A 144,179-nucleotide genomic window follows, 5' to 3' on the forward strand; every position below is an offset into this window, starting at 1 on the left:
CCAAATCCGTATGGCAAAACAAAACACCAAGAATTTCACAACAGGTGTTCACAGCACACAAATCAGATGGAGAAATGGCGCTCCCCCACTTCAGGAAGTACTACGAGGTGGCCCAACTATGGGTAATCAACTAATGGATCACAGACACATCAGACAAATGGTGGGAGGCACAGGATAGAGCTGTAGCAAGATCAAACCTGCGCCACCTCCTGTGAAAGAAACCAGAGCACAGGCACCAAAACATAAAGATCAGCAAAGTCATGAGCTCTACTATGCAAATCTGGGATAGGGCCACCAAGAGAGAAACCCTAACGATAGACCCTGCCCCATTCATACCACTGCTCGACAACCTGGATTTCCCCCCAGGGATGGCAAAAGGGTCATTCCAGAAATGAAGAGACGTGGACTGCTCAAAAGTGGGAGACATGTATGTGGGCCAACGGATCAGATACTTCACGGAATGTCGGAGATTGCTGGGCCTTACGGAGAAAGACAGATACCAGTATGAACAGATCCATCACTGGCTCACATCCCCAAGAATAACGAAAGCCATGACAAGGGATCTCACCCCATTCGAGACATACATATTGACCCAAACTGGAGAAAAGAAATTCGTATCAACCCTCTACAAATTTATCAATGCACAAGAAGAAAACATTACGTGGCTATACATGAAAAAATGGGAAACCACCTTGGGAAAACAAATCACGAGGAAGCAGTGAATATATCAGTGGCAAATAATCCCCAAGTGGACCCGGGCAATTCAAACAAGGGAAGCTTGGACCAAGGTGATGGTTCAATGGCACTACACCCCAGAAAGACTCACAAAATGTTCCCCACAGCTCGAAGAAAAATGTTGGAGGGGGTGCGACACCACAGGCACATGGAGACACATCTGGTGGGACTGCGGAAAACTACAACCATTCTGGGCAGAAGTGAAAACGCAAATGCAGGAACTGTTTGAGGGAACCACGAACCTAGCAGAAGAAATCTGGATGTGTGGCATGTGGGCCCCCGGAGACAGGACACTTTCGAAGACGCAAAAGCGGAACTTTATGGGGCTCCTAATAGCAGCGTGGCTGGCAATAGCACAGAATTGGAAAAAAAAGTCCCCCCCAACTACACAAGAATGGCTTCACAAGATATGGACCTATGTAGCAATGGAGAGAATCACATATAACCTCCAAGGGGACAGAATAGGATTTGCTACAGACTGGGGAGAGGTTATAGAATTCCTTCAAAGTGACTATATGATACAGTGGTGCCCACACAACATCTGCATTCTGGATATGTTTACAAGTTAGAACGGTTGCACACAAGGGACACTAAGGATCTGCAAAAAAGCTAACATAGGTTGGGAGGGAGGGGGGAGGGAGAGGGGGTTTGGGGACAATGTTGAGTCCCGAAGTTTATGTTTAAAGAAATGCCAATAAAAATATATTTAAAATATATATATATATCGTTTCATTGAAGTTGCAAGGAAATGTTTCATAAGGTTACAATGCATAACAAGCAAACGAGTTGTTCAAGGAGTCCGGGTAGTCTTTTTTTCTGCCCCTTTTCAAACTAAAGCAATAATCTGTAGGGCCCGATTCATGGAATTATTTGCATGGTTCAATGTGACTTTGCACTGCTGAAAAGTGACTGCACTGCCGACAAGTCCCACTGCAACTCCACGGGTCATTCAACCACTCCCTCCTAGTCCTAGGCTAAAGGAAATCACACGTGTTATTATTTACTCAGTGCCTGCCTCCACCAGGTGTTTGAGATTGCAAACAGGTTAATATTAATAACCTAAACAGATTGGGGATGCTCAGCCACTGAAGAGAATATGTTGGGTTTGCTGAGAGACACAACACGGCCGGGTGACAGCATTCGAGGAATGTGGCCTAGGAGGCAATCAGCAAGTTACTTATTGTCTAGGAAGCCACCACCTGCCATGGCTTTCGAGTGCTCGCCAAATAAGCTGTTCCCTCTCTTTTTTGCCATCAATCAGCTACTGCTTGGTGAGCTGGTGTGTTAGGTATTCCATCATTTTCCAGTCCCTATTAGTAATGTGTATTAAGATATGCTGTGGTCACAACAACCTGTTTAGTTGTTGTGAATTTGGTGGAACCTTTTTCAACCTGACGATCAAATACACATACACACAGGGACGTCATTTCACCAAAATGCCAGGGGTAGCGGAAGTGACATCAGATGACCCTTTACCCCCTGATGACATCACAGGGAGTGATGTCATTGGCCCCGCACCAAAGTGATATCACTGGTAGCGATGGAACACGACATTTCACCCGTTGACAAAACAGGAAGTGGCATCACATTGCATTGTACACTAGGAAAAATATAGTTACAATATCACTATGTGATGTACATTTCATGCAAGTATCATTAAGATCAGTGTGTATAGGCCCATATTACCAAATTACTGTGAATGCAGGCAGACGTCCATGACCAAATGATAATGATGTGTTATTATATACCACTTGCGCTCAAGCGCTTCATATAGAAAAAATATACACCCAATATCACCCAACCTGTGTCGGTACTCATTTATCTACCTCAGAACGATGAAAGGCTGAGTGAGGCGTTTAAGAACAGACTAAATCATTGACTCACCCCCTGAAGTGTGCCTGAAATAAACATTCAATGAGTCTAGCAATTATTGTATAGAATTCCAGAATGACACATTATTTAGTAATCCTATTCTTTCTTATTTAGGGTCAGTACTGAAAGTGTTAGACTTGTGGCACTCCTGTTCTTATTTTTCTTCCTCTTTTTAAGGGGCCTGAACAAGAAAGCCAGCCACCCCAGAAGTAAAGAGCCACAGCCCAGGAGCTTGCATTACAAAAAAAAATATATAATAAATATATATATTTTTTTTAGAGGTCGCAAGGGAGACCTCAGAGGTCGCAGTTGCGACCTCTGGCGACCCCCAAATGACGTCCCTGCATACACATAGTTCAGGGTCTGTGCTAGCGACCCTGTAGTTGTTAAATTGCTCAAAACATAGGACGAAGAGTTTTTGGGCAGCTTATAACTTCGGCACCATTGAACGATATTGCACAAAACGGTGCAAAAATATCACCTCTGAATTGTTTTACAAAGTTTCTTGTGATTTCCTCAAGGGTTGGAAAAGTTAACAGGAGTGAGGGTTTGAGGGGGTCCCAAAAAATTTGACATCCGGATAGACATGAATGGAAAATATATATATTCATTGAAAACATTTTGTTAAATGGATATTATGGTTAAGTTGCATTAATACAAACCTATGAAATGTAATGAAAAAACTTTGATAAAAGGATGTTATGGTTGCAAGGTAAAATCACAAAAACTAAGAAATTCATGAGTTGTATTAAGCTATGCACCCATAACGCATGCCATCTCCATGCACTGCTAAAACAAACTCCTAGGTCATCAAAGACAACATTACAAATGTATCATTGATGACATCACTGATGACATCACATCTCAAGATGTGAGGGCAAAACGGCACCAACTTTTGAAAAGCATACAAAGTTGGGTCTAAAATGATATTGCAATATTTCATGCTGTTTCATTGAATGGTGCCAAAAGTATAGCCATCCAACAACTTCTCTTCACTGACCCTATAATGATATGTTATGGCATTTATAGCGCGGCTATACACAAGTGTTTCAAGGCGCTACGAGACAAGGGACGGGGAACAGAGAGAAGACAGAGACAACAATCTTACTAGGCCAGGTGACATTGAGATTGTGCAAGTGCAGGGGAGGGGGGGGGAGTACAGGGGTAAGGGTGACGTGGCAGTGCATAGGATAAACAGTCAAAATAAATAAAGAAAGACAATAAATAAAAAGTGCGACCATCTGGTGGCAAGTGAAGACATCAGGTGTCAAGTGCTGGTAGGGTGCTGTAGGGATACAGAAACAGTCTCCAAGTGTGAGGGTTGCCAGGGGGGCAGTGCAGGTGTGCAACTGGTGGGGAGGGGACCTGGGCCCAAGATCAGAGGGTAGCCAGGTAACCAGTGTAGTTCAGTTTCAGCCAGGAGATCAGCAGCGGAGAGGAGGAGAGAAAGCAGAAGCAAAGAGGAAGGTCTTGAGGTGCTTCCGGAGATGGTTCTCCTCAAGTTTCAGAGGAGAGGCAGAGAGGCTGTTCTAGAGGGAGGTCCTAGCAGAAGAAAGAGATTGACCACCAAATCATTGCTTGGAGAAGCGACTGACCCTGAGGGAGTTGAAGGCGGATGAGCGAAGAGCTTGAGAAGGAAGATATTTAGGAAGAGAGAGTTGAAGGTATTGAGGCCCCATGCCCCAGAAGGCCTTGTGGACAATGCAGAGGGTTTTGAAATTATTCCTCGCAGCCACTGGGAGCCAGTGCAGAGATTTTAGTCCTGGAGAGATGCGTTCACTGGGCCTGAGGCCAAGGACAAGTCTTGCAGTCCTGTTTTCGATGTGTTGCAGAGGGCGGAGAGTAGAGGCAGGCAGATTTAGAAAGAGGCTGTTTCAGTAGTCCAGCCTAGAGAGAACCAGAGCTCTGCAGACAGTGAGCTTCTAGGGGAAGGAGAGGAAAGGAAGAATACCTCTCAGGTAGGCAGCTGGTAATGTGACTTCTTAGAGACATCAGAGATGTGAGGAGAGAACGAGAGGGTGGAGTTGAAGATGACCCCAAGGTTTTTAGCCTCACAGGTGGGAACAGGAAGAGGGCCTAGCAATGCCGGCCAGAGAGTGACAGTAAAGGAGGGAGAAGATGTACTGATGAGGAGAATCTCGGTCTTACTGGCATTAAGGCAGAGATCATTGGTGGCACAACACTCCTGGATAGCAGACAGATAGTCAGAGATGAGAGAAGGAGAAGAGGTGGCAGAAGGGAGCCTGAAAATGAGTTGAGTGTCATCCGCATTTGACTGAAAGTTGCGTCAGAGAGCGGCAATGCAATGGGCAAGAAGTACCAGGTATTGTTGAACACCCAGGGAGAGAGGTTAGACCCCTGGGGAACACCACAGGTAGAGATAGAGATAGAGGAGAGGAAGGACACAAGTTGGACCTGGGAGGGGTGATCGGAGAGGAAAGAAATCAGCCACGCCCGGGCCTGATCGGTAATACCCAGTTATCACAGAGACTGTTGAGCAGGATGGCATGGTTCACTGTGACAAAGGTAGAAGAGAGATCAAGTAAGATGAAGACACAGGGGGTGTTGAAATCACAGTTGGAGAGCAGGTCTTCTTGGATGTTCAGGAGAACAGTTTCCGTGCTTCTAGCCGCTCTGAAGCCAGACTGATGGTCATGGAGACAATGCAGAAATATGCATGGATGTCCTCGAACTTCTGTCATGTTCGGAAACATTTCATCAATGTCCCAGAACATCTGAGATGTTAGAGGACTTTGGAGAAGAAATTATACCAGATTTCTGGCTTTTTCTGGACAATACTTATCCCATCCTCATCAACCCTCTCCTGCCCAGAGATTGTTTCATTAGTTTGACAAGTGTAGTGTTGTGTTTTTAATATGATTTAACACAATGTCTGCTAACTAAGGGAGCTGTTCACAAATTCAACATGGCGTCCATTTCAAAAGTGTTGATGCACCTCATGTTTTTAATTGACCGATCAGTGGGCAAGTACAAGTTCCATGAACATTACGTAGCTCCCTGATTGGCCCAGCAATGTCCGTAGACACCGAATCAGGAAGTGAGTCTGCAGACCAGATGTAGATATCACACATTTTTTGGCACCCGTTTTGGGCCATTTAAAAAAAAAATCTACTGTACGGATTTACACCAAATTTTCAGAAGCATGCTTTTGAGACCAGTGTGCCACTCCTTGCACAAGTTTGGAGCAAATCCGTCCAGAATTTTGGGCTGTAGTTGTGAACAAAGTGGGCCTCATTACAAGTTTGCCGGTTTTTAACTACGATACCGGTAAGCTTGCTGGTACCGTAGTTACTGGACCGGCAAACTACGAGTTCTGCTCATCGGACCTGGCAGGCGGATAGGCACCTGCGAGCAGTGCATGTTGCCGGTGCATCCAACCTCTCCATTCCCATTGAGCGATATAGGGCTTAAATGGGAAAGGGGAGCAAATTTACCAGCGCCCGGGAATTAACAAATACTGAGTCGGGCGGGGCCGTAATGACCCGGTAATTGCCCATTCCCTGGCGCCGGTAGAATTCACAAGTTCGGCGGCATTGCCGGTTTTACCGGCAAGGCTACCGCCAAACTTGTAATGAGGCCAAAGGTCTTTTAGTGGGTGTCTAACTGGATTTCAAAAGCTCTGGGGCATCCCCTATAACTTCCCCCCCTGATGAAACCACACAGAACTTTGCAAAATCACTCAGAAGTGGCCATATACTGCAAAGTTTCATACAAATTAGTCGAACAGTGCCAAAGTTATAAACCACCCAAAACCTGCTCTACATATATATATATTCAGTTTAAAAACTTTGTTAAAGCGACGTTATGGTTAAGTTGCGCTACTAAAAACCTATGAAATTCAGTGACAAAACTTTGTTAAAGGGACGTTATGGTTCCAAGTAAAACCGAAAAACCCTTGAAATTTGCCAGTTATGGTAAGCTAAGCAACCATAACTCGCGCCACCATCGTGCACTGCTAAGACTAACACCCACGCATCAAAGATGACATCACAAATGTCATTGATGACATCACTGATGACTTCACATGTGTATGTACTTTTCATGAAATATGTGTACAAGGGATTCTTATTATAATATTACAAAAAAGTGTCAAGGATCCTTGCAATAAATATCATACCCTAATTAGTGCATTGAACGATGCATTGATATAAATAGCATTCTATTATGGGGTTCTATCTAGTATACTAAGCTACTCATGCAGAAACATAGCATTGTGTGCAGCGTACAAGATGAAGGTATAATATTCGTAATGTTAAAATGTTGAATAATTAAATGATAATTGTTTTCTTAATAGATTTTTGTGTACTGTGAAATATTTAATAAGTAGCTAATAAAACCCATGTATTACATAATTGCATTACTATAGACAAAACACAAAGAGACAAGAACACATACCAATATGGGTATATACAGGGAAAGTGAAGTTAGCAAAAAGCACAAGTAGCAGCAGAAACAATTCATAACCTAACTGATTATTTTCATGCAAATAAATGATTGCTCTGTTTCAAAGCTGCTGTTTACCCTATGTATATGTATCACTTGATGTGATTGCACCCTAAGGAAAGAAGTGTGAGCACAATGTATACAAATGTGACCATATACAGGGAAAGTAAAGCCATAAAAAACAACAGAACTATCAGAAAGTACTGATAAGTCTATTGATTATCTTTATGCACAAAAAGGATTGCTGTCTTTCAAGCTTGTGTCTTCCCGTATGTATATGTTTCATATGATGTGACTGGACTCTAAGGGAATTACTGTAAGAATCTACTTGAAGGATACGTCTACAAATAAAATAATGTTTTTAGTTTCTGACTGTTACTGAAGAAACCATGTGGCCTAGATATGTCAGCAAAAGAAAAAAGAGTGAGCCAGACATGTGATGTCATCAGTGATGTCATCAATGACATTTGTGAGGTCATCTTTGATGTCGTGGGTGTTAGTCTTAGCAGTGCACGGTGGTGGCGCGAGTTATGGTTGCTTAGCTTACCATAACTGGCGAATTTCAAGGGTTTTTCGGTTTTACTTGGAACCATAACGTCCCATTAACAAAGTTTTTTCACTGAATTTCATAGGTTTTTAGTAGCGCAACTTAACCATAACGGCCCTTTAACAAAGTTTTCCCATTGAATTTCATAGGTTTTTATTAGTGCAACGTCACCATAACATCCTTTTCAATAGATGAAGACCACTAGCATCTTAGGTCCTCAAAGTGGGAACCCCAGGTGGTAAAAAAAAGACTTTTCTTCCCAAGGAAGGAAAATCTTTTACCAAGATGGCAACCATGGAAAGGGAAGGCAGGGTGTATAAAGAGAACACAACAAGGCATGAGCGGGGGTGGGGGGAACAGGAGAGAGACACGGGGCATGAGCAGGGGGTGGGGGCAACAGCAGGGAGATACGGGGCATGATCGGCGAGTGGGGGGCAACAGGAAAGAGACACGGGGCATGAGAGGGGGTGGGGGTAACAGGAGAGAGACATGGGGCATGAGAGGGGGGTGGGGGTAACAGGAGAGAGAGACGCGGGGCATGAGCAGGGGGTGGGGGCAACAGCAAGGAGACACGGGGCATGAGCGGGGGATGGGGGCAACAGCAGGGAGACACGGGGCATGACCGGGGGGTGGGGGGCAACAGGAGAGAGACACAGGGCATGAGAGGTGGGTGGGGGTAACAGGAGAGAGGCACGGGGCATGAGCGGGGGGTGGGGGGAACATGAGGGAGACATGGGGCATGAGAGGGGGGTGGGGGGTAACAGGAGAGAGACACGGTGCATGAGAGGGGGGTGGGTGTTACAGGAGAGAGACACGGGGCATTAGCGGGGGGTGGGGGGAAACAGCAGGGAGACACGGGGCATGATCGGGGGTGGGGGGCAACAGGAGAGAGACACAGTGCATGAGAGGGGGTGGGGGTAACAGGAGAGAGACATGGGGCATGAGAGGGGGGTAGGGGGTAACAGGAGAGAGAGACGCGGGGCATGAGCAGGTGGTGGGGGGCAACAGCAGGGAGACACGGGGCATGAGCGGGGGATGGGGGCAACAGCAGGGAGACACGGGGCATGATCGGGGGTTGGGGGGCAACAGGAGAGAGACACGGGGCATGAGAGGGTGGTGGGGGTAACAGGAGAGAGGCATGGGGCATGGGCGGGGGGTGGGGGGCAACACCAGGGAGACACAGGTCATGACCGGGGGCTGGGGGCAACAGCAGGGAGACACGGGGCATGACCGGAGGGTGGGGGGCAACAGGAGAGAGACACGGGGCATGAGCAGGGGGTGGGGGCAACAGCAGGGAGACACGGGGCATGAGCGGGGGATGGGGGGCAACAGCAGGGAGACACGGGGCATGACCGGGGGGTGGGGGGCAACAGGAGAGAGGCACGGGGCATGAGAGGTGGGTGGGGGTAACAGGAGAGAGGCACGGGGCATGAGCGGGGGGTGGGGGGATCACGAGGGAGACACGGGGCATGAGAGGGGGGTGGGTGGTAACAGGAGAGAGACACGGGGCATTAGCGGGGGTGGGGGGAAACAGCAGGGAGACACGGGGCATGATCGGGGGTGGGGGGCAACAGGAGAGAGACACAGGGCATGAGAGGGGGTGGGGGTAACAGGAGAGAGACATGGGGCATGAGAGGGGGGTAGGGGGTAACAGGAGAGAGAGACGCGGGGCATGAGCAGGGGGTGGGGGGCAACAGCAGGGAGACACGGGGCATGAGCGGGGGATGGGGGCTACAGCAGGGAGACACGGGGCATGATCGGGGGTTGGGGGGCAACAGGAGAGAGACACGGGGAATGAGAGGGTGGTGGGGGTAACAGGAGAGAGGCATGGGGAATGGGTGGGGGGTGGGGGGCAACACCAGGGAGACACAGGTCATGACCGGGGGGTGGGGGTAACAGGAGAGAGACACGGGGCATGAGCGGGGGGCAACAGCAGGGAGACACGGGGCATGACCGGAGGGTGGGGGGCAACAGGAGAGAGACACGGGGCATGAGAGGGAGTGGGGGAAACAGCAGGGAGACATGGGACATGAGCGGGGGGCAACAGCAGGGAGACACGGGGCATGAGCCGGGGGTGGTGGGCAACAGGAGAGAGACACAGGGCATGAGCGGGGGTGGGGGGAACAGGAGAGAGACACGGGGCATGACCGGGGGGTGGGGGGTAACAGCAGGGAGACACAGGGCATGACCGGGGGTGGGGGGTAATAGGAGAGAGACACGGGGCATGAGTGGGGGGTGAGGGGAACAGCAGGGAGATACGGGCATGACCAGGGGGTGGGGGGGCAACAGGAGAGAGACACGAGGCATGAGAGGGGGGTGGGGTGTAACAGGAGAGAGACACGGGGCATGAGCAGGGGGGTGGGGGGTAACAGCAGGGAGACACAGGGCATGAGCGGGGGGTGGGGGGTAACAGGAGAGAGAAAAGGGGCATGAGCGGGGGGCAACAGCAGGGAGACACGGGCATGACCGGGGGTGGGGGGAACAGGAGAGAGACAAGGGGCATGAGAGGAGGGTGGGGGGCAACAGGAGAGAGACACGAGGCATGAGAGGGGAGTGGGGTGTAACAGGAGAGAGACACGGGGCATGAGCGGGGGGTAACAGGAGAGAGACACAGGGCATGACCGGGTGGTGGGGGGTAACAGCAGGGAGACACAGGGCATGACCGGGGGTGGGGGGTAATAGGAGAGAGACACGGGGCATGAGTGGGGGGTGGGGAGAACAGGAGAGAGACACGGGGCATAACCGGGGGTGGGGGGTAAAAGCTGGGAGACACAGGGCATGACCGGGGGTTGGGGGTAATAGGAGAGAGACACAGGGCATGAGTAGGGGGTGGGGGGCAACAGCAGGGAGACACGGGCATGACCGCGGGTGGGGGGCAACAGGAGAGAGACACAGGGCATGAGCGGGCGGTGGGGGGAACAGGAGAGAGACACGGGGCATGACCGGGGGTGGGGGGTAAAAGCTGGGAGACACAGGGCATGACCGGGGGTGGGGGGTAATAGGAGAGAGACACAGGGCATGAGTAGGGGGTGGGGGGCAACAGGAGAGAGACACGAGGCATGAGAGGGGGATGGGGTGTAACAGGAGAGAGACACGGGGCATGAGCGGGGGCCTGGGGGCCAACAGCAGGGAGACACAGGGCATGAGCGGGGAGTGGGGGTAACAGGAGAGAGACAAGGGGCATGAGCGGGGGGCAACAGCAGGGAGACACTGGGCATGACCAGGGGGTGGGGAGAACAGGAGAGAGACAAGGGGCATGAGAGGGGGTGGGGGTAACAGGAGAGAGACACGAGGCATGAGAGGGGGTTGGGGGCAACAGCAGGGTGACACGGGGCATGAGCGGGGGGTGTGGGGTAACAGGGGAGAGACATGGGGCATTAGAGAGGGGTGGGGGGTAACAGGAGAGAGACACGGGGCATGAGAGGGGTGGGGGGTAACAGGAGACAGACACGGAGCATGAGCGGGGGCAACAGCAGGGATACATGGGGGATGAGCGGGGGGTGGGGGGCAACAGCAGGGAGACACAGGGCATGAGCAGGGGGTGGGGGGCAACAGGAGAGACACACAGGGCATGAGCGGGGGTGAGGGGAACAGGAGAGAGACACTGGGCATGAGCGGGGGGCGGGGGGTAACAGCAGGGAGACACGGGGCATGACCGGGGGGTGGGGGTAACAGGAGAGAGACACGGGGCATGAGTGGGGGGTGGGTGGCAACAGCAGGGAGACACTGGGCATGACCAGGGGGTGGGGGGCAACAGGAGAGAGACACGGGGCATGAGAGGGGGTGGGGGTAACAGGAGAGAGACACGGGGCATGAGCAGGGAGACACGGGGCATGAGCGGGGGTAACATGAGAGAGACATGGGGCATGAGCGGGGGGCAAAAGCAGGGAGACACATGGCATGAGCGGGTGGTGGGGGGAACACGAGGGAGACACGGGGCATGAGAGAGGGGTGGGGGTAACAGGAGAGAGACACGGGGCTTGACGGGGGACTGGGGGGCAACAGCAGAGAGACACGGGGCATGACCGGGGGGTGGGGGGCAACAGAAGGGAGACATGGGGCATGACCAGGGGGTGGGGGGCAACAGGAGAGAGACACGGGGCATGAGAGGGGGGTGGGGGTAACATGAGAGAGACACAGGGCATGAGAGGGGGGAGGGGGTAACAGGGGAGAGACATGGGGCGTTAGAGGTGGGTGGGGGTAACAGGAGAGAGACACAGGGCATGAGAGGGGGTGGGGGGTAACAGGAGACAGACACGGAGCATGAGCGGGGGCAACAGCAGGGATACACGGGGGATGAGCGGGGGGTGGGGGGCAACAGCAGGGAGACACGGGGCATGAGCAGGGGGTGGGGGGCAACAGGAGAGACACACATGGCATGAGCGGGAGGTGGGGGAACAGGAGAGAGACATGGGGCATGAGCGGGGGTGGGGGGTAACAGCAGGGAGACACGGGGCATGACCGTGGGGTGGGGGTAACAGGAGAGAGACACGGGGCATGACCAGGGGGTGGGGGGCAACAGGAGAGAGACATGGGGCATGAGAGGGGGGTGGGGGGTAACAGAAGAGACAAACGGGGCATGAGCAGGGGGCAACAGCAGGGAGGCACGGGGCATGAGTGGGGGTGGGGGGAGAGACACACGGGGAATGAGCGTGGGGTGGGGGAGGGAGAGACACACACGGGGCATGAGCGGGGGTGGGCAGGAGGGAGAGAGACATACGAGGCATGAGCGGGGGATGGGGGAGGGAGAGAGACTCACGGGGCATGAGCGGGGGGTGGGGGAGGGAGAGAGACACATGGGGCATGAGCGGGGGTGGGCAGGAGGGAGAGAGACATACGAGGCATGAGCGGGGGATGGGGGAGGGAGAGAGACTCACGGGGCATGAGCGGGGGGTGGGGGAGGGAGAGAGACACATGGGGCATGAGCGGGGATGGGCAGGAGTGACAGAGACACACGGGGCATGAGCGGGGGTGGGGGTGGAGGGAGAGACACACACGGGGCATGAGCAGGGATGGGGGGAGGTAGAAAGACACACGAGGCATGAGCGGGGGTGGGGGGAGGGAGAGAGACACATGGGGCATGAGCGGTGGTGGGGGGAAAGGAGAGAGACACATGGGGCATGAGCGGGGGTGGGGACACACACGGGGCATGAGCGGGGGTGGGGGGGAGACACACACGGGGCATGAGCGGGGGTGGGGGGAGGGAGAGAGACACACGAGGCATGAGCGGGGGGTGGGTGGAGGAAGAGAGACACACGGGGCATGAGCAGTGGGTGGGCGGGAGGGAGAGAGACACACGGGGCATGAGCGGGGGGTGGGTGGGAGGGCTAGAGACACACGGGGCACGAGCGGGGGTGGGCGGGAGAGAGAGAGACACACGAGGCACGAGCAGGGGTTGGGGGAGGGAGAGAGACACACGGGGCATGAGCACGGGGCATGAGCGGGGGGTGGGGGGAGGGAGAGAGACACATGGGGCAAGAGCGGGGGTGGGGGGTACAAACAAAAATACGGACATGCTGCACGAACATGAGTTTGTGCGGCAGATCCCGCTCCTCGGCCCTCTGCTGGCCACTGTGTGCGATGGCGTGAGCGGGGGCTGGAGGAATAGGGTACACACGGAGCATGAGCGGGGTGGGGGGACAGGAAGGACAAACAGGGCATGAGTGGGGGTCGGGGGGACAGAAAGGACACACAGGGCATGAGCGGGGGGTGGGGCAGGCACGGGGCATGAGCGGGGGTGGGAGGAACAGGAGACAGAATCGCTCCTGCTGACCTGACAAAGCCTCTCATGCGGGAAAGAAAGATGGCGGTCATCTCTGAAGCCCTCCGCTGGCTACCGTGTGCGATGGCGTGAGCGGGGGGCTGGAGGAACAGGGAACACACGGAGCATGAGCGGGGGTGAGGGGGACAGGAAGGACACACAGGCATGCGCGGGGGTGGGGCAGACACGGGGCATGAGCGGGGCTGGGAGGAACAGGAGACAGACACACTCCTGCTGAACTGACAAAGCCTCTCATGCGGGAAAGAAAGATGGCGGGCGTCTCTGAAGCCAGACGCACTGCACGCTTTCACCGCATCCAAGGAGAGAGCACGTCAGATGCAGATATCACTAATTTTTTTTGCCCTACTTTTTGGTCATTTTAAAAAACGCTACTGGACAGATTTTCACCAAATTTGCAAAAGCACGCTTTCGGGACCAAGCCGCTGCTCCTGGTCCAAATTTGGTGAAAATCCGTCCAGCGGTTTGGGCTGTAGGCGCGAGCACATTTTTTTTCCCATTCAGTCTATGGGAAAAACAGACATTTTGTGACCCCCCTGTAACTTTTCCCCCCCTGCACGAATCCTCACCAAACTTTGCAGAAAAATTCAGAGTGGGCCATATACTTTTTTGCAAAGTTGGTGAGGGTTCGTCCATGGGGAGCGAAGTTATAAGCTGCCCAAAATGTGCTCTTCCTATGGAAACAGAAACGTAACCATAACTACACTGCCACTATTGTGGTAGCGTCCATGTAGTTATGGTTAAATTGGTGTTTCCGTAGGAAGAACATTTTTTGGGTGGGTTATAACTTTGCTCCCTCTGGTAGAACCCTCACCAAACTTTCCAAATGAAGTATATGGCCCACTCTGAATATTTTTGCAAAGTTTGGAGAGGTTTGGTCCAGGTGGGGCAAAGTTATAGGGGGGTCCCAAAACTTTTGTTTTTTCCCATAGAGATACTGGGAAAAAACTTTGCGCACGCCTACAACCCAAACTGCTGGACAGATTTACACCTAATTTGCGGCAGGATCTGGGGCTTGGTCCCAAAAGCGTGCTTTTGCAAATTTGGTGTAAATCCGTCCAGTAGTTTTTTTTTTTTAAAATGACCAAAATGTAAGGCAAACAAATTAGTGATATCTCTGTTCGCTTCGCGGACGAACTTCCCGGTTCACTCCGCGGACAGTGCCCTGATTGGCCGAACGGCTTGCGCAATGTCTGCGGACATCCGCCGCGTTCGCTGATTGGACGGCGTGGAGCGCGTCAGATTTTCGGTGGCGCCCGACATCTTGCATTCACGGACGACCGCAGACTTTGAGGTGAAACTTGGTTTCAACATTGTATTTAGTGGAGTGTGTTGGTGTGTAAGAGTGTTTGGGGAGGGTGGTGGAGTATGAGATAGGTGCAATGTTGTATTTTTTTTATGTGCTAGACACTTTTGTTGTGTTCGATTTGTCTGCGGACAACACAGCTGTTCTGAAATATTCGTAAATAAACAGAATGGATTTGGTGTCAAGTTGAAAGTGTTCTAAGAAGACTCGTGGGGTCCTGGATTGTTCGCAGGGGGTGTCCTGAAGACATTGTCTGTATTGTTCGTTGTCAAGCTGAAAGTGTTCTAAGAACACTTGCGGTGTCCTGAAATGTTCGTACATAAAGAAAATGGGGGTGTCCTGAGGACGCTATCCGTATCGTCCTCTAGCAAGTTGAATGTGTTCTAGGAACTTCCTTGTGTCTGCAGACTTTAAAATGGTTGCAATGCTTGAATCTATAGGTGTGATATGCTGCGGTGGTTGTGCCCAGGGTATAGAATGTTGGGTGCATGGCCATTTGGCTGTGTTTGTTGCTAAAATCATTGGGCCTGTCGGAGAAACAAAATCCATGTTGCATTAAAAAAAAACTTTTTCTGTTATGCTACAGTTTATTTTGGTTTTAAGAACATTAAATAAGCGTTTGTAAGATTTGCTGGTTATCTCTGCTTTAGAGTAATGGTACTTTCATTACATTCAAACCATCCACATTTTTTTTTATATATACAGTGAAGTGCCCTGAATTGGTTGTGGCTCCTGCGTGGTAGATTATACCTATTTTTGTGAAGGTTTTCCTACCAAGTGATATTTGACCATGTGTGAATCCAGTCAGCTTGCAGTTGTTTTTGGTACCATCTGCATTGTAATGTAGAAGAATTAGTATTACGTATTTACTATGTGTTTGTATTACTAACGTGGAGCGATTATCTGAATTGCAGGTGAAACATAATCTACCATGGTTTGCATTTTGTACAAGTTGCTGAAATGGAACGGATTCACAATTAGGTATTTATATATACACAAAGCGTTCATTGGGGATTTGTTCTTGTATCACATTGTTGCAGAGAGTGCATGCATGTTTCCACATGTATGAAATCTGGAAAATTTCATTTATAGGTATGTTTTTGTTTTCCAGTACTAATAGTAAGTACATTAGAAATTCTTGTGGATCTTCCTGTGAGTTTATAGTGAATTTCACCATTCCAGCACAGTAGTCCAATTGTTGTTTCATTCCATGAACACTATACGGGTTGTCCGGATTGTTTGTTGCGTTTCTGTGAAGTACTAACATTTGCAAACACAATGGGTATGTACTGTGTAAGTAAATGTTGTCAACAATTGGTGGTAATTGAAATGGAATATTAATTGCTACATTTGCGTAGCAACTTACACCAACTATATTTCAGAGTTTAAATGGACCAGGTAGTTCTGTATCTGACTGCTTTTTTTGGAGTTTGTCTACATTCTTTGAAGAAGTACCTGGTTTATTTTCCCTAATTTATTCTTTTTTGCTTGTGGTACTTGATGAAGTATTACTTTCTTTTACTCTCTTTGGAGGATTTGTAGTGACATCCTGTTGCATTTCTCTTTGATTTATTTTTCTTTTATAACGTTTTACTTTTTGTGGAACAGAATATGTGTTTAGATGGGGGGTGTATAGTGAGCAAAGTCTATTGTATTCTAAAATGCAAGGAATATCAGCGTTTATTTAACTTGCATCAAAGTTGATTAGAAATAGACCGTCAAGTGTACGTAAGCGTGATAGTGCTACGTAGCTCATGCCTTCTTTAAAGATTGTGTTACCAATGTCTATCATTGCTTTGTCTAGGGTAAGACCTTGTGATTTATGAATGGTGACTGCGTATGCAAGAGTTAGAGAAAATTGTTCTCTGTGTATATACATGTCTTTGAAGAGAAGGAATCGAGCTGTTGAGCGTCCTATATACTTCTGAAAGTTTGTCAAAGAGAATATTGACAAACTGAATTTTGGTGTCACGTGGGTATGTTTGAAAGCCAACAACTGTACCCAGTGCTCCATTAACTAGGCCTTGGTCCACGTCAAGGTTAAGTTTCAGCATTACTCTGCAATTTCAGGATAATTTTAATATCTTTTCCAAGCCTGCTGTGTTTGAGATTGATTTTTCTAAACTATTTAGTCTTGTTGTGGCTTGGTCACACATGGATAGTGTCATTCCATGTACACCTAGTTTGTCTGTGGTGCTAATTTCCATTATTGGTTGCATTTCTTTACTTAACATTATTTAATTGAATTTGAAACAGCTTGCAAGAGTTGGCATTAAGGCCATACAATTGACATTTGTGTGGGCTAATTTTTCCATAACATCTGTAGCACATGCATTATCACCATGAAGTGCATGAATGTGCTGGGTTTTCAATATTGCTTCTACTTCTTTAGAAAGTATACCAACTCTGATGCTTTTTAAGATGTTGGCATAAGTGAGATCTGCAGATTGGCACATGTTTTCTGTTAATTCTCTGTATTGGAAATGTTGCCAAAGGTTGACATTTCCAATGCTGCCAACAGTTTTACGGCAGAGTTTGTGTCCTAATGTTTTAAAAATCGGCTCACCTTTTACTGGTGTCAATTGAAGAAGATCTCCGAAAACAATAATGTTTTTTCCTGCAAAGAGCTCTTCATAGTTTGTTTTGAGTACTTCTTGTAATCTGAGTTGAATCAAAGCCAACATTAGGTTGGACACCATGCTCACTTCATCTTTTAGTAGCATTTTCATTTGTTTCAATACTCTGTGTAGTTCCATTGCAGCTTCTGCAGAAAGTTTGTAATAATTTAATTTGTTTTGGTGTTCTACTGGCAAGAGTAGTAATCGATGTAAAGTGACACCACCTATGTTGTTGGCAGCTAAACCTGTGGGGGCAGTGACAACAGCTGAGAGTTTGTTGTTTGTCAATTGTTGAAGGAACATACTGATGATTTTGATTAGGAATGTTTTGCCAGAACCAGCTTCACCACTGACATACAATAGTATAGGTTTGTCATTTTGACAGGTGCATTCTTTGTTTTCATGTTGTATACCATGTGCAATTTCTTTTGTTACTTCTTGAAAAATGCTATGTTGCTCAATGTTTAGCTTTGATTGTAGTATAGTTAAGTCTTCTTTATCTTCATACTGACACATGGTGTTTTCTACTTCTATCATAGCTAATTCTGCCTCATTTGTTATTAGTGGGTGTCCCAGTGGTTCCTGGCTTCCTGTGACAGAAAGTTGACTACTGTCAGGAGTGTCCTTATCTAGTTGGGCCTGGAGTTCTTCTTCATGTTGCTGTTCATTGTGCAACATTGTTTTGTACTGTGCAAAGTTTACATCAGTTATACTGCTTTCATTTGCTTTGAAAGCATCTTCATATCAGTCATCGTTATCTAGTATTTCTTCTTCTTTTCTCCATGGTTTAAAGAGTTGTAACAGAGACATGTAATTTACTTCTTTATGTTGAGGAGTCTTATAGACAATTTGATATGATTAATTAAATTTGGTTTGGTGAGTTTTACTAAGCTGCCTTCACAGTTTGTCACTTTGTATTTACGGTTTTGTTCATCAGGTTTTATATAATGTTTGTATGTGTAGTTTTGGGCTATGTGGTATAGACACATGGTTTCCAAAGTGGTACTCCTGTTTGGGTAGTATGTGTCCAATAAATTGTTTTTTATAATGTCTTGGCTGTTGGGATCATGTTTGGCTATTGTTTCTATATCTTCGTATGATTTTAGAACTCGTTTTCTAGATTTAGCTGCACCAAGACTTAGCCATACTATATTTTCAGATTTACCATACAATACAGTACTAGTTAATCGATCAGCTGCTTCATAGGATCCACATTCTCTATGGGACAGCATTTTTATGCCCAAGCTGTATAATTTCTGAGACACTGTTTTATGTGATGAAAGGTCATTCCAGAGGTCTTGGAGCTCTGTCTTTTCTGATTTGGTTAAGTATGCTGTGACATATCGTGAAACTGCAGTAGAATTGTCTGCAATGTTGCACATCTATGTTTGCATTCCATAAGTGGGCAATAATTGCATTGTAATCATTGATATAGTTTTCTTCTTCTTTTCTTTTTATGCAATATGTATTTTTAGGTGACTTACCTTTAACACTATGTCTAACTGAAGACATGAGGTTGTTCACTTGACCTGTATTTGTAACTGGTCTAGGGAAACCAAAACAACATTTGGTGTAGTATTTCCCTTTGTTTTTGTATGTGCGCCAACAATATTTTCCACATTTGTGTCTTTGGAATTGTAAAATGTTTGCATAAAGATCACTATTTGTGGATTCTGATGGAATTTCACAAGTGACATATTTTTCAATAAACTGTAAAACAGTGGCATCACTGTCTTGACCAAATTTAGGAGCATCTTTAATCCATAAAAGCATGTGGACATGTGGTGCTCCTCTGGCTTGGTATACTTTTCTCCAAAAGAAGTGTTGCACTTCCCCAAGGGGAGGAACAGTTTTATTACAAATAAAATGTAGCATATCAATGACGCGATGGTGAAAATATCTTGAAACATGAACAGGATCCTGAGAACAAAGTTCTCCAGGTGTTAGCATGTCTATGTTTGTTTTGTTTTCGTTTGATATGCGTAGGAAAGCATGTAAATCTTCCCATGAATATTCTGCACAACATAATGTAACAAACCAAGTAGGTGGGCCAAGGTTTCTGATCATACAACGTACATCTCCATGATGTTGAAACCAGTTCTCTTTAGTACCACGCATATTTGCTAATAGATTTGTAAGATTTGCTTGTAAAATCTCATCTTTTTATGAACTTTTTGTAATAATTTGGTAGCTGTCATATTTTGAAAGTGTGATCCTGATTTTAATATGTGTGCAACTTCGTAACATAAAGTTGCTAGTTTACTTTCAAAGTTTGTCGAAATCTGGGATCTTCAGAATACATCCGTAATGAGCGATATTCTGATGCTGATATTTGAATAGGTCTGTCATTGTATCTTCCTCCTTTGCCAGTCGGAAAGAGCAGAGGAAAATCACATGCTTCTATACTTTTTTCCCATATGCTGATTGGGGATCCTTTTGTTTGACGCATTTGGTACGTTTCCAGTGCATCTTCTATGGTGTCATTAGAGTGCAATGGATGAATTGCATAATAGTCTAAAGTGTTTGATATTGTAGCAGGATCTAGGAGCTCAAATTGACCAGCTTCTTGTGTCTCTTGAATTATTTCAGTTGTATCTGTCAAGTTTTCTTCAATATTAATTTCTTTGTAATATTCATTATTATCTTTAAAATATTGCAGGGCTTCTCTAACTTTATGTAAATCTACCAGTTGTTGCCAAATTTATTTGTCTTTTGTAGGTACTCCATTTACCAAGATAATTAAAGATTGTTGCATTGGACGTTTCACTCCTAGAGTGTGCACATTTTCTTTTAGATCTAATGGTAATACACTACTTTTCCACGAATACCTTTCACTAATTCAGTTGGAGGTCCTTTTGCAGTTTTTGGTTGAAGGCGTATTATTGCTTGAAATAGGTGCACTGTTTGAATTATGATGCTCTCATATAAATGAAGTTGTTGAAGGGGTTTTGGTAGTGGATATCATTCCAAGTTATTTGTGATAGCACGTGAAGGAGTTTGGTTGTTGTCAAGTTTTGTAGTGCAGTAACTGCAAAGTATTATGGGGTCAGTTAATTAATATTTGTTTTCTGCTATAAGGTAGAGAGCTACTTCAAACCATTTAGAATCTTCATTGTCTTCTATTTTGTATGATAGGTCTACAGTTTTTGTGTTACTTTTATAAAAAGTTCTGCGGCAACATACACACACGTGGTTTGGTACTTCAGCTGAAGTACTTTCAAATTGTAGTATTTCTTTTTTGTATGTGTGTAGTGAAAGCTTGCCATGTGCAGAATTGTTACAAAGTTGGTTTACAGCTAATTCATCTTGTAAGTGGGTTTCACTTCCAAAATATTTTGTCTGGATATAGTCGATTTCTTCTAGTAGGTCTTTTGCTGTACCATGTAGAAGAATGCTATTTAAATTGACTAGTGCTAAAGCAGGACTTTTAGCATAGTACAGTTTATAAACTAGATTCCTTATACTTGCATGATGTGTTGATATACTTTTGATATCATGGAAGGTTGTTTTGCAAGTAGGTCCTGTAATGCAGGCCAATGAATGTCCTTGTAGTCCTGTGTACTTGCGTACTGGACAAGCATCCATATTTTGCAGTAGTTTAATTTTGATTTTGTCTTTGCTTTTCACATATTGATTGAGGAATTGGTGTAAAGACTTGAACATATTTTTGGGAATGTTACACATTGACGTGCATGGGCATTTGTACACTAGATGTTCTAATTCAGTTGAATAGAGGGGTAAATCTACATTTTCAGGGCATATTTTTGTAAGGAGTACTTCTTGTTCCATTATGGTATTATTAACTTTTTCATAACCTCGACCACTGCTATGTATGGCAATTGTATTTGTTTGCTTTTGTTTGTACGCTTCTTCATTAAAGTATGGTTCTGTGCTTGTAGTGTGACTCCATTCACCTCCACAGATATTTAAGAAGATATTTCTGTTGACATTTTGTTTATTGAGAAGTCGTTTTTGTAATTTATTTATTAGTTTTGTTAGTGGTTTCATTCTGTTTAACACTAAAATAAATAACTTTCTTTTGAGAAGAATTGCACTATCTATCAACGCTTTTAAGATTACTTTCCTATGATACGTTTGAAATTTTGAACCTGGTTTCTCTCCTGTTTTTATAAGAATTTGAAGGACTTTGTGACTGGACATTTTGGCTACAATACTTTTCTTTGTATGCTTACTTTGTACTATATCAAAATTTATAGAATAAGTTTTATTTGTAGTGATAGTTGAATTTCTGTTAATTGTTTTTTGGGTTGTTTTACTTTTTGATAGAGGAGGCAAAGTTTTTGTGCTAGAAACGTATTCTGTTTCACTACATGACTGTATTAGCTGTTGTGTTTCAACTTTTTTTTACAACTTCTGCTATAGATGGATGTTTATGTTGGAGACTTTTCTTTTCATTTGCTCTACTTCTGCGTTCCTTTCTACAGAGTTGCTTTTTGGTAGGCATTCTTTAGGGTCTGTTGAAAAAAATACAGAAGGTATGGGTTGGGGTGTTCTGCAATGCATGTGTGTTGTGTGCATGAGTGTTTGAGTAAGATGATAAAGATGTATGTAATGCTGTGTGATTGTGCATTGGGAAGTACAACTACTAGGGATGGGTATTCTTGAAATAATGTGTTACTAAACTGGGATTCAGATGACAGAAAAAAGTAAGCCAGTGGTGTGGATAAGTATAAATAGTATATCTAAAGCTGTACAATTAAAACAGTTGTTTGTTCTACAACATCTAAATTCTAGCGGCTGAGTTGGGTAATTTGTGTGTCGAAAAATAGGAATTTGTGGGCCATTCTGCCAGTAAATCACCGTTCAAGACGGGGGGATTTTTGGTCAGAATGGTGCAAGTCTCTATTTTTAGGCACAGAAATAGCATGAATTAACCTTACAGTGTGTTTGAGTAATAATTCAAATATTATGGTAACATTCTACTTACTTTTTTTCTAAAATGAGCAGTTTGCTTCTTAGTTGTTCTTTGTACTTCAAATCCGGCTGCTTCTTTTCAGGAGAATGGTCTTCACTGCAATTGTAAAAGAAAGAAATTAGTAATTTGGTTTGTGTATAGCACTGTTTTTAATTTAGACATAGATGTTTTAAATTGAAATGCTCAGCGCCTTCATTCTGAAATGAAAGAAGGACTTCAGAAGATCATGGACATGTTTCCAAACTCCAAAGTAATTTATTCACGGATTGCGCAGAGACAAATGTGGCTTTGTTCTTTCTCATGTTGTCCACAGATGGAGAAAGCAAGGCGTAATGTTAATAAGGCTGTTTGTGCCTTGAGATTTTAGCATGTCCTCTTTTCACAACGTAAATATTATGTTTCGTAGTACATATATTTTTCACAAAGATGGAGTCCATTTTACTTATGCTGGCAATCGGATTTTTCTGAGAAATATACAAAATGCATTGCGAACTTTTTTAGAAATACAGCATCCATTTTGAAGTAGGTGTTAAGTATTTATAATTTTTGACACACAAACACCTCCCAAAGGATCTTTTCAGAGCCACCACTTCCTCCCAGAGAAAAATGCAATGGATACAATAGGGTAGTACCCCAATTTGTTTTATGTTCGCGAACTGTCAGCGGACTTTCAAGGAATACAAAGGGCCCTGCTTTATTTATCTTCACTTCTATTTTTTAACTGTGAAAGGCGGCTCTGAAAAGAGCCTTATTTTTTTGATTTTTGTTATTTTATATTTATTTTGGTTTTTTATACACGACACACTAGGAGAGGAGGGGAAAGGAGGGTAAAGGGGGGACACCAAACACAGGGATAAGAAAGGGCGAGCTGAAAGAGGAAGATGTAGAGTGGGTTTTATTTGGGTACTGAGCAGGTCTTCTCGTGCTGTGAGATAATAGTCTCAAAAGCACTCCGAAGTCGCTCCCCCCTGCAGAGTACTGTATCACAGTACATACATACAACTGTGACCCTCAAAAGGTAAGGATCATCAATCAGAATTCTGTATGGCCTGTGAGGCAGCTTGAGGAAGACACTGTCCCACAGAGGTCTTCCTTGTGGTGACAGGATCAGAAACGGAGGATGAAGTAGAGGCAATCAACCTACTATGCTCTTCGCAAGGTACAACCTGGCGAATGGCCCCAGTGTGGAATGAATTGAGGTGTCGCTTCATGGTAGTGGTCCCAAAGCTGTACGAACCATGCCTCCCATGACTGAGTACCATTTTGCACTCATTGCAGGGGACACGGTTCGCACGAGCCTTAGGACCATTCCCATGAACGGTAAACATCCGCCACAGCCAAGAATCACGCCAAGGGTGGGTAGTAGGGATTTCCTCTACCTCATTCTCGTCATCCTCTTGTTCCGCCACTGTATCCTCACTCCTGTTCCCCTCTTCAGGCCCTTGGGGAGATGGTGGTGGTGGAGGGGGTGGGGGTGGTGCTGAAGCAGATGTAGCACCAGGTGGCAATAGTGGAGCCATGAATGTCATCGGCTTGGAGATGGAAATCTCAAAATCTGCAAAGTATGCAGCAAAATGCAGTGTGCTCTGTGGCATAGCCAGAAACACAACGAGAATGAGCTCTAGGACGTGGTCTTTTATAGGGGTGCTTGTGCGTGGTTCGCGGACATGCGCGCCGTCCGCAAGACAGATCGAACACCAAAAAAGGTAAAAAAAAGTCTCAAAAACGATGTGGAAACTTAGGATTAGTATGTGGGATTTGTGGTATGGTGAGTTTTTCATGAGAAATATTGTGGATTACTTGGAAATGTACTTTTAAACTGTTTGGGGACACAAACAGTGTCCGCATTCAGAACACGCGATCAGCGTGGGCACGGTCACATGATTGCTTCGTGAGCATGTTCGCTAAGGAAGCGGCCGTCCGCAGGACACCCAATGTACGGACATTGCTTTTGCGCATGCACGTTGATGTTCTACGGACAGTGTTCGGGTCCTGAACTAATTAAAAGAGCGTCACACGTAAAAGAAACAGTTACGGACAGCCGTTTGTTCTTAGCACAGTTTAACTTACTTGCGAACAATACGGACAGACGTAGCGTCCCCAGCACACCTCCATTTTCGTTTATTTATGAACAACTCAGGACACCACGAGTGTTCTTAGAACAGTTTCAACTTGCTAGCGAACACTACGAACAGGCATAGTGTTCTTAAGGACACCTCCATTTTTGTTTATTTACAAACATTTCAGGACACTACCAGTGTTCTTAGAACAATTTCAACTTGCATGAGAACATTACGGACAGATATAGTGTCCTCAGGACACTTACATTTTCGTCTTTTTACAAACATTTCCAAACAACCGCGCTGTCCGTGGACACCTAAATTGGTTTTAACAAAAAGAACTGAAACTAATTACAACACAATATAAAAAAGTAACTTTATTTGACATATATTAACAATTTATGACTGAGAAGGTATGGCAGAAACGGAAACAAAAACAGGAGAATTAGGGATTTCAACATAATTGGGATCAGGTGAAAAAGGGATGGAAATGTCATCAAAACGTTTTGGTCCATGGAGAGGGTTTGGTGTTTAAATGAGTGGGATATGGTGAGGGGGGACAAGTACAGGTGGGACAATGTTATCTTGTTGTTAGTTTTAAGTGATCGTCCACAAAGTTTTTTTAAATTGGTAAAATTTGCCATATGTTGGTCCATTTTTTCGTTTATGTGTTCCAGAGTGTTATCCACCGCTTCTTTTTCTGTAGTAGTTTCAATTTTTGTATGGTGTGTACAAAAAAAAAAGTATATGTTAAATGTGTACAAAATAATATGTATTAATTGGTTTATATAGTAAAGTGTGTACCATTATCTTCTGACATTTCCTCTCGTGGGAAATGCTCCTCTAGCCACTCCAGAGTACTACACATTTCTGTGAGAAAACAAAAAAGTAATATATTTCTTTTTATCTAATACAGAAAGTTTATAAATATATGAGTAAAATGAAGTGTACTTACTATTTCAGGTAAGATATGTGATGAGTAGTCTGTACGTCTGGTCTTACTCTTAGTTGTGGAGTGTCTGTGAGGTAATTATTTTGGAAGCCACTTTATTTTCTTTTGGTATATTCCATTTTAGAACATATTGTATTTAAATGAATGGTTAGTGTGTTACATATATGGGTTACATTTTTTAAGTATTATTACATATACTTTGTATGTGTGTTGCTTTGTGAATTTGATAAATGTTCCTATGTTATGATATAACAATTACACATACCTCCCCAGAGTTTTTAGCTGGTGGTACTGTTGTCCAAACATGTCCACGGACAGTCAAATTCAGTAGAAAGGGTTCAGTATGTTCCATATTACATGTACATAAAGTCAAAGTTATTATTGTTAAGTTGTGCTACTAAAAAACTATGAAATTCAGTAAAAAAACTTTGTTAAACGGACGTCATGGTTAAGTTGTGCTACTAAAAACCTATGAAAATCAGTGAAAAAAACTTTGTTAAAGGGACGTTATGGTTCCAAGTAAAACCGAAAAACCCCTGAAATTCGCCAGTTATGGTAAGCTAAGCAACCATAACTCGCGCCACCACCGTGCACTGCTAAGACTAACACCCAGGACATCAAAGACGACATCATAAAAGTCATTGATGACATCACTGATGACATCACATGTGCATTTACCTTTCATGAAAAGTCTGTACAAGGGTTTCTTATTGTAATGTTAATTAAAAAAAAGTGTCAAGGATCATTGGAATAAATATCAAGGGCTAATTAGTCCATCCATTATACTAAGGTGCTCATGTAGAAACATAGGCATTGTGTGCAGCATACATGATGGAGGTTCAATATTCATAAGCTTGCCATGTTGAATAGTGAAATGATAACTGTTTTCTTATTAGACTTTTGCATACTGTGAAACATGTGATAAGTAGATAATAAAACCCACTTACTACATAATTGCAATATTATAGACCAAACACAAAGAGACAACACCACATACAAATATGAGTATATACAAGGAAATTGAAGTAAGAAAAAAAACAGCAGTAGTAGCAAATAATGTTCATAACCTAACTGATTACCTTTATGCAGAGAAATGATTGCTCTGTTTCAAAGCTGCTACTTATCCTATGTATATATATCGCATGATGTGACTGGACCCTAAGGAAAGTAGTGTGAATACAAAATATAAAAATAGGTGCATATACAGGGAAAGTACAGTAATAAAAAAACAACAGAACTATCAGAAAGTGCTGATAACTCTACTGGTAATTTGAATGCACAGAAAGGATTGCTGTCTTTCATGCTTGTGTCTTCCCCTATGTATAGGTTTCATATGATATGACTGGACCCTAAGGAATTATTGTAAGAACATACTTGAAGGATAAGTCTACAAATATACTACCTTTTCCACTTTTAATTCCTGACTGTTACTGAAGAAAACCATGTGGCCTAGATATGTCAGTAAAGGAAAAAAGGGGAAGCCAGACATGTGATGTCATCAGTGATGTCATCAATGACTTTGTGATGTCATCTTTGATGTCCTGGGTGTTAGTCTTAGCAGTGCACGGTGGTGGCGCTAGTTTGCTTTTTTTTCGGTTTTACTTGGAACCATAATGTCCCTTTAACAAAGTTTTTTCACTTCATATATATATATATATAATATATAGTACACATGGTAGGTGGGAGACATGGGAATAGTTGGGAAGGGAGAGGTAGTGGAGGAGGAATCCCACACTCGAAAACAAGGATATCAACATATCAACCATGGTCACGGTAAAAGGTTCAACCAAATGTAGAATCACGAGGAACCATGTTTCATATATTTATCTGTATTACCCAAGATGATAATATAATCACCAGGCCTTATTTGATGGGCAGAGCAATAATTGATATTATGGTGCAGAGAACATCCTCCCGTTAGCCGCCCCATACTAGGGTTCATGAACACTAGAGAGGTAGTGTATCTCCCCTATGACCAGACTGTCCCCAGCATAGCTATGGGCTATATGGACATGTATCTTTACTTTTGGATTAGTTTCCAGTCGTTGTCCATCTTCACTCCGTTCTTCCTGCAGCTCATGGATGGAGTGTCTCCACACTTGGAACCGCCCACATTCTGAAATGTGTGGCTCTAGTGTCTTTTACCATTTTTGCAGATACCCCCATTTTGTGGGCTTGTATGCCCCTTTAATAGTCTAGGAGAGTAAGGTTATTCCATGCTTAGTGCCTGTGTAAACTTGTGGGTATTTCTCAAAGTTGCAGAGCTCCCCTTCACTCAACTGATGTAATTGATGGCTGCATGGCTTGGATGTAGGCCATTACGGCTTGATCAGAGAAATTAAAATCTGCATTGCATTTCATTGCTAAAAAGATGTAGGGCCAGATTCACAAAGCGTTTTTCAATAGGATGCACCCATAGGGATGGTTCTTAGGAGGATAGCTCATGGGCAACGTGCTCGCCTTGGAAGCAAGATGACACGGAGCACCACAGTTTCGATCCCTGGGTACACGCTTAGAAACCTCTGGGTATCATATCATGCTCATTTTCCTAGTAACATACCGAATAAAATGTTGTGCCCCTTTAGTTTAATTTCGTAACTGGGGGTCCCTTCAGAGCCATCGCAGGGGAGTGAAGGTCCTGTGACTATGGACAAGGAAACAAGGTCGAGCATTGAGCTTAGGTCAGTTGCAGGTTTTACTGCATGCACTCAATATTCGGCTGATTGAGATTAGGGCAGCTGCAGGTTTTACTGCATGCACTCAATATTCGGCTGATTGAGATTAGGGCAGCTGCAGGTTTTACTGCATGCCCTCAATATTCGGCTGATTGAGATTAGGGCAGCTGCAGGTTTTACTGCATGCCCTCAATATTCGGCTGGTGTACATATTTTTGGAGCTGGCATTTTTTTCAAGTCGCAGGTCTCCTGCTATAGATCGTTCAACACATGTTAGCTCCATCACTACCCATATACTGTTTTTTTTTTGTTTACTGCATAGTTTCTTCCTATCCCATGTGAAACGCAGGGCTGCATTTTTAATTTGAGTGAAAATCTGGTTGAATGTCCCAAGCTCTCCTCGCTTTCCGCCCGATTCACTAAAACCTTCGCAAGCTTGGGTGTGAAAAATGCACGTGCACGTAAGAAAAATAAAGAGGATGCGGTCAGAACCAAGTCATGACGCTGAAAGGTGCATGCTTACAGTATGATCTATTTGAAAGATTTGCATTTGATTTGCATGCCAGAGAAGGGGACGCTACATTTGGATGCACACCTTACGCAAAAATGAATGCACGCTGGGGTATACGCCCCTGTGGTACCCTTGCACAACACGTGAGGCCTCATTATAAATGTGGTGGTATCTCGGTGGCAAATCTGCCCAGATACCAGCAAACAGGATTACTGCTACTGCCACTCAGTCCGGCGTTATTACCTCTGGGTTATTACCTCTGGATTACAAGTGGCAGTGGCAGTGTTAGTCTCCAATTATTTTGACTTCAAAGGACTCTGTGGGGCAGAATTTTCTTGGCAGTATTTCCGGCTGTGATAATTCTGCTCAAATTGGTGGAAAGTCTGTGGATTTACCTCAAGCTCATAGATGGAGGTGGATCCTCCAACTTCCCGCCAAAGTCATAGTTGTGCGGTGCGGTAATGCACAGGTATACAGTAATAACGCAGCATTTTACCCGCACTGCCCATGTAACAGGTCAGGCGCAGCTGAATGCACTGAGCAGACGTCGGTCTTCCCTGCAGCTCCTTCATGCATGGAAAGGACACACACAGTCTGCATACACCGTTCACACTTGACATGGGACAGCTTGCAATCTGTGTACCCAGCCTTCCACCAGAGCACTCACCCTCGTGTCACAAGGGCAGGGCCTCATATGGAACCAAGAAGGTGTCCCTCTCCTCCCAAATATGAAGAATTCCATGGCTGGGTTGGCTGATTTGCAATTAATTAAGCCTGGGTGTTCACTGCTGTCAGGAGGCCTTTAATATCGACTCCACCCTCCCTGTCAGCAAAAATAAACCTGACGAGGCTGTTTCGATGGATGAACGAGAAACACCTTGGTAAGAACTGGTACAATACCGAATCTCGCTTTTTTAATGACCCCCTTGGCCTCTGCCCAGCTCGCAAGTGGAAACATTCACTGCTCCATGACTTGCGGTGTTGCCTGGACTCACCACATACAATGTATTCGTATAAAATGGCTTAGTTCATTTATTTTTTATATATAGAAATCAAACTGGCAGCAATTACAGAATGCATACATGTGTTAAACAAAAGCCCAGGGTTTCAAAAGCAACATTCACAAGATATGGAGCTATGGGGTCATTTTAGCCACATGATAACCTATTTACCTGCAACCCGAACATTTGAATCCTAAGGCCGGCCGCAAATGAACAATCATTTCATCCGGACTTGATTTCTGAGCTGGGCGCTGGTGGTCCTGCATTTCAGGCTCTGCGCTCTGTTCAGCAGGACTTATGTGTTTCCCTAGGTTTTCGCCTTTTCTCACTCTTCTTCTTTTTTGTTTTTGTTTTAAAGAGTTTATCCAGTTTTCCCCCCAAAATGTTTTAACAAATTGAACAAAGAGAAAGAAAAACCATAAATAAAAAAAAACAAAAGTAAATACTATCACAGTGTATAGCACAAAAGGAGATTAATGCACCAGCAGTGTAACTAGCCATCTGGTCCATATTTATTTATTTATTATTTATTTCATGTTCAGAGCGCACATACAACCTGTAGGCATTGAGGTGCTGTTGCGGGTACAAAGTACTAGTCAAGCTAGTAAGTATATAAGCTCCCAATCTTAGCATAAGCATCAAGAAACATCCGCTGAACCTCCACAGCCCTGCCCCCAGCATTCCCTCACTTTCTGCATTGAAACAATTGGGGATTAAATCAGAGAGAAGTGTTTAAGCAGTATCTGTTTAACCGAACAAAGTGGATACCTGTCACAAAAGTCATGGTGAGTATGCCAAAGCCCAATGTGGCTAGCCAACTGGCCCTGAGTGGTGGCACAGATCTTTCCGAACAAGGTTATTTCCCAGATTGTGAACTACAAGATATTTGCTTGCGGCGCTTCCTTCAATTTCCAGCACCTGGCCAAAGTAATCCGGTCCGCCAATAATATGTGGCTAATTAATGACGCCATGCACCCACGCATAGGGTAGACAGACCCTACCGTTGCGCCCAACAAAACCACCAATGGGTTCCATTGGCAACTGCAACCCAGTGATGTCCTTTATCAATGCCATAACTTCCTTCCAGAATTCTTGGCCCCTCCCACAAGTCCACCAGAGGTTTAAAAACTCACCCCCCCAACCGACAGTCACTCCTACACAGAGGGGAAATGGAACAATCAATCCGATTCAAATTGGACGGGTGCCTGTACTCCCAAAACATTACTTTGTATGCATTTGCTTTCTTTGCGACACAAATACCATGGCGCCTCCCACCCAGATTCTGCACGAGGACTAGTCAGAAAGCAGAAAATCCAAATCCCTCTCCAACTGTGACGCAGCGACGCTGGGACCGATTTGTCCAATAATTTATACAATCAAGTTATCTGTTTCTGTAAGTCACCTTACAGGTGAGCTCCACTGCAGTAGGCGCCCGAGTACCCGCCCTATGGGCTGTGGCCCTAGTCGACCAGTGCCTTAGTTGGAAATATCAAAAACGCTCAGACTCTGAGACCCCAAAATCAATCTTACACTTCTCAAATGTCAAAGGAGTGTACCCGTGACACAACTGGCTCAATAAATTAAGCCCTTCACCATTGCCAAGCTCCAAAGGTGCAATCTGCCAAGCCCAGAGTGAAGTCTGTGTTACCAACAACGGGCAACAGCAGGACACATACCACCAGGGACCCACCATAGCGGAATGGCTTTATCCCAGTAAGAAAGCATTGCCAACAAGGATGGAATGAGAGTCCCTGTTCCAGTCCTAAGGGGCCACCCTAAGTGTGGTAAGTCCCGTAGGGTTTGTGCAGAGAACGATTGCTCAGCAGCCACTCAAAGGGCCCCATTTGCGGCCCCCTGCCACTCCAACATGTGTGATCGATTAGCTGCCATAACGTAGCGAAAGACTACCGGAAGGCCCAAGCCTCCACCATATTTATCAGCATGGAGTGCCTCTCTGGCCACACTTTGTAAAGACAACCCACATTTTTTTTTGTTTTTCCTGCCCCCCCCCCTCTAGCACTATCTGAAATGTCGTCAGGCATAGTACGATAGTGACTTGTTTTGTTCCTCCCCTACCTTTCTGCACCCCTCTCCCTCACCTTTTGTTTTTCCATGGCTCTGCCAGAAATGTCGTCAGGCCTAGTATGGTAGTCGCCTGTCTGTTCCCCATTTCCTTCCCACTCTCCCCCTCCCTTTCTTATCTATGTCTTAGCTCTTGTACTATCTGAAATATTGTCAGGCCGAGTACGATAGTTAATTTCACATCCTTACTATTCATGGCCTGTAAGAATGTCATTGTATTTTCCTTTGTTCCCTCTCTTGCCTTGCAGCTCTTTGAAACACATTGTGTATAGGCGAGATATAAATAGACTATCATATCATATCATTTGTGAAATGGTCGTGACAGATACTGAACAAGTGCTCACTTGATCTGAATTACTAACGATTGAGGAATTAGTACAGAACTTGAATACCTTAGATGAGGACATCAAGAACATTAAAAGAAACCTAAATGGTCACCTGTCCGATGATGAACTGAAACAGATACTAGAAGACACTAACTAAAAATTGTACAAATACAAAGAAGAATTGCAAGTGAAAAAATTAAGAAAATTGAGAAGAGACACTCAAGATTACAAGCTAGATATGGTCTATATCTGGCAAGAGTATTACGGACAGAAAGTACTGAAGTTCAATCAACCGAGAGTACCTAAACCGGGTACTGAAACCACATCTTCTGATGCATCCATTGTAGAACTGGAAGGGACCCCAGAGACAGCTCGGGAGGGAGAAGTGGTAACAACGGATGGCAGTGTAGCTGCAGGAGTATGTTTTTTAGAAACAAGCCTACAAGAAGGGGACAAAAGAAGAAATCCGCAAAGAAAGAAGACAACAGCTAAAAGGACCTGGTGGTCAACATTTAAGATTACAGTCTTTCAAAGTTCGAACTACGGATCTTACAGAAAGGCCTGTTGTTTGTGCCACAATACAATAGTTCCCTCTTAAAAGAGAACATTGATTTCTTTAAGATAGTGAGGAAATTAAAACTCAAGGTGAATTTTGACTCACTAGAGGAAGAGCCAGATGGTGATCAACCCTCGAGATACCTTGAAATGTCACCAAATAGTACATTTTGGCCACCGGTACAAAACAATATTTTGTCTGTATTTGAGAAGAAAGTATTGGAAGATTTGAATAAGATCTCTTTCCATTCAAAATATCATGGCAACTTCACGAATAGCGAGCGACAGGCTAGACAATCAAGCAATCATTTTTGAACCATTTGATAAATCGGGTGCTTTTGTCTTCATGAATAAACAAGACTACCTCAAAGAAGAAGAGTGACAATTAATGGACTGAGAAATGTTTTAAGAGCTCCAATTTGACCCGACAGAAAAGATACAGGCACTAATAAATGAAGTTCTTGATGAAGCGGAAAACAGAGAAGTAATCTCTGAATGAACGAGGAACTTTCTAGAGACCACACATTCGATAATGCCAGCACTGTACATTCTGCTGAAGATAGACAAAAAGCGGATTAATCCACCTGGAAACCCAATTTGTTGCAATGGGCAGCTTATTGGAACCACTTGCCAAATACCTCGAGTATTACAACCATTGATGCATGAGAGTCCTACCTACATAAAGGATACCATGCATTTCCTTTCGAAACTCAAGGATATGCAGTTTGTTAAGGGAAGGGACACATTGTTTACAATAGACATGACTTCGTTGTACACCAACATCGTACATGAAGCAGGCTTGGAAGCCATGGAATGACTACTGTTGGAATCAGACCAATGCACACGGGCTAGGATATTTGTATTGACTGTGGAAATTAGTACTCATGGACAACTTTTTCAGATGTGAAAAAAAAATCTCCAAGTATCGGGTACTAGTATGGAAGCAGCCATGGAGCCTAGCTATGCGAATACATACATGCTTTACTTGGAAACCGAAAATGTTTTGAATTTGGAAAGATTAATGCAAAATCTCTCAATGTTCTTGAGATATATAGATGATGTGTTTGGAATTTGGAGGGGACCCCTAGATGGACTGGAGAGGTTCTTTGAGATGATGAATAAGATGCACCCCCGGATCAAGTTTACAACCCAATCTAGTGACAGCAGGATGCATTTTCTGGATGTAGAAGTATTTTATGAGAACAATGTCCTTAACACCAAGATCTTCTTTAAACCCATGCACAGGAACAGTTTACTGCTTGCAACAAGCTTTCACCCTAGATGCATTGTCGATAGCGTACCATTCAGTCAGTTCCTGAGCTACCAGGAAGAAACGTCTCCAGCAACGAAGATTATAAAAAGCAAGCGATGGAACTACAAACCAAATTCCAGTACAGGAAATATGATATCGACCTGATCAAGGACATATCAGAAAAAGTGGAGAACATTCTGAGAGAAACATTGCTCACACCAAAACCACGCAAGGGGGGTCTACCTCTGGTACATGTCACTACCCACTCAAGGCAAAGCACAAGGATCACAAAGATCATTAAGCGAAACTAGTCCATCATGCAAATGGATCCTATCCTACACAAGCTCTTGCTTGAACCCCCAACTTTTGCATATAGAAACAGACAAGCGCTTAGAAACACGTTGGTAAGAGCTGAGTTGTCCAATAAGAAAGTACAGAAAGAACAGTACAGAAGAACACAACCCTGTTGTAATTGCCAACATTGTGGAAACATCATTACAGGCAATACAATTACACACCCACACTCAGGGAAGGCAATAAAAATGAAGACACTCTTGCACATGTGATTCAATGAATGTGGTATATGCCATAAAATGCACATGTGGGCTCTACTATGTAGGTATGGCAACACACAAGGCAAAAACCAGGTGGACGGAGCATGAGCCCAACATACGAACCAAGAGTCTAAAATCAAAAGTAGCCGCACACTGGAAGCAAGGCACACCATAGCACAATTGAAATGTGTTACATTAGAAAAGGTTTATGTAGGAAGCAGAGGAGTGATCTGCACAGAAAACTGTTACAAAGCGAGATAACATGGATAGAGGCATTGGACTCTTTTGCACCACAGGGGTTGAATAGTGAGTGAGACATGATGTGTTTCGTGTAGACCTTGTCTAAGAAAACCTTGAATAGAATGGGAGTGTCTGTCAGCTCGAGAGAACTAGTGTAAAGATATAAGATTGATATGTTAAATCTTAAACATTCCTTACTTGATGTGTATTGTACAAAAATTACTGTGGAAGTGTATGAACCCAGACTGAGTCAATCTCGGTTAGACTGTAAATGGGCTATAAGCCTGCGAGGATTAAGGTTCACATGTGGAGCTTCAATGCCAATTGTCAGACACCAGACCATAAAGCTATCAATCCAGGCTTATGTAATTTCCCTTAGCGATGCTTGTTATAAATTAACCCTGGCCTCTTGGAACACTGGCGTGTTCGCCAGACGTTCAAGTACTATTTATACTATAATCTACCTTAAATTTGATGACAAGTGCATCCTTGCTCACGTCCCGCAGGACCTACGGTGCTATAATCCACTACAAGTCTGAAGATGTGTCCGTCCCTGACCTGCATTCTGCAAGCCTTACATTTCCATGGTTACTCTTTTGAGTGAAATGGAGGTGCAGCACCAGACCGGCTTTCTGGTTGGCTGATCCGCTCCCCATCTAGGAATATACGAGTACCCACGACAGAGGTTGTAAGAAAAGCAAAATATCATTAGATGTTATCATAATCTAATTCCACCTACAGGATGCTCACCTTTAGGGGTATTGAAATCTATATGAATCTAGCAAGATGTTCACTCATTCCAACTTTTGCCTCAAGTAAGATGGCTGCCGCTTTTACACGGTGTGCATTGCGCATGCCCTGTGTCACCATGGCAACCTAAAGTATGTACACAGAGGAGGGGCACCAGACCGGTTTCTCGGCTCATCTGCCCCTCTCTCTGTGTATGAGAAATCTAGTTAAGTTACAGAGTCTCACGCTAGGAGACTGATGAAGACGCAACATGATGCAGTTTATCCTGCTGTTGCCATGTCTAATGTGACTTACGCGATCAAGAGCATCCGCTGTGATTTCGGAAAGGCCTCTGATTGCATACTTTTCTTTGAATCTTAGCTCCATACAAAGTAAGCAGCTGATCCGCTAAAGAAGGCTTTCTTTCATTTGGCTCTCCCAGCTTGAGGCAATGTGGCCTGAGCTGGGTAAGTCTGAGCTGCATTGAGCTCTAACAACGTTTCATAAATGTAGGGATATAGCAACTGACATAGCCTTCATATATTATGTATTATAGGTTAGATTCTCCTTACAAGATTACTAGCTATCTTTCAAGGTTAGTACACTATCCAGTGTATGGTTACTGGTAAACTAGAATATGTTAAATATAGACATTGGCATTCTAAGAAGTAATGTGAAAATGTATTATTTACTTTAGGCACAAAGATGGATGTGTTGATATATCGTTGATGAAAAGGCACAACTCAGAGCCGTGACGAAGGATTATGAGTATCTGAAATGTATTGGCAAAGTTTATAACTTCTTTCTTGAGTTGCTCGCAAAACAATATATAGTTTTTTTTTTATAGGGTGAAGTTTTTGACGGCCACCTATGAATTTATGGATGCATATTGTTTTTTGTTATTATCAGTAATTAAAACAATTGTCAAACTGAGTAATATAGCACCCAGGAAGGTAATATCAATCAATGAAGTATATTGATTGATTTATTGTGAATCTTTAGAAAATTTATTTCGCTAAACACTGGAACAAAACTAAGAAGGATTTTCGAGTTGATTGAATCTACCTATATGAATAATACAAAGAGACATATGTCTGACTAGAGTGTGAATGGGTTACCTGTTGGCAACAACAGGCTGTTCTATACATTTAACAGTTTGAGTCCTCATAGGCCCAAGGGCTAATCCAGCTTGCACCAGAAGTAATGTATTAACTCCCTGAGCTTCAACCCATTTAGTATACCTCAACTAAAGTACAAACCTGTAGTGCCCCTCCAACCCAACTTGTTGCACCTGCGTCTTATGATCAGACCACACAAATGTCATCATCTTTTGGTGAAGGAATTGGATGCCGGGCTTGAGATCAGAATACAGAGGACCGGCATAATTTACAAAAATTTAGGAACAACGTTAATTTTGATGGCCGTGATCCAACCCATCTAGGAGATCTCCACCCCCTCACCCCACCCGCCCTCTAACAAGTTCTCAGCCAGATCTTTAAGCAAGGAGGGGATATGAGCCTGATACAAGTCCGATTAGGTAGGCATTAACCTGACCCCCAGATAGTCCATTGCAAATAAAGGGAAACTCACTTTGTATCTTGGCCATTTCCCCAGGGACTCCAAGACATTTAATCCTTTGGATTTTCTCAGCTTCAAAAGAAAGACAGAGGCTTTGTCCAGATTGGTCTAGCTCCGGCATCAACGCTGACAGTGATGAATGAGTATGCAACTTCATCATCAAAACGTCATCCACATACAATGCCGCATTGTGGTCTGTCTGTCCAATCGGGATACCCCTATTTCCAGGGTTGTTTTTAATTTGGGTGCAATGAGGTTCCATTGTATTTACAATGATTAGTGGAATAGAGGACATCCCTGCGAGGAGACTCTATAGATTGTAATCTAACGGGAGTGGAGCCCATTGAGATATTTCCTCCTTTTCAGAATTTTGCAACAAGCCAAGACTCCAGCAATAAATGTAGCGGACCTTGAATCATCTCTTGTGCTAGATGGGATTACCAATAAAGATCTCAGAACAAATAACTGGACAGACTCAAAAATACTACTTTATACTCAATAAAGCAGGGCAAACTGGCAAACATCAGAGTGATGCTCGCACGCTCACACACAAAACCTGATTATACAGAGGTTTTATAGCCCAATATGCATCATCTATGATGTCATCCTATGTGGCAAGCTGTAAAACATCTCGATGCGGTATAGGGACAACACATGGGGTCCCATATATGGCTCTTCTCCTGCTGTTCCAATATGACACAGGTGAGGGGGCGGGAGCAAGGGAAAACAAGTCCACGTGCTCTTCTACAGGGTTGAACCTAACATTTTGCAGTGTTGCCTGAATGAAGCCCCAGTCCATACGATCAAACGCTTTATTAGCATCAAGTGCCTATAGCATCATTTTCATAACACCCTGACACCCTGCCTCCACAAACTGTATAGCTCGCCTAAAGTTATCTTGCGTACTGCGACCCACAATACATCCTGTTTGATCCTCTTGAATTAAAGAAGGTAGAGCTCCCCTCAGCCGAACCTTAAAATAATTCTTGGTGTCTGTGTTGAGGAGGGAAATTGGATAGAAGACATCACACATCATAGCATCTTTGCCTGATTTTAAAATCAAAGACCATCATGTCAGACACTGCCCCTGAATGCAAGAAGGGATTAAAGAACGCCATCAAGGTAGTTAACAACTGGGCCTTAATGGTTGTATAGAACAAGGCAATACAACATGCCCTACGCTCGACGTCAGTGCTTTCAAAGGCAAATTAAAAGCACATCTCCTCACATCAGACTCTCCCCTTGACTCACTTCTTCTGCTGTACCCCTCACACATTTGTGCTGGCTCCCCACAGTACCCCTCCCTTCTAACTTTCTCTCTAGCACTTATACCGACCAGTACCTGTACTAAGTGTGTCCGTCATCATCCCTGGTGTCTATTCTAATTACCCATAATCCAACCTGGTCACTATGCCACTCAAACTATCCCTCATTATAAGAGGCGCACGGACTCCCGTTGAACTGCAAATGAATAAATGAATAAATACATAAATACGTAAATGAATTCATAAATACATTTTAGAAAAAATAATCTTATAAGTGTTACAAGGGGAGATTTGTGCCGGCCCATTAACCACATTTATGACCTTCACTTTGTTAAAAAAGGTTCGAAACTGTGCACATTGTGCAAATGTTCCTGATGATACCATCTCACATGGACACCACTTGTTTTCTAGCCCTAGGGGTCTCCTTAACAAATCTTTGGTACAGTTACTGACGTCCAATGTTTTCGATTGAAGAATAGCAAAACAACGAGTCCCACAATTCATCAGCTTATTCGATGGAATCCGAGGAGTGGAAAAGTGGTTTCCTGGTCACATGGTGTTATGTGTCCTCCCTGCGCTGGCACGGTCTAGGGCAGTCTTGTCACTCGATGATGGTGCTGTACATACTGCCATGCTGGAGTCCATACCTCAGGGACGTTGATTGATGGACGATTGATCCTTGTTAACACTGAGGCCCATCTATGGGTTGAGCATCACTTAGTGTTTGTCTCAGAGGAGATAACTCATTACGATTGTTGCGGTAAGGCAACAACAGCGCTGGTACTTCATGGCCACAACATTACGAGTTTGCTCGCGGGTGCCGCTCTGGTCAACTGGTCAGACCAGGCGTGCAGAGCGACACCCGCAAGCAGACCAGGATGGTAGCAACGGTACCATTATGAACGGTACGCTGCTACCATCCTCCCCATTCCAATTGAGCCCTATGGGGGCTCAAATGGGAATGGGGACATACTGGCTCTGGGTCCCGTGAAATGTAAATTACCAGGCCCTCCAAGGTTGGAATGGCCCGGTAATTCCCCTATCGCGGGACCCGGAGCCGGATCCAAGTTTGGAGGTAGCCATGCCCTTGATAAGGGCATGGCTACCTCCAACCTCGTAATGAGGCCCAATTTCTTTCGTGATTGCCTGTAAAGGGGCACCAACTCAGAGGTGACAATCACCAACCTGCTAAACTATAGCAGGACACCTAATTGGCCAGAGAAACCCCCAAAAAACAAAAAAGCTTCACCTCAAGAGAGGCACGCACTCACTTTGAGCAGGCAGGTGGTCCAGCCACACACTCACTCAGAAGAGACAAATTCTGTAGTCTTTGTACATCTGGGAATGTGGTATAACTTAGTTGGGACAACACTCCAAACTTTTCAAGTAAGAACACATCTATCTGTTAAAAGAAACACTTCCTTTAGGGATTTTCTCTCTTTCTAATTAAGCAAGGGTGTGGGATCCCCTCTACTGAGGATGAACGTGGTTCAAAGACTCTGTTCTACAGAATGTCTTCTACTCATGAGGGTCAACAACCACGTTTTAGCTCACTGCGCCCTACACATTGGAGAAATAGCCATTTGCAAATGAGTCCGGTCCCACCCACAAGGGAAGTCACCCTAGGTAACCCAGAGTAATCCAGATGTGGACCCATGTTCACTTTTCACCTAAATGATGAGGCCCGACTAGACCTAAATACTTGTCTGGGGTTGCTGATGGTACTCTTGTTCAGAGCAGAATTGCCTAGCATTTTGTTGATGGACTGCCCAAATGGGGGCAACAGACTGAGAACAGGTTATTTGGCCTTGTTTGTTTTCCGTAGAGGGGCATCCAGACCTTTTTACATATAATCTCTTTATAAGTCCTTCCAATTCTGAAAGTTGTAGAAATCAGGCACATGTGACAGAGTGATTTGGCAAATACTACTCAACAGGCCATGTATAAAGCTAACAGGAAATTCAATGATGTTTGCAAAGTGGAAGACATACCAACTATACTAGTTGGCATCAACATGAGGGAGTTCTGCCATTTAGCAATGTCCAATGTCTTCTAATATTAGCCCATGTCTAACACGCCAAACTCCTAATCCTTTTCCACAAAATTACCACTCTCTCCTTTATTCATTTGTTACTGCCCTTTGCCTGATTCTGGTTATTTTTACCTGTGAATCACAACAGTGAAGTCTGGTATCTGCCTTTTATTGCCTCATTTTAGCCCACTTTCTAATATTTTTTTTAAAACCTTTATTTTTGATTTTTAAAACATTAAACAACTACGCACCCACATTAGGGTGGTTTTAACTCTGCGCCATGTCCTACCTCCCCCCCGCCCTCTCCTCCCCCCTGCCCCCCCGCTCAGTCCTGTGACTCCTATGGGTGTGCAGTCTTTTTCCGGTTACTTGAGACATGTGGCCGGTGTTGTTAGCTCTGTGTCATCACAGCTGGCTTGTTCCTGTGCCAGGGGTGCCTGGCCGAATGTCAGGTGTCTCCTCAGCTTCGTTTAACAGGAATTGTACTAACGGGCCCCAGATGTCAGGTGGGCGGGCATGTAAGGGTAGTGACTTAATAAAGTCCGTTTCCACATCCTGACAGTAAAGAATGTCCCTGCGCCAGGCAGGGATTGTTGGAGGGGGGCCTCGACCCCAGGCCATAGCCACTCTCCTGCGGGCAAGTGTCAACAGGAGTCCTGCCAATGTCCTTGACGGGGCGGAAAGTGATTTTGTCATGCCGAGTAAGGCTGCCGTTTGGCTCGGTTGTATCTCTTCACCCACTATTGCTGCTGTCGTCTCCAAGACTCGGCTCCAGAAGGGTGTTATTTCAGGGCACTCCCATGCGAGGTGGACGAAGTCTGCTGGTTGCATCCCACATCTCTCGCAGTTCGCATCCGCCTCCGGGTGGTGTCTGTTAGCTTTTGCTGGTGTGTAATAGGTCTGGTGGAGGAAGTTGAAATGAATTAGTTTAAGGCGAGAGTTGAGAGCTATTTTTTGTGTCTGTTTCAGGATGTAGGTCCAATCTTCCTCTGGAATGGTCATGTGTAGGGACCTCTCCCATCTGGTCTTTGCCTGAGTAAGTTTGGGTGTCGTGTCTGTGATGATGGATTTGTAGATTTGCGACACCAGCTTGCCCTCGCCTTGCGCCTGTATGGCATTGTGGAGTAGTTGCCAGGTTGGGGGTTGTTGGGGGAAGTCTGGCAAGAGAGCTTGTAGAGTGTACCTGGTCCTGAAATATAGGAATGTGTCAAGTGCGGTGTTGCCGCCTTTCGATTTTGCTTGTTGTGGTGTTATAAAGCCGTCCTCCGTGAAGAAGTCTCCCAGGGTCTTTATTTGTAATTTGTCAACCCACTGGTGAAATACTTTCTCAGATGTCAGTGGAATTCCTGGGATGAACTTTACAGGCAATAACGGAGAGTATCGAGGTTGTACCCCGTATATTTGAGCCAGTCTCTTCCAGACCTTGTACGTTGAAAGCATTGCGTTCATGGTGCAGTTGGGGACGGGAATTTGGCTGAAGACGACTGCTGTTAACAAGTTTGGGGTAGCCAGGGCTCGCTCCACCTGCACGTGAGGTCTGATTGTATGGGTGGCGTACCAATGGCTGAGGAATTGCGCCTGGGCTGCCCAGAAGTACTTCTCCAGGTCTGGGAGGGCGAGGCCCCCGCTCATCACCGGGAGTGTCAACGTTGCGTGCGCCACTCTGGCTGGTTTGCCTGCCCAGAGCAGCTCAAGGACCATACTCTTTAGTCTTTTCAGGAAGGTTTGGGGTAGCAGTATAGGGATATTGGTGAATAGGTACAACAGTTTTGGAAGAATCACCATCTTGACCAGGGAAGCTCTCCCCCAGAGCGTTAGCGGTAAGGACTTCCACCGCGTCACTTTTTCCTGGAGGGACTTGACTACCTCTTCGTAGTTGTCGCGGAACACCTCGTGGTAACTCAGGGACATATGGACCCCCAGGTACCGGACTTTGGACGTTTTCCATGTGAACTGGAAGTCATCCGCGAATGGTTTGGTAGTAGGGGTCAGCGGGAATATGATGGACTTCGCTGGATTGACCTTCAGGCCGGAGGCTGTTCCAAACTTGATTACCTCCCTCATGACCGGGTTTAGATTTTCTTCGGGATCCCGAATGAGCAATGCCACATCGTCTGCGTAGAGGGACGTAATGAGCTTGTGCGGTCCGATTACGAGCCCTCTTTGTTGTCTATGCTCTCTTAGGTTGGAGGCCAACGGTTCCATTATCAGGGCGAAGATGAGTGCTGAGAGCGGGCAGCCCTGTCTGGTGCCCCGTTGGAGCTCTATGGGAGCGGATTTTGCCGTGCCTACGATGATGTTGGAGCGTGGCTTGTTGTACAATAGAGAAACAAGTTTGATGAAGCGCGCACCCAGCCCCATTCTGGTGAGTACGGAGAACATGAACGGCCATTCCACTGAATCGAATGCCTTCTCGGCGTCGAGGAGGACTGCGATTGCTTGAGCTGAGGGATCGAGAGCTTCGATGACGCTGAACAGCCTCCTGATGCCAAAGGTTGTATTGCGGCCCGGTATGAAGCCTGCCTGATCTGCTAGTACCAAGGTGGGCATCAGTGGTAGTAGTCTGTTGGTAAGTACCTTCGCGAGTATCTTGTTGTCGAGATTGAGGAGGGAGATGGGTCTGTATGATGCACAGTCCTCCGATGGTTTGCCTGGTTTGTGCAGAAGGATGATGTTGGCTTCTCGGGTAGAGTGGGGGAGGGATCCCTTCTCCAACGACTCCTCATAAACTGCCGTCAGAAGGGGAGCGATGGTGTGTGCGAAGGCTTTGTAAAACTCCCCGGTTAAGCCGTCTGGGCCGGGAGCTTTGGAGTTCGGGAGGGATTTTATGGCATCAATAATCTCCTCTTGAGTGATTAGCTCATTCAGCGGTTCTCGCAGGGGTTGTTCGACCCAGTACAGTTCAGTATCCTCTAGGTACTCCCTTGCGGCGGTTGGGTCTCCGTTGTGTCTAGTACTGTAGAGTTCTTGATAAAACAGCCTGAATTCTTCTGCCATGTCTTCGTCGGTGTGGGCCATTTGTCCCTGTTTGTTCCTGATCCCTTCTATCGGGGGCAGTTTATTGTCGGCTCTGACCAAGTTTGCCAGAAGAGCGCCCGGTTTTTGCCCCTCGCCGTATTGCCTGACCAATCTGTCGCGGTTTAGGAATTTCACTTCGCGATCGGCGGCGTTCCTGAATCTTTGTAGCTCTTCTCTCAGGGCGACTGATCTTGTTGGGTTGTTTGTGTCGGTGCCTTGAAGTTCTAGCTGTTTTAGCTTCTCTTCGCTGGTTGCCAGCTCCCGCCTTATGAGTTTCAGGATGCCATTTTCTTTGGCGTGGCAGACCCCTCTGATGTAGCACTTCAGAGTTTCCCAGAGCGTGCTGGCTGAGGAAACTGACCCTGTGTTGGCTTCAAGGAACATCGAGATCTCCTTCTTCAGTTCCGTCGCGAAGACCTCGTCTCGCATGGAGCCTGTTTTGAAGCGCCACCTCGTTAGGGGAGGTTTGGGATTAGCCGGGATGAGGACGAGAGTTACTGGGGAGTGGTCTGAGAGAGTTCTTGGTTGGATGTCGCATGAGCCGCTGGTCCATGGGCCGTTCCTTGAGGTCAGAAGGTAGTCGATTCTAGAGCTAGAGTTGTGTGGTGCGGAGTGGAATGTGTATTCTCGCCGCTCTCCGTTTGATGCTCTCCATGAGTCTTTCAGGTCGAATGCTTTGCATATTTCTTTTATTTGGAGGCAGGCTCTGGACGGAGGGTGTGGGGTAGCGTGGGATCTGTCTTTCACCGGGTTCAGCACTGTGTTCATGTCCCCACCCCAGATTATGGTTGCGGGGTCTCGAGACGAGAGATGGGATAGCACCCAGCTGAAGTTGTCAGGGCCGTCTACGTTTGGTGCGTAGGAGTTGACAAGGGTGATTTTTTGGCCATCTATGATGCCACTTACGAGGACTGTCCTCCCTTCGATGTCTTTGGATGTGTGGACAAGGCGGAAGCCAATCCTCTTATGTATAAGGATCGCTACTCCTCTAGAATATGACGAGTAAGAGGAGAAGTACCTGTGGCATCCCCAACTCTTGGCCCACTGATGGTCCTTCCCTGGGAGCAAGTGTGTTTCTTGAATCATGGCTATGTCCACTTCATGTCTCCTTAGGTATTGGAGGATTTTCCTGGTTTTCGATGGGACATTGCCTCCTCTTATGTTCCAGGTTATGACTTTGAATGGAGTAAATTAGGGTCTATGTTGATTCGTCGTCTGTTTCTCAAGATTGTTGGTATTGTAGTTGGGAGTGATCTGGCGGATAGAATGGAGTCGGGAGGTTCGGACGTTGGGCTTTGTGTTTGCGTTAGTGAAGCGGGGGGGTGTGGGGGAGATGGCGCGGAACCTGGATGCTCCTCACTGTTGAACCATTGTGAGGATACCCACCTCAACTGGAGGTGGTGTGGTACACTTAACTTCCCTCCCACGCGCGGGCAAACCCCAACAGACCCGCGATGTTCCCTTTTCATCAACAAACAGTAAGGGTTGCTGTGCGTGGGGCACTAGGTGCCTCCCGGGAGTCAAGGGTGGCTCTCCTACGAACTAGAAGTGTCACTTTCTGCGGCATGGGTTTGCGTGGATGCGCTGGAGGCAGGAGGTCGTCTCCCTCGGCTGCCCGGGACGATTATTATGGTGGTTCTCTGCGCCTTTGGCTTTCGCGCTGCGGCCTGGGGTTGTTTGGGGCAGGCCTGCAGCCAGCTCGGTCCAGGTAGTCGTTGGCTTCATCAGGTGTGTGGAAGAAGAACGCTTTCCCATCATGTTGAACGCGAAGCTTTGCCGGGTATAGCATTGAGTAGAGTATTTGGTTGTCTTGCAGTCTCCTCTTTACGGTGGTGAAGGAGCGTCTCTGAGTCTGTACGCTGGGGGAGAAGTCTGGGAAGAACTGAATTGGATCTCCATCGTACTGGAGGTTCCCTTTTTCCCTGGCTGCTTTGAGTATCGCATCGCGATCTTTGTAATTTAACAGTTTTGCAATAATTGGCCGTGGGTTTGCGCCTGGGATTGGTCTTGAATTTGGAATTCTGTGGGCGCGCTCGACTACGAATAGCTGGGAAAGTTCATTCCCGAAGAGCGCTGTGCAGATCTGTTCAACATGGTCTTCCATTTTGCCTTGAAGTTGTTTTTCCCTGATTCCTAATATTCTGATGTTGTTTCTTCTTGAGCGCCCTTCTAAGTCTTCATTTTTGGCACAGACTGCCTTCATTTGGGTTTCAAGGGTGGAGATCCGCGTGGTCAGTGCCGACGTGCCGTCGTCTAGGTCGGAGACCCGTTGTTCCACCGTGTCGAGCCTATCGGCGTGCTTGTCGAGCCTGTGTTGGAGTTGGTCTACTTTAGACGAGAGATTGTCTAGTTTGCTGCCTAGGTCACCAATCCCCGCCTTGAGGTCCATCAGGATTTCCCTAATGTCGAAGCTTGGTATCTGCTCGTCCGACATGGAAGTAGCGGGTGTTGGGGACGCTGTTCTGCACCCTTCGTTGGGGGGTTTGCTGGTATGGCTTGCGTCGAAGTTCAATTTCTTTTGGGTTTTGTCTGTTTTCCCCATTACGCTCTTGTTTCTGCGTTGAATGCTTGACCACCCCCCACTGGTGTTTATAGCGAGTCCGATGCTTTCGACCTGGTGAGGATGGCGAGTGTTCACCGTGCCGGAGCGCGTTCGTGCTCTCCGCTGAGTGAGAGAGATTTAGGGTGTCTTCCGGTCTTGGCGGGTATTGCGCTGTTTTGTGAGAGAGGCCAACAATGTCCACCTTTGTCGAGCTGGAAGCAGCTGAGTGTGGGGCCTGGTTCGCTCGGATTATGGGGCAGGTGATGTGCGTGCTTGGAGCACCCGATTTTGAAGGGGGGATTCGTGGCGCCTGGCAGCGGGGGTAATCTTCGTCGCTTTTGGCGGGCGCTCCGGTTGCCGTCTGTTGGGACTTGGTCAGGCCTTGGAGTGGGGAGTCGTTGCCGGGTAATGGGGCTTGTGCGGCGTCGGGATGAAGGGGCAGCGGGAATGTTCTGTGGCCGTTATTCGGGTGGGCGCCAAGGCAGGCAGTCTGTGTGGGGCTTGTCGTTGCGCCTCCTGAGTTTACACGGTGTCTGGCGAAAGGGGTTTGAGCAGCCTGGTGGGTCGGGAAAGCCGACCTTTCGCGCTGGATGGGGATCCTACCTTCGTGTCTGGCGATCTCCGCTGGATTTTCTGCCTGGTCGCTGCGGGGACGGAGACCGTGTGTCTCTGGGCGCTGTCGTGCGCACGTCAACCCGTTCTCTGGTGTGCCCTCGGTCTCTGACCCAGCGGGTCGCTGCCAGTTCTGGGCGCCGGGTGGCTCGCCGCTACTTCAGCGCTTTCGGGCCCGGGTTGCTCCTCCCCTCTTGGCCTGTTGCTGGTGTGGTCCGCGGGCCTTGGCGCTCGAGCAGGATCTCGGCCGGTGCTTCGCCGTTGGGGAGGAAAAAGGTCTCGGGGTGATCAGAGGCGCCTTCCTAGCGCACCTGGTAGCAGATTTGGGTGAATTGGATGCCGCAGAGGCGAGGATGTCGCAGGATTAATGGAGAGCCACACGGAGCTCTCTAGGAGGCGGCCATCTTGGATGGCTCTCTAGCGCCCTCTGTCCCACTTTCTAATATGTGTTTAATGTCTGTGGCATAGAAGCTTGGCGAGGAATGTTTTTTTGACAATGAAAAACAATAACATGCAATGAAGGTGATGCAGGTCATATTTGCCCGCCAGCACTGAACAAAAGAATGAAATTGTCTAGTAAAGACAATGCCCATCCCATTAGCTGTATTAGGTCACCCAAGTGAGCAGCAGATATGACATGTAAGTCAGCCCCCAGCTCACAACACTATAGTGACCAATACACTAATGATGTCATCAACTATAACAGAAACATACTTTGGGAATATCAGACGAGGACTCCAGTCTTCGGCCACAGAAGGGATCGATATTGGTAATGAGCACAACACTCTGTTTGTACTCACTCCAACAAGGACACTATAATGACCAATGTTGGCAACCAGCGCGGATCTCACAAGCCAAACACTGCATTGAGCAAAGAAGACAACCACTCCAACCCACACTTGGAGTACCCTAATTTAGATGAAGGAGATGATGAATACAACCTAAAGGTGTCCACAGACTCAACAACTGCAGCTGAATTATTTCAGATTGTAATCTCATGAACATTGAGCAGATGATGATGCCCTAAATACTATTTGCTTGCGGTTCAGAGTGAAAGGAGGCATATACTCTAGATGTGTTCTAACAAAGAAAATCAGAGGAGGGATTCACCCCAACCTGGCTAGTACTAGGACATTATCCGCTATCCTGCAATTCTTACTAAATGGCTTTAGGGCTGTGACGACGAAGGAGGACTAGGAATAACGAAGATTATCATTCACAACTGGTTATTGCCTCCAATTCTCCTGATCATTCAGAGTCCTTACTAGATGACGTAAGGACTGTGATGACCCAAGGGCACTGAGAATAAAGGGAATTACTACTCATATCTGCCCATTACCTCAAATTCTTCCTCATGGTCACAGTCTTTACTAAATGATGTAAGGTCTGTGATGTCCTGGGAGGACTAGGACTAATGAAGATGATCATACATAATTGGCCATTATCTCCCATCCTGCCTCGTCGTCATGGTCCTTACTAAATGATGTTAGGACTGTGACAACTCGGGAGGCATAGGAATAACGAAGATTATCATATGTTATTCACCACTACCTCAAATTCACCCTTCGTAGTTGCAGTCCATTCTTAATAAAGTAAGGATTATGTGACCGAGAAGACTAGGAATAATGAAGATTTTCATGCATAATTTTTCATTATCTCCAATTCTCGAAAGTCTTCACATTCCTTAATAAATGACATAAGGGCTGTGACGACCCAGGAGGTCAAGGACTAATGAAGATTATCATACATAATTGCCCAGCATTTCCCAAACGTACCTCACAATCACAGTCCTTACTAAATGATTTTAAGACTGTGATTACTCGAGAGGACTAGAAAAAATGAAGATTGTCATACATAATTGGTCATTATTTCCAATTCTCCAGAGTCCTCACTGTACTTAATACATGATGTAAGGGCGGATAAGACCTGAGAAGACTGGGAATAACGAAAATGATCATACATAATTGGCCTTTGCCCCCAAATCTCCAGAGTTGTTATAGTCTTTATGAAATGGCATAAGGACTATGCGGACAAGGGAGGAGTAGGAATAATGAAGTTCATCATACATAATTGCCCATTACCTCCAGTTCATCCGAGTCACAACAGTGCTTACTAAATTTCATCAGGACTGTGATGAGCGAAGAGGGCTAGGCTAATGAAGATTATCATACATAATTGGACATTGTTTTCCATCCTGCCTTGTTGTCAAAGTCCTTACTAAGTGATGTTAGGACTGTGACGACTCGGGAGGACTAGGTATAATGGAGATTATCATACAGAATTGGTCATTACCACGGGTAAGCATGGAAAGTATATCTCAGTGCCAACATCCTCGTCTTGGAAGCAAGACGATGCAGAGCAACACAGGTTTGAAGGCCGGGTTTGAATCCTGTGTCCACTACCTCCTATTCTTCCGAGTCTTCACATTCCTTTACTTAAGAAAATAAGGACAGTGACAACTGAGGAGGACTAGGAATATTGAAGATCATCATATTGTCACGCTGATCACCTTCTGCCCCCTGCTCCTCACCTGAAGATCCTGGGACACTGGATGACTTCTTCCGTAGTACCTTGGAACGTTCCTTAGATGGTTTCTCCTTTGACTTCCTGTCATGCAAGTAAGGCCTGGCTCCCTCGGAGGCCACCTCGACAGGGAATGGGACCTGCCTTGAGGGGGGCCCCGAGGAGCCAAGCCCCAAAAAGACAGGGAAAAAGCCGATGGATGGCACAAAAAACCCTGCAGGCAGTTCCAGGAAGGATACTCGAGTCGAGTATAGTTGCAAGAGGCAGACCGGTAAAGTTCTGGGGTGACTCTTATCTTCTCAGGATCCCATAGGAAGCTAACTGGCAGGAATAATAAACCATATGTGAGATGTCACAGAAGGATCCGTAAATGATTCAGAAGAGAGCGATGAAAGCAGAATGCTAAGAAAGAGAGGAAGAGACTAGAAGCTATGGATAGTCCCGAACCCAAAGAATAGGCAGTACCCCGAAGTTAATAGAGGTGAACGCAAGGAGGCGCGAGAGTGGCGGAGGATACCGCGAGTCGGAACGGCGAGGCGCCGAAGGTAAGAAAACAGAGTGGAATGAAGAGCGGCAGACGCCGGAGAACGAAGGAAGCAAAGTAAATCGAATGGCTGGACAAGTGGTGTGCAGGGCAGGTAGAAAACGGAAGGAGGCTGGGGGGGGAGGCTACTCGGAGGAGTAGCCGAGCGAGCGTATCGATGGAAATCACAGATACAACGCGCAGGTAAGTGGGCGGGGCTGGTTTAAATAGTGATGGCGGCCATATTGGTTGAGGGCTAGGCCGTTACTGTCAGGTTCTCCGTGGCAGTGCTTTCCAATCGTGCCATAGCTTCCAGGGGCGGATCATGACAGTATGGCCTCTCTCTCCCCGGAAACCCCCTGGTTTTCCTGGATACCTCCGATGAAACACTTTTACGAGTTTGGGTGCGTGAAGATGGTATCTGGGTTCCCACGTCCTTTCATCTTCGGAATATCCCTTCCAATGGACCAGATATTGGAGTCTCCCTCGGTGGTAACGTGAATCCACTAAGTACTCCACCTCGTATTCTTGGGATTCCTTTACCTTCGGTGTTTTAGTCTTCTGAGTCTTGCGGTGAAAAGGATCCTCCTGGTATTCCTTGAGTAATGAGGTGTGGAAGACTGGATGTACTCTTTGAAGACCCTTAGGTAAGCGTAGTTCATAAGCTACGGGGTTGATCTGTCTGATGATGGGATAAGGACCCAGGTATCGAGGTGCGAATTTGCCTGTGTGTATCCATCTAGGAAAATGTTTGGTAGATAACCAGACTCTCTGTCCTGGCTTCCACTCTGGGTTGGATCGGCGACTTCTATCCGCCCATCTTTTCTGTGTGAGCTGACTGCCTTCCAGTGCTTCTCTAGCCATCTTATGAACCTCCTTGAGTTCCGACAACCTGTCGTCTATGGCAGGAGATTGGGTAGGTTGCATTCCGGTCCAGGGTATTTGTTGTGGATGATACCGGGAAGTGCAGTAGAATGGACTCATGAGAATGGACGTGTGGTAATTATTATTATAGGCGAATTCGGCCTGAGAGAGAAAGGCTGACCATCTTTCTTGTTTGTGACTACAGAAACACCTTAAATATTGTTCCAACCCAGCATTGAGTCTCTCGGTTTGTCCGTTAGTTTGGGGGTGAAAACCAGAGGAAAGTGCTCGGCTGATACCCAATTGGTGACATAGTAATGTCCAGAATTTGGAGGTGAATTGGGTTCCGCGGTCCGAAATAATGGTCCGAGGCAATCCATGGAGACGAATAACATCTCTGAGAAAGATCGAAGCCGTCTCTGGAGCTGACGGAAGACCTGAAAGAGCAGAAAAATGAGCCATCTTGCTGTAGGTGTCTACAGTGACCATAATTGCTGTCTTATTTTCGGATTCCGGTAGGTCAACAATAAAATCCATGGAAATCAGTTCCCAGGGTCTAGTGGGTAGGATAGGCTGTTGCAACTTGCCCAAAGGTTTGCCTGTTTGGTACTTGTTGGCGGCGCATACGGGACAGGTGGTTACATATCTTTTTACATCCTTGGGTAGTTCTGGCCACCAGAATCTGCGACCTATGAGTTCCTGTGTTTTCTTGATACCTGGGTGTCCCGCTAGGGGGGTATCGTGGCACCACGAAAGTATCTGTTCCTGAAGCTCTTTGGAAGGGAGAAACAGTTTAGTACCATGGTAGAATAGACCGTCATTGGCCTGAGTGATAGATGCGGGTATGGCCGGTAGATGACTGTAGTGGGTTACCAGATCTTGTAGAAATGGCACGACCCTAGCCATAATCTTCAGATTTGGGAACAAGAGGTCATGCCCTTGTGGGAGGTTGTCTTCCTCTCCTTGGCATCTGGAGAGTGCGTCTGCCATCTTGTTTTCCGTACCCGGTACATATGAAATGGTGAACTCAAATTGGGAAAAGTAATAGGCCCATCTGGCATGTCGAGCATTAGTGCACTCCATCTGCTGCAATACCCGGAGGTTGCGATGATCTGTAAGTATTTGGAACGGGTAAGCTGCTCCCAAGAGTAGGTGCCTCCACTCTTGACAGGCTGATTTTATGGCAAGCAATTCTCTTTCCAGAACTGAGTAATTACGTTCGCTTTTCGTCAGAGTCCTTGAGTAGTATGCGACTGGGTGTTTGAGGCCATCATCCGTTCTTTGTAGAAGTACGGCTCCCAGTGCTCCTCCAGACGCGTCTGTTTCCACGATAAAGGGTCTTGTTTGATCAGGTTGTACAAGTATGGGAGCCGAAGTAAATAACTCCTTAAGGCGAAAAAACGACTTCTTCTGTTCTGGACCAAAAACGTACTTAACTCCTTTCTTGAGAAGACTGGTAATAGGTAACATCAGGTCGGAAAAATTAGGGATGAACTGGCGATAGAAATTAGCTAAACCCAAGAATATTTGAACCTCCTTTATACTTCTAGGTTCTTTCCATTCGATGATGGCTCTAATCTTCTCGGGTTCCATCTGGATTCCTTCCTTGGATAGGATATAACCTAGATAAGAAACAGATGTTACTTCGAACTGGCATTTCTCAGGTTTGACCAGAAGACGGTTAGACAGGAGTCGGTGTAACACCTGTCTCACATGGTCTTGGTGTTCTTGAAGGCTTTCTGTGTAGATAAGGATGTCATCTAAATAAATGACAACTGACACAAACAACATGTCAGAAAAGATCTTATCTATAAACCTTTGGAAAACAGCAGGGGCATTCACGAGACCAAAGGGCATGACACGATATTCGTATAACCCGAATGGGGTCCGAAATGCGGTCTTCCATTCGTCGCCTGTCCTTATCCGGAGAAGATGATAGGCTCCCCTGAGGTCTAGTTTCGTGAAATAAGAGGCCCCTCTGACCGCTTCCAGAATGTCTCTGATTAAAGGCATAGGATAGCGGTCACGCACAGTGATTTGGTTGAGACCCCTGTAGTCAATACAAGGTCGTAATTCGGTGGTGTCTTTTTTGGGGATGAAGAATAACGATGCTCCCCCGGACGATCGGGATTCTTGAATGAGTCCATTCTGAAGGTTATCGTCCAAGTAGATCCGTAAGGCTAGTTTTTCGGAAGGAGACAAAGTATACATTCTACCAAAGGGAACCACGGACCCTGGAAGGAGATCTAAGGCACAGTCTTCTGGTCGATTGGGAGGTAAGAGCTTGGGTACAGAGTCCTGAAAAACCTCAGCATATTCCTGGTATAGTAGGGGAATGGCAGCTACCACCTTACGCTGGGGTGCTTGGTGCTCCCTGTTCTCTCCCTGGGTAGGGGGATTGATGGTACAGTGATCCTTACAATAAGTAGAGTCAAAACGCACAACATTGGTGGTCCAATTAATCTGAGGGTTGTGCCGTCTGAGCCATGGAATCCCTATCACCAAAGGAAAATGTGCTGCTCGAATCAGGTCAAATATCATAGATTCATGGTGTTCTCCTAAGACCAAATGCAAGGGTAAAGTCTCGGAATCTATGGGGCCTGAGGACAAGGGCTCGCCGTCTACCCCTTCTACAGGGATAGGTTTCTCCTTGTGTTTAATGGCGATTTGTTGTGCCTTAGCCCATTCGATATCCATAAAGTTTCCTGCGGCTCCGCAGTCCAGCATAGCTAGTACTTCTATGGGGGAGGATTCTGTAGTCCATAGCTGTACTCGAAAGATCATTAGACTGTTGTCTTCTCTTAGTTCCGAGGGTCGGGTAAGGTTGCAAGGGCTGCTTCTTGTTCCCCCGAGACCTCCCTTGCAAAGGACCGAGGGTTGGAGTTTTCCTTTCTTCGTGGAGGGACTTCCGGGCAGTCCCTGAGTAAATGCTTTGAGGAGCCGCAGTATAAACAGAGGCCGGAGTCTCTCCTTCTCTTGCGTTCGGTAGCCGTCAAAGGACCTCGGGCTGTTCCTATCTGCATCGGTTCTTCTGATGTCGGCATGTCTCTGGGGGGATGTGGAGCAGGGCTAGGTGATGGTAGATTGAGCCGAGGTCTCCTCCTTTCCTGTCGGCGTTCAGATAGCCTGTATTCCAATTGTAGGGTCAGTGTCATGAGATCTTGGAACGACGGTGGGCGAGCTACCCTAGCCAACTCGTCCTTTAGTTCGTCCTGGAGACCTCTCCTAAATATTGTTTGCTTAGCCGAATCAGGCCAGTCTGTCTTCGCCGCTAGTCTTAAAAATCGGGATATGTAGGTCTGCACGTCTGCGTTCCCCTGTTTCACATCGAGTATTGCCTCAAGTGTGGTGTATAGGACCTCAGGACGATCGAATCTCCCCTTGAAGAGATCCACAAATTGGTCATAGTTGGACAGAGCGGGATCGTTTCTGGTCACCAAAGGGGTGGCCCAGGCCAAGGCATTCCCTGTTAGGTTGGTGATAAGGAAACCGACCCTAGCTCTCGCAGTTTCAAAGGCATAAGGTCGAAAGGTGAAGTGAATTTGGCAGGCGTCTAGGAATTCCTTTAGACCGCCGGGATAACCATCATACTTTCCAAATGTAAGAGGCATAGGCGGCAAATCCCCTTGGTCATCTCTACGGAAGACCATTTGTTGGCGTAAAGCGGCGTTCTCGGTCTTCAGGGCTTGTACTTCTAGAGTTACGCTCTGTAAGGCGGCAACCAACTCCTGGTACTGTTCCAGAGAAGCCATGGTTATGTTCGGGCGTTGTATTCTGTCACGCTGATCACCTTCTGCCCCCTGCTCCTCACCTGAAGATCCTGGGACACTGGATGACTTCTTCCGTAGTACCTTGGAACGTTCCTTAGATGGTTTCTCCTTTGACTTCCTGTCATGCAAGTAAGGCCTGGCTCCCTCGGAGGCCACCTCGACAGGGAATGGGACCTGCCTTGAGGGGGGCCCCGAGGAGCCAAGCCCCAAAAAGACAGGGAAAAAGCCGATGGATGGCACAAAAAACCCTGCAGGCAGTTCCAGGAAGGATACTCGAGTCGAGTATAGTTGCAAGAGGCAGACCGGTAAAGTTCTGGGGTGACTCTTATCTTCTCAGGATCCCATAGGAAGCTAACTGGCAGGAATAATAAACCATATGTGAGATGTCACAGAAGGATCCGTAAATGATTCAGAAGAGAGCGATGAAAGCAGAATGCTAAGAAAGAGAGGAAGAGACTAGAAGCTATGGATAGTCCCGAACCCAAAGAATAGGCAGTACCCCGAAGTTAATAGAGGTGAACGCAAGGAGGCGCGAGAGTGGCGGAGGATACCGCGAGTCGGAACGGCGAGGCGCCGAAGGTAAGAAAACAGAGTGGAATGAAGAGCGGCAGACGCCGGAGAACGAAGGAAGCAAGGTAAATCGTAGGCTGGACAAGTGGTGTGCAGGGCAGGTAGAAAACGGAAGGAGGCTGGGGGGGGAGGCTACTCGGAGGAGTAGCCGAGCGAGCGTATCGATGGAAATCACAGATACAACGCGCAGGTAAGTGGGCGGGGCTGGTTTAAATAGTGATGGCGGCCATATTGGTTGAGGGCTAGGCCGTTACTGTCAGGTTCTCCGTGGCAGTGCTTTCCAATCGTGCCATAGCTTCCAGGGGCGGATCATGACACATATATATTAGTGTGGCTAAAGTGGGAGATAGAGGCAGGGGATGATGGTAGAGGCAGTAGAGAGTAAAATATATGAGGAGGAAGTGTGAGGAGGGTCAGGAGAGAGTCTCTAATTTTGGAAGTTTTGCAGTGTAGTATTCAGCTTGGTCATCAGCTGTGAGAGTGGAGTTGACAGTCGCCGACTTAGGAGGAGTGAGGCGTGAGTTTAGGGTGCCTGTCACCGGCGAAGATGGTTGGAGTGAGAGACAAAGAGGGTTAGGTAAAATTCCCATTTTGCACTATCAAGTGAGGACTTGAGAGGTGTCAGGACATAGAGGTAGAGTTGCAGGTCCCCATGCAAGTGGGTACCTTCCATTTGTGCACACATGTCTATGAGGAGAGATCATATGAATGGGGTGACCCATAGTTGAGAATGCTGAGATTTAGGGGTGAAAGTAAGCAGTAGAAAGTGAGAGGAGAATGAGTCATATGTAGGGATTGGAAGTTAGAGAAGGCAGTGCTGGTGGAAGAGGCACTGGGTTGAAGGAGGAGAATGAAAACTGTAGGTCAGAGAGAAAGGGGGAATGGCAAAAGATGTACTTTTCCTTTTATTAATAGCTGAAGCAAGTGGTGAAGAAAGGTCAGAGGGTGGAAAGATGATGATAGTGGAAAAAATGGAGTGTTCAGATATGGATCATGTGACAGTAGTATTAGTGGCTGAGAGAGAGGTGAGATGAATAAGAGATCCTAAGGGTTTCCACGTGGGTGGGTAGTTAGGTTGTGGATATAGTGGAGAGCATGGTCACTAAGAGAAGACGCAAGTTCATATTTCTAAGAAATGGTTGGAGAGGAAAGGTTAAAGTAACTTAATGGAATGAGGTGATTTTTAATGGAAAGAGAACCAAGGAGTTGCACAAGATCATCAAAGAAATGTCCAGCAGGACCAGGACGGTGATGGGTGGAGATGATGTGAACCGAGTGAGGCAGTGCAATAGGGGAGATGGTGAATTCAAAAGAGGTGGGAGAGGACGTGGCATTGGAGATTTGTGAAGCATTGCCGCGGAAACAGAGTAGGTGTCCTAAGCATCCATCTCTGCCAGTCAGTCAAGGAGAGTGAATGATAGATAGTTTGTAGTCGTATAGGGCCGTCAGAGTGCAAGTGTCAGATGGAGAAATCCAGGCTTCAGCGTTAGCGTTAGCAAGAAGGTGTACTTATTTCGGAAGTTGGATGCTACAGTGCCAGTATAAACCCCCTCATCATAGGTTTGCCATTTAAGGTCTGAATTAAGTGCATCAACCTAAAAGAATTCTGGACAAGTCCCACTAGCTATTGACACAATGCACAAGGGCACCGTTAAGTCTTTGTGGATGTGAAGGTAAAGATTCTGGATTCAAGGCAAAGGATGTCTGGACTCTGGCCCATGGGGTATTTCTGTGACCATACATCCATGGCATGTAAACCTCTGGAGTTTGCAGACCAAAATGCACCATCAGCTGGAAGACAATATGGCAACTTTCAGGAATCAAAGATTCCTGCAGCTTTGAATGTGCATGTGAATAACAGTCTAGCAGCTTTCTGTGATACATGTATTTAAAATCCCACTGGCATTATGAACACTGTTTAATATTGTACATATGAATATAGGCCGCCTGACCTTATCTGCATGAAAAGATATTTGTCAGCGAAAGTGTGATATTAATCAGACATACTGATTGGCCCACAAGAGTGGCTGGCAGCAGGGAAGTTTCATTGGAAATAATAAGGTTTTACTGTCAAATTAAATTGCTGTTTACAATGTTCTATCATCCTTGGTGGCAATGCCTTTCCAAAATACAAATGATGTGGCAGGTACTTATAAATGTAACCCGCATGTTGCCAATGGAATACATTGTGGTGTGAACAGACAGAACGTTATGGTTTTAATTAAGGATTTGGTGGTTTTAACATAAACACATTTGCAAACAGTGCCAAAACAGCTCCTCGTGCACCACCTGTCCTGGGCCTAATGCAGGAAGTCCCCATGTCCTATCAAGTTACACATTCACACGTCATCTAGGTGTGAAGGGGGGCTTCCAGAGGTTGAGCTAAGCTAATACGAGAACATTGGAGTTGGTATAGCAGGCGGTGGACAGGGCAAAGGGTTACTAAAGTTAGCCAGGGCCCTTGGATTTCTAGGAGGCGAGAAATGGGAAGTACTGGGGCATGAAACAGACAGTTCTGAGGTAGGCTGGGGGCTGAGGCACAGGGTGCATACTTTCCGTCACGTTGGACTGCCCAACATTCTAACCATCAGCCAAATTGCACCTCGACCAGAAGCAAAGCATGCCAGGAGTGGCTGCAAAGGATAGAGTATAGATAGAGAGGGGCTGGAGGTTAATGTAATTAGACCCACCACAGTGACATTAGCATCTATATATGCCCACCCAGATTTTGGGAAGCCCTTGCCTGCTCTGGTCCTACCCTGTCTAAGCCTCTGCGTATACTCTCTGAATCAGATGTACTTTTGGACGTTGCAGAGGGGGCTTGGAAACTATACACCCCATAAGAGGAAATGTACTAAAAAGGGGATGGCACATATAATTATTATTGTTCTTGTTTTGCTTCCAAGTCAAACGCGCTGCCCCTGAGCCATATTCACTCTATTGGTTACTTGGTTTGAGTTTTGAGGACTTAGAGCCTCATTCTACACAAGTGAAGGCCAGAGAATCAAGAAGGGAAGCCCCCTTTTCCTTGACATCCCTGAAGAACAGAAGAAACACTTTCTGTGAGAAAGAAGGATCTTGCCTGCTGCAGAGGAGCAGAGACTCAGGACAGACAGTACCCACAGGGAAAGAAAGAGTGCAGCTGAGGTGCCTCAGAAGATTCACCTGAGGGGGGAGGGGACTAGAAAAGAGCTCCAGCTCGAGAGATTCTGGGAATATGATCTGCCTGCATTGTCAAGCCAAGAAGTGCTACTTCTCGCTACTAGAAGAATTTCGAGCCAAAAGGACCTACTCTGCCCCCTTCTTCCTCCTCTCACACCCGCACTTCCCAATGCTACTGACTGCCTCCAGGGTCTTCATGGACAGCTTTGCACCAACGACCCACCCATCGGGCCAATCAAGCCAACAGCTCCATGAACATGAGGGCTGAGGCAGAATTCTGTGGATCTGACTCGCAGACCTCGGACTGTATCGTGCTTTGCACCAACGCGCCTAAAGTCCGATCTGTCAAACTGGCATCTCCAAGCCATTTCCGCTGTTAGCAAAACCATCAAGCTCCCCAAACAGCCCCTCTAATAAACACTGAAGATGTAGCCAAGTACCATCAACATAACGCGGTTAGACTGCGCTACATTTTGAACCTTTATGAAACATACAAAAGGCCTATTTAATGGCGTTGCGCCACTAAGTCTCAATCATTTGAGTAAATTGACTAGATGACAGTCTCTGGCATACAGGGTGCCCTGGTCACAATACCTTACATTTCCCCCTAGTGAATGAGTAAATCCCTTGATGTCACCTGGACACAAAGAACGTCTTCTAAAGGCAATTGTGTTTTTGTTTTTGTCTCATTGACAGTCCATGTCTGACATTCCTTATGCACTGCAAGTCCCTGCAATCCAGGCTGATTACTGCAATATTCAGTATTTATGTACTGAGAAGGTGCTATTTTTCAGCAACATTCCTTCAACGTTGTACTTACTGCGCTGTTCCTGTTTGGACACTTCCGCCCTCTGCTACCTAAGCTGAAGGATGAATACTAAGTATTTTTGTCTACTTTACTTATATTATTGAAACACCTGTCAGTCAAGTTGTGATAGAAATGTGGGCATAGTGCATAGAAGCTTTTGTGGCCCCTCCCCCCATACATCTTCTTGCCCGAATAAGATTTAATCACAGCATTTTCACGTATTTGGCAAAATAAGCAGGCATTTGATGGGTTCCATCAAAGAGTATTTTTTGGGTTGAAGATAAAAAAGGGTCATTTTGACGTCCTGGCAAACTGTTGCTCCCTGCACTCACCATTAATCGTTCGGGGCAGCCAATATCTTTCTTATGACATCACTTCCTGTGACATCACTTCTAGATCGTTTAGTGGTCGTGCTACCGATCCCATATCCCTACAGACAGCACCTGGGTAAATGGAGAAGTTGGCACCCATGTTATGCGCCAATGTGCTGATTGAGAGCCACCACGGGAGGCAGTCGCCCGGGCTCCGCCATGCCGGCAAACAGTGTCTGCAGTCATGTGTAAGTGCCTGAACATGGCCAGGTGTGGATGGAAGCAGCAACCAACGCACGAGTGTGTGAAGATCCGGAGCAGAAGCCAAGAGACACTAAATGATTGTGTTTAAAGCACTTCCCTCAAAACGGGAGAAGTGTAATCTTCTGAAAAGTATTCTGCACCTCGCCCGTCTCCCGCCCCAGTATCACAAACAGCTTCAGGCCAACAGCACATATGGGCAAAAAAAAAACAGGGCTGCTTAATAATTGCTATAATTGATCATCTAATAGGCAAGAGATAATAAGTTGGCAAAGGCTTTGTGCCGATATGAGAAACAGCGTGCAGTTTGTTGACACACCCTGTCCCATGTGTATATAAGGAAGACGCGATTCCACAGCACACAGCACCTCCCCTGCTGCCTTCCTAGATCAGGTGCACTTGTGCTAAGACAACATGTCATTCCGTAGCTTTAAGGGAGCCTCCTCCAGTGGGTTTGCAGTTAAGCAAGCTGGTGGTGGTGGAGGGTACGGTGGTGGAGGGCACAGTGGTGGAGGCCACGGGCATGGTGGTGGTGGAGGGTACGGTGGTGGAGGGCACGGTCACGGTGGTGGAGTGCAGGCTGGTGGAAGCTTTCATGGAGGATCCTTTGGGGGATTTAGTGGTGGATCTGCTGCTGATGGTGGCACGTCTTCATGGGTCCAAGGGGGAGGCTTTGGGGATGGTGGCTTTGGGATCCATGACGGTGGCTTTTCTGGTGGTGCCGGTGGTGGTTTTGGTGCTGAAGGTGGTTTTGGTGGTGGCTTTGGAGGTGGCCATGGTGGTGGCTTTGGAGGTGGCCATGGTGGTGGAGCTGGTGGCGATGGCATTCTCTCCGGCAGTGAGAAAGAGACCATGCAGAACCTCAATGACCGCTTGGGCATCTTCATGGGCAATGTAAAGGCTCTGGAGGATGCCAATGCTGAGCTTGAGCGTAAAATCAGAGAGTGGTATGACAAGAACAAGCCCGGGGGCTCGACTGGAGAAGCTGCTCAAGACTACAGCAAGTATTACCAACAAATTGCAGATCTTCAAGCTAAGGTAAAGCACTATTTCAAATGCCATTCACTGTAACTTTACCCGTTTCCCTAATGTGGGTATGCATGAAGCTGTGATGGTATGGGACTTACAAAGCAAGTCTAGCTGGGTGACACCAGAGTGCTATACATAGGTGATGCACCCAGGGTGGCTACAGGTAGGGTGTGGGTGAAGCAGAGGAGCTGGAATGTGCAGGGGGTGCAGGGGAAGGAGCAAGAGGGCAGGAGTAGGGTTTATTGGAGTGATCAGTGACTGGGGTGATGTTCTCTGAAAGGTAGGCTGTTAGGTTTAAGTGTGGAAAGGGGGAATCCTGCCTGATCAGCATTGTTAACTTGTTCCAAAGACGACGCAGGAGAGAGCCGCAGGAGGGGGGCATTTTCTTTTCCCAGTCAGTGACCTTCATTTTGCTTCTGCCCTCTCTCTCCCTGTGCACTTCTTTTTCTTGCAGGTGCTTTTTTGTCACCATGTGACTTTGTTCTCCTTCCTACAACGCGTGCATATGAAGCCTGCAACATCCTCCTTCTCGTATGTTCTTTATTTCCTTCCTCCACTTCCCTGGGTCTCTGTCTTTCGATTGTAGCCTCTTGATTTGCAACCCTCATTACCGTACACTAATCATCTCCAAAATGTTGACACCAACCACACCTGCAAGCACCCATGCATTCCCAGACACCAGTGTCTCGCTACTTCGGGGTACAACCCTCCTAGGCCAGAGGCTCTCTAGCAGTATTTCTAGGTCATGGATGTGTTCATGCCTGTTGGCACATCTTCCAGTATAATGTGTACCGCAGTCTCATCTGCAAACCACCGGCAAGGCACTAAGAGCCTGATGCATGGAACTTCTAGCCTGCTGCAAAGTCCTTTTGCACTGTGCAAATGTTCCATGAATTATGCCCTAAGAAACATGTTACTCTCTTCCCTTATTGGCAGCATCAACTCAGGTGCCACTTGGTCACCCTGCTACCTTATAAATACACATGACCTGGCACCCCAACCCTGCCCTCTCGGGGATCACACATCACTTGTCCACCCTAAAGTGCTTCCCTTCTTTGCAGGGAACCGTGTCTACACTCACCCCTAGAAAATAAGGAGAGGCTGATAAAAGAGGGCAGGCAAATGACATGTATTGCCAAAGATGTCAGCAAAGTTGATGATGCAAACAATGCGTTACTTAATGGAATGATATGATATAATATTTGTATCGCGCTCGAATAGCGGAGAACCTTCCCAAAAAAGTCGGATGGAGTAGGTCAGACTCCCATCCACATATCTGTGTTTAAAACATGACTCCAAGGGTCATATTGCAGAACCTTTGCACTAATGTAAGTGCACAATCGCATGGTGTTATCACTAGGTTTGCCCTGGTGCAAAGATGTATGTGTCTCCACTAGGACCATTTTTTTTTTCTCGGGTGCTTATACCATGGCAAACTACACTTCTCATGGTTCAATGGTTTTTTAACATGCCCCAGTGGTATTAGAAATAGTGCACACTTTACCCATGTGCCAACACAGTGGCAATGTCACCTGCACCAGTGCAACGTGTCTGTAATCTGGCCCCAGTCGTGGAGGCTCAGAGGTATTCTTAAAGAAACGGAGGCCTTCTTATTTTCCCTGGACGTTTCCCAGAGATCTTCCCGCCACTCTCTGTGGCCATATTGGGATGTCTACACATTTCCTGCCTGATTTCTCTCTCATTTTGATCTGATCCTTCACCAACAGACGGCAGCAGAATCCTACCTGTCTTTTTTATTCCAGCAATTTATGGCCATCTGATTTGTCAAACAAGTCGTTTCGCCCCAAAAATACAAGAATGGAAGTATTGTGACTTCTAAAAACATGCAATAACGTCCTAAGGTATTGGCTTGGTAGGTTAGTTCATCTTCCAAAAAGTGAACCACAGCACTAGTTACAAACAAAAAATCAGGTCACAAATGGTGCATATCTTTCTAGACCCTGATGAAGGTGAAACTGTGATACTGAGGCAATATGCCCCGAGGTGGCGGGTTAACCCTGTAGGTAACGACCTACTGCCCAAATTAAGGGACCGAGCACAGCGAAGAGAGCAGCGCTGGGTGGAGGGTGGATGCAGAGAGCACCCGGGTTGCTCAGAAGCCAGGCTTGCATTGGTAGGTACAGCCAAGGTTCGGAGCAACCTGATTGGGTCTTGCACTTGCTGAAGGGGCTAATGAAGAAAATCTCTATGGTCACGTGGCTCATTTCACACCGTCTCATTTTCCATTCAAAGGAGTTTGATTAACACTGACACTCTACAACCTGTAAAAAGTCACTTCATCTCTGGTCAAATATTTGTTTGCAGTAAAAATAAATATGAACACAATTGATTGAGAATAAACATACTACAAATAATCTGCTCTCCTCAAAGTAAGACCCCAAGGCACCAGGTGCTACCAAAACCAAAACGTGCACTCAAACATTTCCTGTTCAGTGGCACCAGGCCAGCACTTACAGCACAGACTTTTGCTTCTCAGAATGTTTTGCCATTTCCTTTGAAATGTCATAATCTCCAATTTCAGGAACTCCTACATTGCTGCTCCCAAAAGAAATACTACACAATAGAGCCCCGGGCTGCTGAGCTACTAAGTCTGGGCAATTGTTCAGGGAGCAGCTTCAAGCTCCCAAAACTTAAATAGGACGTGATCAAGTGAAAACTCAGGAAAAGAGGGTTCTGTTAACCTGAGAGGGTAATTCCTTACTTGTAATCAATGTGTTGGTGAATGCAGTAGGGGGATGTCAAATGAGTGGCAAAAGAGACCTGCACCACTTTCACCTGCTTCGCTCTGAGGGCCATCACAATCCAAAGGGGGTTTTAATTAAATGCCTATTCACACAAGCCTTTACCTCCCAAACTCACGCATTAAAACTATTTCCATCTGTACAGGAGCAGATCTAATGGGCAATCTTCTAAAGCCGACGGTATGTGTTAAGTTATGTTAAAGGTTCTTGTAGCGCGCACTGTCACCACCTGGGTGGTCCCTTGGCGCTCTGTCGGCTCTGTAAGCGAGAGTGCAATGGGGTGTAAGTTAGCAGGACTGAGCGGGAGAAAAGAGCAAGGGAGCTGTGATGTGCTTTTGGCAGTTTCCGATCAGTTTACACAGATGGCTGAGCACAGGTGTCATTTTCGGTTGGCAGTCGGCATGTGCTGTTGTGTGTGACTATGTGTGGTTTGTTTAATTGTTATGGTGATATATAATGAAACAACCCACGTGCTCGGCACAAGGTACCCCAAATGATTCCATAACAACAGGACTTCATAAAAGAAGGCGCTTTATCTTCTGCCAGACTGTCTTGCCCTGTACATGTAACCGCATTCTAAAGCGCCCAGATACCTCTGGGTCAGGCACGCTATATAAATAAAGTAAACAAACAAACAAGAAAGGCTGACTAGTGCCACAAGACATGAGTAGCACTTTTCTTTACCTTGGCTAGCACTTTGTGACCTTGACTACAAATATGTGACATGCCTAGCACTTTGCATTCAGGCTGACAAATCGACGTCCTACTAGGGATGTGCCGGATTTTTCGTTTTGGCTATTAGGTAGAGCCTAAGCGCCACCTATTATCCAAAACCATTGCTTTATAGTACAACTAGAAGGAATATTATATATGATGAGCAGCGCACACTTGTGGAGGTTTGATAATGTACACACCCATTGAATTCCCTTGGCCAGGCTAATCATTATGGCCATTCCCACCTACTACCCGACCCTCCCCATTCAATACCCATCCTCCTAGGATCTCTCTGAGATGGATTTATCAGGCAGTAACATCAAACGCAGTGCCCTAAATTCCTTCCGTTATTTCAAAGCAACCTCCAGAGATTGAACGGTCTAATTGCAACTATAAATGTGCTACTACTGTAATAATATTCTCTTACCCACGTGTTCTGTCAGCTACTTGGTGTATAAGCCTTCTGTAGATCCTATAACTGAAATCATGTTCACAATAAGCATTGGCAAAGCCAGCTGATGTGCCCTGTGTATAGATATTAGACAGGCATTTGCCAGGCACAGCTTTCAGATGTCCAGGTGCTCACATTATTTTGCAGCAGTTACCATCACATGGGCAGCGGTGCCTAAATGGCTATCCCATGCCTACACCAAACCCCAAACTGTTGTCTATTCCAATGCTTGTTTTGTGTTATCCTTCATTGAAATGGTCCAGCGTAGGCTGTAGACTTCCTCCACAACTCAGCACACACAGAGTTGGTTGACTGTTGTGACACTTAGAAGGTAAAAGCACATTGAGGCAATGCAGCTCCATGTAATTAGGGGGTAAGCTGGGGCCAGGCTACAGAAACTTTGCACGGGTGCAAGTGCAAAGTTGCACAGTATTAGCACTACGGCAAAGTTTGCCCTGTTGCTAAAAACGTGTTGCCCTATTGCTAATGCTGTGCACCTTTGCACTTGCACTGGTGCAAAGCTTCTTCACTCCGGCCCCTGGTGTGCATTCCCTGTCATCTGCAGTGGAAATTCTATGAAACAGAAACATGCATACAAGAAACCTTGTACTCACTCTGCTTGCAACTTGTGTTTGCAGATTATCGCTGCTGAAATCGCGAATGCAAGCGTCATTCTGATGATCGACAATGCCAGCCTGGCATGCGATGACTTTAAGCTCAAGTGAGTAAGCACCACACGCCAACAGTGGCGCGTCCTGATGCACCACCAGTTTAAAAAAGCCCCGGAAAAATATCTGTAATAAGGCAATGCCCCCACCTGACACACAAGCCACAAGACCCTCGTCTAATATGGGTGCTCACTGGCTCGCTGGCGGCCATCTTAGAACAGGAGCTATGGATTTTTGGTGCCAGCTGCAAGACTTTCACTGTAAGGATAGTTACACGATGGGCGAGATGCTTCAATGTGGGGCTACTATAGATACATGAATGTGCATTATCGTGCCTAAAGTCCATGAATAAAAAGATAAGTGGAACATTTAGTAGAGTTTAAGCCAAAGTGACATCAGCAGAGCAGAATGTATTGGGGGTGCCTTTCTAACATGGCCACTTCTAAAGAGCACCCACGTGACCTGTTGGAATATGCCATTACAGTACATCAAAACATAGGTGCAGTTTGGCATTGAAGGGGTGAGCATATTTAGTGTCTTAGCACTTCAAAGGAAAGGGAAAAAGCCAACTATCACAAATGGATATCTGTTGTGGAGGTGGTGGAGATGTGCTGGTAGCCCTCTGCACCCTGGGCAGGGCTGGACTGGCCTGTAAGGAACTCTGGAGATGTGCTGGTAGGCCTCTGCACCCTGGGCAGGGCTGGACTGGCCTATAAGGAACTCTGGAGGTGTGCTGGTAGCCCTCTGCACCCTGGGCAGGGCTGGACTGGCCTGTAAGGAACTCTGGAGATGTGCTGGTAGCCCTCTGCACCCTGGGCAGGGCTGGACTGGCCTGTAAGGAACTCTGGAGATTTGCTGGTAGCCCTCTGCACCCTGGGCAGGGCTGGACTGGCCTATAAGGAACTCTGGAGATTTGCTGGTAGCCCTCTGCACCTTGGGCCTCCTTTATGTGGTAACCTATTTTATTTCCAAACGTTCTCATAGGAAAAGGGTTGGGCTTTCTGAAAATGCACAATATGGTGTCACTTTGACAATTATTTCCTGGGCCTCTTTCGGTTCCTAGTCACACGAGGGGAAATAGAGCAAGAGTTCAGTGAAAGCCTGTAAGACTGTAGCCCTGTGCACACATTGTTTGCACATGTTATTCGCACACATTATATGTGTGGCCCCTTATATTTGACCAGCAAAGTGCAGTTTTTTCCAAAACTCCAGAGACCTGCAAGGCAAGACCAGTTTCAATTTGAATTTGGGAACAACACAAGCAAACAAGAGTTAAGGAGCACGTGGCGTTCAGAAGTAAGTGCCTGCACGTTACCACCCTCTGTGCCAATCTGAGGTTCTGTACCTTAAATCTCTTTTCTGAATGAAACCTCCTTGCCGCCAAGCATGGCTGTGACACCGGGGACTTTAGGCCCAATAGGCTTCTCAGCGCTAGTTAGATGGGTTTCAGTCAGGAGCTAAGAAAGTGGGATAATCGCCTTGACCTGTCAGTGTTTTTCTTGACATGTTCCCAGGTATGAGAACGAGCAGAAACTACGCCAGAGCTTGGAGGCAGATATCAACGGCCTGCGCAGAGTCCACGACGACCTGACCCTGTGCAATTCTGACCTGGAGACCCAGGCGGAGAGCCTGAGGGAGGAGCTGGCCGCCCTCAAGAAGAACCACGAGGAGGTATGTGCGTCATTTCCTGGTGGCCTTAAGATTGTCCACGGTGCGAGTCACTGCACATATTTTTGACTCAATGAATGACATGGTTGGATGTCTTCTAGACTGCCTCTTCTATCAGGGTATATGGATCAGGGACACACGCTGGAATGCTGTTTGCCACCTTATCAATTCCGCGCACCTCAATTCTATACACGTCTGCTACTTTGTCACTATCCACCATGGCCAGAAATCAATACAGGCCCATTTTGCAGATGGCCATACCCTTCTGGGGCCTTCTTGGTAATTTCAGAACGCAGAATGTAGACTTGTGAGACGATTCACGAAATGGACAAACCATCACGAGGCATTTTACGAAACTGATCACAAATCAGTTTTACCCTGAAAAGTCGATAATAGTGGAATAGGGTGATGAGCTGAAGAGTACACGTGTGGGCGTGAGGCAACAGCATCAGAGCCTGCATCTCTTGCTGGGTTATGTGAGGGGGCGGTATTGTCAGTACCTGGGCTATACCCAAACGATGACCTGTGGTGATTCCTCGCGTGCAGAGACGGGGTTACAGAAGCATGTCAGCTGTTTAGAATCAGTATTCTTTGTGACTTTTTCCACTACAGACACAGTGCATATAAAAAGATGGCTGCAATGTGCATGCTTCCGCTCTGTGCAGTCTAAGCTCCAATAGCGTAAAACAGAGACACCTTAGTGGCCACGTTTTCTGTTCCCCATCTTCGCAATGTTGACTCCCCTTGGTTGTTTGAAGGAAGCGAAGAGTCATTCTTACTTTGAATTCAATAGCTTTATTTCCTTTTGGGTACCTGATCTGATTACTTTGCAGGTAGCCTAATCAATATCCAGGCATGTATCACTTTTTGAGAAAAAAAAAAAAAAAACAGCAACCTTGCTTTACCCACTATGGTTTATCTACCCTACAGCTCTACGGAGGTTCTGAACTATGCATCCCATTATCATTAACCATTCACTGTGCTTGCTAGGGCTGATGGGAGTTGTCGTCCAACATATCTGCCGAGCCACACCACTTGCTCTGATGCTGGGCCATTGTTTTCCATAACTTTGCTTGGTTCCATACCCTGCAGTGAATTTGTTTCTGTTCCCTTGACAACTAATCACTCATCTCAATATTTACATAGCACCACAAATAATATTGTTTAACAAAATTCCAGTGATAGATGTAGAGCTAGAATGGCATTTTGGTTCTTTTGGAATGTCGGTTGTGTTAACTGGTTGCTTGGCTTCCTCACTCAGGAGATAAAGGGCCATCAAAGCGTCGCTGCTGGAGAACTCAGTGTTCAAATGCGTGCTGCTCCGGGCATTAACCTACTCGATGCCATGAACAAGATGAGGCAGGAATACGAAGCCTTGGCAGAGAAGAACCGACAGGAGGCAGAAGAGGAGTTCAAGCAAAAGGTGAAGGCCTCATTGCTAGCCAAGATGGCCGCCAATGCTCAGCAGAGGAGACCACAAGCCCAAACTCAATTCTGTCTTTTTTCACTTGCAGAGCGAGAAGCTGAAGCAGGACATCTCTACAGGGGTGGAGCAGGTGCATTCGAGCAAGAGCGAGTCCTCAGACCTGAAGCGCTCATTGCAAGCACTTCAGATTGAGCTGCAGTCCCAACTGTCAATGGTATGCAATGGTTCATCTTGGTGGTGGCCCTCCTCTGCCTAGTCTAGCTGCAGCAACCGTGCTGGTATGCCGGGATGCTCTGCCAGCTTCCAGCTGTGTTATCTGAATAAGGAGTGTGAAATAACAAATACAAAACAAATCTCATTTCAGTTTTTGAGAATTATCATGAGTAGGTGCAACAACACATCTAATAACTTCATTTCTACATATCTTGCTACAGCATACAGCTGCAAGTAACACCTGGCACTAGGAGCCAATTCAAAGATAATCAGTGTGTGTGTATATATATAGACTAGTATAAGGCTCTTGGCAGAGGGCCGACCCGGTCCTTCAAAGTTCTTCTGAAGGGAGCTCATAGCACTGGCTGTAATCCAGGGAGATATGTATGTGCCCAAACAATAAATGAATACACTGAATGCCAGCACACATTCAGTTCACTTGATGTCCTCTATTCTGAAGCATGACAGACTCTACTTGGTCTCCAGCTTGCACAGTACCCCTGCTCCTCTTAGTACTGAATCTCTCCCAGGTCTATGCTAAGTCCTGTGCAGAGCCTAACTCTGCCTACACTCCTGCTAGAGAATGTTTCCAGGCTCTTTGTCTGACTAAACAGTCCACCATGCCACCCTGTCAAAGGCTTTTTCTGTTGACCATATCAGGGTCATGACACGCAGGAACCCAAGCCAACAAACTTGGACATTATACCAGAAAAATGTATTTTCCATCTCATCGAAACAGCTAAATGGAGCACGCTAGCGGCAAAATATAGGCTTTGATCTTGTCACTCACAAACATCCGCTTGCCATAAACACTACGCATAACGATGCAGCTCCTGAGAGATCATATACTTCTCCTGTTCATTAACCCATAACATTCCGTGTCAATCTTACAGAAAAGCTCCCTCGAGCAGCAATTGGCCGAGACAGAGGGCCGCTACTGCCAACAATTGGTCACGCTCCAAAGCCAGATCAGCGCCGTGGAAGAGCAGCTGACCGATTTGAGGAGCCAGAGTGAGCACCAGAGCGATGAGTACAACGAACTCCTTGACATCAAGTCACGGCTGGAGCAGGAGATTGCGACCTACCAACACCTGCTGGATGGCCAGGATGGGTAAGGAAGAGCCGGCGTGACCAACCGTGAAGCAAAGCCTCATGCCATCTTCAGATGCCCAGGTGCATCATATGGAAAGATCTCGTATTCTGCCCACCCGATGTTAGTCGTGAGGGGTGTGGCATTCACCAAAACAAGAGCCAACACAAAACACACCTTATGACTAGGAAAATGGGTTCTTATATGGGGAAGAGGACCTGCTAGAAACCTGTCCTGCTCTAACAGTCCTGAGTCATCGGCAATATACCCATGACATGATAACCCATTACAGTTTTACCGGTATCCTGCTGGAATTACCAGTGGGAGACTACGATACTGGTAAAACTGCCTTACTGTTTCCACCACCTGACATCCTGGTTTTTCTGGGAGATTATGGGTGGAGGAGATGAGCTCCCATTCCATGAATTCACATATTATTCCATTACATGGGATTGCTGGAATCACCGGCACCGGTAGCACCAGTGCCTGTGATTCAGCATCTTTTGCCAATAGGGGCCTGGTAGATCAGATCCCCCGCAAGCACACTTGGGTTTCGCTGATACTGTAAAAATGCTGGTGCTGGTTTAAAGCAACCTTCCTGGCATTTTTACCGGATAGGAGACCTCGTAATGAGCTTCGATTTGATTTTTTTTTTTTATACAGAGATTGGGTAAAACCAATTCCATTTTGAAACTGTACCACAATTAATCGGCTCTCCTTAGATCCACTATCTGGGCAATGAATGAGCAATTCATGAAGGTTTGTCAATGATTTCCCCTTCTCCAAGGCCATGTTGGTTTTTGGCTTTTTTTTTTGTTTTGTTTTAATGAGGGAAGTATTATAAATTACCAATTATTTTGGAAGAGACAGGCTAAAATGTCATGCCTACCACAAAATGACTTCAGCCATGGATTTATTTATTATGTGAGTTAACTGGTTAAAGTTGTGAATTCTTTACTCATCAAGTAGTCCTTTACCACTGCAGGGTGAAACGCCGACTGCTTAGGCATTCATATGTCCAGGTTGTTTCATTCGCCTGATGAGTCGATGCATGCAACATGGAAAGCTGTGCTGCACGAGGTGGATCCCGGCTTCCCTTGCCATTGCCCAGCGCACGGGTAAACGGGCAGGTGAGCAATGGAAGCGGCCATGTCCGACAGGTCATTGCTCCATTGGTTTCTATGTTCTTGGCTCAGGAAATGCAGCTGATCAGTGGGGATCAGAATACTGAGCCCCATGATCCAGCTTTGGAACTCCCCCATACGGTGTGGAGAGCATTTGCGGGAATATCAGTGTGAAGTTCATCTAGATGGCTCCTGCATCATGCAGCCTTCAAAAGAATGGGCCAGAAAAAGGTATTCATGTATGCACATCTATCCATGCATTTTGGATGCAAACTAATGGGAACACTAGAACATCGGCCTGTTCGATTAGACTGGCTGCTCTCCATGCATGACAATCAAGTTGAAGTCACATACAACATGTATGTAGGTCTCCCTGTAAGAAGCTCTACATTGCTGCGCATTGCTAGATGGAAATTCCATAGAGCAGCTGCAAACCAATTTGACACACTCCTGTTATTTCATCTCTCTCCTCCACATGAACAGTAATCAGCCCATGACCTTCTACATTCATGACCTGCTATTGCCAGCTGCATTCTGCACAGAGGAGCATCTTAAACACCCCAAATCATACAGAAAAAAAACACTTTAAAACGACAGTTTCACGCCTTCCCTGGAAACTCACGGGCATACATGAAGTATACACTCTTTTATTTTTACTACAGGCCACGGAACAAGCATTTCTTGTTATTCAACTACCCGCTTCCAATACGTCTTTGCCTGTTCCCAAAAATACTATTTTTCATGCCACTCCAAAGCAAACTTCATCTTGCCCTATGGAAGGCGAATGCCAGGCTCTTCTGAATTACAAGCCAAGGCGACGCTGTTATTAGTGCACAGCATTCAACTGAATTGCAGACGTCGCCTAATGAGAAGGCTCCATTCAATGTGGCTATTTGGTGTCACTTTCAGTCTTGCCTTTAAGTCGATACTTTGGCTCGGGAGGTAAACATCCCACGGAAGAGATGGGATGTAGGAAGGGACAGACACCCTGTTGGTGCTTTTTGGCTTTTTTACCCACCCATTGGCAGCCTGAGGCCAGGCCAGTCTCTGTGGAGATTGCCACCCACAACTTGCCCCTCGCTGCCCAAACAAACAAATCTCTGGGGTCTCTGTGACTAACTACGTGCTTTCAAAAGGGTATCACTGTCATTTCAAAGCAGTCATACGAAGTTCAATGACTTATCTGTAGCTGTGAACCAGCATTTAGCACAACAAGCATTGACAATGCCAACCGTTTCGGCTTTTGTGTAGGCATTTGAAAGGCACTTGCCATGCACAACCGCAGTGGTGTCAACTGGTGTCAACTGGCCATTGGTGGTAGCAGGTGCGAGTACCTGGACTTCTAATAGCAGTGCTCATAAATCGAGTAGCTGAAGGCAACCTGCCACATACATCTGTAATAGACCAGTAGCGAGTGTACTACTCCAATTAAGTCATAAACTCTCAGAAGTCTGATTTAAAAAAATAAATAAAAAAAACACTGGCTGGCTCTTCGAGTGCAAAGTTTGACAGCAAGTCTTGAATACACCGAACCGAATGAGTTCCCATGAAGCGGTGTTTAGCTTGGCCATTCGCAGTTAATGGGTTGGCAAATAACCTAAAAACACCTACCAGCTGTGTGTCCCTCTTCATGTAGAATTAATCCCTATCTGTACTCTGATGCAATAGTTTAGGTTTCTGGTAGTCGCAAGCAACACCTAATTGCACAAAGTGATAAAAATGCCAAAACCAAGTTTGCCCTTAGTCACTTAATTTATGTTCAGTATGTGCCTTATTGCACCTGTTTCTCACACTGAACACTTGTAGCTCTTATAGATGCATTTTCTAGGCACTGTCATAATTTGGCCAGTCACCAGCACCCTTTGCCAGCTGTTTCCATCTGATGGCCAGACACCATCATGGCAGTGCCTGGAAAATGCTGGCACAAAAGCCAAAATGTTCAGATCTGCCAGTGCTGCTTTTCATGATGTGTAAACAGAATATTGATCAAAATGTTTCTGATGACCAAATAAAGCCACCTTGGGGTCGTGGAGATATTAAATCACAACTGTGCCTTTGGCCGCAGGATCACCAGAGACATGAAGGCCAGTTACATGTTACACATTCACAAGATCATAGAGTTAAGGTGAACTGTGAGTGTGAAGAAGAACTGGTGTGATGTCAATCCTTATTTACCAGGCATATTCATGGTTTCCTTTTATTTTGGATGCAGGGGCTCAGGATCGGGATCGGGGACCAGCAGAAGCTCAGGTTCTAGCTCTGGAAGAGCTGTAGGCTCCTCTTCAGGGGGTTACGGCTCCTCTTCGGGGGGTTTCGGCTCAAGCAGAGCTGGAGGCTCCTCTTCGGGGGGTTACGGCTCCGGCAAAGGTGCAGGCTCTGCTTCCTAAGGAACCTCAAGCTCCAAGACTACCAAAGGTAATGAATTCTGCCTTCCTCTGGTTGCCCCACATATTCCTGTTTCTCACAGAAGGAATCTGCTCCTATGACCACAGAGGGGCTGTTGCATGGCTGCGGTGGTTGTCTGCTAATGGGGACCGATTAATCTGATAAACGTCTGTGATCTGTCAATAGTGGGTAGACACCCCTCTGGGAGTCAATGTGTACTCTACAAATACACGTGTTATGTTATGTTATGTTATGTTGTGTTATGTTATGTTATGTAATGTTATGTTATGTTTTGTTATGTTATTTTATGTTCTTATACAGGTACTTCTGTTGGCTCCAGGGATGCACCCCCAAAGTGTAGGCATCATAAGATGAAGGCAAATCAGTTAACTTTCCATAAAACCCATTCCCCTGACTATGACCAGACAAAGGCTAGCGGCCACCAAACTGGCCACAGGATGACTTCATAATATTATCATGGCAGAGTATTCAAGGGGCTCAGGAATCCATGCCAACAGCAGCTGTGTGGGCATGCTCAGAGGCTCTCATCCTTTCAACATATTTCACTGGCCAAATAGGACACACTGCAAGTATGAAATGTCTGAATTAAAGGCAATTTAATTACAGAGAGCCAATGCAGTTCCCTATTGGTTCAATGTAACTTTCAGGAGGGAGGTGGCATTTGGTCGATTTTGCACAGATTATAATCTAAATTCCCAGGTGGTAATTTACACAGTTTTAAAGGGCCCACATAGGTAGTAACTGAAATGTGCAGGTGGGAGTTAGAATTCCCATGGAGTAAGTGCACTTCCCAGGTGGTCACTGAACTTCCCTGGAATTCTGTGGTGGTACAATGAAAAGTCAGATGAGGAGCACATCCAGATGCATTAAATGGAATCCCAAATCCCAGAATAAATTCACAGCTGGGAGATCCAAACCTAGTTTACTTGCTTTTCTTCTGGTGTTCCGCTATGCTCTGTATGTCTGAATTACCAGATGCGCTCACTGCGCGCTGCTTGGGAAAGGGCCGATAGATGGCTTCAGAGTGTGGATTGGATAGCATTCCTGGGAAGGCCCCCACACCAATGTCATGAGCCGACTGGAGGAGGGTACCAGTAGTAATCCTGACTTACTCCTAACTTGCTCATGGGACGTGATATCAGGAATATCTGTGTGAATGGGATTGTCTCAGGGTTACTCCCGGGAGTGTCTTGGGGGATCAGCCCCTGTGTGGTCTGTTTTTCAGCCGAGAGGTAACATGATCAACCCCTTCTATTCATTGTGTTTCAGCGCCCGTCGTAGAAACAAAGACATACACGGTCGTTGATGAGTATCGTGATGGAGTCAAATACGCCTCCAAAAGATTGGATTAAAAAAATGAGGACACCTCGAAGAGATGAGCATGCCTGAGTACCCGCACCCCTTCTAGGACTGCTTGCCACTTTGCCAGTGCACCTCTCTGGGAGCCCTCGGACTCCGCACTCACAATGAGATCAGCCACTCATTGGCTTCACCGGGATTTGGGGACTGCATTTTGATCTAGAAGAGAAAAGTGCTGCCTGGCACCGAGTCAATGACACACACAAGGATGTCAACATCTGGGCGGCAGCTGGATTCTGTTTCTGGGCACAGCGATGGGTTGTTTTCTCTGTAACACTGCTGGTTTCTAGTGTATGTCGCAATGATTGCAACCACTGGGACACCCATGCAGTAATTGCAGCGGATGGCATTTGGAAAGGGGGTCCTGGATGCAATGCCCATTTATACCATGTTAAATATTCACTGTTCAAGATCTATGGAGCCCGGGCCACATTTCCTTTTCAGATCTTCCTACGTATTCATGCGCTTGAATAAACTTTCTTTTCATGCAACGTACAAACCGCCTGTTTCTCATTTGTGTTGATCGATCTTTTCTGTGATTTTCACGTGGCTTTGCTCCCGTTTGGTGCAGAGCATCTCGGTAGAAGCATGTATTGTGCATTTAACATGTGGGTTTATAAGGAGCTATGAAGCATCAGAGCACTGCACACGTAACGTGATGTTAACAGGGATTAGTACCCGGTGGGGGCGTGGCTTCAGCCTCCCAGCCAATGAGGAGGGTCTGAATGGGGGCTTTGCCACATGGTTACAGGTCATAGCAGCTTTAATATACTCGTGTAGTAAAGGGGTGGCTATTGCATTGGACAATCACATCCTAAGTGACCCGTAGGTACAGGGCTGGACTGGGAACCAAAAGTGGCCCTGGAAATCTGTTCAAAGTTGACCCATATTTCAGCAAAGGAGAGAGCACAGCGTGTGAGCCCAACCCTTCTATGAGGGGATTGGGAGCATTCCCCAAGAAAATGTTGAATAGAATTAGTCAAAATGATTGCATTTAAAGCATGTTTTAATCATATATGGATTAAAAAGTCATGTTTTAAATAAGTTCATGATCTCTCAAAGTAGATCTTCAATGATAGAAGGACCTGGGACGTTACACATTTTGAGGATGAGAAAAATGAAGTCATCCGGTATTAAAGGTGCCCAGACAACATGCATCCCTCATCCATTTCATCCTATTCCCCTGCTGGGAAAGTTCCATAGATAAAAGAAAGGCATGCTTAAACAAGCATTGGCAATGCCAACAGTTTTGTCTTTTGGGTAGGCATGGGAAAGCCCTTTGCCAGGCACTGCCGTAGTGGTATTAACTGTCCATTGATGGTAGTAGCTGCACAGTGGTGAGAGTACCTGGGCAAATAATAGCACGGCCTGGTGTATGCCTAACACTGATGCACAAACTTAAACAATTGGCTTTGCCAATGCTTGTTCAACAGGACTTCAGTGAAGGACAGGCAGAGTGCTTGAAAATAGAGTGGCTCAAGGCAAACTGGGCTGACATATTTATTTCACCAGTAGTGCTTTTACTGTTCCAATTAATTCATTAACTCTCAAAAGACTGCTTTGAAAAAACACTGCCATGCACTTTGAGCACCAGGTTTGATAGCAAGGCTTGATAAAACTAGTTCAAAGAGTTCCCTGGAGAACATGTTTTGGGTGGAGAGGGGCTGAAAGTGGTTTGAAATGGCCATAAGGATTGGCATGGCCATGGGTAGCCAGCATGTGGGTAAATAACCAAACAGCACGTACAAGCTTTGTTTCCCGCCTCATATGCTATTTCTCCCTAGCTTTACTCGAATGCAATAGTTTCAGCTTATCGGCGGCACTTTAGCCAAAACTAATAAAAAGGTTGACTTGGTATGAGTTCAGTGAGTCATGCCAAGATAGCCACCGCAATGTACCTACATTGTGGCTCGGCACCTGTACGTTCAACCATAGTGGTATGTTTATCAGTGGATCCACTTCGCTAATGACAACGTGTTTGCATGTTGCCCTTTTTGTTAAGGTGAAATCTATATTGAGAGTTTGGGGCCTCATTCAGCACCATGCATCCAAAATATCAAAACATGAGGTGGGTATGTAGTCATGGTACATATTCACAGTCCTTCTTTGTGCCAGAAAATACAGCTTCAGATTTCTGTGCTGAGAGCTCGCCCACATTTCATATGTCAGGAAATTGCATGTCATTGAGACCCTTTTTGTCCCTTTTGACAGCCCGTTTTACCCAATTCAAAGAGTACTATTCATTGAGGGAAAAACAAACCTGTTATCAGTGACAAAATGCAATACAGTGTGCTAACCCTCTACATGGTGCCTCTGTGTGATGCAGACAATCAGTGGCAATATGTGTACCCTCTCTGTAGCAGTCACGCAACCCACTGATCCTCTCTTTGTATCACCGACACTGCTGACCCTGTATAAGTTGAAAACAAACCTTTATTTTGTAACGCTCTGCAGTGCAACTGATGGCGCAGGGACTGGGGAAAACTTGGGAGGGGAGACAGTCACCCCAAGTAACCCTTTCCTCGCGAGATTGTGATATTTGCCATTGCAACCACAGCTCGACTTAAGAAACAAGGCTTTGCATTGAAACTGCCTAGTGTAATCACGGGTGCCAAGTTCCAGAGGTAAAGGGAGCAAGTGGCTATTCCCGTTCTAAAGGCCTTAGTGTTCTCTTTCTAAAAAATCACTCAAGATCGTAATGGCACAGTCAGGTCAATTCTGCCCACCGCTCCTTTTGCGTACAGCATGCAGAGCAAGCAGTGGCCTGTGTGCCTGTGCTCTGTGCCCGGCCTGCAGTGCTCCAATCCTGCAGCATGCTTCATGCCTCCCTCCTGCTGCCCTTGGGACGGTGTGTGTGCACAGAAAGAATGTGACGATTTGAATGTAAAAGTTTGGGAGACATTGCCAGATGTTAAGGGGGCACACGTGAGATGCAGGGATGGAGAGGCAATCAATGCTTTATCAGGGGCACAATCAAGGTGCCACAGGGAATGCCAGCACTGGCACTGAACCGCTCCATTAAGGGATATGTTACTGCACAGGGATTTTCGGGGGAGCAGGAAAAAGCATGGAGGATAGGGAAGTAGGAAACATTACCTTTTGCCATGTCCCCCGGTTTTCTGGTGCTTGTGATATGCTGGGGACAAGATTGCACTGGAAAGTGGCCCGTGGTGGCAGGTAGTGCTAATTTCAGTGAAAAGGCTGGCACTGGCAGGCATGGTGGAAAAGCTGGTGCTGACAGGCAGTGGAAAAGAGCTGGTAATATGAAGAAGGTGGCATCTAGTGGCGGGTGCTCACACGTTGCGGACAGTGGGAAGACCAGTGAGCCAACAGAGCACGGCTATAGAGCAGGGGTTGCAAACATTAACATTAGCAGGAATTACTTGCAGTGACTGGCCAATTGGCGGGAGCTTATCTCTGTGCTTTATGTGCAGAACGGATGCGCTTCTCCCCGCATGTCTATCTCGCATGGCAAGGCAGACTGTCACTGCAGATTAAGGCCCAGCTAATCCAGCGGAACAGTGACAAACCACACACACCAAGCTACCAATGCCGGCCCCAGGTCTTCCAGTGGGTGTGGGGGCATACCTAAAAATCCTGTTCAGTTCACTGGGCGACCTGGGGTCGGCACCACTGCCCTGGCCTCTACCTCAATGGTGATCAAACACGATGCACCTCTAACTCAGTGTAGACGAGATTGCCATCTCCCCCTCTGCCCCCCACTCAGTCTGAATATATGTCATCTACTCGCTAATGCATGGATGGTATTGTTGTATCACTTGCAGCGTCTCTCACACACGTGTCAGGAGAATGTTTAGAAACCCTAACCGCCCAGATCTCGGGTGGACCTGCTGCACTGTTTTCACAATGAATGCACACAGAAACACTGAAACACTGAAACAGCGAACACATGACCTGTCTCAAAACTCTACGGTCGCCGGTAGTGGGTACTATGAGCCGATGAGCCATGGCAAAGACAGTCAAATTATTACGCTCGCCTCAGACTGGACTCGGAAGGAATTCTCATCACGCTGCGCCACACTCGCTCACACTGACTCACAGCATTCCAAATTCAATCCGTAGCTGTCCAAACTTCAGTTACACTTATGGTTACTTACCTTGAGGTCCCGGACTGACATGCTTGCTGCAGTCTCGGCACTGCAGTGCGCCGAATGGTCAATGCAGGCGGCAGCTCGCCTCATTGTGGCTGGAGCACTGGCACGTGTTGGGCGGCTGCACCTGGGGATGCAGCTCGGCCACGTGGCACGAGCAGTTTCTGAAGCCTGGCAGGGGTGGTGCACCCCACATTGCGCAGGCACACGTGAGCCTCTGGAATCATGATGCAGGCAAAGTGGAGCACACCCAGGCATGGCTCTGATACGCTCAGTGTTCCCATTTGATGTATGTATCCTTCCCCAGGAAAAGAGGCCCTGTGTCCACAAGGCCTAGCAGGGAACATCCCATTTTCCCGGTGGCCCAGTCCAGGCCTGCGTAGGTATTCCTTGAATACGGGGGTCTTGAATTAATGTGTGTTCTGCAACAAGCTGCCCTTATTGCAACCAGGCTGGCGTCCCAGTATGGTGTGGTGTAGCAAGTGGAAGCCCACTTCATGCTTTTCTCTTTGAATGCCATTTTAGTCTCCATCCTCACTATCAGTGATTGAGAAAGTTCGGGAGCGGTGTTACACTACTTTTATGTTTTACTTTTTATAACCATATTCACCATTCTATATAGAGATGTGTCCATTCCTGACCCTGCGCCAGTGTGATGTTGTAATGTGAGCCTTATTAACTTGTAACTTAGACTATTGCAGTGCCCTGGCTGCAACACCTTGTCACATGTTGCACTAAGCTCCCGCCTCTCCTCCCCCCTGTTGAGACCACAATTCCACTCCGCCTCTCCTCCCCCCTGCTGAGACCACAATTCCACTACTTTTTTTCAGACAAATTCTACCACTGCTCATGATAGTCTGGAGCCTAAGTAGCGTGTCCCTCCTGAGTCCAGGGGTTTTATGGCGCGATAGGCTTGACTTTGTGCAGTAGGTGCTTTATATGTGATGGAGGCAGTTTTGAGGTATCCTGCCCAGGATGGGAAGCCAGTGTACTCTTTTAGGATGGTACTTCAAGCTTAGTAACATCTTATCAGAGGTAGCGTGGGTTTTGCCTCTAATACAAGCTAAGATACTTTTTTCCAGTAGACACATGGATCCTTGCACCAGGTACTATAAAATGGCCCTGCAACAATGTGTGCCAATGACATGCACACACTGTAACTAACTCGCTCTGCAAACAAGAAGAAGGGGTCACACAGGTCTAATACGAGGCTATGAATGGTCAGCAGGATTAAAGGTCGAGGGGGCAAATTTGGACTAACAGCCACTCATATAGTACTATGCACAGGGGTCAATAGGGAGAAGAGTAATTAGACAAAAAGCATTTCTGAAAAAAGGAGGTAAGGAGGGTTAGGAAGAAGTTCAGACAGGTAAAGAGCTGCATGCGGGAATCCCATGCAAAAAAAAAAAAATACATCCAAAGAGAAAACTCAGAAAGAAAGTGGACATTCAAAAGAATTGGCTTTTGAAAGCCAACCTTTGAGCTGGAATAATGGAAATCAGGAAATCAATATGGGAGGGGCCGTCCCTCATCAGGCTCATTTATACAGGCCCTATACCCTGTAGAAGGAAACAACTCAACCTGTGCCCCAGGTCATAGTGGGGGTGGCTGTGGAGGGACTGGCAGAGGTGGTCCAAAGAGAAGCATGTGCCTTACACCCTGCAGTTCCAGGTCAGTGTCTGTGGGTAGCTAGGGGTCGCACACTGCTCGGTGCTCCTCGCTGTTACACGAGTCTGACATGCAGTGTCTTTGTTACTTGCAAATGCAAATACACGAGAACGATAAGATATGATATGATATGGCATTTATAACGCACCTACACACAAGTGCTTCAAGGCGAGATGAGGGAATGGAGGGCAACAGAAGGAGTGCAGAGACAAGGATCTTGCTAGGCTAGGTGACACTGAGATCGCGCCAAGTGCGGGGGATGAGGAAAAGTGCCAGAGGTAAGGGGGAGGGGAAGTGCAGTACATAGATCAACAGTAAGTAAATAGAAACAATAAATAATAAGTGTGGCCCGCTGGTGGCAGGTGCAAGTGTAAGTGCAGACATCAGGTGTCAAGTACTGGTAGGGGGCTGTAGGGATACAGAAACACTCCCAGAGTGCAACGGTTGCCAGGGGGGCAGTGCAAGTGTGCAACTGGCGGGGAGGGGATCTGGGCCCGAGAACAGATGGTAGCCAGGTGACCAGTGCAGTTTCAATATCAGCCAGGCAGGAGTTCAGCAGGGGAGAGGAGGAGAGGAAGCAGAAGCAAAGAGGAAGCTATTGAGGTGCTTCAGAGAGGCAGGGATGCTGTTCCAGAGGCAGGCGCCCCAGCTGAAGAAAGAGATCTACCACCAACTCATTGCTTGGAGAAGTGACTTACCCTGAGGGAGTTGGAGGCAGATGAGCGAAGAGCTCGAAATGGAAGATATTTTGGAAGAGAGAGTTGAAGGTATTAAGACCCCAGAAGGCCTTGTGGACAATGCAGAGGGTTTTGAACTTAATTCTCACCGTCACAGGAAATCAGTACAGAGATTTCAGTCCTGGAGAGATAAGATCTGTGGGCTTAAGTCCAAGGAAAAGTCGTGCAGTCCTGTTCTGGATGAGTTTCAAAGGGCGGAGAGTAGAGGCAGGCAGATTTAGAAAGAGGCTGTTGCAGTAGTCCAGCCTAGAGAGAAACAGAGCTCTAGAGGAAGTGAGCTTCTGGAGGAATGAGAGGAAAGGAAGAATACCTCTGAGGAGGTGGAGCTGGTAGTTTGACTTCCTAGAGCCGTCAGAGATGTGAGGAGAGAAGGAGAGTGTGGAATCGAAGATGACCCTGAGGTTTTTAGCCTCACAGGTGGGAGCAGGAAGAGGGCCAAGGGAGGCCGGCCAGAGAGAGAGAGGAGAGGAGGGAGTGGGTGTGTCGATGAGGATGAGGAGAATCTCAATCTTACTGGCATTAAGGCAGAGATCATTGGCAAACACCACTCCAGGATAACAGACAGACAGTCGAAGATGAAAGAAGGAGAAGAGGTGGCTAAAGGGAGCCTGAAAATGAGCTGTGGGTCATCCGTATAGCATTGAAAGCTGGGGCAGAGAGCGACAATGCAGTGGGCAAGAATTGCCAAGTATTGGTTGAACAGCCAGGGAGAGAGGTTAGACCCCTGGGGAACACGACAGGTAGAGATAGAGATAGAGGAGAGAAAGGACCCAAGTTGGACCTGGGAGGGTTGATGGGTGATTAAAGAAGTCAGCCAAGCCAGGACCTGATCAGTGATACCCAGGTTATCACGGAGACCATTGAGCAGGATGGTATGGGTGACCGTGTCAAAGGCAGTGAAGTTGGAGAGCAGGTCTTCACAGATGTACAGGAGAGCAGTTGCCATGTTTCTGGCAGCTCTGAAGCCATGGTCATGGAGACAACCAACAGATTCAGTGTGAAGATTAAAGTGTGAGATGACCAGCCTTTCCAGATGTTTGTCCAAGAATTGAGGGAAGGAGATTGAGCGATAGTTAGCCGGGCAGGACGGGTCCGCAGAGGCTTTCTTAAGAAGAGGGTGCACAAGGGAGAACTTATGGGTGAAGGGAAGACTCCAGTGGCGAAGTAGTGGTTGCTGAATTTAGTTAGTGCTGGAGCCAGGGTGTCAATGTGGTATTTGATGTTTTTTTAGAAACAGGGGTGAACCTATTTTGACGAGACTTTCATAGATCGGACTTGTCTAGAAGCTCATCTGGGGAGAACAGGGGAAATGAAGGAGGGGGAGAGAAAGAGAGAGAGAGAGAACAAGATGTCCTGAGTTTTAGAGATGAAATGAGAGGACCTGGGAGGGGACAGGAGAGGTAGAGACTGCAGCAGGTTTGGCCAGTTCTTTGCAGATTATAAAGAGTTGTTAGATGCCACAGAGTGCCACAGAGACGCAGGCTTGGATGTGAGCTCTTTTCTTGGTGCAGACAGAGAGCCGGTATTGCCTTTAGAGCAGACGGCAGGTCAGTTTGTCAGAGGATTTTCCAGAAGCATGCCATTTCCTCTCAGCCCCACTGCACTCGTGTTTGAGTGTGACGAGGTCTGAGTCGTACCAAGAGTTGCACTTGGCATTGGGCTTCAAGCGGATTATCATGACAGGTGCAAGAACATCAAGATTATCATATATAGCAGAGTGGACCATGGATATGGCTGTGTCAGGGTGTAAGTCAGCCAAAGGGGGAATTGGGGGTGAGAAAGTGGAGGTGAAATTCTCAACTGACACACACTTCATAGGTCGGATAACCGAGAAGTTGGGTGGCAGTGCTGGAGGTGGCTTGGCCTGAGGGGTACAGAAGGTGAGGTGGGAGGAAAGGAGAAAGTGATCATTCCAGGAGAGAGGAGTGGTGAGAGGGATTGAAAGTGAAAGGTCTGAAGAGATCAGAACATCCAGAGTGTGCCCTGCAGAGTTAGTCAGGCAAGAGGGTAGAATAGAGGCTGAGAGAGAGTTGCTGAGGTCGCGAAAGAATACAGAGGAAGGACAGGAAGCATCCAGGCGGATGTTAAAGTCTCCAAGAAGGAGGAGTTGAGTGGTCGAGACCAGGAGGGACTAGGAGAGGTCTCCCCACTCAGAAAGGAAGGAGATCTGACCAGGTGGCCGATAGATGGTAACCAAAGTAAGGGATTGGCTAGGAGAGAGAGAGAGCCTGCAGACAAGACATTCAAAAGAGGAGTAGGCCTGCGTAGGTGAAGAAGAAGCCCGAGGGGGGTAGTAGAGGAAGGATGAGAGGGCAAGGTAGGCAAGGAGGAGAAGCAGGGGAGGCAAGGACGCTGTGGGGGGAAGGGAGGGTGCAGCAGGAGAAGGAAGGAAGTTGATGCAGCACATGAAGCATCTATAAAAGAGAAGAAAATTGGCCTGAGGGCCGTGAACCAAGATGGTACCATTCAAATAAACATTTTTGATGACCTTAGAGGCGTCGAAGGAGACCAGGAAGGCCTCCCAGTAGGTGCCACCATTAATGGGAGAAGAAGAGAGAGGAGGAAGCACAGAGACCATATGAAGAGTCCATAGGTCTGGCGAGGGATCGACGCAGAGGTTGTCGGTGAGGGTTTGCCCAGAGGAGGCATTGATAAAGGTGTCAGCGATAAGGAGGCCTGGGTTGGAGACCAGGATGTCCTTTTTAAACTTTTTCCTACCAGATTTAGTGAAAAGAGCAGGATAGTTGATAGAGAAGCAGTTGGAAAAGATATAAGAGACAGTGAGCACCATAGAGTAAAGAACTTACTACCTAAATTCCCGTAGCAAGCCTGCAAATAGTGAACGGTCTGGGCAAGTATGGTAAATAAGTGAAAACTGATGGACCCAAATAGAATAGAGGATAACCGTGCATTATTCATCACAGTGTAGCACTTCCAAGCAGAGCCATGGGCACACAAATGCATTCACAAATGCTGTATCCTGAGACGACAACTAAATATAAATTATACCCGACTGCAGTGACATCCTGACAGATCAATACATCATTCTCTTTTTTGTTTTAATTAACATATGTATGTAAACACTTCTAACGGTAAGACAATCCACATAGGAGTTTCCCCTATATAAGCCCTCTCACTCCCAAACCCAAGTCATATAACAAATTAAAACAGATTCAAAATCCTCCCCCGAATGTGCCCATAAAACCAAGTATTCCTCTGACCTCTGTAGATCCCCCTTTCCATAAGTGAACGTTTCTGCATGTCCTCGTTCCAGGTCTCCACTTCTGGACGAATCATAGACTTCCAATTTCTTAGAATCAGCTTCTTTGCCATCACTGCCCCCTAAACAGCCACTTCTTCTGGGCACTGGATGTGTCTTCTCCCAGGCTGTCTTCACCCAAAGTCAGAGTCTCGAAATCACAGTCCAGAGACAACCTCTGGACCTTGTTAAAAATCAACATCAATTAATTCCAGAAATATTTCACCTTGTTACATTCCCAAAGCTTGTGTTCAAGGGTCACATTCTCTTAGTCTCCCAAAGGGCCTTTCAATCAGAGCAGCGCAGTTCCCTGACAAAGGAGCCGAGGAGCTCTGCCAGGAGGGAGTGGATTGGAGAAGCTGGGGGAGGTGGGCGGCTGGACTCCCGGTACGAGTTAACTTGTGAGCGGGGTGTGCAACCACGAGGAGGTAGAAAGGAGGTAGAAGGAAGGTAAACATTGGTTTTGTTTTGGGTAGAACAGAGGGAGGCGTGGGAGTGGGACAGGATGCCAGGTACTCCTATAGTTTGGCGAGCTTGTAATGTAGTCACTAATGAGGGGCAGGTAATGGGGAGCCAGGAGCCCCTAAGTGTCGCGAAAGTCACCCGATGTGTATAGCGACCCCTGGAGGTATATGTAGGTATCCCCAGGGCTTCAACCCTGAAGCTGCTTGGTATGGGAACCATGATCTCAGACATAGACCTGGATGAGGGCATCTCAGACTTGGGCCGGAAAGCTGTCAGGAGATGCAGGGCACTTTCCCGTGATGCCACAGTACTACACTTTCTTCCACACAAAGTATTCGCACACACCAGTGATCCTGAGCACGGGAGGGTCTGAGGACGTCGCATCACACACTTGTTGAGTCCGTTTCTACACCAGGTGAAAACTGGGAGGGGGAATGGAGATTCGCACAGCCACGCCAGATAAGTGTGACTTCTAGATGGGGGCCACCAGTTTTCAAGCTCTTTCCCATGCTCAGAAAGTAACCATATGCAGGGAACTTACTAGACCTGCAGAACATTGCATTCATTTTGGTTGTCCATTGTGCTGGCCTTTTCAATCTTGCCTGTAACACCTTGGGATTTCTACCCTGATTTCCAGAATGAAGATTGTTCTTATTGTCTGTACTGTATTGATACATTACTCTATCATTTAGGGCTTTTGCTCCAGTCTCCAGAATGAAATGTTGGTTGAGTTATATTCTTATTCAAAACACACTCTGGGAATCTGTCTTTCCTTAGGGTCACATGCATCTTTGGTTGTGTATACGAATCATATCCTTTTGAAACAAAGGAAGGAGCCACACGCCTCCTGCCACTCATGTCAGTGGAGAGATTTAGCAATAGGGCCACCATGTCTCACATCAGTGCTTCATCATATGGTTTCATCTCTGGTTCATGTATAGACTACATATTTGGTGCCATTCATGCATGCTGGCATAGCTCCTCTGGTCACTCTAATTTGAAGTCTAGCTCGGGTTGCCTTTATGGGCATAACATGGCACTGGTTCAGTTACAAGTCTGGGCTCTACCCTTTCATGATTGGGATTGATTATGGTTTGTGTCTGGTTGATATTAAGACAGTGGTCTGGCTTTCCATCGTACAATGGGCAAAAGACTATCCATCAATTTCTCAACATCATGGATCAGTGTCCAGCTCTAGGTGCTTTGAATTGTGGGTGACTAGCAACAGTTGGTTTTATAGATGAGGGTAACCTTGTGTGGACAATAGGGGGCCCAGTATAATACTGATGTTCTAAATCCAGTGTCCAGGCTTCATGTCAAATGATCTGGTCTGTGTACACACAAAAAACCCATTATCTGTCAATCAGGATTTTGGGTACCTCACAGACGCTTTAGCCCTGCCAGGAAATAAGAAGCTGGTACTTCTCGTATTGCACAGATGTACGTTCAACCCATCGGCCATCGTCTACATATGCCGATGACCTGTTGATAGACCAGACTGCAAATGGATTGGAACGACAATTGTTTGCCTTAGAGAGATGTGCTAAGGGGAATGCGCTCTCTATCAATGTCTCAAAAACTAAGATCTTGATAATTAATTCCTCGAAAAAGGAGGAAGAGAAGAGGTAGAATTGGTACCTAAATCAGAATGTTTTGGAGAGGGCAGGCTCCTTCTCGTACCTTGGATTCTGTATTTCTGGGATGGCTATTCTGTCCATAATGATTTACAACTTGAAATAAAAAATAAAAAAATGTCTGGTGTCAAAGGCAAGTATATTAAACAGGGCATTTGGGAAATTCGCTGTAATTCCTGTTATACACTTTTATTAATTAAAGGTTGTTCCTTCCTTGATGTATGGGGCTGAAACATGAGTTCTCCATGTAACAGAGTTTTGGCTGCACCTGGAAAGTATGTTTTTCAAGAAGCTCTTGGTTCTTCCTAATGGGGTTCCTATTAAACCATAGATTTGAGCTTGTCTAATATATTTTTTTAGTGATATGGTTTACTGCAAACCTTACACAAAATACAATCAAAAGAAAAAGAAATGTGCTTCACCGTGCAATCTACTACAATAAAAAATAACAGATAATATCAATTTAATCTAAAAACACCTTAGAAAGTAAAAAGCAAACTATATAAAATGTATCATTACTAAAAACCACATCAATTGTTCTAAAAAGGTTACTTGGTACATCCCTTCCCAAAACATCCATTTATCAGGGGACTGCAACATGTGGCTCTTCAGAGCTTTTGGACCATGACTCCCATGATCCCTCACCACTGATGATGCTAGGTTATGGTTGATGGGAGTTGAAGCCCAAAACATCCAAAGAGCAAAAGTTGCAGACCCGTTAATTAATACACCTTCATTGGCTTGAAGTCCCAGTGAAGCAGCCCGATGTCAGTTGGTCAAGGCAGCTTCTCTTTCCAGGCTCTAGGGCTTGGAGCATGATGGGAGATTGGAAAATAGAAAATCACAAAAGAAATGACACACTATTCAAACTACTGTCTTTCATATGTAAATTTTTCCGTCCCTGTTTTTCTTGGAAAAGCGGTTTGAGGCGAATAACACATAGAAATGGATGTTTACTATAATGCAAGCCGCACACATGTTCTCAATCCTGTGCTACCTTGAAGAGTTAATGTGCAGCGTTGGTTGCCTTTAGTCAGCAAAATTCTACATCTGGCATGTAGACCTCTAATCAGACAAGACATCAAATGTGCAAGTGCACACCACACACCCGTCGCCATATGTAGAGGATCCTGAGACTAGAACTGCCAACAAGCAGGCAGTGACTGGTGAAAATGGAAACGAATTAGGACAATAGAACAACACGTTTTTATTTTTCAATTGAAAGTTTGACATCGGACAAATGTTCAATGCTACAATTAATAGGGACTAATACCACCTACCACCACTTGGAATCCAGCTGTAACACCACCAGACCAAGTGGCATTAAAATTAATTCTGTTTTGGTGGTATCTCAACGGAAATACTGCCGAGATACCGTCAAACTTGTAATTTGGCCCATTGTTATCGCTATCTGAGGATAGGTTTGATTGGGGTACTAAAATCAGGGTGAACAAGTAGAGTTGCTAGCCACTAACCAGGCATAACAAGTCTCTTGTCACCAGACGTCTCCACATGCATCATTTCTTACTCGCCACATGTCAAATTTCAATAGCAAACTGCAATTTCACGTTTTGTGACCTGTTTAAATATGACATTTTTGCAGAAACACGAAAGAAAGCAAACACATTTCAGTGGAGGTGTAACTCTAGAAAGCGGGTTCATCAGTGATGTGGGCTGAGGAATAGCATAGGAAGGTTCTTTCGTGAAGGAGCGGTACATGCATGCATCCAACAACATTCCACCAGGAGCAGAGGGGCCAGAATCAGTAGAACATATTGAACATACTTGGAATGGCAGTGATGTAAAACGATAAACAAGCAACCAACATAGCATAACATTGTGGTTCCTCTGCCTCTGATCCTACCTATATCAGTATTCGTTGGCATTCCTATGTCCTTTTCACCCACAGAGCTTTAAGTCATTCATACAATAGTGAAACGAGGTATAGAAGCAACCAAGGAAACATGAACACGAAGATCGACAAAGAACAGCAAGAAAAGTGTAAGACCAAAGGCGGCACTTAAAATGTCTCTGATCAATATGGGTGTGTCAGCAAAGGTGACAAGCATTGGCAAATCCAATAGTTTGGGCGTTTGTAGTTTATTGTGGTTTACATTTAGCATGGAGATAAAGAATGAGGCATGACAGCATAGAGAGAAAGAAACGACAGAGTGGGAGGGAATAAAGGGCAGCACCTGGGGAGGAAAGGGGGTGAGAAAAGCAATGTGGGGAAGGAATAAGAAACACATGGCAACACGAGGAACAATAAAAATAACCGAACAAATAAAAGGTAGTCTGGCAACAGTAAACAAGAGCATTGCACAACATTTGAAGGAATGATTGACAGCACAAATGCGGGAAGGATGGACAAGGCAAAGCGTGGGCTGAACCATACCACAAGGGGGCAGCTGATCAGTAGTGCAAAGTTGGGCTGAGCGCTAGTGCTAAGGGGGAGGGAGTGACAGCTCAAGGGGGAGGAACAAAAGCACAAGGGGGAAGAAGGGACGGAGCAAACGGAAAAGCAGAAGGTAATAGCTGAAGCAAGTGTTGAGGGAAGGTCGGAGGATGGAATGAGATGGTGACAGTAATATTAGTTGCTGGGAGAGAGGTGGAGATGAATAGGAGATCCACAGAGTTAACCCCTGGGTGGGTAGGTAGGTTGTGGATATAGTGGAGAGCATGGTCACTGAGAAAGGACTGAAGGTCAGATTTCTGAGAAATGGTTGGAGAGGGAAGGTTAAAGTCACCTAAGAGAATGAGGTGATGTTTAGTGGAAAGAGAATCGAGGATTTGCCCAAGATCATCAAAGAATGGTCCAGTAGGACGAGGACGTTGATGGATGGAGATGATGTGAACAGAGTGAGGCAGAGCACTAGTAGAGATGGTGAACTCAAAAGAGGTGGGAGAGGACGTGGCATTGGAGGTTTGTGAGGCATAGAGGGAAATGATAGGCTTCAGATCTGAGAGTGAGTCGAGGAGAGTGAAAGAAGGAGAGTTTGGAGTTGTATAGGGCCGTCGGAGTGGCAGTGTCAGATGGAGAAGTCCAGGTTTCAGTGATAGCAATAAGGTGCAGGGGAGGAGAGCTGGAGTGAACGTAGTTATTTTGGACGTTGGATGCCACGGTGCCAAATCCAACTCCTTCATCATACATTTGCCATTTATGTGCTGAATAATGTCCATCAACCTAAAAGAATTCTGGACAAGTCCCACTAGCTATTGACACAATGCACAAGGGCACTGTTAAGTCTTTGTGGATGTGAAGGTAAAGATTCTGGATTCAAGGCAAAGGATGTCTGGCCTCTGGCCCATGGGGTATTTCTGTGACCATACAGAAATGGCATGTAAACCTCTGGAGTTTGCAGACCAAAATGCACCATCAGCTGGAAGACAATATGGCAACTTTCAGGATTCAAAGATTCCTGCAGCTTTGAATGTGCATGTGAATAACAGTCTAGCAGCTTTCTGTGATACATGTATGTAAAAGCCCACTGGCATTATGAACATTGTTTAATATTGTACATATGTATATGGGCCGCCTGACCTTATCTGCATGAAAAGATATTTGTCAGCGAAAGTGTGATAATAATCAGGAAGACTGATTGGCGCAAAACAGTGGCTGGCAGCAGGGAGGTTTCATTGGAAATAATAAGATTGTACTGAAATTTAAATTGATGTTTACAATGTTCTATCATCCTCGGTGGCGATGCCTTTCCAAAATACAAATGATGTGGTAGGTGCGTATAAATGTTACCTGCATGTTGCCAATGGAATACGTTGTGGTGTGAACAGACAGAAAGTTATGTTTTAATTAAGGATTTGGTGGTTTTAACATAAACACATTTGCTTAATTTGCCATTAACTGATTGATCCTAAAAGAGGCAGCAAACAGTGCCAAAACAGCCCCTCGTGCACCACCTGTCCTGGGCCTAATGCAGGAAGTCCCCATGTCCTATCAAGTTACACATTCACACGTCATCTAGGTGTGAAGGGGGGCTTCCAGAGGTTGAGCTAAGCTAATACGAGAACATTGGAGCTGGTATAGCAGGCGGTGGACAGGGCAAAGGGTTACTAAAGTTAGCCAGGGCCCTTGGTTTTCTAGGAGGCGAGAAATGGGAAGTCCTGGGGCATGAAACAGGCAGTTCTGAGGTAGGCTGGGGGCTGAGGCACAGGGTGCATACTTTCCATCACGTTGGACTGCCCAACATTCTAACCATCAGCCAAATAGCACGTCCACCAGAAGCAAAGCATGCTCAAAGATGCTGCAAAGGATAGAGTATAGACAGAGAGGGGCCGGAGGTTAATGTAGTTGGCCCCACCACAGTGACATTAACATCTGTATATGCCCACCCAGATTTTGGGGGCCCTTGCCTGCTCTGGTCCTACCCTGTCTACGCCTCTGCGTATACTCTCAGAATCAAATGCACTTTTGGACCTTGCAGGGCGGGCTTGGAGACTATAAACCCCATAAGAGGAAATGTACTAAAAAGGGGATGGTCTGTATAATTATAATTGTTCTTGTTTTGCTTCCAAGTCAAACGCGCTGCCCCTGAGCCATATTCACTCTATTGGTTACTTGGTTTGAGTTTTGAGGACTTAGAGCCTCATTCTACACAAGTGAAGGCCAGAGAATCAAGAAGGGAAGCCCCCTTTTCCTTGACATCCCTGAAGAACAGGAGAAACACTTTCTGCGAGAAAGAAGGATCTTGCCTGCTGCAGAGGAGCAGAGACTCAGGACAGACAGTACGCACAGGGAAAGAAAGAGTGCATCTGAGGTGCCTCAGAAGACTTGACCCAAGGGGGAAGGGGACTAGGAAAGAGCTCCAGCTCGAGAGGTTCTTGGAATATGATCTGCCTGCATCGTCAAGCCAAGAAGTGCTACTTCTCGCTACTAGAAGAATGTTGAGCCAAAAGGACCTACTCTGCCCCCTTCTTCCTCTTCTCGCACCCGCACTTCCCAATGCTACTGACTGCCTCCAGGGTCTTCATGGACAGCTTTGCACCAACAAACCACCCATCGGGCCAATCAAGCCAACAGCTCCATGAACATGGGGGCTGAGGCAGAATTCTGTGGATCTGACTCGCAGACCTCGGGCAACCTGACTGTATCCTGCTTTGCACCAACGCGCCTCCAGTCCGATCTGTCAAACTGGCATCTCCAAGCCATTTTCGCTGTTAGCAAAACCATCAAGCTCCCCAAACAGCCCCTCTAATAAACACTCAAGATGTAGCCAAGTACCATCAACATAACGCGGTTAGACTGCGCTACATTTTGAACCTTTATGAAACATGCAAAAGGCCTATTTAATGGCGTTGCGCCACTAAGTCTCAATCATTTGAGTAAATTGACTGGATGACAGTCTCTGGCATACAGGGTGCCCTGGTCACAATACCTTACATTTCCCCCTAGTGAATGAGTAAATCCCTTGACGTCACCTGGACACAAAGAACGCCTTCTAAAGGCAATTGTGTTTTTGTTTTTGTCTCATTAACAGTCCATGCTTGACATTCCTTATGCACTGCAAATCCCTGCAATCCAGGCTGATTATGCAATATTCAGTATTTATGTACTGAGAAGGTGCTATTTTTCAGCAACATTCCTTCAACGTTGTACTTACTGCGCTGTGCCTGTTTGGACTCTTCCGCCCTCTGCTACCTAAGCTGAAGGATGCACACTAAGTATTTTTGTCTATTTAACTTTTATTATTGAAACACCTGTCAGTCAAGTTGTGATACAAATGTGGGCATAGTGCATAGAAGCTTTTGTGGCCCTCCCTCCTATACATCTTCTTGCCTGAATAAGATTTAATCACAGCATTTTCACGTATTTGGCAAAATAAGCAGGCATTTGATGGGTTCCATCAAAGAGTGTTTTTTGGGATGAAGATAGAAAATGGTAATTTTGAAGTCCTGGCAAACTGTTGCTCCCCGCTCTCACCATGAATCGATCGGGGCAACCAGTATCTTTCTTATGACATCACTTCCCGTGACATCACTTCTAGCTCGTTTAGTGGTCGTGCTACGAATCCCATATCCCCACAGACAGCACCTGGGTAAATGGAGAAGTTGGCACCCATGTTATGCGCCAATCTGCTGACTGAGAGCCACCACGGGAGGCAGTCGCCCGGGCTCCGCCATTCCAGCAAACAGTGTCTGCGGTCATGTGTAAGTGCCTGAACGTGGCCGGTGTGGATGGAAGCAGCAACCAACGCACGAGTGTGTGAAGATCCGGAGCAGAAGCCAAGAGACATTAAATTGTTGCTGTTAAAGCTCTTCCCTCAAAACGGGAGAAGTGTAATCTTCTGAAAAGTATTCTGCACCCCGCCCGTCTCCCGCCCCAACATCACAAACAGACTCAGCCCAACAGCACATATGGGAAAAAAAAAAAAACAGGGCTGCTTAATAATTGCTATAATTGATCATCTAATAGGCAAGAGATAATAAGTTGGCAAAGGCTTTGTGCCCATATGAGAAACAGCGTGCAGTTTGTTGACACACCCTCTCCCATTTGTATATAAGGAAGACGCGTTTCCACAGCACACAGTCACCTCCTCTGCTGCCTTCCTAGATCAGGTGCACCTGTGCTAAAACAACATGTCATTCCGTAGCTCTAAGTCAGCCTCCTCCAGTGGGTTTGCAGTTAAGCAAGGTGGTGGTGGTGGAGGGTACGGTGGTGGAGGCCACGGGCACGGTGGTGGTGGAGGATACGGTGTTGGAGGGCACGGTGGTGGAGTGCAGGCTGGTGGAAGCTTTAATGGAGGATCCTTTGGGAGATTTAGTGGTGGATCTGCTGCTGGTGATGGCATGCCTGCATGGGTCCAAGGGGGAGGCTTTGAGGGTGGTGCCTTTGGGGTCCATGACAGTGGCTTTGCTGTTGGTGCCGGTGGTGGTTTTGGTGCTGAAGGTGGTTTTGGTGGTGGCTTTGGAGGTGGCCATGGTGGTGGTTTTGGAGGTGGACATGGTGGTGGGGCTGGCGGCGATAACCTTCTCACCGGCAGCGAGAAAGAGACCATGCAGAACCTCAATGACCGCTTGGCCACCTACATGGACAACGTCAATGCTCTGGAGAATGCCAATGCTGAGCTTGAGCGTAAAATCAGAGAGTGGTATGACAAGCACAAGCCCGGGGGCTCGACTGGAGAAGCTGCTCAAGACTACAGCAAGTATTACCAACAAATTGCAGATCTTCAAGCTAAGGTAAAGCAATATTTCAAATGCCATTAACTGTAACTTTACCTTTTTCCCTAATGTGGGTATGCATGTAGCTGTGATGGTATGGGACTTACAAAGCAAGTCTAGCTGGGTGACACCAGAGTGCTATACATAGGTGATGCACCCAGGGTGGCTACAGGTAGGGTGTGGGTGAAGCAGAGGAGCTGGAATGTGCAGGGGGTGCAGGGGAAGGAGCAAGAGGGCAGGAGTAGGGTTTAGTGGAGTGATCAGTGACTGGGGTGATGTTCTCTGAAAGGTAGGCTGTTAGGTTTAAGTGTGGAAAGGGGGAATCCTGCCTGATCAGCATTGTTAACTTGTTCCAAAGACAACGCAGGAGAGAGCAGCAGGAGGGGGGCATTTTCTTTTCCCACTCAGTGACCTTCATTTTGCTTCTGCCCTCTCTCTCCCTGTGCACTTCTTTTTCTCGCAGGTGCTTTTTTGCCACCATGGGACCTTGTTCTCCTTCCTACAACGCGTGCATATGAAGCCTGCAACATCCTCCTTCTCGTTTGTTCTTTATTTCCTTCCTCCACTTCCCTGGGTCTCTGTCTTTCGATTGTAGCCTCTTGATTTGCAACCCTCATTATCGTACACTAATCATCTCCAAAATGTTAACACCAACCACACCTGCAAGCACCCATGCATTCCCAGACACCAGTGTCTCGCTACTTCGGGGTACAACCCTCCTAGGCCAGAGGCTCTCTAGCAGTATTTCTAGGTCATGGATGTGTTCATGCCTGTTGGCACAGCTCCCAGTATAATGTGTACCGCAGTCTCATCTGCAAACCACCGGCAAGGCACTAAGCGCCTGATGCATGGAACTTCTAGCCTGCTGCAAAGTCCCTTTGCACTGTGCAAATGTTCCATGAATTATGCCCTAAGAAACATGTTACTCTCTTCCCTTATTGGCAGCATCAACTCAGGTGCCACTTGGTCACCCTGCTACCTTATAAATACACATGACCTGGCACCCGAACTCTGCCCTCTCGGCGATCACACATCACTTGTCCACCCTAAAGTGCTTCCCTTCTTTGCAGGGAACCGTGTCTACACTCATCCCTAGAAAATAAGGAGAGGCTGATAAAAGAGGGCAGGCAAATGACATGTATTGCCAAAGATGTCAGCAAAGTTGATGATGCAAACAATGCGTTACTTAATGGAATGATATGATATAATATTTGTATCGCGCTCGTGCACAAGTGTTTCAGAGTGCGGCAAGGGAGGGGAACAGGGGAGAACCTTCCCAAAAAAGTCGGATGGAGTAGGTCAGGCTCCCATCCACATATCTGTGTTTAAAACATGACTCCAAGGGTCATATTGCAGAACATTTGCACTAATGTAAGTGCACAATTGCATGGTGTTATCACTAGGTTTGCCCTGGTGCAAAGATTTATGTGTTTCCACTAGGACCATTTTTTTTCGGGTGCTTATACCATGGCAAACTACACTTCTCATGGTTCAATGGTTTTTTAACATGCCCCAGTGGTATTAGAAATAGTGCACACTTTACCCATGTGCCAACACAGTGGCAATGTGCACCTGCACCAGTGCAACGTGTCTGTAATCTGGCCCCAGTCGTGGAGGCTCAGAGGTATTCTTAAAGAAACGGAGGCCTTCTTATTTTGCCTGGACGTTTCCCAGAGATCTTCCCGCCACTCTCTGTGGCCATATTGGGATGTCTACACATTTCCTGCCTGATTTCTCTCTCATTTTGATCTGATCCTTCACCAACAGACAGCAGCAGAATCCCACCTGTCTTTTTTATTCCAGCAATTTATGGCCATCTGATTTGTCAAACAAGTTGTTTCGCCCCAAAAATACAAGAATGGAAGTATTGTGACTTCTAAAAACATGCAATAACGTCCTAAGGTATTGGCTTGGTAGGTTAGTTCATCCTCCAAAAATTGAACCACAGCACTAGTTACAAACAAAAAATCAGGTCACAAATGGTGCATATCTTTCTAGACCCTGATGAAGGTGAAACTGTGACACTGAGGCAACATGCCCCGAGGTGGCGGGTTAACCCTGTAGGTAACGACCTACTGCCCAAATTAAGGGACCGAGCACAGCGAAGAGAGCAGCGCTGGGTGGAGGGTGGGTGCAGAGAGCACTCGGGTTGCTCCGAAGACAGGCTTGCATTGGTAGGTACAGCCAAGGTTCGGAGCAACCTGATTGGGTCTTGCACTTGCTGAGGGTGCTAATGAAGAATATCTCTATGGTCACGTGGCTCATTTCACACCGTCTCATTTTCCATTCAAAGGAGTTTGATTAACACTGACACTCTACAACCTGTAAAAAGTCACTTCATCTCTGGTCAAATATCTGTTTGCAGTAAAAATAAATATGAACACCTGAGTGCAAAGGGCTGAGGACACTGCTGTTTGCTGTTTGGCGAGCGGCGGGAGGCGCCAGATTAGATCACCCCTCTGCTCATTTGCAGAAAAATGGACCCACTCATCCCAAGGTCCTCTTGTCAACAATCAATCTCGAGGACAAGAGCCCAAGTGAAAAGGGCGGCGAAGGTTGACGGTACGCATGCAAAGACCAAACAACAAAGCGAATATTTTTCATGTGGTTCAACAAGTGACAAAACACAACTCATAGATCGCTCTATGATAGAACTTTCGGAAGATGTGTTTGATCCCCTAGAAAAGGAAGAGGAGTGTGAAGCGGTAAAGAAACGCTTCCTTGTTTCCAATCATACACAAGCAATATTCACCTCTCAGGTCGCTGCGACACCATGTCCGACACAGCGGATGGAGGCGGCCGGAGCGACTGTTCCCGGCGCACTCGTTGCGGGGTGCGTTGGGGGGTCTGCCTTGGCGTGTGGTGGAGATGGTGGCCTGCCGGAGGTCGGCGCCGCGCGTGGATCCAGCGGACTTGTGGCCGTGGTGGACGACGCTGACACGGCCACGGCGAGAGACGAGGCGACGGTGGAGGACATCGCGCCTGCACAGGATGTGTTGGACGCGGCAACAGGTGATGACGTGCGCGAGCGGGGGGAGTGCCCGGAGGCCGCGCAAGACAGCGCGGCGAGTGGTGATGAAGTCGTACGGCTTCAGGTAGCCGCTCTGGAGGTGAGCAGAGGCGCCGGTGTGTCCCCTCGCGTCGAGCCTTACAGTGCCTCTCCTACTCGGACGCTTGAGAGTGATGCAGTTCCAAGGGTGAGTGCACTTTATGTTTCACCGACTTTGGCGGAATCCGCCACAAAACACAATGTACATGATAAGTCGCATGACAGTATATCTGATACCAATTGTGTTGAAAGCGAGAGCCACAAGGCGCCCAGCCCAGATACGTTAAAAACTTGTTCTCAACCAAATAAAACAGGACAGCTGCGATTCACACAGCATGAGACGGAAACGTCATCCTCTTCCGTGACCACTGATAAAAGAAACTCACTTGAAGTGGTTTCAGCTGTGTTACAAAACCTGATATCCCTGAATAAATCTAGAGCCTTTGATCAATCGGCAGTTTCTACGTCAACAACTGCTTTGACTCAGAAAAATGCTCAGAAAAGACCCTGTGCACAAGTTACAGACATTAACCAAGATATTTGGGGTTCTGCAAATTATAAAAGACATAAAGCAAGAGTGAATGTATCCCCTGGCAGTTCAGTTCACTCACAGGGGGAACTTGTGGCTGATTCCCAAAAAAGGATACCTATTTATCATCATTTTGGTTCACCTCAACGCAAAAAGATGTCGATAAGCAGAAGTTTGACCTCCCGCAGTGATGATTCATCAAGAGAGTCTGATTCAACAGACTCTTCAATTGGTGAACGTCCATTCCCTAAAATAAGGAGAGGGGGTGCAAAGGCCAGACAAAACACACATGAGACAAAACAGCTAACGCAAAGTAAACACACTGCCCCATGTGTCCATGTGCCCACGAACGATTTACTAACAGCATTAACCTCAGCAATGGCAATTTCTCTCACTCCATTTACTAAACTATATGAAACACTGAATGATAATTTGAAGGACGTCACAACACTATTAGCATTGATGAACTCAAAACTGGTTCACCTAGAGACAAACCAAGGGATGGATGGCCATAAACAAAATGAAGTGAATAAACAAATAGTTTTGGGTATGCAAGCACTGAGGGAGGACAAACAGAATGACACGATTGATAAAAAACTATTTGCAGAAGTAGCCAAAGAAGCGTTATCCTTGTTTCACAAATCATATGGAATGCACAATTGCGAAGTGAGGAATCCTGATGGAAAGCAGAAAGACTTAGGCAATAAAGTAGTGAGCTCAAACCTTATAATCACAGGAAAATCCGCAAAAGGGACAAGGATGTCCGACTCTCAAACACAGACGACTCAAGCTAACAACCTTACTGCCAAAGTTAGCACGCCAACAGAAACTCCTCAAACAGAAGTGATTGATCTGGTTACCGAAGGAACCAGTTCAGATGCTACAGGAACAGTGCCGGAGACAAGAAACTCGACGATGGTTAACAACTTAAATGAGCAAAGCGACAATCAAATTAATTTGCATGAAATCTCGTTTAATTCGGCCTTTTTACAGACCCAAAACGCATTAAACCCAGCCTTGGTGGATTTACAATCTCCAGCGAGCTCTTCTGCTAGACAGAAGACTGTTGACTTGGCTGATGCTCAACAAACTATACCACTTATAATACCGAAATCAGCAGCATTATTCCCAATCTTTGGTAATTCGGAGGCAGAAATCCAAACCAGAAAAATGACGCACACAAAGTCAAATTTTGTGCAAACAAAAAAACTGAAAAATATGCCTGCCCGAAAAAAATCAAATCAAAATGGGGCTCGAAAATTCCTGCGAAATTTGAATATGTTTAATTTGGTTGATAAAGCTATTTCTTCAAGCTTAAAACTAGCTGAAACAATCAAAGAGACGGAAATTATCGAGCCTGAACAAGAGAAGATAATTAAAAAACCTAAAGAGTATGTGCAAAACGCAGAAGACCTGGCAACACAAGACGATCTAATGGAACTGTCAGTATACGAAGACATGGCTGTGGAAGACGATGAAGCAGTGAAAGCCAGCGTCGAACAAAGAGATACTCAAAGCGTCAACGAAACCCCAATGGAACAAAAACTCAGCCAATGCAACCAGACCTCGGACGAGGCCCAAAAGCAGCAAGCCTTAGCAGATAACAAAAGACAGGAAGTCAAAGGGAGAACGTGCGAGATAATTCCCAGTGAGGTTAAGCCGTTGGATGCGATGAGAGAACCTAAGAGCCCTGAATTCATCACACTTCAAGAAAAAAGAGAAAGACAACTGATTAAAAAATCGGCAAACTCCCCATTTGCTGTTGGCTCACAAAATTGCACTCCAAACGAGATAAATCCGGAGGAAAATATTGCGTTGAAGGCAAGTCCACAGCAAAAAACTAAAGTACCGAAACTTCTGACTCTTAAATGCAACCGTGCAGAACCATCGAAGGAAAGTCAGAAACGCAGGACTCAACGTCCACTAGCATGTCCTGTGAAACCATCATATACGGTAAAACTAATGCTAGAACGGCTCGAGGGTACTGACGACAATCTCATACTGAATCGAATGAACGTACTAAGGCTATTACATCATGTCCCGCGACTCCGTGCGCTTGAATCAAAAGATATAAAAATTATTGAATTCCCAGACGAATTGTGTACTGACAGGGTCATAATCCATCTAAACTCGAATCTAATTGCAAATGTAATTCTTGATGCTGATGAAGAACTGCTGTCATTGGGATTTGACACCTATAGGGTGTTGGACCCCGAACGTTGTGACAAAGAAGATGAGAAAGAACACCAAGAAGGGGAGTCTCTGCGTTGTGGCAAAAACTCATCTATGACAGCAGAGACTCTGAGAAACAGTGATCAAACGGCTCCAAGACGGCAACCACACTGCGACAAGGGAGAATTGGTACGAAAGACGAACCTTACAGGGGTAACCCTGCATAGACTGGTGATGGGAAAGCAGAATCTAAATATGAGAACTGAGCCCATGGAAAAAATTAAAATCACTATAGATAACGCGAAACCATCCGCAAAATTAAACTTGCCATTACTAAACGCACAAACAGGGGTCAGTCAAGGAGAAGATTGGAATTGGATGGCATCTGCTTTAAACACGAAATCCAACAGTTAACGCCCAATGCTTAACGTGATTAAGGAATGTAGTTTTGCTTCATGGAACACACGAGGTTTCACACATCTCCGAAACAACAATTGGTTTAACGACTTACACCTGATCTGCCTGCAGGAAACTTGGATGTGTGAATTACCGACCATCACAAACTTTGAATGTGCCTTAAATCCAGCCATTAAAGCTGAAAAAGGACGTCCATTAGCGGGACTACTGACAATGATTAACCGGTCCTCGGGATACCGGTTGTTAAAAGCAACTAATTACACCTCATACATACAGGTCTGTGAGATAGGAAAATCTGTTGCTCCTACAAAGGCTTGTGATGTGATCCATATCATTAATCTATATTGGAACCATAAACGAACTGGGACCCAGCTATTTATAGATCAGGTCACTACAATCCTTGATAATTTGCTAGAATTTAACTCTGGAAGTGATGTTATTGTTTGTGGAGACTTGAACATCGACTTCTTCAACCCACAGAGCTCCTTTAAACGTCAGCTGGCCAGATCATGGAACGACGAATTGGAAGTGAGGGGTCTCTCTATGTTAAATGGCTGCACACAAGGGGACATTCCGCCGAAGCCAACGTGGAAGCGAGAGGGTCAAAGTTCCATCATTGATTATATATTTGTGTCGTATACCATACACGAGAAAACCAAATCATTGAAAATTCAAACAATGGACAATAGTGACCATGATATGTTGGAACTAAAATTCCAAGACTCTGGCGGCATGGAGAGGGAAACATGGGGCACAAAAATTTTGGTGGAACCAAACCGTCGGCGATTAAGGTTGAAGGAAGAGGAAGTATCTATGATATGTACCCAATACAAGTCATTACGGAAGGAGATCGACTACGTCCCAATGTTGTCACAATTTAAGACAAAAAACATTGGAATGAAAAATTGGTCCTTCCAAAATAAACACACCTTTGACATCATGATAAAACAACGCAAGAGAAGGATGAGAGCTGAAATTCGCAAAAACAACCAAGGTCCAACTGATGAAATATCGAAGAAAAACAAAGTAGCGAGACAAGCCTATAAGAACTGGATTAAAAGCCATCGAGCGATTATACATCAAAATGACGCAGAAGCGATGATGACGACACTAATGAAAAAAGATAGTGGAGAATTCTGGCGCACAATCAACAGCTTGGAAGCGCCACAATTCGTCTTGCAAGCTTGCCCAGTGTCAGAAAAAGAATGGGTGAATCACTTCACAGCCTTGTACTACAAAGATCTTGAGCCAAATAATGTTCCCTCTGATGCAACAACATGGAACCTACAGTTCTCTAAAGATGATATCTACGAGACAATCGTGAGAGCAAAAAACTCCCGGGCACCTGGCCCTGATGGGCTGTCGAACAGTATGATTAAACAATTTCCGGTCTTGTGGGCTGATTTTTGCTGCGAACTATTCGCGAGAATTAATTCTCAAAAGCAAGTACCAGCCTCGTGGAAGACTGGAATCATCATACCAATATTTAAGAAAGGCAACAGATTATTACCAAAGAACTACAGACCAGTGGCCTTACTCGATGTTTTGGGCAAGATTTTCTCTTCATTGTTACATAAGAAACTGACTGCTTGGACAAAAACAACAAACAGAGTGGACTCACGACAGGCAGGTTTTGTAAAATCAGTTGGCTGTTCACTGAACCTGCTTATACTAAACCTGTTGAAAATGGAGGCCCTTAGAACAAACACGAAAGTGTATTTGGCTTTTGTTGACTTCTCTACGGCCTTTGACATGGTCGACAGAGAAATCTTGTGGCAAAAGCTAGAAATGTGGGCCTGTCCACCAGGCTTACTCGCTGCCATAAAAGAACTTCACAAGGATACCTCAATTTCCATTAGACTTGACCGACTTGGGACCCTGTCATCCCAAATTATGACGCACAAAGGGGTCAAGCAGGGATGTCCCTTAGCAGCAGCTATCTTCAGTCTCTTTATCTCCGATATAGGAGCTACAATCCAATCTGTGAGATCATTCTCACCAAAACTAAATTCTTCAAAGATAGAGTGGTTACTATACGCCGATGATTTGGTATTATTAGATCTAACCCCAATAGGGCTCCAACGAAAATTGGAAGCAGTTCACAACTATGTATGTCAGAACAAGCTAAAGATCAATACAACAAAAACGGAAATATTGATCTTTGAGAATCTAAAAACAAGCTGGCAACAAAAGGGCTCAAGACAGACATGGCAGTTAAATTACGAGACACTGCAACTGTCTAAAAGCGTGAAATATCTGGGAATGATCTTGAATTCCAGCATCTGCGATGAACCATGGGTAACAGATTCCAAGCGAAAGTGTGGCCAGTTGGCCTGCCAAGGCCTTGTGATACATAAAAAATATGGACGCTTCTCACTGCAACCACTGCGGAATTTCTATATACAGAAAGTGTCTCCAATTCTGGCATACGGAGCCGAAAACGCATTTGGCTGTCCGTCAACTCACTGGGCCGTGTTGGAACACATGTTCTGGTCTAAGGCACTAAGTCTTCCGCCGGGAATTGCTACAGCCTGCTTACGTTATGAATTAGCCTTAACATCATTGCACGCCAAGATATGTTGGAACCAACTCTCATTGTTTCGGAAAACGAGAGTAGAAGAAGGAATCCTCCAATTTCAAATTTTCCATCATGCCTCGCGTGAAGGGCCAGGTATTTTGTCACAATGGGTAAGACGTTGCGAAGAGTTGTTAACAATGTATAACATCACCCTGGAAAACTTACTCACAAACCCCACAGCAGCAAAAAAGAAAGTATGGCGTGGGGATTGGATAAATACATGCAGCGAACGTAACAACGTCAAAGCGATGAAAGATTGCCCCGCTGAAGCAAGAGGATACGACATCCTCCAAAAATATCTAACCCGATTTCCTAATCCAAAAGCAAGAAGATCATTTATGCTCTTTAGATTAAATGCAATGAAAACTAAAGACAGAATTGGCCATTGGGCGTGTAATACACATATGACCCCAACCTGTCGGTTGTGCAAAATCGAGCTAGAATCTCTTAAACATCTAGTCTTGTTCTGCGCTGCCTTGAAAGACGTAAGATCAATTCACCTGGGACGATGGAATGATAATAACTTATCAGCAGGCGCGGACGAGTGGTGGGAGACCATGTGGAACGGGCAAGATATGAAATTAATTATACCTTTGACCTCCTTCCTGGCAGTGATAGAAGAGAGACTAAAAGACAATAATGAGTGATTAAAGGTCGGCACCATTCCCACTGTATACCAGGCATTTAAGAAAAGTGAAGTAACGCTTGATCAGGAAACTATAAAGAAGAGGTCACTTGGGAGAGACTTGAAATAGCCAATGTAATTTTTAAAATTTTCATATGTGTTGCAAAACATTTTAAAGGTTTGAATTTAAACCAATAAAAAATAAAAAAAAAAAAAAAAAAATATGAACACAATTGCTTGAGAATAAACATACTACAAATACTCGGCTCTCCTCAAAGTAAGACCCCAGGGCACCAGGTGCTATGCAAACCAAAACGTGCACTCAAGCATTTCCTGCTCAGTGGCACCAGGCCAGCACTAACAGCACAGACTTTTGCTTCGCAGAATGTTTTGCCATTTCCTTTGAAATGTCATAATCTCCAATTTCAGGAACACCTACATTGCTGCTCCCAAAAGAAATACTACACAATAGAGCCCCGGGCTGCTGAGCTACTAAGTCGGGGCAATTGTTCAGGGAGCAGCTTCAAGCTCCCAAAACTTAAATAGGACGTGATCAAGTGAAAACTCAGGAAAAGAGGGTTCTGTTAAATGTCGGGTGGATGGCCAGGATATTTGTCAAAACAACCTGAGAGGGTAATTCCTTACTTTTAATCAATGTGTTGGTGAATGCAGTAGGGGGATGTCAAATGAGTGGCAAAAGAGACCTGCACCACTTTCAGCTGCTTCGCTCTGACGGCCATCACAATCCAAAGGGGGTTTTAATTAAATGACTATTCACACAAGCCTTTACCTCCCAAACTCACGCATTAAAACTATTTCCATCTGTACAGGAGCAGATCTAATTGGTAATCTTCTAAAGCCGACGGTATGTGTTAAGTTATGTTAAAGGTTCTTGTAGCGCGCACTGTCACCACCTGGGTGGTCCCTTGGCGCTCTGTCGGCTCTGTAAAGCGAGAGTGCTATGGGGTGTAAGTTAGCAGGACTGAGCGGGAGAAAAGAGCAAGGGAGCTGTGATGTGCTTTTGGCAGTTTCCGATCAGTTTACACCGATGGCTGAGCACAGGTGTCATTTTCGGTTGGCAGTCGGCATGTGCTGTTGTGCGTGACTATGTGTGGTTTGTTTAATTGTTATGGTGATATATAATGAAACAACCCACGTGCTCGGCACACGGTGCCCCATCTCCAAGTACAGATGATACTCAAAATGATTCCATAACAACAGGACTTCCTAAAAGAAGGCACTTTATCTTCTCCCAGACTGTCTTGCCCTGTACATGTAACCGCATTCTAAAGCGCCCAGATACCTCTGGGTCAGGCACGCTATATAAATAAAATAAACAAACAAACAAGAAAGGCTGACTAGTGCCACGAGAAATGAGTAGCACTTTTTTTACCTTGGCTAGCACTTTGTGACCTTGACTAGAAATGTGTGACATGCCTAGCACTTTGCATTCAGGCTGACAAATCGACGTCCTACTAGGGATGTGCCGGATTTTTTCGTTTTGGCTATTAGGTAAAGCTTAAGCGCCACCTATTATCCAAAACCATTGCTTTATAGTACAACTAGAAGGAATATTATATATGATGAGCAGCACACACTTGTGGAGGTTTGATAATGTACACAACCATTGAATTCCCTTGGCCAGGCTAATCATTATGGCCATTCCCACCTACTAACCGACCCCCCCATTCAATACCCATCCTCCTAGGATCTCACTGAGATGGATTTATCAGGCAGTAACATCAAACGCTGTGCCCTAAATTCCTACCGTTATTTCAAAGCAACCTCCAGAGATTGAACGGTCTAATTGCAACTATAAATGTGCTACTACTGTCATAATATTCTCTTACCCACGTGTTCTGTCAGCTACTTGGTGTATAAGCCTTCTGTAGGTCCTATAACTGAAATCCTGTTCACAGTAAGCATTGGCAAAGCCAGCTGATGTGCCCTGTGTATAGATATTAGACAGGCATTTGCCAGGCACAGCTTTCAGATGCCCAGGTGCTCACATTATTTTGCAGCAGTTACCATCACATGGGCAGCAGTGCCTAAATGGCTATCCCATGCCTACACCAAACCCCAAACTGTTGGCTTTTCCAATGCTTGTTTTGTGTTATCCTTCATTGAAATGGTCCAGCGTAGGCTGTAGACTTCCTCCACAACTCAGCACACACAGAGTTGGTTGACTGTTGAGACACTTAGAAGGTAAAAGCACATTGAGGCAATGCAGCTCCATGTAATTAGGGGGTAAACTGGGGCCAGGCTACAGAAACTTTGCACCGGTGCAAGTGCAAAGTTGCACGGTATTAGCACTACGGCAAAGTTTGCCCTGTTGCTAAAAACGTGTTGCACTATTGCTAATGCTGTGCACCTTTGCACTGGTGCAAGGCTTCCTCACTCCGGCCCCTGGTGTGCATTCCATGTCATCTGCAGTGGAAATTCTATGAAACAGAAACATTCATACAAGAAACCTTGTACTCACTCTGCTTGCAACGTGTGTTTACAGATCATCTCTGCTGAAATCGCGAATGCAAGCGTCATTCTGATGGTCGACAATGCCAGCCTGGCATTCGAGGACTTTAAGCTCAAGTGAGTAAGCACCACACGCCAACCGTGGCGCGTCCTGATGCACCACCAGTTTAAAAAAGCCCCGGAAAAATATCTGTAATAAGGCAATGCCCCAACCTGACACACAAGACCCTCGTCTAATATGGGTGCTCGCTCGCTCACTGGCGGCCATCTTAGAACGGGAGCTATGGATTTTTGGTACCAGCTGCCAGACTCTCACTGTAAGGATAGTTACACGATGGGCGAGATGCTTCAATGTGGGGCTACTATAGATACATGAATGTGCATTATCGTGCCTAAAGTCCATAAATAAAAAGATAAGTGGAACATTTAGTAGAGTTTAAGCCAACGTGACATCAGCAGAGCAGAATGTATTGGGGGTGCCCTTCTAACATGGCCACTTCTAAAGAGCGCCCACGTGACCTGTTGGAATATGCCATTACAGTACATCAAAACATAGGTGCAGTTTGGCATTGAAGGGGTGAGCATATTTAGTGTCTTAGCGCTTCAAAGGAAAAGGAAAAAGCCAACTATCACAAATGGATATCTGTTGTGGAGGTGGTGGAGATGTGCTGGGAGGCCTCTGCACCCTGGGCAGGGCTGGACTGGCCTGTAAGGAACTCTGGAGATGTGCTGGTAGCCCTCTGCACCCTGGGCAGGGCTGGACTGGCCTGTAAGGAACTCTGGAGATGTGCTGGTAGTCCTCTGCACCCTGGGCAGGGCTGGACTGGCCTATAAGGAACTCTGGAGATGTGCTGGTAGGCCTCGGCACCCTGGGCAGGGCTGGGCTGGCCTATAAGGAACTCTGGAGATGTGCTGGTAAGCCTCTGCACCCTGGGCAGGGCTGGACTGGCCTGTAAGGAACTCTGGAGATGTGCTGGTAGCCCTCTGCACCCTGGGCCTCCTTTATGAGGTAACCTATTTTATTTCCAAATGTTCTCATAGGAAAAGAGTTGGGCTTTCTGAAAATGCACAATATGGTGTCACTTTGACAATTATTTCCTGGGCCTCTTTCGGTTCCTAGTCACACGAGGGGAAATAGAGCAAGAGTTCAGTGAAAGCCTGTAAGACTGTGGCCCTGCTGTGCACACATTATTTGCACACGTTATTCGCACACATTATATGTGTGGCCCCTTATATTTGACCAGCAAAGTGCAGTTTTTTCCAAAACTCCAGAGACCTGCAAGGCAAGACCAGTTTCAATTTGAATTTGGGAACAACACAAGCAAACAAGAGTTAAGGAGCACGTGGCGTTCAGAAGTACGTGCCTGCACGTTACCACCCTCTGTGCCAATCTGAGGTTCTGTACCTTAAATCTCCTTTCTGAATGAAACCTCCTTGCCGCCAAGCATGGCTGTGACGCTGGGGACTTTAGGCCCAACAGGCTTCTCAGCGCTAGTTAGATGGGTTTCAGTCAGGAGCTAAGAAAGTGGGATAATCGCCTTGACCTGTCAGTGTTTTTCTTGACATGTTCCCAGGTATGAGAACGAGCAGAAACTACGCCAGATCTTGGAGGCAGATATCAACGGCCTGCGCAGAGTCCACGACGACCTGACCCTGTGCAATTCTGACCTGGAGACCCAGGTGGAGAGCCTGAGGGAGGAGCTGGCCGCCCTCAAGAAGAACCACGAGGAGGTATGTGCGTCATTTCCTGGTGGCCTTAAGATTGTCCACGGTGCGAGTCACTGCACATATTTTTGACTCAATGAATGACATGGTTGGATGTCTTCTAGACTGCCTCTTCTATCAGGGTATATGGATCAGGGACACACGCTTTGGAATGCTGCTTGCTACCTTATCAATTCCGCGCACCTCAATTCTATACACGTCTGCTACTTTGTCACTATCCACCATGACCAGAAATCAATACAGGCCCATTTTGCAGATGGCCATACCCTTCTGGGGCCTTCTTGGTAATTTCAGAACCCAGAATGTAGGCTTCTGAGACGATTCACGAAATGGACAAACCATCACGAGGCATTTTACAAAACTGATCACAAATCAGTTTTACCCTGAAAAGTCGATAATAGTGGAATAGGGTGATGAGCTGAAGAGTACACGTGTGGGCTTGAGGCAACAGCATCAGAGCCTGCATCTCTTGCTGGGTTATGTGAGGGGGCGGTATTGTCAGTACCTGGGCTATACCCAAACGATGACCTGTGGTGATTCCTCGCGTGCAGAGCCGTGGTTACAGAAGCATGTTAGCTGTTTAGAATCAGTATTCTTTGTGACTTTTTCCACTACAGACACAGTGCATGTAAAAAGATGGCTGCAATGTGCATGCGTCCGCTCTGTGCAGTCTAAGCTCCAATAGCGTAAAACAGAGACACCTTCGTGGCCACGTTTTCTGTTCCCCATCTTCGCAATGTTGACTCCCCTTGGTTGTTTGAAGGAAGCGAAGAGTCATTCTTACTTTGAATTCAATAGCTTTATTTACTTTTGGGTACCTGATCTGATTACTTTGCAGGTAGCCTAATCAATATCCAGGCATATATCACTTTTTGAGAAAAAAAATAGCAACCTTGCTTTACCCACTATGGTTTATCTACCCTACAGCTCTACGGAGGTTCTGGACTCTGAATCCCATTATCATTAACCATTCACTGTGCTTGCTTGGGCTGATGGGAGTTGTCGTCCAAAATATCTGCTGAGCCGCACCACTTGCTGTGATGCTGGGCCATTGTTTTCCATAACTTTGCTTGGTTCCGTACCCTGCAGTGATTTTTTTTCTGTTCCCTTGACAACTAATCACTCATCTCAATATTTACTTAGCACCACAAATAATATTGTTTAACAAAATTCCAGTGATAGATGTAGAGCTAGAATGGCATTTTGGTTCTTTTGGAATGTCGGTTGTGTTAACTGGTTGCTTGGCTTTCTTACTCAGGAGATAAAGGGCCATCAAAGCGTCGCTGATGGAGAACTCAGTGTTGAAATGCGTGCTGCTCCGGCCATTAACCTACTCGACGCCATGAACAAGATGAGGCAGGAATACGAAGCCTTGGCAGAGAAGAACCGACAGGAGGCAGAAGAGGAGTTCAAGCAAAAGGTGAAGGCCTCATTGCTAGCCAAGATGGCCGCCAATGCTCAGCAGAGGAGACCACAAGCCCAAACTCAATTCTGTCTGTTTTCACTTGCAGAGCGAGAAGCTGAAGCAGGACATCTCTACAGGGGTGGAGCAGGTGCATTCGAGCAAGAGCGAGTCCTCAGACCTGAAGCGCTCATTGCAAGCACTTCAGATTGAGCTGCAGTCCCAACTGTCAATGGTATGCAATGGTTCATCTTGGTGGTGGCCCTCCTCTGCCTAGTGTAGCTGCAGCAACCGTGCTGGTATGCCGGGATGCTCTGCCAGCTTCCAGCTGTGTTATCTGAATAAGGAGTGTGAAATAACAAATACAAAACAAATCTCATTTCAGTTTTTGAGAATTATCATGAGTAGGTGCAACAACACATCTAATAACTTCATTTCTACATATCTTGTTACAGCATACAGCTGCAAGTAACACCTGGCACTAGGAGCCAATTCAAAGATAATCAGTGTGTGTGTATATATATAGAATAGTATAAGGCTCTTGGCAGAGGGCCGACCCGGTCCTTCAAAGTTCTTCTGAAGGGAGCTCATAGCACTGGCTGTAATCCAGGGGGGTATGTATGTGCCCAAATAGTAGATGAATACACTGAATGCCAGCACACATTCAGTTCACTTGATGCTCTCTATTCTGAAGCATGACAGACTCTACTTGGTCTCCAGCTTGCACAGTACTCCTGCTCCTCTTAGTACTGAATCTCTCCCAGGTCCATGCTAAGTCCTGTGCAGAGCCTAACTCTGCCTACACTCCTGCTAGAGAATGTTTCCAGGCTCTTTGTCTGACTAAACAGTCCACCATGCCACCCTGTCATAGGCTTTTTCTGTTGACCATATCAGGGTCATGACACGCAGGAACCCAAGCCAACAAACTTGGACATTATACCAGAAAAATGTAGTTTCCGCTAGCGGCAAAATATAGGCTGTGATCTTGTCACTCACAAACATCCGCTTGCCATAAACACTACGCGTAACGACGCAGCTCCTGAGAGATGATATACTTCTCCTGTTCATTAACCCATAACATCCCGTGTCTATCTTACAGAAAAGCTCCCTGGAGCAGCAATTGGCCGAGACAGAGGGCCGCTACTGCCAACAATTGGTCGCGCTCCAAAGCCAGATCAGCGCCGTGGAAGAGCAGCTGACCGATATGAGGAGCCAGAGTGAGCACCAGAGCGATGAGTACAACCAACTCCTTGACATCAAGTCACGGCTGGAGCAGGAGATTGCGACCTACCAACACCTGCTGGATGGCCAGGATGGGTAAGGAAGAGCCGGCGTGACCAACCGTGAAGCAAAGCCTCATGCCATCTTCAGATGCCCAGGTGCATCACATGGAAAGATCTCGTATTCTGCCCACCCGATGTTAGTCGTGAGGGGTGTGACATTCACCAAAACAAGAGCCAACACAAAACACGACCCTGTTATTAGTGCACAGCATTCAACTGAATTGCAGACGTCACCTAACGAGAAGTCTCCATTCAATGTGGCTATTTGGTGTCACTGTCAGTCTTGCCTTTAAGTCGATACTTCTGGCTCGGGAGGTAAACATCCCACTAGCGGGATGGGATGTAGGAAGGGACAGACACCCTGTTGGTGCTTTTTGGCTTTTTTACCCACCCATTGGCAGCCTGAGGTCAGGCTAGTCTCTGTGGACATTGCCACCCACAACTTGCCCCTCGCTGCCCAAACAAACACATCTCTGGGGTCTCTGTGACTAGCTAGGTGCTTTCTCAAAAGGGTATCACTGTCATTTCAAAGCAGTCATACGAAGTTCAATGACATATCTGTAGCTGTGAACCAGCTCTTAGCACAACAATCATTGACAGTGCAACCGTTTGGGCTTTTGTGTAGGCATTTGAAAGGCACTTGCCATGCACAACCACAGTGGTGTCAACTGGTGTCAACTGGCCATTGGTGGTAGCAGGTGCGAGTACCTGGACATCTAATAGCAGTGCTCATAAATCGAGTGGCTGAAGGCAACCTGCTACAGACATCTGTAATAGACCAGCAGCGGGTGTACTACTCCAATTAAGTCATAAACTCTCAGAAGTCTGATTTAAAAAAAAAACACTGGCTGGCACTTCGAGTGCAAAGTTTGACAGCAAATCTTGAATACAACGAACCCAATGAGTTCCCATGAAGCGGTGTTTAGCTTGGCCATTCGCAGTTAATGGGTTGGCAAATAACCTAAAAACACCAACCAGCTGTGTGTCCCTCTTCATGTAGAATTAATTCCTATCTGTACTCTGATGCAATAGTTTAGGTTTCTGGTTGTCGCAAGCAACACCTAATTGCACAAAGTGATAAAAATGCCAAAACCAAGTTTGCCTTTACTCACTTAATGTATGTGCAGTATGTGCCTTATTGCACCTGTTTCTCACACTGAACACTTGTAGCTCTTATGGATGCATTTTCTAGGCACTGTCATAATTTGGCCAGTCACCACCACCCTTTGCCAGCTGTTTCCATCTGATGGCCAGACACCATCATGGCAGTGCCTGGAAAATGCTGGCACAAAAGCCAAAATGTTCAGATCTGCCAGTGCTGCTTTTCATGATGTGTAAACAGAATATTGATCAAAATGTTTCTGATGACCAAATAAAGCCACCTTGGGGTCGTGGAGATATTACATCCCAACTCTGCCTTTGGCCGCAGGATCACCAGAGACATGAAGGCCAGTTCCATGTTACGCATTCACAAGATCATAGAGATAACGAGACATGTGAGTGTGAAGAAGAACGGGTGTGATGTCACTCCTTATTTACCAGGCATATTCATGGTTTCCTTTTATTTTGGATGCAGGGGCTCAGGATCGGCATCGGGGTCCGGCAGAGGCTCAGGTTCTAGCTCTGGAAGAGCTGGAGGCTCCTCTTCAGGGGGTTATGGCTCCAGCAGCGGTGCAGGCTCTGCTTCACACAGAACCTCAAGCTCCAGCACTACCAAAGGTAATTTAAAGTACAGAGAGCAAATGCAGTTCCCTATTGGTTCAATGTAATTTTCAGGTGTGAGGTGGCATTTGGTCGATGTTTCACAGATTATAATCTAAATTCCCAGGTGGTAATTTACACAGTTTTAAAGGGCCCACATAGGTAGTAACTCAAATGTGCAGGTGGGAGTTAGAATTCCCATGGAGTAAGTGCACTTCCCAGGTGGTCACTGAACTTCCCTGGAATTCTGTGGTGGTACAGTGAAAAGTCAGATGAGGAGCACATCCAGATGCATTAAATGGAATCCCAGATCCCAGAACAATTTCACAGCTGAGAGATCCAAACCTAGTTTACTTGCTTTTCTCCTGGTGTTCCGCTATGCTCTGTATGTCTGAATTACCAGATGCGCTCACTGCGCGCTGCTTGGGAAAGGGCCGATAGATGGCTTCAGAGTGTGGATTGGATAGCATTCCTGGGAAGGCCCCCACACCAATGTCATGAGCCGACTGGAGGAGGTTACCAGTAGTAATCCTGACTTACTCCTAACTTGCTCATGGGACGTGATATCAGGAATATCTGTGTGAATGGGATTGTCTCAGGGTTACTCCCGGGAGTGTCTTGGGGGATCAGCCCCTGTGTGGTCTGTTTTTCAGCAGAGAGGTCACATAATCGACCCCTTCTATTCATTGTGTTTCAGCGCCCGTCGTAGAAACAAAGACATACACGGTCGTTGATGAGTATCGTGATGGAGTCAAATACGCCTCCAAAAGATTGGATTAAAAAAATGAGGACACCTCGAAGAGATGAGCATGCCTGAGTACCCGCACCCCTTCTAGGACTGCTTGCCACTTTGCCAGTGCACCTCTCTGGGAGCCCTCGGACTCCGCACTCACAATGAGATCAGCCACTCATTGGCTTCACCGGGATTTGGGGACTGCATTTTGATCTAGAAGAGAAAAGTGCTGCCTGGCACCGAGTCAATGACACACACAAGGATGTCACCAGCTGGGCGGCAGCTGGATTCTGTTTCTGGGCACAGCGATGGGTTGTTTTCTCTGTAACACTGCTGGTTTCTAGTGTATGTCGCAATGATTGCAACCACTGGGACACCCATGCAGAAATTGCAGCGGATGACATTGGGAAAGGGGGTCCTGGATGCAATGCCCATTTATACCATGTTAAATATTCACTGTTCAAGATCTATGGAGCCCAGGCCACATTTCCTTTTCAGATCTTCCTGCGTATTCATGCGCTTGAATAAACTTTCTTTTCATGCAACGTACAAACCGCCTGTTTCTCATTTGTGTTGATCGATCTTTTCTGTGATTTTCCACGTGGCTTTGCTCCCGTTTGGTGCAGAGCATCTCGGTAGAAGGATGTATTGTGCATTTAACATGTGGGTTTATAAGGAGCTATGAAGCATCAGAGCGCTGCACACGTAACGTGATGTTAACAGGGATTAGTACCCGGTGGGGGCGTGGCTTCAGCCTCCCAGCCAATGAGGAGGGTCTGAATGGGGGCTTTGCTACATGGTTACAGGTCATAGCAGCTTTAAAATACTCGTATAGTAAAGGGGTGGCATTTGCATCGGACGATCACACCCTATGTGACCCGTAGGTACAGGGCTGGACTGGGAACCAAAAGTGGCCCTGGAAATCTGTTCAAAGTTGACCCATATTTCAGCAAAGGAGAGAGCACAGCGTGTGAGCCGAACCCTTCTATGAGGAGATTGGGAGCATCCCCCAAGAAAATGTTGAATAGAATTAGTCAAAATTATTGCATTTAAAGCATGTTTTAAACATATATGGATTAAAAAGTCATGTTTTAAATAAGTTCATGATCTCTCAAAATAGATCTTTAATGATAGAAGGACCTGGGACGTTACACATTTTGAGGATGAGAAAAATGAAGTCATCCGGTATTAAAGTTGCCCAGACAACATGCATCCCTCTTCCATTTCATCCTATTCCCCTGCTGGGAAAGTTCCATAGATAAAAGGCATGCTTAAACAAGCATTGGCAATGCCAACAGTTTTGTCTTTTGGGTAGGCATGGGAAAGCCCTTTGCCAGGCACTGCCGTAGTGGTATTAACTGTCCATTGTTGGTAGTAGCTGCACAGTGGTGAGAGTACCTGGGCAGATAATAGCACGGCATGGTGTATGCCTAACACTGATGCACAAACTTAAACAATTGGCTTTGCCAATGCTTGTTCAACAGGACTTCAGTGAAGGGCAGGCAGAGTGCTTGAAAATAGAGTGGCTCAAGGCAAACCGGGCTGACATATTTATTTCACCAGTAGTGCTTTTACTGTTCCAATTAAGTCATTAACTCTCAAAAGACTGCTTTGAAAAAACACTGCCAGGCACTTTAAGCATCAAGTTTGATGGCAAGGCTTGATAAAACTAGTTCAAAGAGTTCCCTGGAGAATATGTTTTGGGTGAAGAGGGGCTGAAAGTGGTTGGAAATGGCCATAAGGATTGGCATGGCCATGGGTAGCCAACATGTGGGTAAATAACCAAACAGCAAGTACAAGCTTTGTTTCCCGCCTCATATGCTATTTCTCCCTACCTTTACTCGAATGCAATAGTTTCAGCTTATAGGCGGCACTTTAGCCAAAACTAATAAAAAGGTTGACTTGGTATGAGTTCAGTGAGTCATGCCAACATAGCCACTGCAATGTCCCTATATAGTGGCTCGGCACCTGTACGTTCAACCATAGCGGTATGCTTATCAGTGGATCCACTTCGCTAATGACAACGTGTTTGCATGTTGCCCTTTTTGTTAAGGTGAAATCTATATTGAGAGTTTGGGGCCTCATTCAGCACCATGCATCCAAAATATCAAAACATGAGGTGGGTATGTAGTCATGGTACATATTCACAGTCCTTCTGTGTGCCAGAAAATACAGCTTCAGAATTCTGTGCTGAGAGCTCGCCCACATTTCATATGTCAGGAAATTGCATGTCATTCAGACCCTTTTTGTCCCTTTTGACAGCCCGTCTTCCCCAATTCAAAGAGTACTATTCATTGAGGGAAAAACAAACCTGTTATCAGCGACAAAATGCAATTCAGTGTGCTAACCCTCTACATGGTGCCTCTGTGTGATGCAGACAATCAGTGGCAATATGTGTACCCTCTCTGTAGCAGTCACGCAACCCACTGATCCTCTCTTTGTATCACCGACACTGCTGACCCTGTATAAGCTGAAAACAAACCTTTATTTTGTAACGCTCTGCAGTGCAACTGATGGCGCAGGGACTGGGGAAAACTTGGGAGGGGAGACAGTCAGCCCAAGTAACCCTTTCCTCGCGAGATTGTGATATTTGCCATTGCAACCACAGCTCGACTTAAGAAACAGGGCTTTGCATTGAAACTGCCTAGTGTAATCACGGGTGCCAAGTTCCAGAGGTAAAGGGAGCAAGTGGCTATTCCCATTCTAAAGGCCTTAGTGTTCTCTTTCTAAAAAATCACTCAAGATCGTAATGGCACAGTCAGGTCAATTCTGCCCACCACTCCTTTTTCGTACAGCATGCAGAGCAAGCAGTGGCCTGTGTGCCTGTGCTCTGTGCCCGGCCTGCAGTGCTCCAATCCTGCAGCATGCTTCATGACTCCCTCCTGCTGCCCCTGGGACGGTGTGTGTGCACAGAAAGAATGTGGCAATTTGAATGTAAACGTTTGGGAGACATTGCCAGATGTTAAGGGGGCACACGTGAGATGCAGGGATGGAGAGGCAATCAATGATTTATCAGGGGCACAATCAAGGTGCCGCCACAGGGAATGCCAGCACTGGCACTGAACCGCTCCATTAAGGGATATGTTACTGCACAGGGATTTTCGGGGGAGCAGGAAAAAGCATGGAGGATAGGGAAGTAGGAAACATTACCTTTTGCCATGTCCCTCGGTTTTCTGGTGCTTGCGATATGCTGGGGACAAGATTGCACTGGAAAGTGGCCCGTGGTGGCAGGTATTGCTAATTTCAGTGAAAAGGCTGGCACTGGCAGGCATGGTGGAAAAGCTGGTGCTGACAGGCATTGGAAAAGAGCTGGTAATATGAAGGAGGTGGCATCTAGTGGCGGGCGCTCAAACGTTGTGTACAATGGGAAGCCCAGTGAGCCAACAGTGCACGGCTCTAGAGCAGGGGTCGCAAACATTAACATTAGCAGGAGTTACTTGCAGTGACTGGCCAATTGGCGGGAGCTTATCTCTGTGTTTTATGTGCAGAACGGATGCGCTTCTCCCCGCATGTCTATCTCGCATGGCAAGGCAGACTGTCACTGCAGATTAAGGCCCAGCTAATCCACCGGAACAGTGACAAACCACACACACCAAGCTACCAATGCCGGCCCCAGGTCTTCCAGTGGGCGTGGGGGCATACCTAAAAATCCTGTTCAGTTCGCTGGGCGACCTGGGGTCGGCACCGCTGCCCTGGCCTCTACGTCAATGGTGATCAAACACGATGCACCTCTAACTCAGTGTAGACTAGATTGCCATCTCCCCCTCTGCCCCCCACTCAGTCTGAATATATGTCACCTACTCGCTAATGCATGGATGGTACTGTTGTATCACTTGCAGCATCTCTCACACACGTGTCAGGAGATTGTTTAGAAACCCTAACCTCCCAGATCTCGGGTGGACCTGCTGCACTGTTTTCACAATGAATGCACACAGAAACACTGAAACACTGAAACAGCGAACATATGACCTGTCTCAAAACTCTACGGCGCCGGTAGTGGGTACTATGAGCCGATGAGCCATGGCAAAGACAGTCAAATTATTACGCTCGCCTCAGACTGGACTCGAAGGAATTCTCATCACGCTGCGCCACACTCGCTCACACTGACTCACAGCATTCCAAATTCATTCCGTAGCTGTCCAAACTTCAGTTACACTTATGGTTACTTACCTTGAGGTCCCGGACTGACCTGCTTGCTGCAGTCTCTGCACTGCAGTGTGCCGAATGGTCAATGCAGGCGGCAGCTCGCCTCCTTGTCGCTGGAGCACTGGCACGTGTTGGCCGGCTGCACCTGTGGATGCAGCTCGGCCACGTGGCACGAGCAGTTTCTGAAGCCTGCAGGGGGGTGCCCCCCACAATGCGCAGGCACACGTGAGCCTCTGGAATCATGATGCAGGCAAAGTGAACCACACCCAGGCATGGCTCTGATACGCTCAGTGTTCCCATTTGATTTATGTATCCTTCCCCAAGAAAAGAGGCCCTGTGTCCCCAAGGCCTAGCAGGGAAAATCCCAGTTTCCCGGAGGCCCAGTCCAGGCCAGTGTAGGTATTCCTTGAATACGGGGGTCTTGAATTAATGTGTGTTCTGCAACAAGCTGCCCTTATTGCAACCAGGCTGGCGTCCCAGTATGGCGTGGTGTAGCAAGTGGAAGCCCACTTCCTGCTTTTCTCTTTGAATGCCATTTTAGTCTCCATCCTCACTATCAGTGATCGAAGTGATTGAGAACATTCGGGAGCTGTGTTACACTACTTTTATGTTTTACTTTTTATAACCATATTCACCATTCTATATAGAGATGTGTCCATTCCTGACCCTGTGCCAGTGTAATATTGTAATGGGAGTTTTAGTTACTTGTAACTTAGACTATTGCAGTGCCCTGGCTGCAACACCTTGTCACATGTTGCACTAAGCTCCCGCCTCTCCTCCCCCCTGCTGAGACCACAATTCCACTACTTTTTTCAGAAAAATTCTACCACTGCTCATGATAGACTGGCACCTAAGTAGCGTGTCCCTCCTGAGTCCAGGAGTTTTATGGCGCAATAGGCTTGACTTTGTGCAGTAGGTGCTTTATATGTGATGGAGGCAGTTTTGAGGTATCCTGCCCGTGATGGGAAGCCAGTGTACTCTTTTAGGATGGTACTTCAAGCTTAGTACCATCTTATCAGAGGTAGTGTGGGTTTTGCCTCTAATACAAGCTAATATACTTTTTTCCAGTAGACACATGGATCCTTGCACCAGGTACTATAAAATGGCCCTGCAACAATGTGTGCCAATGACATCCACACGCTGTAACTAACTCGCTCTGCAAACAAGAAGAAGGGGTCACACAGGCCTAATACGAGGCTATGAATGGTCAGCAGGATTAAAGGTCGAGGGGGCAAATTTGGACTACAGCCACTCATATAGTACTATGCACAGGGGTCAATAGGGAGAAGAGTAATTAGACAAAAAGCATTTCTGAAAAAAAGAGGTAAGGAGGGTTACGGAGAAGTTCAGACAGGTAAAGAGCTGCATGCGGGAATCCCATGCAAAAAAAATAAAAATACATCCAAAGAGAAAACTCAGAAAGAAAGTGGACATTCAAAAGAACCTTTGAGCTGGAATAATGGAAATGAGGAAATCAATATGGGAGGGGGCGTCCCTCATCAGGCTCATTTATACATGCCCTTTACCCTGTAGAAGGAAACAACTCAACCTGTGCCCCAGGTCATAGTGGGGGTGGCTGTGGGGGGTCTGGCAGAGGTGGTCCAAAGGGAAGCATGTGCCTTACACCCTGCAGTTCCAGATCAGTGTCTGTGGTTAGCTGGGGGTCGCACACTGCTCGGTGCTCCTCGCTGTTACACGAGTCTGACGTGCAGTGTCTTTGTTACTTGCAAATACAAATACATGAGAACGATAAGATATGATATGATATCGCATTTATAACGCACCTATAGATATGATATGATATCGCATTTATAACGCACCTACACACAAGTGCTTCAAGGCGAGATGAGGGAATGGAGGGTAACAGAAGGAGTACAGAGACAATGATCTTGCTAGGCTAGGTGACATTGAGATCGCGCAAGTGCGGGGGATGGGGAAAAGTGCGAGAGGTAAGGGGGAGGGGAAGTGCAGTACATAGATAAACAGTAAGTAAATAGAAACAATAAATAGGAACAATAAATAATAAGTGTGGCCCGCTGGTGGCAGGTGCAAGTGTAAGTGCAGACATCAGGTGTCAAGTACTGGTAGGGGGCTGTAGGGATACAGAAACACCCCCAGAGTGCAAGGGTTGCCAGGGGGGCAGTGCAAGTGTGCAACTGGCGGGGAGGGGATCTGGGCCCGAGAACAGATGGTAGCCAGGTGACCAGTGCAGTTTCAGTTTCATCCAGGCAGGAGTTCAGCAGGGGAGAGGAGGAGAGGAAGCAGAAGCAAAGAGGAAGCTATTGAGGTGCTTCAGAGAGGCAGGGATGCTGTTCCAGAGGCAGGCGCCCCAGCTGAAGAAAGAAATCTACCACCAACTCATTGCTTGGAGAAGTGACTTACCCTGAGGGAGTTGGAGGCAGATGAGCGAAGAGCTCGAAATGGAAGATATTTTGGAAGAGAGAGTTGAAGGTATTAAGACCCCAGAAGGCCTTGTGGACAATGCAGAGGGTTTTGAACTTAATCCTCACAGTCACAGGAAATCAGTACAGAGATTTCAGTCCTGGAGAGATAAGATCTCTGGGCTTAAGTCCAAGGAAAAGTCTTGCAGACCTGTTCTGGATGAGTTTCAAAGGGCGGAGAGTAGAGGCAGGCAGATTTAGAAAGAGGCGGTTGCAGTAGTCCAGCCTAGAGAGAAACAGAGCTCTAGAGGAAGTGAGCTTCTGGAGGAATGAGAGGAAAGGAAGAATACCTCTGAGGAAGTGCAGCTGGTAGTTTGACTTCCTAGAGACGTCAGAGATGTGAGGAGAGAAGGAGAGTGTGGAATCGAAGATGACCCTAAGGTTTTTAGCCTCACAGGTGGGAGCAGGAAGAGGGCCAAGGGAGACCGGCCAGAGAGAGAGAGGAAAGGAGGGAGTGGGTGTGCCGATGAGGAGAATCTCAATCTTACTGGCATTAGGGCAGAGATCATTGGCAAACACCACTCCAGGATAACAGACAGACAGTCAAAGATGAAAGAAGGAGAAGAGGTGGCTAAAGGGAGCCTGAAAATGAGCTGAGGGTCATCCGCATAGCATTGAAAGCTGGGGCAGAGAGCGACAATGCAGTGGGCAAGAATTGCCAAGTATTGGTTGAACAGCCAGGGAGAGAGGTTAGACCCCTGGGGAACACGACAGGTAGAGATAGAGAAAGAGGAGAGAAAGGACTCAAGTTGGACCTGGGAGGGTTGATGGGTGATTAAAGAAGTCAGCCAAGCCAGGACCTGTTCAGTGATACCCAGGTTATCACGGAGACCATTGAGCAGGATGGTATGGGTGACCGTGTCAAAGGTGGTGAAGTTGAGGGAAGGAGATTGAGCGATAGTTAGCTGTGCAGGACGGGTCCGCAGAGGCTTTCTTAAGAAGAGGGTGCACAAGGGAGAGCTTCAGGGTGAAGGGAAGACTCTAGTGGCGAAGTAGTGGTTGCTGAATTTAGTTAGTGCTGGAGCCAGGGTGTCAATGTGGTATTTGATGTTTTTTTAGAAACAGGGGTGAACCTATTTTGATGAGACTTTCATTGATCGGACTTGTCTAGAAACCTCATCTGGGAAGAACAGGGGAAATGAAGGAGGGGGAGAGAAAGAGAGAGAACAAGATGTCCTGAGTTTTAGAGATGAAATGAGAGGACCTGGGAGGGGACAGGAGAGGTAGAGACTGCAGCAGGTTTGGCCAGGTCTTTGCAGATTATAAAGAGTTTGGCCGAGTTGTTAGATGCCACAGAGACGCAGGCTTGGATGTGAGCTCTTTTCTTGGTGCAGACAGAGAGCCGGTATTGCCTTTAGAGCAGACGGCAGGTCAGTTTGTCAGAGGATTTTCCAGAAGCATGCCATTTCCTCTCAGCCCCACTGCACTCGTGTTTGAGTGTGACGAGGTCTGAGTCGTACCAAGAGTTGCACTTGGCTTTGGGCTTCAAGCGGATTATCATGACAGGTGCAAGAACATCAAGATTATCATATATAGCAGAGTGGACCATGGATATGGCTGTGCCAGGGTGTAAATCAGCCAAAGGGGGAAGTGGGGGTGAGAAAGTGGAGGTGAAATTCTCAATTGACACGCTTCATAGATCGGATAACCGAGAAGTTGGGTGGCAGTGCTGGAGGTGGCTTGGCCTGAGGGGTACAGAGGGTGAGGTGGGAGGAAAGGAGAAAGTGATCACTCCAGGAGAGAGGAGTGGTGAGAGGGATAGAAAGTGAAAGGTCTAAAGAGATCAGAACATCCAGAGTGTGCCCTGCAGAGTTAGTCAGGCAAGAGGGTAGAATAGAGGCTGAGAGGGAGTTGCTGAGGTCGCGAAAGAGTACAGAGGAAGGACAGGAAGCATCCAGGCGGATGTTAAAGTCTCCAAAAAGGAGGAGTTGAGTGGTCGAGACCAGGAGGGACTAGGAGAGGTCTCCCCACTCAGAAAGGAAGGAGATCTGACCAGGTGGCCGATAGATGGTAACCAAAGTAAGGGATTGGCTAGGAGAGAGAGAGAGCCTGCAGACAAGACATTCAAAAGAGGAGTAGGCCTGCGTAGGTGAAGAAGAAGCCCGAGGGGGGTAGTAGAGGAAGGATGAGAGGGCAAGGTAGGCAAGGAGGATAAGCAGGGGAGGTAAGGAGGCTGTGGGGGGAAGAGAGGGTGCAGCAGGAGAAGGAAGGAAGTTGATGCAGCACATGAAGCATCTATAAAAGAGAAGAAAATTGGCCTGAGGGCCGTGAACCAAGATGGTACCATTCAAGTAAACATTTTTGATGACCTTAGAGGCGTCGAAGGAGACCAGGAAGGCCTCCCACCAGGTGCCACCATTAATGGGAGAAGAAGAGAGAGGAGAAAGCACAGAGACCATATGAAGAGTCCATAGGTCTGGCGAGGGATCGACGCAGAGGTTGTCGGTGAGGGTTTGCCCAGAGGAGGCATTGATAAAGGTGTCAGCGATAAGGAGGCCTGGGTTGGAGACCAGGATGTCCTTTTTAAACTTCTTCCTACCAGATTTAGTGAAAAGAGCAATATAGTTGATAGAGAAGCAGTTGGAAAAGATATAAGAGACAGTGAGCACCATAGAGTAAAGAACTTACTACCTAAATTCCCGTAGCAAGCCTGCAAATAGTGAACGGTCTGGGCAAGTATGGTAAATAAGTGAAAACTGATGGACCCAAATAGAATAGAGGATAACCGTGCATTATTCATCACAGTGTAGCACTTCCAAGCAGAGCCATGGGCACACAAATGCATTCACAAATGCTGTATCCTGAGACGACAACTAAATATAAATTATACCCGACTGCAGTGACATCCTGACAGATCAATACATCATTCTCTTTTTTGTTTTAATTAACATATGTATGTAAACACTTCTAACGGTAAGACAATCCACATAGGAGTTTCCCTTATATAAGCCCTCTCCCTCCCAAACCCAAGTCATATAACAAATTAAAACAGATTCAAAATCCTCCCCCGAATGTGCCCATAAAACCAAGTATTCCTCTGACCTCTGTAGATCCCCCTTTCCATAAGTGAACGTTTCTGCATGTCCTCCTTCCAGGTCTCCACTTCTGGACGAATCATAGACTTCCAATTTCTTAGAATCAGCTTCTTTGTCATCACTGCCCCCTGAACAGCCACTTCTTCTGGGCACTGGATGTGTCTTCTCCCAGGCTGTCTTCACCCAAAGTCAGAGTCTCGAAATCACAGTCCAGAGACAACCTCTGGACCTTGTTAAAAATCAACATCAATTAATTCCAGAAATATTTCACCTTGTTACATTCCCAAAGCTTGTGTTCAAGGGTCACATTCTCTTTGTCTCCCAAAGGGCCTTTCAATCAGAGCAGCGCGGTTCCCTGACAAAGGAGCCGAGGAGCTCTGCCAGGAGGGAGTGGATTGGAGAAGCTGGGGGAGGTGGGCGGCTGGACCCCCGGTACGAGTTAACTTGTGAGCGGGGTGTGCAAACACGAGGAGGTAGAAAGGAGGTAGAAGGAAAGTAAACATTGGTTTTGTTTTGGGTAGAACAGAGGGAGGCGTGGGAGTGGGACAGGATGCCAGGTACTCCTATAGTTTGGCGAGCTTGTAATGTAGTCACTAATGAGGGGCAGCTAATGGGGAGCCAGGAGCCCCTAAGTGTCGCGAAAGTCACCCGATGTGTATAGCGACACCTGGAGGTATATGGAGGTATCCCCAGGGCTTCAACCCTGAAGCTGCTTGGTAAGGGAACCATGATCTCAGACATAGACCTGGATGAGGGCATCTCAGACCAGGGCCGGAAAGCTGTCAGGAGATGCAGGGCACTTGCCCGTGATGCCCCAGTACTACACTTTCTTCCACACAAAGTATTCACACACACCAGTGATCCTGAGCACGGGAGGGTCTGAGGACGTCGCATCACACACTTGTTGAGCCCGTTTCTACACCAGGTGAAAACTGGGAGGGGGAATGGAGATTCGCACAGCCACGCCAGATAAGTGTGACTTCTAGATGGGGGCCACCAGTTTTCAAGCTCTTTCCCATGCTCAGAAAGTAACCATATGCAGGGAAGTTACTACACCTGCAGAACATTGCATTCATTTTGGTTGTCCATTGTGCTGGCCTTTTCAATCTTCCCTGTAACACCTTGGGATTTCTACCCTGATTTCCAGAATGAAGATTGTTCTTATTGTCTGTACTGTATTGATACATTACTGTATCATTTAGGGCTTTTGCTCCAGTCTCCAGAATGAAATGTTGGTTGAGTTATATTCTTATTCAAAACACACTCTGGGACTCTGCCTTTCCTTAGGGTCACATGCATCTTTGGTTGTGTATACGAATCATATCCTTTTGAAACAAAGGAAGGAGCCACACGCCTCCTGCCACTCATGTCAGTGGAGAGATTTAGCAATAGGGGCACCATGTCTCACATCAATGCTTCATCATATGGTTTCATCTCTGGTTCATGTATAGACTACATATTTGGCGCCATTCATTCATGCTGGCATAGCTCCTCTGGTCACTCTAATTTGAAGTCTAGCTCGGGTTGCCTTTATGGGCATAACGTGGCACTGGTTCAGTTACAAGTCTGGGCTCCACCCTTTAATGATTGGGATTGATTATGGTTTGTGACTGGTTGATATTAAGACAGTGGTCTGGCTTTCCATCGTACAATGGGCAAAAGACTATCCATCAATTTCTCAACATCATGGATCAGTGTCCAGCTCTAGGTGCTTTGAATTGTGGGTGACTAGCAACAGTTGGTTTTATAGATGAGGGTAACCTTGTGTGGACAATAGGGGGCCAAGTATAATACTGATGTTCTTAATCCAGTGTCCAGGCTTCATGTCAAATGATCTGGTCTGTGTACACACAAAAAACACATTATCTGTCAATCACGATTTTGGGTCCCTCACACACGCTTTAGCCCTGCCAGGAAATAAGAAGCTGGTACTTCTCGTATTGCACAGATGTACGTTCAACCCATCGGCCATCGTCTACATATGCCGATGACCTGTTGATAGACCAGACTGCAAATGGATTGCAACGACAATTGTTTGCCTTAGAGAGATGTGCTAAGGGGAATGCGCTCTCTATCAATGTCTCAAAAACTAAGATCTTGATAATTAATTCCTCGAAAAAGGAGGAAGAGAAGAGGTAGAATTGGTACCTAAATCAGAATGTTTTGGAGAGGGCAGGCTCCTTCTCGTACCTTGGATTCTGTATTTCTGGGATGGCTATTCTGTCCATAATGATTTACAACTTGAAATAAAAAAAAATGTCTGGTGTCAAAGGCAAGTATATTAAACAGGGCATTTGGGAAATTCACTGTAATTCCTGTTATACACTTTTATTAATTAAAGGTTGTTCCTTCCTTGATGTATGGGGCTGAAACATGAGTTCTCCATGTAACAGAGTTTTGGCTGCACCTGGAAAGTATGTTTTTCAAGAAGCTCTTGGTTCTTCCTAATGGGGTTTCTATTAAACCATAGATTTGAGCTTGTCTAATATATTTTTTTAGTGATATGGTTTACTGCAAACCTTACACAAAATACAATCAAAAGAAAAAGGAATGTGCTTCACCGTGCAATCTACTACAATAAAAAAATAACAGATAATATCAATTTAATCTAAAAACACCTTATAAAGTAAAAAACAAACTATATAAAATGTATCATTGCTAAAAACCACATCAATTGCTCTAAAAAGGTTACTTGGTACATCCCTTCCCAAAACATCCATTTATCAGGGGACTACAACCTGTGGCTCTTCAGAGCTTTTGGACTATGACTCCCATGATCCCTCACCACTGATGATGCTAGGTTATGGCTGATGGGAGTTGAAGTCCAAAACATCCAAAGAGCAAAAGTTGCAGACCCGTTAATTAATACACCTTCATTGGCTTGAAGTCCCAGTGAAGCAGCCCGATGTCAGTTGGTCAAGGCAGCTTCTCTTTCCAGGCTCTAGGGCTTGGAGCATGATGGGAGATTGGAAAATAGAAAATCACAAAAGAAATGACACACTATTCAAACTACTGTCTTTCATATGTGAATTTTTCCGTCCCTGTTTTTCTTGGGAAAGCGGTTTGAGGCGAATAACACATAGAAATGGATGTTTACTATAATGCAAGCCGCACACATGTTCTCAATCCTGTGCTACCTTGAAGAGTTAATGTGCAGCGTTGGTTGCCTTTAGTCAGCAAAATTCTACATCTGGCATGTAGACCTCTAATCAGACAAGACATCAAATGTGCAAGTGCACACCACACACCCGTCGCCATATGTAGAGGATCCTGAGACTAGAACTGCCAACAAGCAGGCAGTGACTGGTGAAAATGGAAACGAATTAGGACAATAGAACAACACGTTTTTATTTTTCAATTGAAAGTTTGACATCGGACAAATGTTCAATGCTACAATTAATAGGGACTAATACCACCTACCACCACTTGGAATCCAGCTGTAACACCACCAGACCAAGTGGCATTAAAATTAATTCTGTTTTGGTGGTATCTCAACGGAAATACTGCCGAGATACCGTCAAACTTGTAATTTGGCCCATTGTTATCGCTATCTGAGGATAGGTTTGATTGGGGTACTAAAATCAGGGTGAACAAGTAGAGTTGCTAGCCACTAACCAGGCATAACAAGTCTCTTGTCACCAGACGTCTCCACATGCATCATTTCTTACTCGCCACATGTCAAATTTCAATAGCAAACTGCAATTTCACGTTTTGTGACCTGTTTAAATATGACATTTTTGCAGAAACAAGAAAGAAAGCAAACACATTTCAGTGGAGGTGTAACTCTAGAAAGCGGGTTCATCAGTGATGTGGGCTGAGGAATAGCATAGGAAGGTTCTTTCGTGAAGGAGCGGTACATGCATGCATCCAACAACATTCCACCAGGAGCAGAGGGGCCAGAATCAGTAGAACATATTGAACATACTTGGAATGGCAGTGATGTAAAACGATAAACAAGCAACCAACATAGCATAACATTGTGGTTCCTCTGCCTCTGATCCTACCTATATCAGTATTCGTTATCATTCCTATGTCCTTTTCACCCACAGAGCTTTAAGTCATTCATACAATAGTGAAACGAGGTATAGAAGCAACCAAGGAAACATGAACACGAAGATCGACAAAGAACAGCAAGAAAAGTGTAAGACCAAAGGCGGCACTTAAAATGTCTCTGATCAATATGGGTGTGTCAGCAAAGGTGACAAGCATTGGCAAATCCAATAGTTTGGGCGTTTGTAGTTTATTGTGGTTTACATTTAGCATGGAGATAAAGAATGAGGCATGACAGCATAGAGAGAAAGAAACGACAGAGTGGGAGGGAATAAAGGGCAGCACCTGGGGAGGAAAGGGGGTGAGAAAAGCAATGTGGGGAAGGAATAAGAAACACATGGCAACACGAGGAACAATAAAAATAACCGAACAAATAAAAGGTAGTCCGGCAACAGTAAACAAGAGCATTGCACAACATTTGAAGGAATGATTGACAGCACAAATGCGGGAAGGATGGACAAGGCAAAGCGTGGGCTGAACCATACCACAAGGGGGCAGCTGATCAGTATTGCAAAGTTGGGCTGAGCGCTAGTGCTAAGGGGGAGGGAGTGACAGCTCAAGGGGGAGGAACAAAAGCACAAGGGGGAAGAAGGGACGGAGCAAACGGAAAAGCAGAAGGTAATAGCTGAAGCAAGTGTTGAGGGAAGGTCGGAGGATGGAATGAGATGGTGACAGTAATATTAGTTGCTGGGAGAGAGGTGGAGATGAATAGGAGATCCACAGAGTTAACCCCTGGGTGGGTATTTAGGTTGTGGATATAGTGGAGAGCATGGTCACTGAGAAAGGACTGAAGGTCAGATTTCTGAGAAATGGTTGGAGAGGGAAGGTTAAAGTCACCTAAGAGAATGAGGTGATGTTTAGTGGAAAGAGAATCGAGGATTTGCCCAAGATCATCAAAGAATGGTCCAGTAGGACGAGGACGTTGATGGATGGAGATGATGTGAACAGAGTGAGGCAGAGCACTAGTAGAGATGGTGAACTCAAAAGAGGTGGGAGAGGACGTGGCATTGGAGGTTTGTGAGGCATAGAGGGAAATGATAGGCTTCAGATCTGAGAGTGAGTCGAGGAGAGTGAAAGAAGGAGAGTTTGGAGTTGTATAGGGCCGTCGGAGTGGCAGTGTCAGATGGAGAAGTCCAGGTTTCAGTGATAGCAATAAGGTGCAGGGGAGGAGAGCTGGAGTGAACGTAGTTATTTTGGACGTTGGATGCCACGGTGCCAAATCCAACTCCTTCATCATACATTTGCCATTTATGTGCTGAATAATGTCCATCAACCTAAAAGAATTCTGGGCAAGTCCCACTAGCTATTGACACAATGCACAAGGGCACTGTTAAGTCTTTGTGGATGTGAAGGTAAAGATTCTGGATTCAAGGCAAAGGATGTCTGGCCTCTGGCCCATGGGGTATTTCTGTGACCATACAGCCATGGCATGTAAACCTCTGGAGTTTGCAGACCAAAATGCACCATCAGCTGGAAGACAATATGGCAACTTTCAGGATTCAAAGATTCCTGCAGCTTTGAATGTGCATGTGAATAACAGTCTAGCAGCTTTCTGTGATACATGTATCTAAAAGCCCACTGGCATTATGAACATTGTTTAATATTGTACATATGTATATTGGCCGCCTGACCTTATCTGCATGAAAAGATATTTGTCAGCGAAAGTGTGATAATAATCAGGAAGACTGATTGGCGCAAAACAGTGGCTGGCAGCAGGGAGGTTTCATTGGAAATAATAAGATTGTACTGAAATTTAAATTGCTGTTTACAATGTTCTATCATCCCCGGTGGCGATGCCTTTCCAAAATACAAATGATGTGGTAGGTGCGTATAAATGTTACCTGCATGTTGCCAATGGAATACGTTGTGGTGTGAACAGACAGAAAGTTATGTTTTAATTAAGGATTTGGTGGTTTTAACATAAACACATTTGCTTAATTTGCCATTAACTGATTGATCCTAAAAGAGGCAGCAAACAGTGCCAAAACAGCCCCTCGTGCACCACCTGTCCTGGGCCTAATGCAGAAAGGCCGCAAGTCCTATCAAGTTACACATTCACACGTCATCTAGGTGTTAAGTGGGCTTCCAGAGGTTGAGCTAAGCTAATACGAGAACATTGGAGCTGGTATAGCAGGCGGTGGACAGGGCAAAGGGTTACTAAAGTTAGCCAGGGCCCTTGGTTTTCTAGGAGGCGAGAAATGGGAAGTCCTGGGGCATGAAACAGGCAGTTCTGAGGTAGGCTGGGGGCTGAGGCACAGGGTGCATACTTTCCATCACGTTGGACTGCCCAACATTCTAACCATCAGCCAAATAGCACCTCCACCAGAAGCAAAGCATGCTCAAAGATGCTGCAAAGGATAGAGTATAGACAGAGAGGGGCCGGAGGTTAATGTAGTTGGCCCCACCACAGTGACATTAACATCTGTATATGCCCACCCAGATTTTGGGGGCCCTTGCCTGCTCTGGTCCTACCCTGTCTACGCCTCTGCGTATACTCTCAGAATCAAATGCACTTTTGGACCTTGCAGGTCGGGCTTGGAGACTATAAACCCCATAAGAGGAAATGTACTAAACAGGGGATGGCACATATAATTATAATTGTTCTTGTTTTGCTTCCAAGTCAAACGCGCTGCCCCTGAGCCATATTCACTCTATTGGTTACTTGGTTTGAGTTTTGAGGACTTAGAGCCTCATTCTACACAAGTGAAGGCCAGAGAATCAAGAAGGGAAGCCCCCTTTTCCTTGACATCCCTGAAGAACAGAAGAAACACTTTCTGCGAGAAAGAAGGATCTTGCCTGCTGCAGAGGAGCAGAGACTCAGGACAGACAGTACGCACAGGGAAAGAAAGAGTGCATCTGAGGTGCCTCAGAAGACTTGACCCAAGGGGGAAGGGGACTAGGAAAGAGCTCCAGCTCGAGAGGTTCTTGGAATATGATCTGCCTGCATCGTCAAGCCAAGAAGTGCTACTTCTCGCTACTAGAAGAATGTTGAGCCAAAAGGACCTACTCTGCCCCCTTCTTCCTCCTCTCGCAACCGCACTTCCCAATGCTACTGACTGCCTCCAGGGTCTTCATGGACAGCTTTGCACCAACAAACCACCCATCGGGCCAATCAAGCCAACAGCTCCATGAACATGGGGGCTGAGGCAGAATTCTGTGGATCTGACTCGCAGACCTCGGGCAACCTGACTGTATCCTGCTTTGCACCAACGCGCCTCCAGTCCGATCTGTCAAACTGGCATCTCCAAGCCATTTCCGCTGTTAGCAAAACCATCAAGCTCCCCAAACAGCCCCTCTAATAAACACTCAAGATGTAGCCAAGTACCATCAACATAACGCGGTTAGACTGCGCTACATTTTGAACCTTTATGAAACATACAAAAGGCCTATTTAATGGCGTTGCGCCACTAAGTCTCAATCATTTGAGTAAATTGACTAGATGACAGTCTCTGGCATACAGGGTGCCCTGGTCACAATACCTTACATTTCCCCCTAGTGAATGAGTAAATCCCTTGACGTCACCTGGACACAAAGAACGCCTTCTAAAGGCAATTGTGTTTTTGTTTTTGTCTCATTAACAGTCCATGCTTGACATTCCGTATGCACTGCAAGTCCCTGCAAATCCAGGGTGATTATTGCAATATTCAGTATTTATGTACTGAGGTGATATTTTACAGCAACATTCCTTCAACGTTGTACTTACTGCGCTGTGCCTGTTTGGACCCTTCCGCCCTCTGCTACCTAAGCTGAAGGATGCACACTAAGTATTTTTGTCTATTTAACTTTTATTATTGAAACACCTGTCAGTCAAGTTGTGATACAAATGTGGGCATAGTGCATAGAAGCTTTTGTGGCCCTCCCTCCTATACATCTTCTTGCTTGAATAAGATTTAATCACAGCATTTTCACGTATTTGGCAAAATAAGCAGGCATTTGATGGGTTCAATCAAAGAGTGTTTTTTGGGTTGAAGATAAAAAAGGGTCATTTTGACGTCCTGGCAAACTGTTGCTCCCTGCTCTCACCATGAATCGTTCGGGGCAACCAGTATCTTTCTTATGACATCACTTCCCGTGACATCACTTCTAGCTCATTTAGTGGTCGTGCTACGAATCCCATATCCCCACAGACAGCACCTGGGTAAATGGAGAAGTTGGCACCCATGTTATGCGCCAATCTGCTGACTGAGAGCCACCACGGGAGGCAGTCGCCCGGGCTCCGCCATGCCGGCAAACAGTGTCTGCGGTCATGTGTAAGTGCCTGAACGTGGCCGGTGTGGATGGAAGCAGCAACCAACACACGAGTGTGTGAAGATCCAGAGCAGAAGCCAAGAGACATTACATTGTTGCTGTTAAAGCTCTTCCCTCAAAACGGGAGAAGTGTAATCTTCTGAAAAGTATTCTGCACCTCGCCCGTCTCCCGCCCCAACATCACAAACAGACTCAGCCCAACAGCACATATGGGCAAAAAAAAAACAGGGCTGCTTAATAATTGCTATAATTGATCATCTAATAGGCAAGAGATAATAAGTTGGCAAAGGCTTTGTGCCGATATGAGAAACAGCGTGCAGTTTGTTGACACACCCTGTCCCATATGTATATAAGGAAGACGCGATTCCACAGCACACAGTCACCTCCTCTGCTGCCTTCCTAGATCAGGTGCACCTGTGCTAAGACAACATGTCATTCCGTAGCTCTAAGGGAGCCTCCTCCAGTGGGTTTGCAGTTAAGCAAGGTGGTGGTGGTGGAGGGTACGGTGGTGGAGGCCACGGGCATGGTGGTGGTGGAGGATACGGTGTTGGAGGGCACGGTCACGGTGGTGGAGTGCAGGCTGGTGGAAGCTTTAATGGAGGATCCTTTGGGAGATTTAGTGGTGGATCTGCTGCTGGTGATGGCATGCCTGCATGGGTCCAAGGGGGAGGCTTTGAGGGTGGTGCCTTTGGGGTCCATGACAGTGGCTTTGCTGGTGGTGCCGGTGGTGGTTTTGGTGCTGAAGGTGGTTTTGGTGGTGGCTTTGGAGGTGGCCATGGTGGTGGTTTTGGAGGTGGACATGGTGGTGGGGCTGGTGGCGATGGCATTCTCTCCGGCAGTGAGAAAGAGACCATGCAGAACCTCAATCACCGCTTGGCCACCTACATGGACAACGTCAATGCTCTGGAGAATGCCAATGCTGAGCTTGAGCGTAAAATCAGAGAGTGGTATGACAAGCACAAGCCCGGGGGCTCGACTGGAGAAGCTGCTCAAGACTACAGCAAGTATTACCAACAAATTGCAGATCTTCAAGCTAAGGTAAAGCAATATTTCAAATGCCATTAACTGTAACTTTACCTTTTTCCCTAATGTGGGTATGCATGTAGCTGTGATGGTATGGGACTTACAAAGCAAGTCTAGCTGGGTGACACCAGAGTGCTATACATAGGTGATGCACCCAGGGTGGCTACAGGTAGGGTGTGGGTGAAGCAGAGGAGCTGGAATGTGCAGGGGGTGCAGGGGAAGGAGCAAGAGGGCAGGAGTAGGGTTTAGTGGAGTGATCAGTGACTGGGGTGATGTTCTCTGAAAGGTAGTGTGTTAGGTTTAAGTGTGGAAAGGAGGAATCCTGCCTGATCAGCCTTGTTAACTTGTTCCAAAGACGACGCAGGAGAGAGCAGCAGGAGGGGGGCATTTTCTTTTCCCACTCAGTGACCTTCATTTTGCTTCTGCCCTCTCTCTCCCTGTGCACTTCTTTTTCTTGCAGGTGCTTTTTTGTCACCATGTGACCTTGTTCTCCTTCCTACAACGCGTGCATATGAAGCCTGCAACATCCTCCTTCTCGTTTGTTCTTTATTTCCTTCCTCCACTTCCCTGGGTCTCTGTCTTTCGATTGTAGCCTCTTGATTTGCAACCCTCATTACCGTACACTAATCATCTCCAAAATGTTGACACCAACCACACCTGCAAGCACCCATGCATGCCCAGCACCAGTGTCTCGCTACTTCGGGGTACAACCCTCCTAGGCCAGAAGCTATCTAGCAGTATTTCTAGGTCATGGATGTGTTCATGCCTGTTGGCACAGCTCCCAGTATAATGTGTACCGCAGTCTCATCTGCAAACCACCGGCAAGGCACTAAGCGCCTGATGCATGGAACTTCTAGCCTGCTGCAAAGTCCCTTTGCACTGCGCAAATGTTTCATGAATTATGCCCTAAGAAACATGTCACTCTCTTCCCTTATTGGCAGCATCAACTCAGGTGCCACTTGGTCACCCTGCTACCTTATAAATACACATGACCTGGTACCCCAACTCTGCCCTCTCGGGGATCACACATCACTTGTCCACCCTAAAGTGCTTCCCTTCTTTGCAGGGAGCCGTGTCTACACTCATCCCTAGAAAATAAGGAGAGGCTGATAAAAGAGGGCAGGCAAATGACATGTATTGCCAAAGATGTCAGCAAAGTTGATGATGCAAACAATGCGTTACTTAATGGAATGATATGATATGATATTTGTATCGCGCTCGTGCACAAGTGTTTCAGAGTGCGGCAAGGGAGGGGAACAGGGGAGAACCTTCCCAAAAAAGTCGGATGGAGTAGGTCAGGCTCCCATCCACATATCTGTGTTTAAAACATGACTCCAAGGGTCATATTGCAGAACATTTGCACTAATGTAAGTGCACAATCGCATGGTGTTATCACTAGGTTTGCCCTGGTGCAAAGATTTATGTGTTTCCACTAGGACCATTTTTTTTTTCGGGTGCTTATACCATGGCAAACTGCACTTCTCATGGTTCAATGGTTTTTTAACATGCCCCAGTGGTATAAGAAATAGTGCACACTTTACCCATTTGCCAACACAGTGGCAATGTGCACCTGCACCAGTCCAACGTGTCTGTAATCTGGCCCCAGTCGTGGAGGCTCAGAGGTATTCTTAAAGAAACGGAGGCCTTCTTATTTTGCCTGGACGTTTCCCAGAGATCTTCCCGCCACTCTCTGTGGCCATATTGGGATGTCTACACATTTCCTGCCTGATTTCTCTCTCATTTTGATCTGATTCTTCACCAACAGATGGCAGCAGAATCCTACCTGTCTTTTTTATTCCAGCAATTTATGGCCATCTGATTTGTCAAACAAGTTGTTTCGCCCCAAAAATACAAGAATGGAAGTATTGTGACTTCTAAATACATGCAATAACGTCCTAAGGTATTGGCTTGGTAGGTTAGTTCATCTTCCAAAAAGTGAACCACAGCACTCGTTACAAACAAAAAATCAGGTCACAAATGGTGCATATCTTTCTAGACCCTGATGAAGGTGAAACTGTGATACTGAGGCAATATGCCCCGAGGTGGCGGGTTAACCCTGTAGGTAACGACCTGCTGCCCAAATTAAGGGACCGAGCACAGCGAAGAGAGCAGCGCTGGGTGGAGGGTGGGTGCAGAGAGCACCCGGGTTGCTCCGAAGCCAGGCTTGCATTGGTAGGTACAGCCAAGGTTCGGAGCAACCTGATTGGGTCTTGCACTTGCTGAGGGGGCTAATGAAGAAAATCTCTATGGTCACGTGGCTCATTTCACACCGTCTCATTTTCCATTCAAAGGAGTTTGATTAACACTGACACTCTACAACCTGTAAAAAGTCACGTCATCTCTGGTCAAATATCTGTTTGCAGTAAAAATAAATATGAACACAATTGATTGAGAATAAACCTACTACAAATACTCGGCTCTCCTCAAAGTAAGACCCCAAGGCACCAGATGCTTTGCAAACCAAAACGTGCACTCAAACATTTCCTGCTCAGTGGCACCAGGCCAGCACTTACAGCACAGACTTTTGCTTCTCAGAATGTTTTGCCATTTCCTTTGAAATGTCATAATCTCCAATTTCATGAACACCTACATTGCTGCTCCCAAAAGAAATAGAGCCCCGGGCTGCTGAGCTACTAAGTCTGGGCAATTGTTCAGGGAGCAGCTTCAAGCTCCCAAAACTTAAATAGGACGTGATCAAGTGAAAACTCAGGAAAAGAGGGTTCTGTTAACCTGAGAGGGTAATTCCTTACTTGTAATCAATGTGTTGGTGAATGCAGTAGGGGGATGTCAAATGAGTGGCAAAAGAGACCTGCACCACTTTCAGCTGCTTCGCTCTTACGGCCATCACAATCCAAAGGGGGTTTTAATTAAATGCCTATTCACACAAGCCTTTACCTCCCAAACTCACGCATTAAAACTATTTCCATCTGTACAGGAGCAGATCTAATGGGTAATCTTCTAGAGCCGACGGTATGTGTTAAGTTATGTTAAAGGTTCTTGTAGCGCGCACTGTCACCACCTGGGTGGTCCCTTGGCGCTCTGTCGGCTCTGTAAAGCGAGAGTGCCATGGGGTGTAAGTTAGCAGGACTGAGCGGGAGAAAAGAGCAAGGGAGCTGTGATGTGCTTTTGGCAGTTTCCGATCAGTTTACACCGATGGCTGAGCACAGGTGTCATTTTCGGTTGGCAGTCGGCATGTGCTGTTGTGTGTGACTATGTGTGGTTTGTTTAATTGTTATGGTGATATATAATGAAACAACCCACGTGCTCTTCACAAGGTACCCCAAATGATTCCATAACAACAGGACTTCATAAAAGAAGACGCTTTATCTTCTGCCAGACTGTCTTGCCCTGTACATGTAACCGCATTCTAAAGCGCCCAGATACCTCTGGGTCAGGCACGCTATATAAATAAAATAAACAAACAAACAAGAAAGGCTGACTAGTGCCACAAGACATGATTAGCACTTTTCTTTACCTTGGCTAGCACTTTGTGACCTTGACTAGAAATGTGTGACATGCCTAGCACTTTGCATTCAGGCTGACAAATCGACGTCCTACTAGGGATGTGCCGGATTTTTTCGTTTGGCTATTAGGTAGAGCTTAAGCGCCACCTATTATCCAAAACCATTGCTTTATAGTACAACTAGAAGGAATATTATATATGATGAGCAGCACACACTTGTGGAGGTTTGATAATGTACACACCCATTGAATTCCCTTGGCCAGGCTAATCATTATGGCCATTCCCACCTACTAACCGACCCTCCCCATTCAATACCCATCCTCCTAGGATCTCTCTGAGATGGATTTATCAGGCAGTAACATCAAACGCAGTGCCCTAAATTCCTTCCGTTATTTCAAAGCAACCTCCAGAGATTGAACGGTCTAATTGCAACTATAAATGTGCTAATACTGTAATAATATTCTCTTACCCACGTGTTCTGTCAGCTACTTGGTGTATAAGCCTTCTGTAGATCCTATAACTGAAATTCTGTTCACAATAAGCATTGGCAAAGCCAGCTGATGTGCCCTGTGTATAGATATTAGACAGGCATTTGCCAGGCACAGCTTTCAGATGCCCAGGTGCTCACATTATTTTGCAGCAGTTACCATCACATGGGCAGCAGTGCCTAAATGGCTATCCCATGCCTACACCAAACCCCAAACTGTTGGCTTTTCCAATGCTTGTTTTGTGTTATCCTTCATTGAAATGGTCCAGCGTAGGCTGTAGACTTCCTCCAAACTCAGCACACACAGAGTTGGTTGACTGTTGTGACACTTAGAAGGTAAAAGCACATTGAGGCAATGCAGCTCCATGTAATTAGGAGGTAACCTGGGGCCAGGCTACAGAAACTTTGCAGCGGTGCAAGTGCAAAGTTGCACGGTATTAGCACTACGGCAAAGTTTGCCCTGTTGCTAAAAACGTGTTGCCCTATTGCTAATGCTGTGCACCTTTGCACTTGCACTGGTGCAAAGCTTCTTCACTCCGGCCCCTGGTGTGCATTCCATGTCATCTGCAGTGGAAATTCTATGAAACAGAAACATGCATACAAGAAACCTTGTACTCACTCTGCTTGCAACGTGTGTTTGCAGATCACCGCTGCTGAAATCGCGAATGCAAGCGTCATTCTGATGGTCGACAATGCCAGCCTGGCATGCGATGACTTTAAGCTCAAGTGAGTAAGCACCACACGCCAACCGTGGCGCGTCCTGATGCACCACCAGTTTAAAAAAGCCCAGGAAAAATATCTGTAATAAGGCAATGCCCCCACCTGACACACAAGCCACAAGACCCTCGTCTAATACGGGTGCTCGCTCGCTCACTGGCGGCCATCTTAGAACAGCACCTATGGATTTTTGGTGCCAGCTGCAAGACTCTCACTGTAAGGATAGTTACACGATGGGCGAGATGCTTCAATGTGGGGCTACTATAGATACATGAATGTGCATTATCGTGCCTAAAGTCCATAAATAAAAAGATACGTGGAACATTTAGTAGAGTTTAAGCCAAAGTGACATCAGCAGAGCAGAATGTATTGGGGGTGCCTTTCTAACATGGCCACTTCTAAAGAGCGCCCACGTGACCTGTTGGAATATGCCATTACAGTGCATCAAAACATAGGTGCAGTTTGGCATTGAAGGGGTGAGCATATTTAGTGTCCTAGCCCTTCAAAGGAAAAGGAAAAAGTCAACTATGACAAAGGGATATCTGTTGTGGAGGTGGGAAAACCAGGGCTGGACTGGCCTGTAAGGAACTCTGGAGATGTGCTGGTAGCCCTCTGCACCCTGGGCAGGGCTGGACTGGCCTATAAGGAACTCTGGAGATGTGCTGGTAAGCCTCTGCACCCTGGGCAGGGCTGGACTGGCCTGTAAGGAACTCTGGAGATGTGCTGGTAGCCCTCTGCACCCTGGGCAGGGCTGGACTGCAGGGCTGGACTGGCCTATAAGGAACTCTGGAGATGTGCTGGTAAGCCTCTGCACCCTGGGCAGGGCTGGACTGGCCTATAAGGAACTCTGGAGGTGTGCTGGTAGCCCTCTGCACCCTGGGCAGGGCTGGACTGGCCTGTAAGGAACTCTGGAGATGTGCTGGTAGCTCTCTGCACCCTGGGCCTCCTTTATGTGGTAACCTATTTTATTTCCAAACGTTCTCATAGGAAAAGGGTTGGGCTTTCTGAAAATGCACAATATGGTGTCACTTTGACAATTATTTCCTGGGCCTCTTTCGGTTCCTAGTCACACGAGGGGAAATAGAGCAAGAGTTCAGTGAAAGCCTGTAAGACTGTAGCCCTGCTGTGCACACATTATTTGCACACGTTATTCGCACACATTATATGTGTGGCCCCTTATATTTGACCAGCAAAGTGCAGTTTTTTCCAAAACTCCAGAGACCTGCAAGGCAAGACCAGTTTCAATTTGAATTTGGGAACAACATAAGCAAACAAGAATTAAGGAGCACGTGGCGTTCAGAAGTACGTGCCTGCACGTTACCACCCTCTGTGCCAATCTGAGGTTCTGTACCTTAAATCTCCTTTCTGAATGAAACCTCCTTGCCGCCAATCATGGCTGTGACGCCGGGGACTTTAGGCCCAATAGGCTTCTCAGCGCTAGTTAGATGGGTTTCAGTCAGGAGCTAAGAAAGTGGGATAATCGCCTTGACCTGTCAGTGTTTTTCTTGACATTTTCCCAGGTATGAGAACGAGCAGAAACTACGCCAGAGCGTGGAGGCAGATATCAACGGCCTGCGCAGAGTCCACGACGACTTGACCCTGTGCAATTCTGACCTGGAGACCCAGGTGGAGAGCCTGAGGGAGGAGCTGGCCGCCCTCAAGAAGAACCACGAGGAGGTATGTGCGTCATTTCCTGGTGGCCTTAAGATTGTCCACGGTGCGATTCACTGCACATATGTGTTAACTCAATGAATGAAATATTTAGATGTCTTCTAGACTGCCTCTTCTATCAGGGTATATGGATCAGGGACACACGCTTTGGAATGCTGTTTGCCACCTTATCAATTCCGCGCACCTCAATTCTATACACGTCTGCTACTTTGTCACTATCCACCATGACCAGAAATCAATACAGGCCCATTTTGCAGATGGCCATACCCTTCTGGGGCCTTCTTGGTAATTTCAGAACGCAGAATGTAGGCTTCTGAGACGATTCACGAAATGGACAAACCATCACGAGGCATTTTACAAAACTGATCACAAATCAGTTTTACCCTGAAAAGTCGATAATAGTGGAATAGGGTGATGAGCTGAAGAGTACACGTGTGGGCTTGAGGCAACAGCATCAGAGCCTGCATCTCTTGCTGGGTTATGTGAGGGGGCGGTATTGTCAGTACCTGGGCTATACCCAAACGATGACCTGTGGTGATTCCTCGCGTGCAGAGACGGGGTTACAGAAGCATGTTAGCTGTTTAGAATCAGTATTCTTTGTGACTTTTTCCACTACAGACACAGTGCATTTAAAAAGATGGCTGCAATATGCATGTGTCCGCTCTGTGCAGTCTAAGCTCCAATAGCGTAAAACAGAGACACCTTAGTGGCCACGTTTTCTGTTCCCCATCTTCGCAATGTTGACTCCCCTTGGCTGTTTGAAGGAAGTGAAGAGTCATTCTTACTTTGAATTCAATAGCTTTATTTACTTTTGGGTACCTGATCTGATTACTTTGCAGGTAGCCTAATCAATATCCAGGCATGTATCACTTTTTGAGAAAAAAAAACAGCAACCTTGCTTTACCCACTATGGTTTATCTACCCTACAGCTCTACGGAGGTTCTGGACTATGCATCCCATTATCATTAACCATTCACTGTGCTTGCTAGGGCTGATGGGAGTTGTAGTCCAAAATATCTGCTGAGCCACACCACTTGCTGTGATGCTGGGCCATTGTTTTCCATAACTTTGCTTGGTTCCCTACCCTGCAGTGATTTTTTTTCTGTTCCCTTGACAACTAATCATTCATCTCAATATTTACTTAGCACCACAAATAATATTGTTTAACAAAATTCCAGTGATAGATGTAGAGCTAGAATGGCATTTTGGTTCTTTTGGAATGTTGGTTGTGTTAACTGGTTGCTTGGCTTTCTCACTCAGGAGATAAAGGGCCATCAAAGCGTCGCTGCTGGAGAACTCAGTGTTCAAATGCGTGCTGCTCCGGGCATTAACCTACTCGATGCCATGAACAAGATGAGGCAGGAATACGAAGCCTTGGCAGAGAAGAACCGACAGGAGGCAGAAGAGGAGTTCAAGCAAAAGGTGAAGGCCTCATTGCTAGCCAAGATGGCCGCCAATGCTCAGCAGAGGAGACCACAAGCCCAAACTCAATTCTGTCTTTTTTCACTTGCAGAGCGAGAAGCTGAAACAGGACATCTCTACAGGGGTGGAGCAGGTGCATTCGAGCAAGAGCGAGTCCTCAGACCTGAAGCGCTCATTGCAAGCACTTCAGATTGAGCTGCAGTCCCAACTGTCAATGGTATGCAATGGTTCATCTTGGTGGTGGCCCTCCTCTGCCTAGTGTAGCTGCAGCAACCGTGCTGGTATGCCGGGATGCTCTGCCAGCTTCCAGCTGTGTTATCTGAATAAGGAGTGTGAAATAACAAATACAAAACAAATCTCATTTCAGTTTTTGAGAATTATCATGAGTAGGTGCAACAACACATCTAATAACTTCATTTCTACATATCTTGCTACAGCATACAGCTGCAAGTAACACCTGGCACTAGGAGCCAATTCAAAGATAATCAGTGTGTGTGTATATATATAGAATAGTATAAGGCTCTTGGCAGAGGGCCCACCCGGTCCTTCAAAGTTCTTCTGAGGGGAGCTCATAGCACTGGCTGTAATCCAGGGAGGTATGTATGTGCCCAAACAGTAGATGAATACACTGAATGCCAGCACACATTCAGTTCACTTGATGTCCTCTATTCTGAAGCATGACAGACTCTACTTGGTCTCCAGCTTGCACAGTACTCCTGCTCCTCTTAGTACTGAATCTCTCCCAAGTCCATGCTAAGTCCTGTGCAGAGCCTAACTCTGCCTACACTCCTGCTAGAGAATGTTTCCAGGCTCTTTGTCTGACTAAACAGACCACCATGCCACCCTGTCAAAGGCTTTTTCTGTTGACCATATCAGGGTCATGACACGCAGGATCCCAAGCCAACAAACTTGGACATTATACCAGAAAAATGTAGTTTCCGCTAGCGGCAAAATATAGGCTGTGATCTTGTCACTCACAAACATCCGCTTGCCCTAAACACTACGCGTAACGATGCAGCTCCTGAGAGATGATATACTTCTCCTGTTCATTAACCCATAACATTCCGTGTCAATCTTACAGAAAAGCTCCCTGGAGCAGCAATTGGCCGAGACAGAGGGCCGCTACTGCCAACAATTGGTCGCGCTCCAAAGCCAGATCAGCGCCGTGGAAGAGCAGCTGACCGATTTGAGGAGCCAGAGTGAGCACCAGAGCGATGAGTACAACCAACTCCTTGACATCAAGTCACGGCTGGAGCAGGAGATTGCGACCTACCAACACCTGCTGGATGGCCAGGATGGGTAAGGAAGAGCCGGCGTGACCAATCGTGAAGCAAAGCCTCATGCCATCTTCAGATGCCCAGGTGCATCACATGGAAAGATCTCGTATTCTGCCCACCCGATGTTAGTCATGAGGGGTGTGGCATTCACCAAAACAAGAGCCAACACAAAACACGACCCTGTTATTAGTGCACAACATTCACCTGAATTGCAGACGTCACCTAACGAGAAGTCTCCATTCAATGTGGCTATTTGGTGTCACTGTCAGTCTTGACTTTAAGTCGATACTTCTGGCTCGGGAGGTAAACATCCCACGAGAGAGATGGGATGTAGGAAGGGACAGACACCCTGTTGGTGCTTTTTGGCTTTTTTACCCACCCATTGGCAGCCTGAGGTCAGGCTAGTCTCTGGGGACATTGCCACCCACAACTTGCCCCTCGCTGCCCAAACAAACACATCTCTGGGGTCTCTGTGACTAGCTACGTGCTTTCAAAAGGGTATCACTGTCATTTCAAAGCAGTCATACGAAGTTCAATGACATATCTGTAGCTGTGAACCAGCTCTTAGCACAACAAGCATTGACAATGCCAACCGTTTGGGCTTTTGTGTAGGCATTTGAAAGGCACTTGCCATGCACAACCACAGTGGTGTCAACTGGTGTCAACTGGCCATTGGTGGTAGCAGGTGCGAGTACCTGGACATCTAATAGCAGTGCTCATAAATCGAGTAGCTGAAGGCAACCTGCTACATACATCTGTAATACACCAGTAGCGAGTTTACTACTCCAATTAAGTCATAAACTCTCAGAAGTCTGATTTAAAAAAAAAAAAAACCACTGACAGGCACTTCAAGTGCAAAGTTTGACAGCAAGTCTTGAATACACCGAACCGAATGAGTTCCCATGAAGAGGTATTTAGCTTGGCCATTCGCAGTTAATGGGTTGGCAATTCACCTAAAAACACCTGCCAGCTGTGTGTCCCTCCTCATGTAGAATTAATCCCTATCTGTACTCTCATGCAATAGTTTAGGTTTCTGGTTGTCGCAAGCAACACCTAATTGCACAAAGTGATAAAAATGCCAAAACCAAGTTGCCTTTAGTCACTTAATTTATGTTCAGTATGTGCCTTATTGCACCTGTTTCTCACACTGAACACGTATAGCTCTTATGGATGCATTTTCTAGGCACTGTCATAATTTGGCCAGTCACCAGCACCCTTTGCCAGCTGTTTCCATTTTATGGCCAGACACCATCATGGCAGTGCCTGGAAAATGCTGCCACAAAAGCCAAAATGTTCAGATCTGCCAGTGCTGCTTTTCATGATGTATAAACAGAATATTGATCAAGATGTTTCTGATGACCAAATAAAGACACCTTGGGGTCCTGGAGATATTACATCACAACTGTGCCTTTGGCCGCAGGATCACCAGAGACATGAAGGCCAGTTCCATGTTACGCATTCACAAGATCATAGAGATAAGGAGACATGTGAGTGTGAAGAAGAGCTGGTGTGATGTCAATCCTTATTTACCAGGCATATTCATGGTTTCCTTTTATTTTGGATGCAGGGGCTCAGGATCGGGATCGGGGTCCGGCAGAGGCTCAGGTTCTAGCTCTGGAAGAGCTGGAGGCTCCTCTTCAGGGGGTTACGGCTCCAGCAGCGGTGCAGGCTCTGCTTCACACAGAACCTCAAGCTCCAGCACTACCAAAGGTAATTTAAATTACAGAGAGCAAATGCAGTTCCCTATTGGTTCAATGTAATTTTCAGGTGTGAGGTGGCATTTGGTCGATTTTGCCCAGATTATAATCTAAATTCCCAGGTGGTAATTTACACAGTTTTAAAGGGCCCACATAGGTAGTAACTCAAATGTGCAGGTGGGAGTTAGAATTCCCATGGAGTAAGTGCACTTCCCAGGGGGTCACTGAACTTCCCTGGAATTCTGTGGTGGTGCATTGAAAAGTCAGATGAGAAGCACATCCAGATGCACTAAATGGAATCCCAAATCCCAGAATAATTTCACAGCTGAGAGATCCAAACCTAGTTTACTTGCTTTTCTTCTGGTGTTCCGCTATGCTCTGTATGTCTGAATTACCAGATGCGCTCACTGCGCGCTGCTTGGGAAAGTGCCGATAGATGGCTTCAGAGTGTGGATTGGATAGCATTCCTGGGAAGGCCCTCACACCAATGTCATGAGCCGACTGGAGGAGGGTACCAGTAGTAATCCTGACTTACTCCTAACTTGCTCATGGGACGTGATATCAGGAATATCTGTGTGAATGGGATTGTCTCAGGGTTACTCCCGGGAGTGTCTTGGGGGATCAGCCCCTGTGTGGTCTGTTTTTCAGCAGAGAGGTCACATAATCGACCCCTTCTATTCATTGTGTTTCAGCGCCCGTCGTAGAAACAAAGACATACACGATGGTTGAAGAGTATCGTGATGGAGTCAAATACGCCTCCAAAAGATTGGATTCAAAAAATGAGGACACCCCGAAGAGATGAGCATGCCTGAGTACCCGCACCCCTTCTAGGACTGCTTGCCACTTTGCCAGTGCACCTCTCTGGGAGCCCTCGGACTCCGCACTCACAATGAGATCAGCCACTCATTGGCTTCACCGGGATTTGGGGACTGCATTTTGATCTAGAAGAGAAACGTTCTGCCTGGCACCGAGTCAATGACACACACAAGGATGTCACCAGCTGGGCGGCAGCTGGATTCTGTTTCTGGGCACAGCGATGGGGTGTTTTCTCTGTAACACTGCTGGTTTCTAGTGTATGTCGCAATGATTGCAACCACTGGGACACCCATGCAGTAATTGCAGGGATGGCATTTGGAAAGGGGGTCCTGGATGCAATGCCCATTTATACCATGTTAAATATTCACTGTTCAAGATCTATGGAGCCCGGGCCACATTTCCTTTTCAGATCTTCCTACGTATTCATGCGCTTGAATAAACTTTCTTTTGATGCAACGTGCAAACCGCCTGTTTCTCATTTGTGTTGATCGATCTTTTCTGTGATTTTCACGTGACTTTGCTCCCGTTTGGTGCAGAGCATCTCGGTAGAAGCATGTATTGTGCATTTAACATGTGGGTTTGCAAGGAGCTATGAAGCATCAGAGCACTGCACACGTAACGTGATGTTAACAGGGATTAGTACCCGGTGGGGGCGTGGCTTCAGCCTCCCAGCCAATGAGGAGGGTCTGAATGGGGGCTTTGCCACATGGTTACAGGTCATAGCAGCTTTAAAATACTCATATAGTAAAGGGGTGGCATTTGCATCGGACGATCACACCCTAAGTGACCAGTAGGTATTCCTTGAATACGGGGGTCTTGAATGAATGTGTTTTCTGCAACAAGTTGCCCTTATTGCATCCAGGCTGGCGTCCCAGTATGGCGTAGCAAGAGGAGGCCCACTTCCTGCTTTTCTCTTTGAATGCCAGTTTAGTCTCCTCACTATCAGTGATCGAAGTGAGTGGGAACCTTCGGGAGCTGTGTTACACTACTTTTATGTTTTACTTTTTATAACACCATTCTATATAGAGGATGTGTCCGTTCCTGTCGCTGTGCCAGTGTAATGTTGTAATGGGAGCCTTAGTTACTCGTCACTTAGACTATTGCAGTGCCCTGGCTGCAACACCTTGTCACATGTTGCACTAAGCTCCTGCCTCTCCTCCCCCCTGCTGAGACCACAATTCCACTACTTTTTTCGGAAAACTTCTACCACTGCTCATGATAGTCTGGCTCCTAAGTAGCGCGTCCCTCCTGAGTCCAGGAGTTTTGTGGAGCGATAGGCTTGACTTTGTGCAGTAGTTGCTTTATATGTGATGGAGGCAGTTTTGAGGTATCCTGCCCGGGATGGGAAGCCAGTGTACTCTTTTAGGATGGTACTTCAAGCTTAGTACCATCTTATCAGAGGTAGTGTGGGTTTTGCCTCTAATACAAGCTAAGACACTTTTTACAGTAGACACATGGATCCTTGCACCAGGTACTTTAAAATGGCCCTGCAACAATGTGTGCCAATGACATGCACACACTGTAACTAACTCGCTCTGCAAACAAGAAGAAGGGGTCACACAGGTCTAATACGAGGCTATGAATGGTCAGCAGGATTAAAGGTCGAGGGGGCAAATTTGTACTAACAGCCACTCCAAGGTTGGAGAGGAGGTCTTCACCGATGTTCAAGACAGCAGTTTCCATGCTTCTGGCACCTCTGAAGCCAGACTGATGGTCATGGAGACAACCAACAGATTCAGTGTGAAGATTAAACTGGAAGATGGCCAGCTTTTCCAGAAGTTTTCCCAGGAAAGGAGTGATGGAAATTGGGCGATAGCCAGGCAGGATGGGTGGGCAGAGGGTTTTTTTAAGAAGAGGGTGCACAAGGGAGTGATTCAGGGGGAAGGGAAGACTCCAGTGGTGAAGGAGTGGTTGCAGAGGTCAGCCAGAGCAGGAGCCAGCGTGTCAATGTGGTCCTTGATGGTTTTGGAGGAACAGGGATGAACCTGTTTTGACAAGACTTTCAT

At 46.3% G+C, this 144,179-nt stretch overlaps 2 protein-coding genes across 2 annotated transcripts; both read left to right on the forward strand.

Moving 5' to 3' along the window:
- The first annotated feature begins 59,447 nt into the window (after nt 1-59,447).
- Nucleotides 59,448-69,079, forward strand: LOC138520471 (keratin-3, type I cytoskeletal 51 kDa-like). The gene is made up of 6 exons (XM_069632843.1): nt 59,448-60,071; nt 64,628-64,710; nt 66,172-66,328; nt 67,587-67,748; nt 67,840-67,965; nt 68,858-69,079. Exons 1-6 carry the CDS (start codon nt 59,448-59,450, stop codon nt 69,077-69,079), a joined length of 1,374 nt encoding a protein of 457 aa, XP_069488944.1.
- A 23,330-nt stretch (nt 69,080-92,409) lies between these two features.
- On the forward strand, nt 92,410-112,127 carry LOC138520472 (keratin, type I cytoskeletal 47 kDa-like). The gene is made up of 8 exons (XM_069632844.1): nt 92,410-93,012; nt 104,871-104,953; nt 106,411-106,567; nt 107,820-107,981; nt 108,073-108,198; nt 109,063-109,280; nt 110,853-110,965; nt 111,645-112,127. Exons 1-8 carry the CDS (start codon nt 92,410-92,412, stop codon nt 111,725-111,727), a joined length of 1,545 nt encoding a protein of 514 aa, XP_069488945.1. The 3' UTR covers nt 111,728-112,127.
- Nucleotides 112,128-144,179: the final 32,052 nt, after the last annotated feature.

Source organism: Ambystoma mexicanum, chromosome 13 (assembly GCF_040938575.1).
Source record: "Ambystoma mexicanum isolate Mex_15411 chromosome 13, UKY_AmexF1_1, whole genome shotgun sequence".
NCBI classification, from domain to species: Eukaryota; Metazoa; Chordata; class Amphibia; order Caudata; family Ambystomatidae; genus Ambystoma; species Ambystoma mexicanum.

Bases quoted from the DNA above. Each gene is read 5' to 3' on its own strand.
- LOC138520471 (XM_069632843.1), top strand. From the start codon at position 59,448: ATGTCATTCCGTAGCTTTAAGGGAGCCTCCTCCAGTGGGTTTGCAGTT. The intron at 64,711-66,171 runs GTGAGTAAGCAC...ACATGTTCCCAG, and splicing joins TGCGATGACTTTAAGCTCAA to GTATGAGAACGAGCAGAAAC. The intron at 66,329-67,586 runs GTATGTGCGTCA...TTCCTCACTCAG, and splicing joins TCAAGAAGAACCACGAGGAG to GAGATAAAGGGCCATCAAAG.
- LOC138520472 (XM_069632844.1), top strand. From the start codon at position 92,410: ATGTCATTCCGTAGCTCTAAGTCAGCCTCCTCCAGTGGGTTTGCAGTT. The intron at 93,013-104,870 runs GTAAAGCAATAT...GTGTGTTTACAG, and splicing joins TTGCAGATCTTCAAGCTAAG to ATCATCTCTGCTGAAATCGC. The intron at 104,954-106,410 runs GTGAGTAAGCAC...ACATGTTCCCAG, and splicing joins TTCGAGGACTTTAAGCTCAA to GTATGAGAACGAGCAGAAAC.